This window comes from Anabas testudineus, chromosome 16, assembly GCF_900324465.2.
Source record: "Anabas testudineus chromosome 16, fAnaTes1.2, whole genome shotgun sequence".
Classification (NCBI taxonomy): Eukaryota; Metazoa; Chordata; class Actinopteri; order Anabantiformes; family Anabantidae; genus Anabas; species Anabas testudineus.
This window is the reverse complement of record NC_046625.1, coordinates 7,256,836-7,401,014: the sequence shown is the minus strand read 5'-3', so window position 1 is coordinate 7,401,014 and position 144,179 is coordinate 7,256,836. Positions and strand designations below refer to the sequence as shown.

The 144,179-nt window shown below is 39.7% G+C and overlaps 7 protein-coding genes across 10 annotated transcripts in view; all 7 read left to right on the top strand.

Annotated features, from left to right (window-relative positions):
- The first annotated feature begins 70,520 nt into the window (after positions 1–70,520).
- LOC113169206 lies at positions 70,521–73,337 on the top strand. The gene is made up of 5 exons (XM_026370419.1): positions 70,521–70,647; positions 70,740–70,798; positions 70,933–71,664; positions 72,011–72,050; positions 72,331–73,337. Exons 1-5 carry the CDS (start codon positions 70,619–70,621, stop codon positions 72,356–72,358), a joined length of 888 nt encoding a protein of 295 aa, XP_026226204.1. The 5' UTR covers positions 70,521–70,618; the 3' UTR covers positions 72,359–73,337.
- Positions 73,338–79,141: 5,804 nt separating this feature from the next.
- Positions 79,142–88,561, top strand: csf3r (colony stimulating factor 3 receptor (granulocyte)). The gene is made up of 17 exons (XM_026372386.1): positions 79,142–79,284; positions 81,685–81,794; positions 82,450–82,518; positions 82,671–82,967; positions 83,343–83,475; positions 83,594–83,760; positions 84,131–84,300; positions 84,473–84,623; positions 84,910–84,992; positions 85,126–85,333; positions 85,444–85,632; positions 85,847–85,948; positions 86,244–86,390; positions 86,466–86,606; positions 86,712–86,808; positions 86,905–86,983; positions 87,689–88,561. Exons 3-17 carry the CDS (start codon positions 82,461–82,463, stop codon positions 88,169–88,171), a joined length of 2,505 nt encoding a protein of 834 aa, XP_026228171.1. The 5' UTR covers positions 79,142–79,284; positions 81,685–81,794; positions 82,450–82,460; the 3' UTR covers positions 88,172–88,561.
- Positions 88,562–88,862: 301 nt separating this feature from the next.
- On the top strand, positions 88,863–94,854 carry mrps15 (mitochondrial ribosomal protein S15). The gene is made up of 8 exons (XM_026373471.1): positions 88,863–89,126; positions 92,844–92,912; positions 92,989–93,064; positions 93,185–93,233; positions 93,413–93,497; positions 93,620–93,678; positions 94,166–94,357; positions 94,543–94,854. Exons 1-8 carry the CDS (start codon positions 88,985–88,987, stop codon positions 94,651–94,653), a joined length of 783 nt encoding a protein of 260 aa, XP_026229256.1. The 5' UTR covers positions 88,863–88,984; the 3' UTR covers positions 94,654–94,854.
- Positions 94,855–96,055: 1,201 nt separating this feature from the next.
- LOC113168795 (cornifelin homolog) lies at positions 96,056–98,282 on the top strand. Its single transcript, XM_026369802.1, has 4 exons — positions 96,056–96,396; positions 97,194–97,342; positions 97,457–97,593; positions 97,853–98,282. Exons 2-4 carry the CDS (start codon positions 97,231–97,233, stop codon positions 97,955–97,957), a joined length of 354 nt encoding a protein of 117 aa, XP_026225587.1. The 5' UTR covers positions 96,056–96,396; positions 97,194–97,230; the 3' UTR covers positions 97,958–98,282.
- Positions 98,283–98,751: 469 nt separating this feature from the next.
- Positions 98,752–105,185, top strand: oscp1b (organic solute carrier partner 1b). The gene is made up of 10 exons (XM_026370130.1): positions 98,752–98,965; positions 100,799–100,953; positions 101,240–101,407; positions 101,920–102,000; positions 102,083–102,186; positions 102,697–102,825; positions 103,014–103,083; positions 103,315–103,454; positions 103,584–103,647; positions 104,174–105,185. The coding sequence occupies exons 1-10, from the start codon at positions 98,854–98,856 to the stop codon at positions 104,291–104,293; spliced, it is 1,143 nt and encodes a 380-aa protein (XP_026225915.1). The 5' UTR covers positions 98,752–98,853; the 3' UTR covers positions 104,294–105,185.
- A 1,993-nt stretch (positions 105,186–107,178) lies between these two features.
- On the top strand, positions 107,179–124,300 carry stk40 (serine/threonine kinase 40). Of its 3 annotated transcripts, none has more exons than XM_026371395.1 (11): positions 107,179–107,385; positions 110,856–110,982; positions 111,884–111,972; positions 112,357–112,500; positions 113,633–113,857; positions 114,151–114,203; positions 117,981–118,096; positions 119,396–119,540; positions 120,035–120,154; positions 120,389–120,473; positions 120,679–124,300. In XM_026371395.1, the coding sequence occupies exons 2-11, from the start codon at positions 110,865–110,867 to the stop codon at positions 120,895–120,897; spliced, it is 1,314 nt and encodes a 437-aa protein (XP_026227180.1). In that variant the 5' UTR covers positions 107,179–107,385; positions 110,856–110,864; the 3' UTR covers positions 120,898–124,300. The 3 variants fall into 3 exon arrangements, with proteins under 3 accessions (XP_026227180.1, XP_026227181.1, XP_026227182.1); XM_026371396.1 differs by having other exon boundaries at positions 107,179–107,342; positions 120,679–120,897; XM_026371397.1 differs by having other exon boundaries at positions 111,887–111,972; positions 120,679–120,897.
- Positions 124,301–144,043: 19,743 nt separating this feature from the next.
- Positions 144,044–144,179, top strand: part of eva1ba (eva-1 homolog Ba (C. elegans)) — a 12,175-nt gene continuing 12,039 nt past the window's right edge. Inside the window, exon 1 of one of the 2 annotated variants that reach the window (XM_026371947.1) lies at positions 144,044–144,179. This exon is cut by the window's right edge and continues 148 nt beyond it. The gene's annotated coding sequence lies outside the window, so the exon portion shown is untranslated. The other variant, XM_026371945.1, reaches the window with a different exon arrangement.

Here is a 144,179-nt window from a genome sequence, read left to right as displayed (position 1 = left end):
AGGAATTTCAAGCCAAAACACCCACAATACTCCGATGTAAGTAGAACTGTGAAATATGGCATAAATTCACATAAAAATGACATTTCTCCTAAATTTATTTTACAACATAGCAAATGCTGGCAAAAACACAGAAAGATTATGCATCACCACAACTCACAACAGCAACAACCGAGGAGTAAAATCAGCCACAAATTCAACACCAGCCCAGAAATAATACAGACAAATGCACAGCAAAACCAGCACGAGTGGTCAGGTACACAAATAAACAAACAAACGTTGAGTTTGAATGAAATTAAATCATTATTACCTTATTGAAGTTAAGGTTTGGCTAACTCACCGCACTCAATGAGAAGTTTACCAAGTGTGTGGAGCTGCAACTTTGAGGCACTTCTCTGCACTTCAGGTCCACAGCAAGAAATAATTTCCTAAAAGTCGTCCTGAAGAAACTTATTTTTACATTTGAACTTGTTGAGGAACTGCAACATGGGCAGTGGCAGCACATACAGACACCAGGCAGGGCGTCGGCTGTTTAAATAACCCGCCTTGTCACTGTGGGTGCGTTTGATTTATGTCACATGTGGCAAAATGTGAAACGGATATTAATCGTATTGATAAAAAAGCAAAACGAGTTTTGCTTTGCATATAGAACAATGCACTAAAATGCGTGATGATGCATTAGGGTCAACAATAAGAAAAAAAATATTAGAATATTAAAAAATTCACCAGAATAACGCCATGGGTGAGTGTGTGAGCAATATGTTAACATCTGTTTATGAGGCCCTCAGCACGGACGTAGTGAGTCTATGAACATTCACTGGGATAAATCTTTCAAGCAGAACTGTACAGGAGACCAGTAGGTTTAGGGCAGAGGGCGCTGGCAGAAAATTACAACCCCTGACCATGAAAAGGGAGGACGTATCTTGTGGAACTGAGGAAGAGTGTGAAATGACAGCGTAGGACCATTTATGTAGAAAGATTGTCATGGGTCGAAGGCTACCATTTATGAAAGGCCCTATACCATCATTCGTGCTTTGTCATTTTAATTTCAGACTTTATGTGCACATCATCTTTTCCTTAAATGTATTATTTCTGAGGGAAGAGTGGATATTGCTCACATGCTTTATCCCTTGTTGGTTCACTCTGGGATCCAGCAGCATCCATTTGTTTTCTCTGTAAATCTGTGCATCTCTGGTGTTTGCATGACACAGTTTGTAATACTGAATAGTTCTTCTGGTTTTCTCTTCATTTCTCTGTCATTTTCTTGTGATGACAAAGGGCCTCTGAGGCAGCTATTACCTTTTTCCCTCCTCCATTTACCATTTGTTCAGCTGTGCAAGCCCCATTGTTTTAATTTCATGCAAGACATAGTTTGGTGTTTTGGTTAAATCAAAAGTATATTCAAAAGTGAAAGCCATTCAGTTTTTCAGAGCTGGGGAACGGTGAAGGCAGTATTTATGATAAGTATGCATCTTTTATCAGTTAAACTTGGCCTAAATTGGGGGGTTTTGTTTAAGTAGCTAAATGAGTCCAGGATGCAGAGCTTAAACGAATCAGAGTCCTTGATGTTTTGCAGTGTTTCATCTGTGGACGGCAGACAAAATTCACATTTGCATGCTTGCTGAAACCGCCCACTCCACATATCAAGCCACCGGGTGATCAAAAGTCTAGTTAATAAGGATACGACACAAGGGGGAGTTTAATTACTAACCTAAAATACTTTCAAATGATGTTTTGGGCTGATGCTGTTGCTGGAAGCGAGTGTCTAGCGGTGGAGAGAGGCTGGGTTCACAGACTTTCTGAGTCAAAGCAGCTGCCTTATTTGTGTTGTGGGATTTTGAAAGCAACTAGAGCAGAGATCAATAAGGTGTAATAGGCCTGAGAACGAAATGATGCCAAAGTGTCCCATGTCAATGAATCTGCTTATCTCTGTTTGCCAAACTGCAGTCAACTAGTCCATCCTTACTCACCTGTAGATTACTGATAGTGAACTTGAGAGCTTTCATGAGCACTAAATAATGCCTGAGTTCATCTCTGTGCCCTTGGTTTATTTGTCTGGCCACAGATATTTTTGCAACATAAGCAGCTCTGGGTCTATAGCTCCTATGCTGAAAGGTTATGCTAAAGATTTTAGGATTTAGTTTTTGATTTGTATTCATTGCCTAGAGACCAGAGGACATACAGTATCCATATGTGCCAAGATGTGAGCACATTCAAATGCACTGTCCTTATAAACCTTTGTTGTTGTTAAGTGTATAGGCCACAACACAGAAATGCAAGTTAAAAACCTTCAGATATACCTCAAACTCTATCACAAATATCTAATAGGTATAATATTCAAGACATCATTTCATTCTAAGTCATAAATGACCTATTTTATATAGGCACCTCACTCCTCTTCCCTCTTTTTTTGCCCATCTGCATCATAAGCGTATATGCTGCAATTGCATCTTTCAGGTTCTACCATTGTAAAAAAAACCCTCTCCTGGCATAGTCTGATAAGGCATGTGAACATGCACCCTGCTATTCTCTTATCTCGCTGAGATGCTCAAAACGCTCCCATACCAGTGCTGAGCATGACATGTGCAGCCCAGCGTTATTAGTGTGATAGGAATAGGTCCTTTTATTCAAGTACGTGATGAACATGGTAAATGCTGCAAAACCCGAGCCAGCGTCGTCATCATTCTAAATGAGTTTTACCTTCTCTGAGGCAAAGCTTGTGTGCTGTGGTTGGTCTGACTGGAAACATGAAGCCAATGGCGAGCAGCGAGGCAAATGGGGAGAGTGAGTGGCAGGTTAGCACCCATCAACTGCAAAGAAGGAGCAGGTGCTGATCTCCTGGCCTGTCTCATTTGACAACTTATGGTGCTGACGGAGAGTGTTGGAGCTTGACTTGAACTGATCTGCCCTGATGTGGCCAAATATGCGCTAAAAAGCCTCAGAATATATTTATTTGGTCACCTTTAGCACACAGATCTTGTCATGTGTCTCAGCATTTTCTATATATTTCACTCCACAACCACAACCCCCAACAATACACACAAAAGTGTGTGACAACCACGAATCAACTTGTTTTATAGCAGAATATGTGTTTAGATTTTTCTTTATTTTCATATAAAATCCTCAGGTTTAGCAGGACTCGGGCATCAAGAAGTGATGTTACCTGGAGACATAACTAGACACAATCTAAAGGTTTTTTTTCCACTTCAGGATCTGATCTTAAACTACATACACTTGTCCTTGGCCAGGCTCTTGACAAATAAATGGTGACTTAGATATTAGAAAGGCAAGCTGCCAGGTGTTTGTACTCAGAGGGCCGGCTGTGGATCTCAGCCTTTTATTGTCGTGCATTGCTCTCTAGCAGGTTTTCAGCAGCTGACTTGGGTTATTTTTTTCCAGCTTTAATGCTTGTGTGAGCTGCAACACAAGTATTGACCTTGACAAGCACCACAGGCTTAAAAGTCCCCTTGAATGTAAGTGCATTTTTAATCATAGTATTGTATATTTTTGTGCAGTCCAACACAAACGCTCTTGGGTGTGTATAGTTAACCAATTATAGATAAAATAACAAAAAGGATAATAAAGTTTGAATGGCATCATCAATGGTCTATTCACAGTGGACAAGTTAACATAGGATCAATATTCGGCAAATACAAAAGCTTTCATATTTTCACTGAGCGAGTCAGGGGTTTATCGTCAATGCAAGGGGTTTCCAGGAGCTAGGAGGGATAAGAGGATTTAAAAAGGGGATTTAGGTAACAAAAGATGAGAAAAGAATAATGGAATCAATGTATTACAATTCATTTTTATACAGTAAATAAAAGGTGCAAGATAATAGGAATATAATGCTGCTTTGTTGACGTATAAGTAAACATACATGACGCGATAGTGAAGTGATATAGGTCATAGTTAATTTACAAATCTCTGATATGAATTTCTAAGAGAATTAGTTTCATTTACATGGATTTAAGCAGAAAACTAACAGCCATGATTTGTATACTGAAGTATCACCACTAGTTGCTGTGGTATTGCCTTTATGATGTGATAAATAAAAGATAAATATATATCTTCAATTTATATTTATATATATTTGACAACTATAATGCCATTTGTTCTTATTCTTTGTTCCCTTGTTTCTTATTATATGTATTGCATTTATGCATGCATAAACATGTTTGTTGACACCAACTGTTGTATGGCTGCATGACAACAATCATGGGCTAGTTAAAAGTGTTAAGGCCTTATGTCACTGCAATCATGCAAACATGCTTCACATTACCATCCTGAACAGATTTTATGTCATGCGTTAATGTGATGGAGCAGCGTTGCATTGAGCCCCTTACTCCCGTTTTGCCCTCTGCATTGACCAGCATCACACAAACATGCACAAACAAGCAACTTTAAGGTTATTTAAAGGACAGTGATCAATAATGGTCCTGTAACTCCTACTTAATCTCCATAATGAGCTTTATTGCAGTAATTAATCATGTCTTAGCAGCCAGTGCCCAGCCTCCCAGAAGAATGCTGGCAGAATAAAGGCCAAGCCCGACTGGTGCTGCCCACAGCTGACTTCACAAGCTGACTTCCTCCTGTTGAGGAGATCCTGTTGTAAGACTTACTGTAGTCTGACCTCTTGAACAGTGTTGATAGCTATTTGATTTTACAAGTTGACATTAATACGTATTAAATATTATTATTAAGCATCACTGACTTTAATACCTTGTTCAAAGAGCTCTCTCTCTGTACACTCTGTACACTGCACACACCTCTGTATCCTCGTATATTACAGTACTGGTGATGTGCAGTGCAACATTTCTCTCAACCCAACAAGCTGTTTAAAAAACTTGATCTAAAAACATTCAGTGAGAGAAGTTCTACTGTACATAGCAACTCATCAATAAAACAAAACGTAAAATGCATTTTAAGCAAATATAATAACAAAAGATAAACATTGTTCTGTCATGATACACCCCATGGAATTTGTTTCAGATCCCCACAGATTCATCTTCTAAATCCACAATAACTTTAGTAAAGATAAAAGGTATGTATATTTGATTTTCCAAGCCTTTGTACTGTTTGAATTAATTATTAATTGTGTGCAAAACTGTTTTTTAATTTATATATATATATATATATTGTTTGGATGATATATTATCATCCACACAATGTTTTTTTCTTTAATTTTGTAAATCCATGCAAATGTCACTTTTATCTTAACATTTCTTGTTGCTTATGCATTAATAACTTATCTCCTCCAACCACATGCCTTCGAGGGTCAGATTTGGCCGCAGGTGGTGTGTTCCTGTGTGTATTGAAATGTCGCTGGTTCTAAGAAAAGATTATCTCCTGTCAGTTAAGATTATCTGCTTTTGTGAAGTCTGAAAACCTTTGATTTGGTTAAGGCACCATTCGGTGACTCAAATCTGGGAAAATGATGGTACCACTACACAGCTTGATCAAGCCTTCCTCTTTAGAGGTTTGCACAAACAGGTACTCGCTCAATTCTCTATGTGAGGAGGCAAAATGAGTAGGGTAGGTCAGTGAGGTAGCAGGCGGCAGATGAGGTGGACGACATGAGGCCTCTTATGATGAATGATTCGGCTGCATTTAGAAAACTATTGATTCTGTCCTGGGCCTAATAGAAGGTGATGATAGCATGGAGGTGAATCCATTACCGTATAGGAAGCTGCGTGAGGTATGCAGAGGGCTAATGTGTGTCCTTTCCCATTTGTCATCACCAGCGAATACGCAACTAGAGGAGCATGCAAGTGTGGCATAATGCTGTGCTCCTGTCCTCTACACCTGTAGGTAGAGATGGCATCATGGTCTATTAAACTCAACAGCAACTCCAAAAAAAAAAAAAAAAAAGACTCCAAGACTCCAAACCTGCCTTCTCATGCCCTTCTGCCTGAGGAATCTCCACATCCCACCTAAACAAAAAAAATAAAATAACAGGAAACAAAACAGGTGTCTTAACTCAGTTGACATCCTCCCTGTATCCATCCTAAGAAGCGCTTTGCTGGCTGGGAGTGAGGAAGATGACCCCACATGATCAATAGGTCTTCAGGGACAGCAGTGTGTTTGTGAACAAACACGCCCCTCATGACAGAGCACAAACACTTTGATATATATTCATATATCTTACAATAACATTAGCTTGACCGTGCAGTTAAATGGAAATGTATTTTTACTAACCAGTATTTTCCAGACTTAAGTAAATATGTTATCTTAGTATTTGACATCTTGCTGAAAAATGTTCAGGCTTTGTAAGCTTTCTATAAAACTCAAACACTGAAATTATGTACAATAACAGAACTGAAACAAACAAATAATCCATCACTAGGTCTGCACAAGAACCATGTGGTCACTGCAACAAGGTTAAGGAGGCTTAAAAACAAACAAAGTCCCCTTGATGTGTTGGCTTCTGCCATTTCACCGGCATCGCCATGGGTGGAATTGCCTCAGTGTTTCCATGAAGGTCTTGTGACATTTGATTAGAAAGCCTTTTGGGAGTTCCTACATGCCTTTTCCTGAGTCGTTTGAAGTGTTTACAGTTCAGTGGAACTGTATCCACAGCAGCTCTGAAGCCTTGGAGGTCTTTTCTTTTAGAATCCAGAAAGGTGTGTCGTTCCATCTTGAAATCTTTTGACTAAACCTCTGCGTTATGTGTGGGAGAGTGAAGAGCCAAGGATACCTGGATCCCCATTCTCTTTCCTGTATGTTATATTTTAAAACATCTTTGAAATATTCTGTCTTAGCAAATGCAGCAATGAACCAATGACATTAAGAAACTATATATCACTAATATTTAGACAAGGAATGACACACTGTACTAGAATAGACCATGATAAGTTCCCATTATCGAAATCATTACTATCATTATTGTTGTTTCTTTTCATGAGTAATTCCACATTCTGTGCCTTTGTACAGGCTGTTCTCCTTTTTTTATCTTCACATGCAGCTGTTTGCTCAAGGGGATAGTATTTTTAGCTCATAAAAAAACAGTATGGAGCTTATTTACCGCCATCATATCATCAAATTGTCAAGAAGCATCTTTTGCCGACTAAACCTTTTGCATATCTGTGTACTCATAATTGATTCTCTGTTATATCGCCAGCAAAATGCCACCAAGATAACACTGCAGCATGGAAGGCATAAAACCTCAGTGAGGTTTGATAGACTGTCACATCTTATCACAACTTTGAAACACTGAGAGGAAGGAGAGAGAGGGGGGTGAATATGCACTCGACTCCTGTACCTCAAAAGGAGTTTCTGTGCTAAACATTTTCAAAGCACTCTGCCTTGAAAATATCATTTTGTATTTTTTCAGGTTAGTGGAAAGACAAGGATTAAGTGAGACAGAGGTAACAACTGGCTTCAACAGACAAACTTTGAGAATAAAAAAAAAAAAAAAGTTTGTGTTTGGAACTTTCCGTTCCAGCCATGTAAGGTGCGAATATGTGCACCGCATACCCCAGATCAGTTTCTAAACCTGTCAAGCTTGCCATTCACTATGCACTTTATGAATAAGCAATAAAGTTTGTTGTCATTTAATTTTAGGCACACACAGACAAAAGCAGTTTCTAATTTTAAGTTCGTAGCCATTTAGTTTAGCACCTTATATCATCTATCATCACTATCAAACATATCAACTCTGGTTAGCTAGCTAATTTACATTAACTCTATTGCTTTAATATCTTACCTTGGGGGCCTTGCTTTTCACTTGATGGCTGGATACCAGTAGTGTAGAGTATAGGATGCTAAAATAATAATAAAAAAACACTACAAGCTCTTGCCAAAAAATAAAAAATAGTCAACATCTTTAAAGCTGATGATCCATATAGAAGGAGTAGCATTGGCCTGAGATCTCTGGATAGAGCTAGATTGCAGCTATATATAATATATAATTATATTGAGTACTATAGGACTGTTATTTAGATACTTATATTAGAAAAGCAAACACGGTTGAGCAACAGAATTTATTGTTAATATTAACATTTCCTTGTTCCTTGAGTAGGTTCAGGACCTTGGACAGCACCTCACCACATGCAGCTTATTACAGGCACGTGAAAGTAGCAGATTTCTAACGCTTCTTGAAATGCAGTAGATATTGTTCAAAAGCAGAACACTTCATTCTATTAATAACAGCATTACATTGCACCTTTCATTCAATAATGCCCACAAATGACTCATAAATATGGGATTTTCATGGCAGTCAGATGTGTGAATCTGTTCTTGATACTACTTCACTCGTTTGTGTTTTTTTAGAACACATTTTTATAATTACAAATGCTGACACCCTACAGTGGCAGTCTGTCTTTGAACTGTAAAATGTATCTATTTATCCAAAATGCTCTCGTGATTTTAGGAGCATTGTTAGTGATTTGTAACAACATAAGATAAAAATAACATGAATCTCAACACCATGGATAGAGCCTTTTGATGTTCCTTTTTAAAACTTTCAACATTAAAGGCATGTGTTGACAGTGCAAGCCTGCGATGTCCTGCTGAGCTGAGACTGAGAAAACACCCTCCAACAAAGAACACCATCTTCCCTCAGCATCAACAGCCACCCTCCTCCAGCCAATATGCTGCACCAAGCTCCCTGTCATTCCGCCTGTGTGCCAGCTTTGAACACCAGCCACATAACTGAGCCCAAGTCACATGAAATCACAAACGTCAACTGTCACATCTTATATTTATCTGGAAAAATGACTCTGACAGTTTTCTGCTGGGTCTTCCTAATCAAGCATGCTTTTTGTTGATGTGCCATGTTTAAAAAAACAACATAAAATTCTGACTTATAATGTCAGATCATCAATGATGTAATATCAGATTGGCTTTTCTGATTCTTCATCAAAACTGACTTACTGTAAAATGACATTAATTTCCATTATTAAACAATCAAGCTGTGGTTTAAAAGTCAAATCTATTTTGTAGACTTTCATTGAAAATAGACAAGAATTTAAGGGACTCTTAAGATCAGTCTAATCTGTCTACTTCCATCCTGAATGTCAAGCAACAGTGAAACTTAGCAGTGGGTTTGGAGTGTTTGAATTGCATGAATGGGACATTAATGGGACAGAGAAATTCAGATCCATAACAAACTAGTTATTCACATGTACCTGGATATGAAACTATTATAGCAGAGAAAAAAAAAAGATTTCTCTGAAGCTCCACTCTTCTCACAAACTTGCATCTCACTTGAAATTGCACCACCTCGCCAAGGTAACCTTTCAGTCTGCTGGAAACCTGTACCTTTTTGCACTGCAGGGCATAACAAATAGCAAAAATTAAATCGTGTGTTACATAAAATCAAATATAGACTCCTCAAAGTAAACAACACCTTGCTAGTTTTGTGACAATGTACCTTAGAGGAAAAACCTGTGACCTTTACCCCAGCATCCAACCTCTGCTTGAAAAGCTTGAGTTGTTCCACCCTATATTGTTTTTCTCCTATGTGACTCACAGTTACTACAACTCACCATGTGACCTGTCAAAGAGGTTTAGGAAGACTTGAGTGTACCACTGTCAACCACTCTCCCTTTGGGGGATGAGGGTCTCTGTGCATGTCAAAAGAGTGCTGCAAGTGCACAAGGGCCATTGATGTTATATTTGTGTACACACAACAACAAATTCAGTGTAGCTATCACAGAAAGAATACAAGGCAGCAATGATTTCTGAAGAACAGGTAATAATGGGAATGTGCTTACTGATAGGTAAAAAAAAAGTGTATCCTTTAAAAAAATAACAAAATACAGATTATAATGAAGCCAGAAAGCAAATAATCATATTAGTATTAATATTAGTAGTGACCTTTAAAATAGTGCGTGAGTCTTAATACCTGTCTTCACATATAATTCAAATGCAAATGAGACAAGAGGATATTTGAAATGACTGATTATGAAACAAGCATTTCAGTCTGAAATGACCTAGAAACTGTAATTTGACATTATAAAATCATCAGATGATAGCTGATAGGTGGTGAATCTAATATTATGTAAGTTACACAATAAATATAAATGATGTAAGATATAGTTAGTTATTTTTGTATTGCTCAGAAGTGTGCTGCCAAAGGTTCACATGCCATTAAAAGTTTTAGAGACATGGTGGCAGCCTTTAGAAAGATATTGTTATTCTGCCAAGACACTGCCAGATACATGCTAGGTATTTCTTTACTTGTTCAGGTAAACATGCTGGAAAGAAAATAGTGAGGAAGGTCTATTTTGAAAAATAGTCAGTAAAAAAATCATATATCCTGTATATCCAAGTATGCAGGGTTAAACACGAGTCATTTGCTAATGTTTTAATTGGATGACCTTAATTTAGATATGATTAGAGTAGATGTTGTGGAAAGTGTAGCTTGGTGTTGTACTTTCAGTTGATTATCATGGTAGCGTGCATAATACTGATATTGCTTTTGTTTTCACTAATTAAATGTACAGGTGTTATTGTAACTGTTTAGGAATATAAGTGTTTTTATACGGTAGTGGTATGGGTAGTGTATTGAATGCCCCCATCTCAGCTAATTTTCCTTGGCTACATCAAAGTCGGTTCATATCTTCATCGGCAAATGGAAGATAATAAAATTAAATTAGAATGTTCAGCAAAAAAACAAACAAACAAAAAATATAATTGCAAGCTGAGTTTTTGTCTTGCAGGTTAAAAAAACTCTGTTTTAGCGAGATGAGATGGTCCTACAAAGTTGCAAAGTGCATAGTAACAGGGAGTCTTAGGTGCATTCCTTCAAGGAGTAAAGTGACCTGAGGTGGGAGGCCACAAAACATTGATGTTTGTATGGGTTATATGACTGTTCTCAAAACCACACAAGGTCATGAGCAGGGCTGTAGTCCTTTGTTTTTTCCCTGTACTCGTTATGAAACAGGACAAACTGCTTTGTTTTAAGCTTTGTGATGGTTTATGGGATGTTAATGTAAGTATGAAGTATGTTGGCATAGTGACATTAGCAGTTGTATTAAATCAACAGATAAACCAAAAATAGGATAAAAATATAAATAAAATATAATAACTAATTCTTGATTTTTGATCATTTTGTCGGCAAAACTGTGGTTAGATTGAAACATGACGAGTCTAAAATTACTGGGAAAAATGAGCAAGTGTGTCTGAAAATAAACTCCATTCACACAACTAAAGCCTCCAAATGCCCAGAAAAAATACAGAGATCATGACCTCAGTGTTATCAGCTGTAGCTATTGCCACGGTCATGTGGACATAGGGAGAAAGACAGGATGAAGAGTTTCACTGAGATGTTGGGCAGCTTCACTGTGTCCTACTGACTGAGCTCAAGGGTCACAACATCCTGTTGTGAATCTTTCTGTCATAATAGATAAAAAACACAGCAAGTGTTCCTGTAAAATAATTATAACAACCCCTCCACACATGTACATGCACACCATCCAAAAAGTCTCTCTTAAAGCAAAAGCACCCCCCCCCCCCCCCCCCCCTCCTTGAAAGCTTCCAGGAAGTTATTGTCAATGGTACATTTTTGTATGTAGGAGAGCACTTCCTCAAGTAGTGCCTATTACTCCCTGCATGAATTGACAGGGCTAATGAGGAAATTAAGGTTTTATTAATTCACCCAGAGGACGAGATGAGGGAGAAGCAGGGGAGGAAAAGACTCCATCTTTGATTTAAAGGTTAATTTGGAGAGGAGGGTAGAGGGAGCACAGAGAGTGGTCCTGACAATATTTTGATGCTCCTGGATGTGGGCCAGCTGTCCCACTATGGGTGCAGCTCTGCCAAAAAAAAAAAAAAAAAATGCATAGACACAGATGAGAGGGAGATGAAGTGGCAGCCAAGTTTGGGTCAAGCCTGAGCATCACGTGCTGGGAATTAGGAGTGTTAGCTTCATCAGTAATGCCACTGGCTACATTAGCCCATATAGAATCAGTGAGAGCTCCTAGCACTACACGCTGGGTTAAGGGGGCATTAGCAACTCAACACTTGACTTTGACAAGGTCAGACTTGAGGAGCAGCAGGCGGACTGGCATGGTGCTGATGACCTTACGCTGTCATGCTGGTGACCTTGCCACGCTCAGCACTGCCTTCCTCACAGATAATGATAAGGATCACTTCCTAAGCTCTCTTTTTTCCACACAGTTCTCTCCTGTATCTCCTCTCTTCAGTGTTCGAGATTAAAGGGAGTATTTGTGTTAGAGGTGAATATATGCTCAGTAATATGTGATGTCCTTTTGCACATGAGCGTATACCTTCCCATGGTGTTTTGCAACTATCACAGAATGAAAAAAATCTTTAGGAGTTATACATTTACATTGGCACTTGTTAATTTGATTAAACCGATGTTGACTGATGGAAAATGTTTCCCTTGATACTTAGCAAACAATGTTCAACAAACAAACACATCATCAACTTAATATCATCTTTATTATCTATACACATGTTTCACATACAGGAATTGATTTGTAAGCATTTTGAACAGACAAAGATTGATTAAATCTGCTGATGTTATTCACAAATAAGGTGAATAAAAATATAAAAAACATTTACATTTAGTTTGATTGTATTCATCCACTAGATTCTTTATTTTTAAACTGGAATTTGTAATAAAACCAATTCTAATTTGATATCCTTGATGTTTGTAACTCTTCTCTTTGTAACCACCCACAGACAAAGAGATTATGCTCATAATTCATGTTCTTACACCTTGTTAAATAGAACTAAGTCATATTTATGTACCTTGTTAAATAATTCACAGATCAAACTCTCAATCGGAGCTGTGTGGACTCTTTTAATTGGGCCTTGTGAGAAGTCCTTCACTAAAGATCTGTTGAAAAAAGCCAGGGGGGTGTTGCTGCATGATTTATGGAACACCTCAATCTAGATAGGGACATCAGCAGGATTACATTTGTCTTTATTCTCTCCTGAAAACAAAGCATATGTTAATACTAACATCCCTTCATAAAATCAAAAGACACTCAAATTGCGTTTTTGTGCTTTAGGTCAGATGTAGGCAGCAATCGACATCTCTGTGTGTGTATATATATAAAAAAAACATTAAACAGTCAGCATGATTCTAAACCACTTTGTCCATGTCCAGGTAAGACTAATGAGTGCTCTCCACCTCCCTAGATGGCCATTCATATGTTATGCTCATTATTGATTTTTTGTTTTCTTTTCTTCCTTCAAACACCAGCCTCTGTGGAATGAGGTCAGCTAAGATCTATGTTTAAATATGGCGTAAAAACATGTAATCAAAATGATGTACTATTGACTTCACAAAATAATTTTCATGTACCTGTTGCACTCACTAAGAGACCATTTACCATTTTAGAAGACAGCACTAAAAATGTGGAATTACATAATGACGGATATCATCACATTTGTGGGCTACAAAGTCATTTAACACACAAGGTCAAAAATGAAAGTTTGTGGCAGCCGGAATAATCTTGAAACCAAATTGTTGTATATTATAACAGATTTCGGTTTCTAGCCAGGACGAGTTGACCAGACAAATAGTCAGACCACTACATTGTTGTCAGATAATGCAACATGTGACATTTAAAACTGCTTCAGTGCATAAAATACATTACATCCGAATGGTAGTGATGCCTTTAAATATAACATCTATGTTTGAATGGTCCTGATCTAAATTCTCTGTGGCCAAACAACCCTTCATGAATAACAGACAAGTGTATGGACCATGGCATATGTGGTGCTCTGATCTAATTATTTTGACTTCTCTTACTCTGCCAAGTCTCTGCAGCAATCACCATCAGAGCGGAGATTGTGGAATTACCCGGATGGTGCATCAAGTCAAATGAGTTATTTATGCTTACTGCTTAGATTGTGTTTGTTGTGTTCTGTGGTGACGCTGTCCAGCTTAATGTAATTGCAATTTGGCGTACTGGGTCAGCGTGTCCCACTCCCTCTGCTTCTTCAGCACCAAATTGCAAGTCTATGCTGTGCATGTTCAAGGCACGTGATGTTCACTTAGATGGAAGTCACGTTTGTATCCCAGTTTGAAAGGTGTGAGACAAATCACTCAAATTATAAGCTTTTTTGAAGAAACAAATCAATTTTGGGTACGGGGACGATAATTCTCACACTCTATGAGGTTTATTATATTCACTGTCTGGCTCATACAGATGGAAAAGGTATGCCATATTCCCAACATCTATGAGAGTCATCTATGAGACGTGAGTCATGTGTTGCAGTGCTCTATATAGTGAAGATTTTACTCTTTCATTTACATTGGATGTTTAAAGGCCTGCTGCAGCCTCCTCAGTGGTTTGGTTTGGTTTTTCTTATTGTGTTAACAGCCACATGACACATTTAAGTTCACATTACAGTTCACATGTTTGTTGGTGTAAGTTTAAATGTTCCATTATGCACAACAACATTTTGGTGTCATATATGTTTGAAGTATTGCAGCACGTGTTTTTCCGTGTTATAGAAATATACCACTAACATTTTCTAATGTACAAGGCCCATATTGCAAATGGACCTGCATGTTGTGCTGTGGTTTTTAAGAAATGAATGTCACCTCCCTCTGTAATAAGATATAACAAGAGTGACCTCCTGTAAATCTTAGATGCCTGTCTGGATTTAAAAATATTAAGTTTAGCATTTCCCTGTTTCTACATTGTTTATTTTTGCAAAGTGCTTTTAAAGGAGGAGAGATTGACCTTCGAGAAGCTCACAGCTTCCCTCTCTCCACGCTAGTTTCCTGTTCTTGTGCTATGGTTGAATACTGCCATCTAAGGATTGTCTGTATTCAGATTTCATGATGCTACAGACCGTCAGACTTGATCCTACTTTTCTTTGCTTTTGTTGTTAACCGTGAAAACAATATGTAAAATGTACAACAGAGGGAATTGTTTGGGATTAAGTGAGGTATACAGATTTGAGTAGGTGTAGGGATTGCATTTCAGTAACCTAAAATAAACTAATTGATATAAAGGCTAAAAAAGAACAACCTTCTCCTGAGAGTCTTGTTTTGTCTGTCGCCGAGTTCCTGTTTTTTATCACAGCACAGAACCAACTGAACCAGCACGGTTTTTCTGACAGTTCTCATTCACATCACTTTATTGATATGAGCCTAAATAAAGACTTCATTCATCATAATTTCAGCTGCTCGATGCTCATTCAAGCATAGAAAACTGACTGTTGACTGCTTTGAATGGTGCATTTATTGCAATTCAAATTCAGATTTGAGCCACGTAACACATGGATACACTAGCTGTAGCAAAACGGATCTTGATGTTAGCCAGTGTTGCTTAATTATGACAGTTGGTTTTGGTGGATATGACCATGACTTTGTCCTGCTGGCATTACAGTTATGGCTGAAACAAAGAGCAGGTTTGTGTGCCAGGATGCGCACAGAGAACCGCAGCCATCTCGTCTCCCTCTCTCAGTCCAACCATTTTCCCCGGGGAGTGATTGACGGAGGCTTTGACTAAGACAATCTCACCCAAAAATCCACCTCTTTCTCTCTCATCTCACAAAGGGTCTCGAGCAGTTCCAAACAAGCTTGAGTGCTGTTTTTTCCAAAAGGTATTTGCATTCAGGGCCAGCATTTGCTCGTGCTCTGTGAGTCTCTTCACTTAGCCCTTAGCAAGGAATGTCAGACTTTGAAAGCTCTTGCTAAGATTTGTGGAGACAGTGTTTATTATTTCCCTTTTCACAGCAGCAAGGTTTTATGATTCTGAGATTCAATGAACAAGAAACTAACTCAAGTAATGTTTAGGCAGACATGGGTTATTAACCATGACAGGGAAATGTAACAGAAGGTTCTGCTATCAGCGTGGTCCAAGACAAAATTGCACACAGTCTCAATTAAAGCCTGGACCAAAAATGGTGTAATTGCATCCGTAAACACATAAGCTTGGAGAATCACAGCCTTACAGGCATCCAAAATACTTGTACATGATGAAATATTTCCACTGAATCCAGTGAGGGAGAAACAACCCATTTGTTTTTCTAGCTAAGCCTCAAATAAGAATCTGGCAGAGTAACATATTCTTGAAAATAATGTCAAGTGCCATAGAATCCCTGATTAAAGATCAGGTCTAAGTGTCAGTGAGTTATTTGCTAGTGCTATGTTGGTGGTATAATGAGGAGGAAAGCCACTCCACCTGAGGTGCTGCTGCCATAATCTTCACAGTAAACACTTATCATGCATTCGCCATTGATTAGGATGTGCCTCTCATCAATCATCAGAGGCTCGTCTGAACAGATTAATAATGATGACATCTGCACTCAGTCAAGAGCGCTGATTAGAGGGAGGAGAGAGGCAAAGACATCTGATAATAGTGAGCAGCGAGGTGTTTAGGAACTTCATCATATCGCCTGGTTCATTTGCTGAGCACTGTGGTGCTCACAAAGTTTGCTTGCTGACATTTCTATTATGCTATATTCAACAATGCACAATACACACAGGGAATTATGTGAAGCAGATGTGTGAAAGTGAGAAAATATTACTTACAGGCAGATGTTATTAAATTAGATGTACTACAGATTAGAACCTGGCCGATATCAGCATTTAAAAGTTAATAAAACTCTAATGTTGACCTTGTGATCACACTTTCACTACACTATCGCTGTCAAATTGCAATTTGTGTTGAGGTTTTATTAAAAAAATACCATTAAAGTTTATTAACATCAATTACAGTTACTTTATTTTACAATTATTTTTTTTTTTACACGTATGGGTTTGATTCAAGTAAAATATAAAAATATTTCAGGCTTAATTTGTGTTTGCAAATACGATTCTGATTTCCAGAACTCACATTAGACATTAAAATATGAGGTCAGTCATCTGCTGCAAGCTGAAAGTGTTCCTTCCTAACTCTTGGATTATGTTCAGTTTATATTTTCCATTTAATAATAAATGTGCAATCATAACAGTGTGGGTGAAGAAATAAACAGGAAATACAGACCTTGGCTACATTTAATGTAGTTTTTTGAGACCACTGTACTCCCTTCAACAGAACCGGTCTCTTATTATTTTTTCTTTGGTGACTAATGGTGAAAATTCTGCCTTTCCTTGAAGAATGTCTGCGAGTGCACTTATCTGGCAAATATTAAAAATAGATTACAGGGCCATTGGGAGGCAAGTGGTTCCATAAGCAGAATTGATGGTGCTAAGGAGTATCATGGAGACTGCCTACATCACCTTGAGGGTCTCATCCGTTTAATGATGTCATGTGCTGCATGCTTTCCTCCTGAAGAATGGCAACCATTTTGCTGTAAGCTCTGACACTCCACTTAAACTGCTATTCAGAGAAGTTAACATGGGCACCAGGGCTCTACCAGACAGTTGGAACATGGACAAAAAGGGTGACATGATTTACCAGTAACATTTGTAAGCTTTCACGTGCAGTAAAGAATGGAAATCAATAAGTAAAAGCTTTTATTTCTCTGGAGAAGGGAAAGATTTGTTGGCTGAAGTTTTAAGTATACCAGAGACCATTTATAAAGTTGTCAATGTGTACTGCATGTGTGAAGTGTGAATGGTTAGTTTGAAAGTTCATCCTTTTCAATCTTCTAATATCTATCAAAATCAAATATTAGCAGGCAGAAATGGAAATTAACACCAGTATTTTTTTTTTAGCTGAGATTTAAAACTAAAAATATTCCTTTAAGTGTTTCCTTCACCAAGCAGTTTACGAACAAAACCTAAGAGGAAAAAAAAAAAGACCATTTCCAGAATCAAACTTCAGGTGAAGTTTTCAAAAACCCTTGGTTTGTGCTTCCAGCATGATTTTCATACGAGTGATGTACTCCTCTAAGCCAGCTCGAGGGAAAGGTGTGGACAGCTGCCAGTTCCGTGGGGTTTGGAGATGCCTTGTGCAATTAGGTTCTTCCACCGTAAAAGACTGCCGTGCTGGTGCTGCCAACCCCTTCCCCTGGACCCTGAGCCCCTTCTTGCAGCCAGCCCGTCAGCAGACGGGTTGAAAGGTGCCATTTAACCATGGAGATGGGACTCCCTTCTCTGCCAGCAAGCTTCTGAGCCGATTTGAAGGTGTGCGTCCCTGGACTGGAAAATCTTTTCCCTATCCGAAAAGTCGATTAAAGCCAACAGCTGCGTTTCAGGCTCTGCCAGGCAACCCCGCGATAGACACGCACACATGCCCACACTTTGACATCAAGAAGTGTTTGCCGTTGTTCAGCTGTATGCACCAGCCTAGCTCAAACAGGAACTTTACTTAAACAGCCTTCAGCTTTATCATTCTGTCCCATCAAGTCGTGTTTGCTTTATTAACAAAACTGTCCAAATCAGACTGAACTGCAAAAATGAAATATCAGCAAACACAATGATCAACTATGCCAACCTTCCAACCATCTGTATAAGAACTTCAAATGAAGTGAAGAAAAATGGAATAGAAACCTTGTGACTTGACAGAAAAACAATAGACAAAGTGTTTTCCTTTACTGTCTCTGTGCAGAATGAGTATTAAATATGTCTTAGACTTCTGTGTGCAAGATCAAAAAATCCTAAAAAAAAAAAAGAAATGCAGCAAAATTGATGGCAGAATGGCCCGTAGCATAAGTTCTAAGTTGTTCTATTTTTAAAAAACAAAACACCATGTCACATTTTCTGCAGAGCGCTCACTTGCTCTGTAGAGTTTCAACTGTGTGTGTCAGGAAATGGAACACTGCAATGGCCCTCATTGCTCAGCAGCCACCAAATAAATTTCCATTGGGGGAAGGGAAATCAATACGTGCATTCTGCCTCTTTTAAGGTCCTTGTAGACTCCCATGCGATTTTAAAAGTATGTTAATGTAATTTATTGAACCTCTTACCCTAATCACACACATTGCCTATAATTACATACCTTGACGGCTGCTGGACTTCTAATTGCTAATGCTTTTCCTGGAATTTGTCCTCTAATCCTTGTATGTAATGACTCTTAAAAGAAAGAAAAGTGCTTTGCTGCTACTTTTAGTTACTTCCAGGGCTGCAAGGGCATCATGGTTCAAGCTGTCTCTGATGTTCCTCTAAGATAGTGTTTGTCACTGCTGGATAGAAAGCCATTATTAATATTTGCATATTACTTGTCTGATTATCAGAGGCAAACTAATTGAGCTGGGGTTGCATTTAAGTGAACTGTAATATAGCGTTGCAAAAGTAAGACTCAGGTTTGGCAGATGAAAGGCCTGCAACACATTTTCATTCTCTACAACCTCCTCCAAGCAAACGAGAAGTGCCATACGAGCCACATCAGCTTGAATCTGTCAGTTTTTTAAAATAGCACAAACCAAATTTATCGCTCCACATGGGAAATGTATTCACCTGCCCACAATTCATGTAATTTGAATCTATAAATCGCACACAGCATGTGTGTGTTTATCTACAAGTCTGGTTTATGGTCCTTTGCACAAGTGCTGAATGAGGCAAGCAACCAAGTTTGTCTGGATGGAGCACATGCTTTTGAAATCCGCTTGTTATTTCCTCCCTGATTTTCTATTGCACGACTGCCTATGAAAGTCTAAACTCAGTAACACATTAGCCACAGACAGATGTTCCTACCATTGTTGTTGCTGCAGGTTTTTCTTTACCAGCTGGAAATCAAAGGCTCCCACTGTTTTTAAAACCCATTAAACAAACCCTTAGCCCATTGCAGCCTTACTCCATAGCAGTAAAGGGGGGTGACACGTTTGTAATGTTTGCTGCCTATGTTGTCTGTGTGTCTGTATCAATATCTGTATCTTTGTAGCAAGCCTTGATAGCTTATTTTTTTTAATCTAATGGCATCTGTATGGGCCCCAGACACAGTCTTCAAGCATGGTTTTCTTCTCTCTACCTCAAAGTGTCACTTGAATCGTGAATCTCGGACAAACAACTTGGTAAATGTTATTTCCCAAAGGTTAGGGTTATGGTAAAGCATTACATCATTACATCACAGGTCTATAAATTTGGCCTATAGATACATCACATAACAATAAGCCTGCACAAAGCATGTAATCTTCTTCAGACATTTAACAGTTAATAAAGCATTGTTTCATTGTTTAAAGCCTGGTTTTGTTGTGCTTCGTCATGCTGTTGAATTCATACATATCTAAAAACACAGGTTTTATCAAAATACGGAGTGGTGGTTTGGTTGTTGAATGTATCTCCTGATTTTAGCTGTGCTTTGGTCTCTGTGCCCTTTATTGCCTTGGTATCTGACAAGTTATGCCTTTGTTTTATGTGTATTGATAGTAGAAGTCAGCTAGATTTCCTGGAGGACCGACACTGTAGGGTACTGATGATTCAACTAGGAGCTGCAACAACAGCTCCTGTTATTGTCTGTGGAAAAAAATTAATGGGACTATTAAGCATTGAACCCTGGGCGAAATAGATAAATCTATCTATCGCGTTGCATTTTCTAACTCTGTGGTATGGATTTTGAGTGAATGATTATGTGTGGATCTAATATATATGGGGTGTACATATCTGTTATGTTTTTTTTTCCTAAGAAACACACTTAGCCGTAGTAGGTAAATCTGAAAAGTCAGTCAGTGTTGTACACTCTATTTATTCGGTCAGTAAACAAGTAGTCACTCCAAAGCCAGTCAGTGCAATATAGATTTACTTGGCATCACTGGGCAGGACCAGAATCCATTCATCTACAACATAGAAACAATATCCTGATTTGCAATGATGTTTCATAACATAAAAAAATATATGGCAAAAAAAAGAAGCCATTTTCTCACTCTTTGAATTCTCCCCCTCAGTCCATTCACCCATGCTGAGAGGCTAATGTCTTCCTCTCAGCTTTCCAAGTCTCTTCTCTCCATGTGGCCCAAAATGATCCAGCGACACAATGACAGTGATCCAAAGGCTCATTTTTTTCTCATAAAAACAGACATTATACTAAATTTGTAAAAATACTTTCACACTTTAATATCATTACCACAAGTAGAGATTTGTACTGTAATATCACCACCATTTGCATTTTTAAATTGATTAGTATTTGATGCTGAACATATGTAAGTTTTTGTGCTGCAGTGGGAGATTTGGATTTATAGATCATCTGTTCATCTCGCCACATTGGACAAGTTAATATATATTCATAAATGCTATTTATTTAACAGATATACTGTATCATGTCATCATAATTATTACAAATATACACTTTACTTAACAAAACATGCAGGGGAATCTGATATTGCTTGAGTTTAGGTCACAAATGATCAGATATTGGCTCAGTTTTCATGTTTTCTGCCATTAAAACAAAAAAATCCTCCATATACAGTACATATATATATATATATAGTATATTGTGGTAAACATGCTATGTCTCCATAGCTTCATTAATTGACTGGGCCCTTGACCTTTATCTGTGGAATAAGCTATAATAACTATCCTCCTTGTAGCATTATGTGATGTTGTAGTTGAAATGTTCAGCACACGCTTGAAGAGCATGTGCTGAACACAAAAAAGGATACAAAGCAAGGAAAGCAATTAGGAGAATTGTGGGTATTATTTGTTCTTTTACAGCTGGTGAGTCTTTTGCACAATTGTCAAGCTGAACTAGATTTTTACTTCTAAAAAAGGAAGGAGACAACATCTCACGCTGTGGGGCTGAAAAATATACAGAAAGCCAAATGTAATACTTTAGAGTTTGTATGTGAATGCTGTTTCAATAGCAGCATACAGTGCACGTAAATATGTCTTTGAAGCTGTCAGGCCTGGCTGACAATAGCAGGGAAAAACAACCACGTGTCACTAAATGTGTAAAGCCAGCAGATGTTCATCTCCCGAAAGGCCAGAAAAGCTAAGGTGTATGATTGTTGTGTAGGATCAGCTTCTGTAAATTATAGTCTGCTGTATCCAGCCTTATTCAGGACTTCTCCTTACAGCCCCATGTGCCTTCGAAGGGCACTGTCCCTTTTGTTCAAATTTTACAAATCAACCAGTGACATTTGCCACATCTCAGGTTCCAACCCCGTAGACATGACACAGATTGTTGCTAGCCTCCTATCAGTGTGTCCAGCCTGCCAGATGGCTAGTGGCCCTCAGTCTCCTGACATTCATCAATGTCTTGCAGTCAGATGCTCCCTCAGCAGTGCTCTGACCCAGCAGACCAGTCTCTTTTGCTCTTCCATGGGGGCTACATGAGTTTGGTCTAATGATGCTACCAAATGAGGTGCTATCGCCTGGGACCAGATGGAATTTTGACCAACAGCTCTCCCGTACAGCGGTGTGATCCTGCCCCCCCAGTTTGGTGCGGAGAATTCATTTCATGGACTGCAATTAATGTCTGTGCTAACTCAGATATGCTAAATCCCTGCATCCAAGTGTTTTCAAGGCTAGTACAAACTCCAATAAGCAATTATACTTGCTCTCAACTGCCTCTTAGCTTCAGTTAGATCATCCATCTCAAGGGCTATCATCAGGGTGAATCATAGGTGTAAAAAAACAAAACAACAATAACAAAATATAGCAGCATCCTTATGACCTGGTCAGTGTGTTCGGTGCCATGGAATCTCATGGTCTCCCACCACCATCTCTGTCCAGGAGTGCTCCTTTAAAAGGGAAAAGCAATCGTCCTACTAAGTGATTTTCTCTGACTCCCCAGGGTGATAAAGTGCACTTTGAAGCCGCCCATAGAGGCTTGTCCCTAAAACACCCAGCAATTCACAACTGTGTCTTTGACAAGCCGGCTTTTTTCTCAACAAGTAAAGTGAAAGTCTTTTCTAATGGACCCAACATCACTACCGTGAAAACCAACAAGCCCCACGGCACCACCAAATGAGCCTTGTGCAACACTGGAGAGGGAAATAAATGTCACAAAAATGTAACTTCGTCTCTCATGTAAAGGGCTCTCCTGGCTCCCACTCTCGATACCTACTGGCATGTTATTTGTACTGGTGCAATTCCATAAAGGTTTCACAGAAAATGTTAGTTCTGCATCAGTGCTCTGCTTAAATTAGTTGATTTGTAAATTGACTTAATAAAATATTTTGTTGTAAAAATTAGAAAAGATAAAATGAACATAAAAAAACTAATCATGAAATCACTATAAAATAGAAACTCTTCACGTCTTGTGTGCTACAAGAAACAGGAAACAGAAATCTCCACAGACCCTTCCTCCCACCCTGGACACAACCTTTTTCTCCTCCTCCTTTTCTGGCAGGCGCTACAGATCCCAGTAACCAAAACTGCCAGACACAGAAACTGTTTCTATCTTCAGGCAATCACCCTCATGAACAGTTGACCTGGACTTTATACAGTCTGCAGTATAAACTGCAGTTACAGCACTTACATGCTTCTTACACGTTTACATTACTAATGCACATTACTGCTATTTGCAGGATAAGGAACAATATATTTAGTATAATAATATATGTTCATGCTAATTTACAATCTAAGGATGCAACTTTAAGGCGTTATTAAACAAATTAAATTTCTTAGTTTATATGCTTTCACGTGTTTTCATTGTTTCATGCACTGTGGTTTCCTGCCTCTTTCTTGTAGGTGAAAGACAAGCAGGTTACACATGAGTATGTGTGTGACTGGGGTTGTCTGCGACTGAGAGAATTAGTCCTTGTGAACGTTGTACCTTAACAAAGATCAGGATGGGTTTCTTATACTGCATGTGCTGTGATGTGCTCAGGCTTGTTGTGACCCTGAACAGAATAATCTGCTAGAAGAGGATGGATGAATAGATAGTACCCATAGTAATTAAAACATCGCCAAAGGAAGAAGGACTATACTACTGCTCATTTTCTACCAGTTCTTGCAGTACAATAACTAACACGCCATTCACTACTAGTGCTCTCGTTTTCTCCCTTTCCCGACACTATTTGGAGCTTGTTCAGTGATTTTTAGATGTGCAACATAAGGACAAAAATCACGTGGCACTAAAAAGGTCATTGGCAGCCTACCGTTATTACAGCCAATGAATAACAATGAAAAAAACACACAAACAACAAAATAAAAATATAATCTACAAGAATATGGCTACTTGTTGTTGTTTCAGCCACTGCTCTTCTGTTAGCATATTGAATAGGAAGCCAGTTCATAACATTGTGATCTACTAACCAATACCCTTAACCACTAGCAGTCAGAAGCAACTGTCCTTTAAGCAACCACTAACAGTAGCTATATAATATGCTTTTAAACACAAATTAACATGAGATAAATATAGGCCACATAGTGGACTGTGAGAGACCGCACTTACCATGCTAAGAACAATCCTCTCTTCCTTATATAGCAGGTTTCTGTCTGTTTTCACATAATTAGGAAACAGCTTACCCAGGTACTGATAATGCCAGTGCCAAGCTAATCTATAATTATCAGCCAGACAGGGCGTGCTGCTTGTACACTCACAAGTGCAGGAACCATTATTTTTACGCAAAGCATCAAAGAAACTAAACAGAGGGAGAGAAATGAGAGATATGTATTTGGTTTAAATTGATTTCATTCTTTTGTATGAATATCAAGGTTCCATTCTTTCACGTTTTTCCCCCCACTCCCCATGGTAGCGTGCATTCATTGGGACTGCTGTTCCGACCAGATAAACAGGGTTTTTTTTGTTTATGGCAATTATTGCCTGAGGATTGTTTCGAATGTGTCTCGACTGTCAATGAGGAGGCAGGCGGGAGGGAGGGAAGATGTGATGAGAGGGAATTTAGGCCAACTGTCGGAGTACATTCTGTTGCAGCTCAAGGGAACATCAGCTACAGTACATATTGAAGTTTCATTGAATATAGCAATATATATATATATGTTCCTAATGTGCTGCATTTACTGGCAGAACTGAGTGTTGCTGCACAGAATCTCTGATACAGTAACACAAAAAATGCAAGTGAATATTTTGACATGCATTTAAAAAATATTTTTAATACCTTAATTTTAAAATATTTTTGATGCAAAATATTAATGATGTATGTGAGATGTGTTGCAGAAAGCACACTTTTAAAATCATGCACTGAGCATTTTATCTCTTTCTTCATTATTGTTACAGTTACAGCAATACAAAACCACTGATGTCAAGTAGCATTCTCTCATAATGAGATTCAGGAATTCCGCTTTACGACAGCTTATTCGTGAAACAAAGGCGACTATGTAATTCCATCACATCGCTGCCATGTGGTGTGTCCATTATGCATATGATGTGCGAGGGCTGAGTACCAGAACCCACTTTCAAAAAATTAGCATGCATGTATACGTTTTATGAAGATATAGAGAACACGACACCCCACCAAGATGTAGCTTTGAATTTGAAAAGGCCTTGTCATGTGTTCAGCTTATTTGCATAATTGTTTAATTAGCAAGCAGAACAGAAATGATCAGGAGTATCTACAGGGTGTAATCTCACAGAGAGAACTACTTGGAGGAACAAGCATTATCTGAAGTGTAACTTTAAATCTGTTTATTTCATTTTATTTAGTGATTTTATTTATGTATTAGTAAATAAATAAGCTGAAACACCAAAAAACTGTTGAGTACGCATCATTAAAGCTGTATTATTGCCCCAGAAAGCTAACAATTTTGGAGAGATCATTAAATGAGAGTAAACGCCCAGTGTTTTCATGTGGACCATGTATTATTACTTGTACTAGGAAAGGGATCGGAAGTTACAAGCAGGTACGTATGACCTCATCAAGGTCATGAGAGAGGTGTGAGGCTTCCCCCAGAGATAGAGCTAGCAGGCAGTTCTGTGTATTTGCATATATTGCTTTCAACATTGTGTATGTTGTACATCAGCATGGTCTGCCACTGTATAATGTTAGTACAGCGGTGGAAATTATTATGATATGTTCACCTTGGTGCCGCTTTGGGATTCCTTGAAACACTGGATGTCTTTATCTGTGTCAACAGGCTCTATATTGTACACACAGTTAGTCAGATCTAATCACTGGTAGAAATCAGTTAACAGTTGCTTTTCAAGTTCTGATGTTACCTATATCACTCATAGTCAGAGGCCAAAAGCTTGAGGTGGATGTGTGTTGACATGCTGGCTGGTTCCAGCAATTTGTTTTGTTCTTAAAAGTTTTTTTCGAAGTACTACACCTGTTAATGTCAAGCAGTGTGGAAATCCATAACTGGCCATCTGTTCTGGGCTCCTACACCCACTAAATACACTTTTCTGCCCACCTTCTAAGCTGCCACTGCTTTGCTCACTGCTAGAGCTAGTTAAAGTGTCCGTGCAGAGGTTAAGTTGTCTTGCAAAATGCGTTTTGTCTGCAGTGAAGGACAATTAAATTTAAAATTATTCATTTGTTTACTTTTCCCAAAGACAAAACAACAAAATAAAACAACAATGGTGACAGTAGCAGGCCAGCTAGGTTGTTTCTGGGTACAGTCCAGCCCGCAGGAAGACTTCCACAAGCTGACCAATCAGAACAGAGTGGGAAAGAGGGAAAGACAGAACTTAAACACAGACAAAGAAGCTCAATGGAGTCATGTCAAGGTCAGAACATCTGTTGCCCCTTTTTAACTGTGATTTTTTATTTAACTAATAAAAAATTACATGATCTTGTGTAATAATTCAAACCTTAAATTAAGCATGAAATAGTCACTTTCTGTGGATGAGGTTTGTTTGACTAACGGTGTAAGGGAATAGTTCTGCATGCTAAAGTGAACCCAAATAGATGTCTGTATACTGTCTAGTTGTTTTTTATTTAAATGTTAAAGATTTGACAATAACATTTAATCTAAAAACACCACTTTCCGTGGGAGTCGTTTCAGTGAGGTATTTAAAGGTCTTAATTCTACGTCTGTGCTCTACTAGCTTCTCTGTAGCTCTTCATTAATTGAACTGTTGCAGTCATTCATCACCTCAAACTATCTGACCTTGCCCGAGTAACGCACTAGCTCATTTCCACTCTGCCTCCCGCGAGTGCCACTCCGCAGGCATATGTTGCTCCCACACCATCACATGCTCTCATACCGTTGTTCAAAAAAGACATTTTTAAATCAAAAAATATAATAACAATATAAGAAATGTTGCATTTAGAGTAGCTTCCCTGACTTTCAGTAATAGGATCAAGACCTGTATTTATTCCAAATGAATAGTTAATGTTGGTAAAGTAATTCAATACATGTGTTAAATCCTCGTTAGGGTGCTTGTAAAGGACCTCATATATATGACAAATGGTCAGGAAGGGCCTTTAAACTAATTCTTGACACTCAGCAATAATTAGATAGAAAACATCATTAAATCTGGGTGTTTCCCAGACATTCGTCAACCTGTCAGGACCCAGCAAGGGCTGTCGTAATATATATAATGTGAAAGCCACAAAACCTGCATGAGCCAACTGTGCAATCAAGCAAAAACATACTCGGAGTTTTTGTGTGTAACTATATTTTATAATGATGTTTTGATTCGAAAACTCACATTTTAAAGTAGTCTGTCTTCATTTCAATATTGTTTGGGATAAAATGAGCAATAGTTTGCATAAAATGTATCAGAACAACTAAATGAAATAAATGCAATAAGGTAATTAACTAAAAGTACAAATTCACTATCAAAATTATTACACTGTATATACACAAAAGAATCCTTGAGCCATATGAATGTTAAATTGATTGCATTGAATGAAATGCTGATTTATGTTCCAACATAATTGCTGTTGAACAGAATACAGATTTGCTTATTATGTTTTCTCTTCAATTTACCCCAGTCTGAATGAATATAATAATGTGACATTAATGCTGTGACATTTAATCACCGAGGGACACTCACTGTTATGAATTGGATAAATAGTTGCCTTTTCTGTTTCCCAAAAAAGCAACAGCTGCTCATCGAGCTGATGTGCAAACATTATTCCCACATTACTAACCAACAAATGTGACCTGCTGGTTTCACTGGTACAGTAGGAGTGGAGTGTGTGAGCAGCTAACATTATTTCCTCAATCCCAAGCCTCTGGGATGCTTTGCTGGGCTTTGTGGCTGTAATGCCTGGAAGCTGAATGTGAGGCTACAGCACTCACTACTGGTGGCATTTCACTATAAGCCAGAGGCAGACCACAGGCTTTCCTTAGGGGATTTGTACCGGAAAAAATGAGTCAGGCTGGTTTGCAGCTCCCTGGAAGTGGCAGTAGAACAGAGAAGAAAAAGTGAAATGCTGCCATGAGAAATCTATCACCTTACATGTTGCAGTGCATGTCATACAGTTGTGCAGAAATTGCTTGCGGTCAGGAAATTGTGGCTTGCACTGTGTTTCTCCCGCTTTTTCTTTTATTCTCCACCTTATTCCATCTCTCTTCTTTTCTCCGTCTCTCTCCGTCGTTCTCTATCTCTCTCTCTCTCACACACACCTATGGACAGAAAATACACACTCACCGAAGCGGCTCCAAAGCCATATTTATTTTCAATATCAGTGAAAACTGATTTGGTATTTCGGTTCTTTCTTAAATTCTCTTGAGCTCAAACTTCCTGCAAAGCTGATAATGACTGAGTAGAGCTGCTGCTGACATTTGGTGAGCAGCACAGTCCTGGCTTAAATTCTGTATGTCTGTGTAATGACAGTAGCAATATCACCACACTAGTGACTGCTCGCTGTATGTCCACCGAGGGTGGAGGGGCATTGCTATATCACCAGGAGACAGGCCAGAACCACAGCTGCTGAGCTGCCCAGATTGCATCAGCATAGAGCGGGCTAAATCCTATAAGACAAGTCAGTGAAGGGAGAGGAGTCCGCTGTCACAATGTTGAAGCAAGGGAAAGTGAAAGCTAATGAACAGAAATCAGGTCACAATGGAGCAGAGACAATTTACAACAGATGCGTTGAAGAAAAGTCAGAGGAAAAGGCGACTGATAACGGGAGGGAAGGAAAGAGTAGGGACTGAGAGGTCAGAGTGTTGTGGATATTTGTAGACCTTTATCAAGCTGAAATGATCAAATTCTAAGCTGTGTCACTGTAACCCTTTAGAAATGATGTCAAACTACACTGTGTTGTTAGGATACATTTTATAGCTCATGTAAGATACATACAGTGTTTGCTGCTCTGCCCTGTAACACGGGGAAGAGAACAAGCCCCTCTCCTCCAAATGCTGTTAAAGTTCATTCCAATTTGGGAAAGCAGGAATCAGTCTGTCATTGATGAGTACCATTAATTTGAATCCTGTTTTTTAATTATGGGTAATCAACACAGCAATCGTCTCTGTCAATGAGACAGGAGCAGAACCACCCACTAACTGCAGCTGTCAGTGCCAGACTGCTCAGTGGGTGCTTTGAGTGTGCCGATTAAAACTGACCAGGTTAATGAATGGCATTGATCAAATATGCACTTCTCTGCCTTGCTAAAAAATGTTGATTGACTTAAATAAAAGTGTGAAACAAATTTTGAACATATTGAATCAGGAAAGGCACTAAAATGTATGTAAGAAAAAGTATGTGAACCCTGGAATTTCATGGCTTTCTGCATGAATTTGTCATAAAATGTGATCTGATCTTCACTAATAAAAATATAATGTGCCTAAAATAATGAGAACAACCATAAACTGCTAATGTTGAGTCTACAGACCTTAAAGCACATGCGAGCAGAGCATTTACTGTGCTATTCTAAGTTTCACCAAATCTGAGGCTAGCCTGTTTCTAAGAGAGAAAGAGGGCGAGGGAGAGAGAGAGAGAGAGCGAACAAGAGTACTGTTTGAGATGCAAAGCATCACATTGTGGCTTGTAACTCCCTCACAAGCTCAGAAGCACATTAATACATTCATTCATGTTAGCAGGCGGCAGATTTTCCAGCTGTTTGTTCATTGTGAGCTTCACACATGTCAGCACGTGCCACCTGTAAGAAAGAAAGGCAAGGGACAACTGCAGCAGTTTAAACCTGATGTGGATACAGTATGCTGATGTGGTCACCTAGAGGCATCATGCAGGCAAAGAGGAAATAATTGCTGTAAATGTATTCTTAGTAACTGAACAAAAACAATGAATTCTCATTAAAACACCTTTACATAAAGCTTTTGGACATGCTGTGTATGTATAGCCGTGATATTCAGCACTAATGACACTGAATTTAGTTAACCCACATGGCTGACTTGTTTGTTGTTTTCCTTTGACGTGTGTGAAGCTGCTGGCACTGTGGCTCTGCACTTGTGTGATACTGGCTGGGCCTGATTTCAGGTGCTTTGCATCAATGACACTGTGTGTCCTTGTTTGCCACTGCTGCACTGCACCCGCTGCTTTGTGCATCTCATTCTCAGCATGCTAATGCCACACTGATATCAATGCCTGCCCATCGACAATGTTAAAATTTGAATGTATTTTGTTCTGAATCAAATAATACAACTTACTCAACCGTTGCTGCAAAGCACCTAATGGTTCAGTTGCACCCGTTCCAGTGCTGTGGTTAGGGTTAACCCACCTATTCCTGCATCTGAGAAATATCCTGTGTCAGCTGTCATGAATTCAGCATCCATGAGCTTGACACACATCTGATTCCTCAGAGTTTTGATAATCAGGGAACCTATTGATCACTTTATGAACATTTCACCTTCCCGTTCAATTAAACATGATCTTACTCACCCCACAGCGCTAGGCAGACCATAACAGTTCCCAGATTGGACATATTTTCCTTTATGACTGTCTGTTTAACTTTATAGGTAACAATTACTAAAGGAATAATATTCACTAGAAAAGTTTATCATCCTATTCAATTGTTATATTTTGACATAATATTACAGTACTCACCAGTGAGTAAGAAACTTCCAGGTTTACTGTAGTCTACATTTTATACTAAATCGATTTCAGATACTCTCTGAGATTCATGCAGGTTTTCTGTTGACAAATACTGCACTTACATTCACTGTGAATGATCCCAGGTTATTGATTATTTTTGGTGTTTTATTTCTCAATGATAGCTGTATAAATTCAGAAAAAAAACAGAAAGGGTGATCAAAATGTAAGTTAATTGTGGGAGACTGATTAATAGAGGAACTGCTGAAAGGTTCACGTAGCTGCAATATAAACAGCACACATTCAATGTAATGTAATGGCCTACACTGAATACAACAGTTTCCCTGGGTCAAAAGTGTAAGATAACAAAATATTCAGTGACAAGAACAGCAGTGTAGTCGAATATGAGTAATAAATCAATCCTGCTTCTCGTGGAGAGCGAAGCCAAGTGAACAGTCTTGTGATGGGCACTTGGGGATGTGATGTCATCACTCAATATCCAAGTCTGGTGATGAACAGGGAGTTTTTCTCAGTGCCTGCTCTCTCGATTATCAAACGTGCTCACCATGTCTTTTCTATGGCGCAAGATCGATAAGAAAACAGCATGTGTCTTTTGCAGTAACCCTGCTCTCATTCAAATCATTATGCCCGGGATGGGTTTGGACTTAATTTCTGCATTAGCCTCCATGACAACTATCAGCCTCCTGAGAACTATATTGCTGCAGTGACAGTGTTTTTCATGTAATCCTCCCCATTTGTGTAAGTGATGTATCATTGTGTGGCAGCACACATAATGACTTGTGCTTTTCTTCAGCACTTCTCTTACTGCACAGAGAGTCTGATGGAAAATCTCAGCACAGGCGAAGAGAGCAAAATCAATAATCTATTCTATTTAATGGGCTGGAGTGTCACAGTAACGAGATAGGAGTGGATGAGGCGAATCGTCCGTTGCCAAATCTTAACAGAAGGTTGCACACAGAGCCTCTCTCGTTCTCTTCCCACCTTTCTGCCTCCGCGTCTCCATCCTGTCATGTGCTCAGTTACACATATGTAAACTCTCTCACCATCCACGTGCCGACACACACACACACACACACACACACACCACTAAGAATAACTGTGCCTCATTTCATTTGTCATGTATAAAAGCTTAATTTATGAAAAAAGCATTGATTCACTCTGATCTGTGTTCTCCTAATCTTTGTTGTGCTCCACCATCAATATGTAAAGGGCCCGATATCCGTTAAATATTTCAGAGTTTTGAGATACAGTATAAACTTTCACTCATGCCGCAGAACCACTCATAATATTTAAAAAGGAATGGCAGCTTCTGTTTACCTCTTTGTACCACTGAGTTTAAATAGCAAAACACTGGCTGTTCTACTTTGCACTGACTTGCCAAACTCATGCATAGGAAATGATATGAAAGCCTATTGACTTTGATGCCTGTTCTCCCCACGCTGTACTCTCCTCTAACCATCGACATTTCACTATCGACTTCTAAATTAATCTCTGTGATTAAGCTATACAGGAAGGTGACGGTTTCATTCCTTGTACTACAAACAGAAGATTTAGCCGTAGTGTTTCTCTGCCGCTCTAACTTGGCAGACAATATTGGCAGCACAATGATTTCATACTTGGCTGATGGAAATTGGAAATCATCTGCTGAAACGGTATTGTCTGCTGCCTTTTCTGAATGCAGTCCGCTATGGCGCAGCGTGATATGAGTTTCAAACACCTCCTGCTCCCACACAAAGCCTGTACTACTCATGGACACCTTGACCTTTAGTAGATATTTTTGTCTTGTAACATGTGTTTAATGAGGCCACTGCTGGATGATATAAAGCCATATTAATAACTTCTCCATAATAGAGATTTTTAAACACGTGTATTTTAAAATTCGACAGGTTTTTAGAAAATAAAACAAACACCATTATCAATTCAATTTACATTTGGCTAACAGAACATTAAGGTAGTTAAATCTGAGAAGGAAGCAAGGAACAAATTTAAAACTTACTGCTAATTACTAGTTAATTGCTAACAAGTACTTGCTGAAAGACTCTTAAGGGCTTACATAAAAGGGCTACGACTGCTCTCGTGTTAAGTTGTGGTCCTAAACTTTGGTAAGAAATAAAGATGGATGTTTGAATTCATCACACACCACATTCTTTAACAGTCAACATGTGCAATTTGATTAACGTTATTACTTTTTGTTTAAAATTATTCTCTCTTCAAGCCCATTTCCCTTCTTTTTCACTGACTTTGACCCAGGTTATAACAAAATCTTTGCACTTACCATTGCAATACAGGCACAATAAGGAGTAGCATCACCTTACTTAGTGACAATAGGCAATTAGTTGAACTATAGTGTGAGAAAATGTGCATGTGTCTTAAGATGCTTACTGCAGCCTAGGCCAGCGTCTCCAGGCAGGGAACATGTGTCTCTCTTGCATGCTGCTTATGTTAAAATCACAGACTGACAGCTAAGCTACACTTTGTGAAGGCTTGAGGATGAGGCTGCTGCTGTGGCTTGATTGGAGCATGGGACTGGGGCGCCAGTTGAATCAGTCAATGTGGTGGGTGGGCAGTGGAGCGACTGGGGACATCTCTGGCACCAATCCCAGGCAGGCATCTGCACATGCTAATTTGCATAACATACTCAGAAAGGGTTAGACACACACACACACACAAGCAAGAGGCGCATGTCCAATTCTGTCACACAGTTCTAACTACAGTTGGAGTTAGTGCCCATTTCACTTCAATTCCCACACTAAAGTGAGAACCGTTAATTTATGAATGTTGAAGCCACAATTCTCCTTCATATTCAGACCACATTCAGATTAATATTCACATCCGTATGTTGGGTTCCTACACCCAAAACTCCTTTGTACCCCAGACGTCATGTGACAAAGGGAGGAGAGATGGACGAAATGTGTGAATCGAATGATGGATGGAGGTTAGGTAGGTGTTGGACGACAGACAGTAAAACAGATGAAGATGGATAGATGACGGAGAAGGAATGGAAGGCAGGTAGGAAGCTGACACCCTGTTGATGGGTTAAGAAAGTGTTGACAAGAAAGTGCACAAATAACAACATAATTCAAAATATCCTGCATTTAAATATTTAGCCTGCTTTATGTAATAGTATTTATTTTAACACAACATCAGCCACAGTGCCCCTGGGTTTAGTGATCACCTCACTCAATCTCTACCCCTCTTTAAATACCACGACTACGACATGTACTGTAATCTTAGCTGCAATACATGTGCTTCAGTGAGGCCTATGAAGTTTGTGTGTGTGTGTAGACGTATGTAGTGTGTGTGTGTGTTTTATCTTCACTTTAGTTGGAATGTGAAACTAACAGCTTCAGATGTGGGGTGATGCAACAAACCCACAGCCTTGAAATCACTATGTCCAAAGTTTAGCAAGGCAGACGCCTATAATTTGATTTAAAGTAACACTCCACCCAAGAATTATGTTTTTAGTGTCAAATACTATCCTCCTGTGGACTTGAAAGGCAGGTAGTGGGAGTAAAGGTTGGTAGTTTCCTCATGTAGAGAACCGCGATTAATGGTGAGAAGCATCAAAACATCCCTGCAAAATTTTCCAAACCCTCCTGCAGAGTGATTCAATCTTTGTGAATATTTGTGAATAGTAAGGGCAGAAGTCAAAACATTAATAGCATTAATAGCAACATTACCATTGTGTTGGAAAATTATTCTACTCACACATTGGCGTATGGTCATAAACAATTCAATATGTCAGAAAGGCTCATTGTTCAACCTGCAAACAAAAATGTTTGAGAGTAAAGAAGTGTAATTTAACTTAACTGCAGTTTGTAGCCCTGAATGTCCATTAATTGATCGTGTTATTGACTGCAAAAGCATAAGATAATTGCTGGATGGTAGCAGTTTGTGTTGAAATAGTAGATAATTTTAGGGTAAAGCTGATGCTGGTTTAATCCTGTGTGCCTCCAAAGACCCCAACACGTTATGTGTCTGTGTAAGAGATATACTGTTAATTTATATCATAACTAAGTTATCGTTATGATGCTTTATAACTTAAAGTTCTGAAGAAAATAAATATGTAAATAATTGTATTTAAAAAATGGAATTGAATTTAATTGTTTTATTATCATAATGAAATTAGATTACATAATTTAGCAACAGTCTGTTGTATTGTATTCTAGGGGAGGTTGTGATGTGCTGTGAACAGATAGAAACACTGCTCAAAGTCTGATGCTGTAACTGTTCCTATTGTTGTTTCATGGTTTTGCCTTTGGGAAAAGGAAACAAAGTAAGTAAACTTCTTTCTACAAGTTATATTGACCTCTGCACAAACACCATTAACTACGAAACTAGCACAAGCTATGACCTGAGAGGGTGGGCAGGACGGCGTGATCAGTGGGTGTAGAAACCAAACGCAGACAGCCAGTTATGGATTTCCTCGCTGCTTGAAAATTGACCAGACTTAAACCTGGGCGCTTTACTAACAGAAAGCCCACAAACACTTCAAGCTTTGGGCCACGAAAAGCATAAAATGACCACTTTAACTTGATTGTGGTATTAGCGTAGCTTATTTTAAACATGCACTGGAGTTGTGATCCACATTTAGATCTAGATTAACTGCCACATTCGGATGAAGTGTCCAACTACCAACAGATTTACAATAAAGACCTGTGTTTGTCTGGTAAAAAACTTTCACATAGGACGCTTTTGTGTATCCTCGCTTATCTATTCCTAAACATTGCTCCTCAACCTTTGGTTCTCATAGTGATACAAAAGATTTGAGGAATGCTTCAATATTGAGGACCACCAAAACCTCCAGGATGAGCAAAGAGTGAGTTATTGGTATCATTGTTGGTATCAGCAATACAGTACCAGACTAGATTTTACTTTGGATTGGATCAGAAAGGAAATAAGTGATATTGCACATCACTCAGCAAATAAAACATGCTCTTTCTAACAGTGTCTGTACCAAGCTACTCTATAAGTCCTCTTTACAACTGCAAGAGAACTGATTCTAAGACTCTAATCTAGATGCTACAAATGTTACAGACATCACAATATTTGTCTATTTTTGGAAATTCATAAACTATAATTATTAGTTTTTTACCAGAACTCCAGTAGCTCTTGAAAAATCTGGTGTGTTTGATTATAAAGCTGTTAGTTTAATATGTAGAATCGTTAAGAATCATATTAAATCAGTACACGATGTTAACGGTTTTTGATTGTGTCGAGGCCACAAAACAAATAAATGGACTGAACCATCCTGAGTTTGTGTTAACACATAAAAACGTCACATTCACAGATACACACAATGTGCTCTGACTGGCAGCCTCCATTTATTTGGACTTCTATAACTTGCCATCATAAGGTCTCTGGGCCCTTGGAGTGTTATAGACTAGGAGGTAGAGCAGCTCCAAGGTCACCTTAGCTCAGAGCCACAGTTTTTAACTCCTGAAACTGCAAAGGCATATGCACACACAGCTATGCTCTCATCACTTCAGAGGACATTACACAGACCTACAGTACATTAGTCTCTTGGAGACCTACGCTAACCGTCGCCACCACTTGCCTTCAACCCTTTACTCTTCACCAAATATCTGACTGGTAAACTGGCTCTTCAGTCTAAAGTTTGATGATTTACATTGAGGGGAATTGTTTTTTGTCCCCCAAAAGGAAGGCAAGACCCCACAGTTTGACTGCTTAATCAGATTTATGTCCCCGCTACACGAGTAGCACAGGCCCACACACAGCCCACACTCCTGGCATGTTCTGTCTCTCCTAATGAATTTCATTTTAACAGAAAGTTTAGGAAGCAAGTATTTCTTTGCCTAAAGAGAAAAGAATATTGACGTCTGCGATATGATGATGACATTTGTTCACCTTTCTGGGCTGTGTTGAAGTGCTGAAATGAAACCCTGCCCTAAGCAGTTAATTTTCCCTGTTGGTTTACAGATCCTTGCTTTGTTCACTGGAAGTTCATGTTCTATTTTCTGAGTTGCTGGGATGTAAGTTGTTTAATTCTGAAAGAATCTACAGCCTTAAAATCTAATGTCCACAATCCAGCGGCATCGCAGTGCCGCTGGCTCTGATTTGACCCCACAGCAGTCATTACAGAATGACATACAGTCCATTCAGAACTAAAAGGAAAAGAACATTGAGTTGATATTTAAGCACTATTACCCCATGACTCCAGTGACACTCCAATCTATTGTGACTTACAATGTGAGCCTGTGCCCATTTTCAAAGTCAGTCAGTTGTTATTAGCTGAAAGATTAGTTCAAAACACAGTGATGGGATAACAGTGTTAGTGTGTTATCAAGTCCTATTTAACTTTTGGATGGAAAAATGAGTGACAGTGACTGGAAGCCTAGCTATGAAGCAGCCTAATGGTCAGAGGGCAGAGCAGCTGCAGACACCTCCAGCTGTCTGGAAGCTTGGAGCAGCCAAAGGGCTGAGGACACATGCTCGGCACAGCACAGAGGAAATCAGAACATTTCATCAGAAAGAAGGCAACAGCTGAATGGCCTGTGATAAAAGCTGTTATTGAGTCATCAGTGATTTTCAAGAACTGGTGGCAATGGCGCAGACTGATTGCATGCATTCACTATTTACATCTCATTTCCTGCTCTTTATTTCCAGCAAAAAGCCATATTTCCAGGATTTTGATAGCAAGAAAGTTGTTTTTTTTAGTGCAGCTATACTTCTCATCTGTCTCAGAGTCTCTAAGTGATCTGTAACAGAGAAGATAATGTTATTCTCTGATGTAGATGCTGCAGATCTACATTTGCTATATTATTATTATTATGTTTCTGCATGATAATAGGATAAAACAAATCATAACTAATTAAAATAGTACTACATTTACATTTTTGGGCATTCTGTGCTTGTCTACCAACCAATAAAATACAAAAACATTAATTCCATCCATGCCACCCAAAAAAAGAAATGCAAAAACCATCAAGAATGCAGGCATCCTGCTAATTTGAACTAATACTAGAGTCTGAAAAAAAAATTAATAATGTATACATATCACCCTCAAAGAATGAAGCATCAAAGCCTGCGTATCTTTCAGTCATAAGAAAGAAAATGATTGAAATAGTCCTTTGTATGTTGGTAGAAAGAATTTCTTCTGAGAGAAACTGAAGGGAGTGATCCATAAAAGCACATCCACCACATCACTCTCTTATCTAATGCCTTCTGTTCAAGTTCACATAAAACTAACTGGGGAGCAATGAGGGGCATCCTCACGCAAGCATGACACTTTATTTAATTAAAATGGTCAAATGTCTTAACTGGAGTATCTAATGTGGATTTTAAAGAAAGCTTTAATTAAATACTATGTCCTGGGGTTTTAATAATCTGTCTCAACATTACATACATTTTACATCAGAGATTTAACAGAATATGACTTGAATTTCTTTAAATTAATGCAGACAGTGCTAATAAACTATTTTCTGTTTTGAGTCTGGCTAGTAATGGTGATGTTCATTTCAGCCTCAGGGAGGGAATGACACCATAACGCAGCCGCTCAGTCGAAGCCGGTTCATAGTACATTAGATTTGTGGCATTATATTCACCTCAGCAGAGTCTTTTTACATTTATATCAGTCTAGCTTTGAATTCCACACACTCTTTCAAAATGAGATGACAGAAATACCCTTAAACTGTAGTTATTTCCTTGGATTACACTAGGGAATATACACACTTTACAGTATGCAGAGAGCATTTTTCATTTTTTCCTACAAACGATAGTCCTATTAATGCACCTTATAATTTAGTTTTTGCTCTAGTTTTTCTCAGTTTCACTTAACCTTTGAGCACTTTTACTTCTGTAAATTTTCTCCTTAAATGACCTTGATGCTAAAGGTATCTGAGCTTAGCAAACTAGAGCAGCTGATTGAGATGTGGTTGAAATCTCCATTGATGCATCTGGTATATATTTTTAAAAAATCTAGATTCGTCCTCACATCCTGAGTTTGTTGATAAGGAAGTTAAAGAGGGTGAAACACATGGACAACTGAATAGAGAAATACACAGCACTCTGTGATATATGATTACCCAAAAGCGGGACAGTAGAGGTGTTTTGCCATCAAAGCTGATATAAAAAGTAACAAATGAACTGTAGGGGCAAACACTGAGTGACAGTGACAGAGTCGTTGGTGCGTTTTAAAGAAGCGTTTAGAAGATAGTAGTAGGATAAATGCTGTAATTTGTTTTAATAATTAAAGACACCAGTGGCAAAATGAATAATTTAAATGTACAATACTTTTTGGCATTGTTTTTTCAGTCCTAGTGTGTGTGGATTTTTTTACAGTTAAGTGCTCTGTGTGTGTGATTCAGCATGTTCTGGATGAAGAATTCCTGTCTCTTGCTTGTGTTCATGGCCTAACCAGCAGTCTGGGTTATGCAGTCTTCTAAGACCTGCTGAGCTGGGGATGTGGTTTGGATGCTCGGGCACTCGAACTATCTGTTAAGGAGCAGAGTAAGAATTGTCAAATGATTACTTTACTTTGTTAACTTGCAGCAAGTGGGAACATGGGAGGAACGCCAGGAAGAATGCAAGGCTCTGACTCCGGCATGTGGTCCAGAACATGGTCATGCAAATGAACCCTGCATTGGATCTCTTCATGTGACCCCATTTACACTACAGGTGTAAACGACACGCTGTGACATTTGCAAAGCAGTCTTTTGTAGTGTAAATTCTACTATATTATGACTCATCTTATATTTGATCTTCTACTTTTCCTTCACAAAAGCTTTAGAAAATTGTGTGTACACGTGACCTGGTGTGTTGGGCGTGCACTTTTTTACCCGCACGTTATGTGCCTCACTTGCCCTGTATCCAGCAGGGAAGGAGAAATGATATAAATGATATAAGGCAGTGAAAGAAACACAAGCAACATGCTGTGTGTGAAGTAGGCAAAATCAGACTAATCAGGGGAGTCCTTCACCATCTCCCTGGTCGAGATCATAGGTAGACAAAAACTGCCTGGCTACATCACTTATTTAGTTTGTGATTTTCATGAGCAGGCAATTTTCTCCCGTTTATCTGGGTCCAAGTGGGGATTGTTTGTGAGAAAATGGGCCCCCAGGAATAGCCAAACATGTTATTTGCAGTCCTTTTATATCTGTTTGTGATCGTTTTGAGCATCTCTGTGATTGTTTTTTCTCTCTTTGTTTCTTTTTGAGTCCCTCATATGGTTATTTTGTGCTTTCCTGCATGTGAAAAAAAGCTGTTTAGTTGCATGATATGCATTTGACTTATTCACCTTTAAATACAGAGAGAGGAATGTTTACATCCAAAAGTTTCACTGCCTTTCTGCCTCTTTATTGAAATGAGCCAGTTGAGATGTTCTGGCCATCTGATCTGGATGCCTCTTGGTCACATTCTTGCGGAGGGGTTAGTCCAACTGAGAAAGGGGCCTAGGGCAGATGCACACCATGCTGGTGGAATTACATACCCATCTGGCCTGGAAATGTATTTGGGATCCCATAGGAGGATCTGGAGGACATGGCTGGGCAGAAGGGCTTCATGGAAATGCACTGCGACAACAGTATGATGTGACCCAGATAACTGTAAAAAAAAAAAAAAAAAGATCCTATCAGCAATAGCATAGTGTTAAAGAGCTTTTAATTGTACTGTATTCATGTCTTTGACAGAACAATTTGTGCTAGATGTGTTAAAAATTTTATGTGTACCATTTTGACATGGTTATACCTCAAAGGAGCTGTTTTCAAGTACAAGAATAAACACTTATATATATTGAGTCAATTCTTTGTATATGCTTAAAGAGGGATGCAAAGCACTTATTAATTTCTTACCAACTGCTTGTAAATGCTAAACGCTAAACAAAAATGTTACCAATTGTACGCCTCCTTCATGTGCAAGTCTAATTTGTTTCCAGCATCTGTGACGGAGCATCTGCTGCTTACCAAGGACACAATTAGCAATCCATCAATCAACTCTCTCTCTTGTTGCTAACTCAGATCATGCTCTGCCAAAACGCATGGGCATTAACAAGCAACTGTTGGCTGTCATGTCCCAGGCCAAACTGTGCTTTGGCTTTACAGTGAAGAAAACTTCATGTTGTGAATGGTTACATTGGCAGTTTTTGTAAGAAATCGCTTCACAGGACACACAACTGGTCAAGGTGACTGGACAATGACAGGTTCACTTACAAGAAGGCAGGAAATCTCCTTCCCAACTACCATTCTTACCTGATGGTGCAGAGAAATATTCAACGAGCTGTTTGATTAGCTTGGCAGTGAGCATCTGTCACACACCAATCACACAAACGTTCATGCAAACACTGATTGATGATTGACAGGTCATTAATGTTGTTAGCGTACAGTGTGTGTGTGTGTGTGTGTGTGTGTGTGTGCGTTTGTATAAACTCCAACACTGGAGAAGCAAAACGCTTGTAAATCCACATTCAGGAGAGACTCGAGAGAGAGAGTTTTATTAAAGCTATTTTGTGACAGACGTTCACCCACCAGTGTGAGTCTTTTGAGATTAACATGCCAAACTTAAATTCTGCCCTTATTTGGTGCGTGGTAGATGCCAATTGTGAACGCTGGTCAACTTAACTGAGACTTCAGACATACTAAAATACTGGCTAGAAGCAAGGAAGTCCTGCCCTGCACTGTGCTTTAGTTTGACTACTGCTGTCATCTGTGCTTGCTGCTAAGAGCTCCGTCTGAGAGTCACATCCTTTAGTTCATCATGTCTTTTTGCCTGGAGTGTGACATTCCTTCACTATCACCATCAGGCAATCTGATGCAGCCCTAATGAGATCTCCAACCAATTATAATTCTCTGGAGACCACCAGACCCTTATTAGCACCTGTGACCATGTCCATGCAATAAATAGCTGTAGAGCACATTCTTGTTTGAATGCATGACATTGCTCTGGGGAGAGAAAGATGGATTTCCTATGACTGGGTATTATTCCTCTGGTATATCCCCTTCAAATAAGAATGTCCCTTGCTGCAGCTCTCCCTACAGGGACAATCTGCGGCATGACGAAGTGCAATTATGTGCCGCATAATAGCCAGTTCTAACCCTAACCCTGTTTAAGACACGAAGGGCAGAGTAAAACCCCGCGGGACACAGTGTGACTGTGGAGAATTGGCAAGGAGAGTATGTGTGACACACTGACTGAAAAAGCTGACGACAATAGACTAATAATGAAAGGTCACGCCTCTGCCTGACATCACGCCTCTGACGGACATCACCAAGAAGAGGCAGTTCATTCCAAACTTCTGGCTTCACGTGTGATTAGATGCACACAGGCATTTGGATGCACTGCAACTGTCTCCGAGTTACACTTCAACATGAGTGCTGCGCCACTGGCTTCAGCAAACACGCTGGCAGAACTTTTCAGTGTTTTCTGTGGACTCTGGGAAAGAGTGAAGTAGTTGTCTGTGTGAAAGGAAAGCATGATCTTGTATTTTTATTGTGTTTTGTCCTTGTGCTGTTGGAGTTTTAGTTGTTTTTATTCTTTTTTATTTCCTATTGACTAGACAATGCAAAACATGTTAGCGGTATGACAAATGTTCCCATCTCAGTCGTCAAATGAAAAGTCTGTAAGTCAACTTTCTCAGGAAAGACAAAAGAAAAAAATATGTTAAGCATGGTGAAAAGCATTTTTATATTCAAACAGGCTTTGAAATTTTTGGGCTTAGCAGTGTGGTTGTGTATTTAACCAAAAATGTAGTCCTTCAACACAAACACTTCAATCACCAAACATAGACATGCAAGGTTTTCACCACACAGTTATTGTTGCCATGTTCACTCCCCTCCCTCCCTTCTTTTTTCCTGTCTTCAGGTTCTTATATATTTCTTTTTACACCACTGCAAATTATTCCCATCACTTCTACTTAAGTGACATTTACAAATTAGGGTAAAATCAGGAAGGCAGTGGATCTCAAATTGGAAAAGGCATTGAACTGAAGATAATGCCACAGGCTCCATAATATCAAACCGAATGATATGAAATGTCAAATGATGTGAGATTGTAGCAGAGCTGAATTTTATGCTCTCACCCTCATCAATGCAGGGTTTTTTAGAAACTGTTTATTTAAATAAATATGTAAATTTCCTGGTATGTGGAGACATCACATCATATTATTATTTTTATTGTTTTTTTAACATTTTATTTCCCGCCTGAAAATATAGTTTTAAATTAAGATAAATAAAAGCCAACAATCTAAAATAAGTAAGAATAAATGGTCAGTTTATGCAATATATGAAGGAATATGATAATTTGAAATATTGAGTTGAATGATCCTTACCGCACATTTCCATGATTATCTCTGTGCCTCCAGGCCAAAAACAAAGAAAATCTCTGTGCAGAGGAGGAAGACATGATGGTTTTATTTCACCTACTTACTGCATGCTGGCATAATTTAAATGCAGCTTGTACGCTAGGTGTTGCAAAATGTCTTCCCAACATCTCTCTCTAGTGACATCTAATCTGAAACTATGTTTTCCTTCCTGTTTTTGTTTTGTTTTGGGGTTTTTTAGCTCTTTTTTTTTTTTTATTCCACCTCAGTCTTTTAGTTGCTGTTATTCAAGCTTGGCTTTCACGGGCTGGGACTTTGGTTCATTTAGGTTAATTTGTGAAACAGAGAGCAGAATTGAAGGGCCTAGGTCATTGTTTAATGCAAGCAGTCAATTACACTGGCTCTAATGAGATCAAACTGATTAAGGCCATCAAGAGTAACAAAAAGCCTTATCGGTCACAGATTAATAGAGTCAGCTTGAACATTTAGGATGTTTGAATGAAATGAAGTTCAGCCTCCCGGATTTCTTCCAACAATCTCGAGGTCAGTCTCTTGACCCTCAAAATCATGTTACTACAGCTCTGGAATAATGATCCATATTTAATGAAGTGTTGAAACACAGGCTTGTAAACATCGTACAGACGTCTGTTATGTCTAATTAAAGACCTAGACCTCGCAGAATTTGATATGTGGCATGGGAAGAGCAGATAATCCCAGCAGATAATCCCATCCTGCTGAAACCATGCCCCATGTTCCATTTGCTTTGGAATCCCATTCATGGTCCAGTGACTTCCATTTTCTCATGGGATTATTGACAAGGAACTTCCATTTGTTCCAATGCACCTCCTTGTCATTCAAGAGCCAATGCCAATCCCTTATTTCTATTTCTATATTCTAGTCAGCTCTTTCTGTGCATGCTGTACAGTAAGAACCCTGATATATATGTATATATGTATATATATATATATATATATATATATATATATAGTCCGATGTAGAGTACAGTTAAATACCTGCTATTTAGACTGTTTTTATTTCTACTCTAAAGGGGATTTTCCTCCACGAATATGTAGTCTGGGGCATCTGTAGTGTCCTATTCCTCTCTTTTCTGTGTCATGTATTTATGTCTCATGTATTAGTAATTCTTGGAGTCACTCCATGTCTTCCTCGCCAGATGTGCAACACCCACATTTCTGGAGGAGCCTTCATTTTGTGATGAGAGGTGAAGACAGCTCATGTTTGTGGCATGGCAGTGATGTACTTATATGTGACCCAGAGGCAGATGAGCAGATGCTTCATTAGCCCTCTCTGCAACGCAGGGATTTTACCAGCACATGGATTTAGGAATAGAGGTTTACAGGTGCCATAAGGAAGAAAATATACAATGTACAACATTTGCAAAATTATATTCTTACAATATCTACATGACAACAGCTGCATTGGTAATTAGGGAACAATCACACCTGAATTATTAAGGTTAAGGTGTAGTTATCTTTACAGTACCTAGTTAAGGTGGTGGGAATATGAGGAACATAAAGGCAGCATTAACTGCAGGAACTTGCTCCTGTCCATAGAGGGTAAATTGTAGGTGTGTGCAGTCTTACAATAAATCATAGCTTCTAAGAATACTGTAGGGATAAAGTACATGATAAACCTGTAGTCAGCTACTGTAGAATCTGCTTTTTAGTGCATTGCTTGGCAGCTTTAAGTAGTCTTGGGTCTAGACGTGGCCAGTCTGAATAAAAAAGAAGCAGTTCGACACAGTAGTTTTAGTTATGTGTTATTATGAATAAAGTTGATTTTTGTAAAGGACAAGCCTTAATAGCTACTGGAACTGAAGGTCGGAGAAACTGAGAAGAGAGAAGTTCTAAATGAGCAGTGGCCATGCATTTAATTGACGAATTCTTCTTACGGGAAGGGGAGGCAACCAGAAAGTGGAGTCTTTGATTGGAATGAAAACCTCCAAACTGTCCATTACACAAGGTTTTGTCTAAATGGATCATGAGAAGGTTTTGTGGATATTGAATGAACCTGTTTAAAGGTTGTTTTTCCTGGTCCACACTATACGCTTTTGTAAAGCGGTTTCTAGCAGAGCACTTATGTCCATAATGTCTTCAATTGTGGTTCTGAGTAGAGTGTTACTCTACCTCATTGTCAAGTCACCATTATGACAATAAAACCCAGGTGGTAAATGGAGTAATTTTTACTTTTTGAAGGCTGGCCATTGAAATCAGCAATAATCCATCACAGCACCATTTTCACGGTGTCTTTCATGCTAACAAAGGCAGGACATGTGGATTCAAGTTGTGATAGCTCCTGTGCTGATTAAAACCCAAAAGATGGAACCTTTATATCAACAGCTCCTGCTGTGGTTAATCAACGTGTGGTGGATCTGTCCACCACTGTAATCAACATGTGTCACGCTACTGTTGATTCCAACTTTGCGTGCATATGAGATGTGCAAAGTATGCTTGTTATTGTCATGTTACAATGACTAAAGTGTAAGACACTTTAAGTGTGTTCTTCTCAGCATTCCTTGTCTATCAATTTATATTGTGCCCAGCAGCACACACAGAAAAGCCTGTGACCCATAGACCTTAAAGTTATTTTATTCAACTCAGGGATTTCACCTTACTTACTTTGTGTTCCAAGCAGTCCCTAAGCATTTGCTCTCTGAACCCAAAGTCCAAAGAGATCTCAGTCCCGAAGGAGTAGCAAGGGACTCCAGAGAAACTGGAGGGCAGACTATCAAAATCAAAAGCATTTTAAATCCAGAGCCTGAAGATAGGACCTTAAAGGGCATTTTTATTAGACTGTGAGGAGGCTGTGATGAATGGGAGCCAGTGTAAACATTTCACATGGGAGCACTATTAATGGTGGAGCATGTGACACAAGGAAGCAGAGAACAAATACATGGGTGGTCTTGGGGTGGGAGATTTTTGTGTTGAAGGGGTTTTTTTCTGCTTTTGAAGGTGCGGTGTCAGCTCTCGTCCTATGATTTCAGAGTCAGAATGTCCTGATTCAGAAATACGGGGTCACCAGGTAGGTTACAGCAAGGCGCAGACTCCCTCGGTTGCATAGCGACTGCTTTCAATGTCTTTTCGACGCTTTCGGGAACTCAACCTTGTATATCCCTGTAAACAAGACTCTCCAATGATGACCTGAGGGATGAAAGAGTAAATCATTTCATATTACCAGAGGGAGTCTAAATTGAAACATTGCGATGTCTAAACCGCACCGGCTGTCTGTTCGTGCCGTAGTACACACTTGATCTGAGAGGTTGCTTGGTTCAATATAATAACAGATGAGGGAAAAACATTTTCTTGCACATTAAATTACATGCTACTGTACATGCATAGTGACAATCAGAACACATTAGACCTGCTGTGGGGGACCCTCGCCTCAGTAGGACATTTATTATGAAAAGCACATTTACTTTGAAAGTGAAAAGTCTGTCAACAGGCATGACGATGAGACATGAATGCCTCTTTAGTCAAAACATCAACTTTTATTACAACTCATATTGCTCTCAGGACTGTAGTGATGGCCAAGGAAGGCTGAAAACAGGGTGCAGAAGACATTGTAACAGAGAAGAATAGCTGTTTCCAGACAGGTTTGCTTCTCCTAGACAGAGGAAAGTGCAGATTCAATTACTTATTTGTGCATGTATCTAGCCTGCGGACCAGGCTTCACAATCTAAATGGTAATCGCAAGCCTATTTATTTTTGCTGGGGATTGTAACAGTAGTGTTATATTGGTACCTCGCGAGGATGGTCCTCGCCAACGCGTCTTCATTACCTCGTGGGACGCTTGACATAATGACACAAGAGTTAATACTCACTAAAGCAGTCACTAGTTTGTAAATGGGATAAATGAGGAGCCATTTAGACATCAGTGACATCGCAACTTGTCTTCATCCTCCTTTTCTAATGGATTTATTTCTAGTGATCTTACTGTTTTATTTCATCACTCATTTTTCAGTTTCCAGTTGAAAAAAAATCTTACATGGTTCCTTTTTTTAAGTAATGTTTGGTGACTCAATTAACGTTTTTCCTCATGACCTGGTTTGACTGAATGACAGCATTCATGGGTGACTTTAAGATGGACAATTGGTTGGAGTGTTTGTTTGCCCCCAGCTTCACCCTGCCAGCCTGAATACACTGAGACATTGTTTTGATTTCAGCCCAGGCACCACTACTGCCTGTATCAGATTGTCTATGAACGGGGAAGAAAACTACTACACCCTGCCCTGCAATCTTCACTGGGCTGAAGTAAATTGCTTTCATTTTGGCTAGGCTCCCCTTTGTTATAATGTGACAAGGCTACTGATTAGACGAGAGGGAGATCAATAAACTGTCAAGCTTGTGGCTCAAAAGCAGCACAGGGAAATCAACAGAGAGACTTTCTTCACCATGTCGCTGGCTGGAGTTCACATGGAGCCTCCACTGCTGAGGGTTAACACCCCAATCTGAACTGACACTTCAGAGTTCAGTTTCATGACTAACCAGTTAGCCACGGATAATGATGTGGGTACTATTCACGCTTACGTTAAACATTGTATTTTCTTATTCTCTCTTTTTTAACTCTGAATTATATCATCATATAAAACTAAATTATGAAGACAAAATGTGGCACTGATTTCTACAACATGTTCTTGTCCCACAGGTTCTGTGTTGTTCTGTTTAAGCAGCTTCTTTTCCTCTATGCAAGAGGCCCACACTTACATCCCTAAGCCACTAGTTGACAGTGGGGTTGTCTTTGCCTCTGTGTGAAGCTTCTTTGCCACTGAGACTTTATTTCAGTCTAGTAAAAGCAATGTTAACTGAAACTCCGACATGGTCTGTATGACCACTGTGATGCTGCAGAGTGCACCAGTCACACTTGATGATACGTGTAGTTACATTTCGGGGGAGGTTCATGTCAGAATACGTTTGAATTACAGCCCATAACATGGCATAGGCTACATGTAGATTTAATACAGAGTAACAAATAAAGAAATTTGCAGTCTCATACAGATGTTAAAGTTGTGCTTTGATGCCGTGAGACTGATGGTGGCAGTGTGTCCAATCCATCATCACAAAATGCTTAGTTACTGTCAAGATAGTCAGGAGATTATCTTTGGAATGGAAGACCTCTCCTCTTTACTGAATAGGCTTATTGAAAATCACTGATTCCCAAGCAGAGATGCAGCACATAGCACAGCACAGATACCTTATAGAGTACTTATACAGTTGCCACATGGTTTGTGGAAAGACTAAAATAATGTGCAAGTACCTAAATGTTGCACTGTGAAGCACCTTCCAAGTGGCAATAACATTTGAATAAATGAGATTTAGTCTATTTTCTCTCTTGACATGCAAACTTGACATGCAGGTGCAATTGTGGCAAAAAAGGCTTTAGATTTATACTATTCTACAACAACCCTGAAATATTTGGTTGGTAAGAGGGTTGTTGCATCTGTGTGCACTGCACTGGAAGCAACATGATCGCAACATGATCTATGTTAAATTATGTTTTACAGTATCCATGTTTGTACTGTAATTACATTAACACGTGGTGTTGATGAGGTGGTGTTTACATCTAATATGGCTAGAACGATGAGTAGTGAAGAGACAGCACAAGAATAGAGGTGTATATTTTTTATATAAACCTGTGAATGTGTCCTAAAACACACATAAATCTATATATTTTTTATTATTTAGAATGTACCCCAATCTCCGTGATGGACATAATGTAAAATATGAGCACAAAGTTGCTGTTGTTTCCTGTTACTGTGGTGTTGGCAGCGATCAGTATGTTCTGTTGCTGTAGTCAGAAACAAGGATGCCTACAGTTGTGATTCACCTCGAGCCATCTATGATGTAATCAGATATTTTTACTTCACTTTTCTTTTTTTCTGTGGGGACTGATGCTCATCAACAGTGATGCTGATAGGACAGGGCAGGTGTCCTTTTGATGTCCTCAGCACAGTTATTAACAAGTCATATTGTATGTGAAAACCAATCATAAAGGATAACAGGCAGTAATAGCTGTTGTCTGAGCATAATTGTTTAGAACCCGGGCCGCTCAGAGAGAGGAGTGGTGAATGACATGCACAGTGTAGACATTTGCGCTCACCAGCTTTTGAAGATTGTCCTTATCCATGAAGGGAAATGGAGCAGCAGGTAGCTATTTGCCATCCAATTAGGATTATTCAAGGAGTTCAACAAGCACACACCTAAAAACTCTTTTTCATACATTTCCAACAGCCTTCTTTAATGACAAAGACTGGGGGGATGCTAATGAATGTCGCAGACACATCCCTCGAGCAAGCGGCAACCAATCACATTTCAGATCTGTTTATCTATTAATGAGTAGATAAGTCCCAGCAGTGCCTGCAGTGGAAGCTGCAACTTCACCATGAAGTAATTGCTATGCTTAGTTCATTAAGCCTGAAGCGTCGTGAAGCCCTTTCACACAACTGACACCATCCAGCACATTGCTATTAAATGTGCGACAGCTGTGGATTTGTTACAAGGGGAGGTTGCTATTGTTGTTAATGCACAATGAAGACAGGCTTTTATTAATCATGATACCCAGGGAATAATGTTTGCCACAGTACCTAGTTACTGTGACAAAACATGTTTTTCTTACCTGTAGTGTCAGTTTAGTCGGAAATAAATGGGACCACATCAGATAAACATGCCTGATGAAAAACATACAGGTTGCTTTTGGATTATCCCTTTTGAGACTTAAAGAGTTGTTGATGGAAAGCCCAGGGGGCAGAAGACACAGCCACTTAACTGTGATGCTGACAGAACGATGGCTGCCTCCCAAAAATATCATCTCTTCTCAGCTTGACCCACTTGTTTGCTCTTATCTTCAGCTCGTTGAGGGGGAGTGAAATGATATGCTGTTGCCGGTAGAAATTGATTCTGAACCTTTTGCTCTATGCGACATGGTATTTACTAGATTCTAAGTGAAACGTGATTTATGCCTTTTTGTGGATGCTAGTGCATGCATTATTAGCTCTAGTGGAGGAAGAGAATATGTGAGCTATTCAGGGTTTGGTGAGACAGAGTCAGTCATATTGATGGCTGGTCGCAGATAAGAGTACATCATCCTGTTTAAGCTGCCTTTGTCTGCCACAGAGCTGCAGAATGTTCAGTACAGTAAATGACTACAGGTCTTTGCGGTGTCACAAGTCTAGCTAGATCACTGAGCTGGACAAATTCAGGGCTCAGGCAAGGTGACTTGTCATGTGCACATGGGTTGTGTATAACAACCATTACAGCCCACATCTGAGACTGAGCTCTCAGATTAGATGGTAGAAAGAGACCTTTACTTTTGTTTACAACTGCTACCTTCGTCATTGTCACAATCCCAGCTGTGCTGTTTCTCGCGGGTGCTGCTTCTTACCACGGTGGGCCTAATGAACCACAGCACAAGCCTTTACAATCCAAAAGGACATCATTATTAGTTTCCCCTAATAAAGTCAGATTGTTTAACTAAGATGTTAGGACGTGTTCCTAAATATGGCGTCTATACCGCCATTTGTCAGCCTAATGCAGATGCTCTTATCATCAGCACCAGAAACACTTGGTTATGATCTCTGATAATTGATTTTGCAGTGAGTGTATATGGCTTCAAAAGATGAAGGCGGTGGGAAACACTGAGAGACATCATGAAAAAATCTTAAAAATGCAAAACGAGGAAATAATTTACCCCATTTAATAATCATCATTGTCACACAAAGTGTTTTTTCAGTATTAACTGGATTGCCTGAATTCTTACAATAAGAAATCCTTATATTAATTTTAAAAAAAAAGAAAATGTGTGTTGTTTTGTTTGGGTTTTTTCACATACAGCAAGGAACAAATCTGAGTGAACAAGGACTGTGCCAGCGAGATAAGGTGTAGAGTCTCTTTTGCTGTCTTATCAGTATCCTCTGCAGTCTTAGTACTGCCACAGCTCCAGTGGGAATTGACAATAACAACCGAAATGCTTTTTTTTTTTTTACCCTTGCTTTTTCGGCAGATGGATTTGCGGGATCTTAAAGTATGAAAGCTGTAGCCAAGTCCCAGTATTAAACCCTATCTTCCCTCATTTAGTCAGAGAGAACTCCAGGAAACGCTAATACATTTAGTCAACTTTACAGGTGTTATTGACATGGGCACACCAGAAGGGCGTTCTACATTTCCATTACTCTCCACGGCTTCACTGGCTTTTGTACAATTCTCAGCAACTGAAACGGAAATAAACGTCGGGCCTGAGATTGGAATATTGGTGAAGGAGTGGCTACTGTTAAAAAATACTGTATCTATATAGTTAAGAGTTCCTGCATTTGACATTTGACACATGGTGGCTGTGGGAAATGTGTGAAATACTTCACCGTTCTCATATCTTGCAGAGTCACACAGTGATAAAAATGTGAAAACATTCAGATGATAATATTTACACGTAAGAGCAATGCTTATGCTGCAGGGGCACTTTCTTTATATGAGCAGAAAACATTATTTATTCTGTGCTTTCACTTTAAAATTGATTAAAAACTAAAGAAAATGGAAGTGATTACCTCTGTGGCAACACACAAGTGGGGCAAGTCTTGCTCAGTTTATGCATACTGTAAGTAAACTACTAATTCTAATCAGCAAGATATCATAGTATTTTATGTGCAGACAGGGTGTTTTGTCAACTTCTGTTTCTAGTTGGCCTCACCCCAAGGTCCATTTAGCAGGTGTTCTGGAGCTTTCAGTCATATCACAGGAACCTCATCAGCAGATGGAGCTGTTTCATGGAATTAGTATTGATGTTCATTTAGGTTTTTCTCATCCAAGTTACCTTAAAAGTTTATTTGTAGCTGATGGGAAAGACATCATTTAACCTACACTTCAATTTGTAACAATATTTCATAAACTATTATCATACGTTCGTATCTAAATCCGCAAATTAGTTTATGTAGCTGTGTGATAAATATTGTAGTGGAGAATAAATAAACCCGTACTTATGTAGCACTTGAATTTTTCTCTTTCGGCTTTTCCCATTAGGGGTCACCACAGCGAATCATCCATTTCCACCTAACTCTATAATGGGCATCTTCTACCCTCACACTAGCCACCTCATGTCCATGTTATCAGACTCATATACCTCCTCCTTGGTCGTCCTCTTGCCCTCCTGCCTGGCAGCTCCATCTCCAACATCCTTCTACCAATATATTCACTATCCCTCCTCTGCACATGTTCAAACCATCTCAGTCTGGCCTCTCTGACTTTGTCGCTAACACAGGCAACGTGAGCCGTCCCCCTGATGTGCTCGTTCCTTATTCAGTCTAAAGTCTTACTTGAATAAATGCACTTAATCCTTAAAATGTGTTATTCTACTTCAAAATTAGCTTTAATAACTTAATAATGACAAACAATGACCTGTTTGTCTCTAAAAATGTAGTTTTGGAGAGGTAGAGTAGAGGTGCAAACTGTGTTTGTCCTGGAGGGCATAAAAAGCAACAACTGTCCAGAAAATGTGAAAATTATACTGCAAATCTGTCCAGTGTCCAGTTTGTTTATTCACTTTTATACTGGGGTATAAAGAAATATCACATATTTAAAAGACATTCCCCCGCATAACCTAAAATTTTAACAAGTGCCAGAGATATTAAATGATAAATTTCCCTAGGAAAGAAAAAATGGTGACTCAGGCTTCCCCTCACTCTGCTTGCATAGCTCCTTTTTGTCCTTTGTGTGACAGGACAGAGGGGCTGCGGAGGGGTGACTAATGTACCCAGGTGGGTCATATCTCGCTGGTTGTATAATAAGCAGAATGGGATCATATTTTGAAAGTGGAAACAGATCAGCAACAGTATCCCACCCCTTTGGAAAGTAATGCAATGACCTTGATCACACTTTTAACTCAGCTTTGGGTATTTTGCCAGAGGTTGCATCAAGGTTTTTTAGCTTAAGCTTTTCAGTGCCTGTGTCAGTTGTTGCGAGGTTTAAAATTGTGATGTCAAAGGTCAAGACAATCTGCAGCCATTACACCCAGAATATACAGAGGCAAACTATTGAAGAACGCACAGGCTGAAAATTCCTACAGAGCGACGCCTTATCTGCTATTGACCTACTGACTGACCAAAGTGCTTTTCTCTAAGCACAAGTGGCTGTGAAAAACAAAAATAACCAAAAAGGAGGGATAGCATAAGAGTGAAATGAGGCATTCAAATGCCCCTCAGAACACAACAGTGGCTCCACACCGACAAGCCACAAAGACAGTAGCGCAGCATCACTGTTCTGAGCGACACCTCACAAACAGCTGCACAGTGCCATCTAGAGGTGCCTGAGGCGACAGTGGATGGAGATAAATAAAAAAAAAAAACGACAGACAAACAGCACAAAGTTGAGTCCCTTGCAGGTGTTACCCACATTTCTGCAGGTGTGCATTCTGAGAATCAGATGGCGAGGGGTGATATCTGTCGCGCTCAGATCCTCTCCAGGTGAAAAGAAGGCAACATGTCAGTGTTATTGCTGAGTCTGTTCCCCCCATATAACTAATCCCTCACTGATCCTATTTGAGCAAAAAAAAAAAAAAAAGAATTGTGATGCAACCAAAACTAGAGTAATAATGCCTTTACCAGTGCAGACCCAGGCTGCTGGGAAGTAAAGAGAGCAAAAAAAATAAATCTAAAGATACAGAGATTCACGAAATGTGTCGAGGTTGTGGAGCTGTCAAAAATATCCTGTTTGAAAGTGGCTGCTGTTGAGTAGCAGTGCTTTGTCCTTTTCTGTTTTAATCACCAGTGCTTAACTGTCCCCACTAGCAGCGTGACATCTTTAACACTGCAGGTATACAGCCTCCAGATATGTGCTGTCATCAATTTTCCTGCCCACTGAGCACACATTGTTCATGTTCAGTACACCCTTGTCACGAAAGTCAAACCTGGCTGTTTTTATGTACTCTTGTGTTCTCTCAGGGTTAAAATTTACCAACTTGCTCGACCAAATGTACATTAGCTGCTTTCAAGAAAATATTCAGGCTTGTAAAATGCATTACACCTTTGAAAAAAAAAGATAAACAGGAGATAACAATTTTTTTAATGTGATAAATAGAGCTCACAGTAGAGGTGATAATTGTTTGTGATTAAGAGCCTGAGATCTGTAATGCTAAAGGGTTGTTCTTTGTGATGGTGGCATTTTAGAGATAGATTTCTTTCCTTTGGCATGAAATGAGTTTAGTCGTACATGGGCAGCACTCACGAGATAAAGCGAGTGAATTATATCAGTGGAGGAAGCTCTTCACCTCAGAGCTTGAGCAGGTTTGCTGAATAAAACAAAAAACACCATCAAGTGTATGTGAACGTGTAGCATTAACTGATATTAGAACGTCAATCTGGGGTTTTTTTTACAGCTAATCTAATAATCTAAACATCAAGGAAAGAAAATGTATGTGAACCTTTTGGAATTGTGCAGATTTCTGCATTAATTTGTTATAAAACATGATCCAATCTTCATCTAAGTCAAGAGTATTAACAAATACAATGTGCCAAAAAAAACATCACATAGAAAATCTGATGTTTCATGTCTTTATTGAGAACAACAATAAAAACCTCATTGTGTTTGTGGAAAAAGTATGTGAACCCGTGGAATTAATAACTGGTTGACACCACAAAACACTGGTTGACACTTCTTTGTGTTGTCCTGCCATAGACACCCTGCTAGTTCAATGTTTTACCTACTTTAGACCCATGAACACAGATGTTAGCCAGTTCCAATGATGCCTTTAAATCTTTGGTTGTCTCTCTGGGCTGTCTCTTTACCTCATGAATAAGTGTTTGTTGTGCTCTTTTGGTCATTTTTGACTGGGTGCCCACTTCTTGGTAGAGAAGCCACAGTCCCAAAGTGTCTCCATTTGAAGATGTTTACCAACTGTAGACTGGTGAACTGTAGTCTTTATAACCCGTTCCAACTCTATGTAAGAGCAACAATTCTTGATCATAGATTCACTGAAAGCTCCTTTCCACCTCGAGTGTTTTTGTTAATACTCTTGACTGATGAAGATCAGATCTTGTTTTATGACAAATAAATGCAGAAAAATTCCAAAAGGCTCACAAACGTTTTTTGTTTTTTTTTGCCACTGTAAATAACTCGTACCATATTCTAGAGGAAAAATTGGGACAAAAGTCTGGAGTGGGCCACAGACTGAATTAATTGCCAGCACCTAAAGCAAATGTAACCTCAATTTGGCCACACGATGATTACAGAGGTCACTGGAGCTCCAGGAGCTCTTGTCCTCATTTTCTCATCTAAAAAAAAAAGTGTTCCTTCAGGGCCTATTGTGACTTTTACCAATGTCACAGTTAAAATATTCTAAATTTGGGATCCTTCCAGGACTTTTATGTCTGTTCTGAAATAATTATATATGCATGTGAAGATGTTCTGGGGGCTTAAACCTTTTGTGTTCAATTATTTTCTTATGTGTGAAATATTACAACTATAATTTGCATAGGGAGCCATCACCACATAACAGTAATAAAAGAAACACAGTGACACTGAAAATCAATCAATATTTCTCCTAATGGACATTTTGATTTGTCACAGGACAAGTACAGTTTCTGATCTGTGCTTATACACACACTCATGGTGGAACTTGGATCCTTTCCTGTGTTGCCTCCATCTAAATTTCAGTCTGTACACACAAACGGAGATTAGATTTTAAACCTCTGCCCCTACTGTGAACACGCTGACAGAGCAGCTGGAATTGTTGTACGTTCTTCTCTTGTCTTTTTAAATTCCTGTCATTTCAGGAATGTTAATAGTCATATCGGCATTTGTAGAGAGACGACTGGTACTCTGTCTTGTAGTTGCAGATAAAATTCACTGCTTCTCATTTGTCAGGGAAGATTTTGAAATGTTACCCAAGACTCACAGGCGTAATTAGACGTGGGGTTAAGGTGCACACTTTGTTTTGATGGTATTAGTGCTGATGCTGTTGCAGGGGTTTAATCATGTGGATGTTCACATTATAACCACATTTGACAGTTGATGAAGTGCAGTAAAGAGGACATGATAGATCCATCAGGCGTTCGTGGTGAGAGAGGAGACAGAGGACATCGACACAGCTTGGCAGTAGACAACTTTGTGGAATAACTGTCAGGACAGATGACCTGATTAATGTGTATGTTGTCAAATCACCTTCTGTCAGCAGCACAACTCAAACATTTCACATCAGATGTATAAAGGAGACCCAGGATCCAGGCCCTCTACTTTATTATTGGTTGTATTTTATTCTTAATCCTGCAAATGTGGACAAACTGAGTAAATAAATGTAAAGTAAGGGCTGATTTTTTTTTTTTTCAGCTCAAAGGAAAGGTGCCACTTAGAGGAGGCAAATGTGCCAGTTTCAACCAAGTAGTTAATGATATTCGAGGAAATGTAGGAGCGGAGTTTTACTTAAAGTTAAAGATTCAGTTTAATTCTAGTTTCACCCAGAGTGAAATAGAACTGGCTTGTAGTTTAGAGCAGCGGACTTGTCTTTGTGTACACTGCACATTACTTAATTAACCTTTAGACCTCTGTTCTCTGAAGAGGGCAGAGATAGTTCAAAATTTGAGGAAACCCGGAGGAGACAGGGATTAGTGTCACCATCCTCTGTTTCTGCTGCGAATGTGCTTCTATGTGTACGACGGTTTCACTGACAGTGGGAGTTAATTATATCTTGGGGTTTTATCTGAGACATTATTGCAGTTCATTCTCAGCATGCTTGAGGCGGTTCCTTAAGGGAACAGCCTTGTTCTTTTTCTCTCATGTCATGATCTCAGCATGCAGGCAGCATATTGATCCATCTTGGAAATCCGTCGCGCTGAAACGTTCTCTCAGACGGAGTGGAGGCTCATGGATGTTACTGCCAAGGAGCAAGATAATGTTTTCATGTTAAAACTATTAACCATTAAATATTTTGGTGCTTTTATTTGTCTTATATGTAAGAGAACAATTTCATTTTAATAGTATAATTATAACATTTGCAATGTTCTTGGACGAGACACCTAATCACTGTAACAGCGCCACCACATGTATCCAGCTGTTCAAACTATCATTTCTTCATGGGGATTTGAAGTATGTCAAAGAAAAAAAACTAATAAAACAAACTATTGTTTGTAGAAAAAAGTCACCAGTCACTATTATTTGACTTTGGCTATTTCTGGTGCACAGGTGAAGCAGCGTGGGCAGTATTCCACACTTATATGTTCAAAGATGTGTTTTGAAAACCTGGAAAAGTCAAAGCGAAAACTGTCTCCTTGATTTGCCAGATGTTTCCCCAGGAGCTTCCCGTATTGCCCAGAGCTAGACAACAAAGAGACACAGAGAAGAATTTCATTGAATCATAATGTTTTCTGCTCTTCCTCTGTATGCTAACCTCCGGTTGCTGTTGAGGTTGTTGAACTACTTTAACAGTTTCCAGCACCAACAACCTTGAATAGATGGTCCACTGAGTGTGAACTTCACCTTAACTTAAAGCTTACCTTATTATGTATTATCCAATAATACACACTGATGTTCTTTATTGTGTGATGTCCATGTCAAACAAAGTAAGGAGCTAAAAGTTTATCAAAGATCCATTTTTCGTTAATGTGTACACTGTTACACACCACACCGCTAAATTATCCCACGTATTGTCAGATGCTCTAACATGATGCATGTCAGTGTGAATCACAGAAGCAGTTCACATCACATAACCCAAGTTTCTTGCGCTTAGGGGAACTTGTGGATTGACGCGGTGAAGGTAAGGAGACCTGAGGCACAACATCCCTTTTCACTCTGCAACTACCTCCATATAAATATAGCATCAATAGTGAGTCTGTTTGGTGTTTTGGGTGAGGAGAATGAAGCAACTCCTCCTGAACACTCAGTGATCTTAGATGAATGAGGTGTCATGCAGGGAATAAGCAGGGCAGAGATGGTGGATGTGATGCCAGGTGCTGAAGTTGCCGGTGCAGGCCGTCCCCCTCAGCCTCAATTAACCTGTCTTTTTACAGCTCTGCAGAAAAGCCTTTCATTAGCTCCTCTGCTCTTGTAGCAAGGTGTTTAACCTCTCTTGCAAAGATGACTTAATGCACCATAGCAAATACTTTGTATCAGTATTTAATCATCAATTACTGAAAAGATTTCACAAAGTGAAGTGAAATTCAGCGACATTATCAAACTATTAAAAAAGTTAAATGGAGACTTGCTCGCGGTTGCTTCTCATATTGTTCCCTCATCAAACTAGAACCAAACAAAATAACGAAATGATGCTAAACGACGTTAACAATCATCAACCATCAGTCACTGTTCACTACTTCAGGTACAGTAGGATGCAGCACAATTGTTAACTTCAAAAGGTTTTGGATGAAAATAGGAAAAGCTGTTGAAGATTTTCCTCAGAGAATAATTTTGACTGTGCACAGGTGGACCTATCAATCTAGTACCTGTTTACACGGCTGCCAGATGTTAGTCGCCGTGACAAAGAGTGATCCACAACTTTAACTGAAAGAACAAATACAGTCCGTGACTCAAGTTCCACACATGAGTTCCTGTTCTGCTGTTCTGAGACTGTTCTTTATTGTTGTAAGCTGTTTTTACAGTACATTTATTAACAATGTGTACACGGCCACCTGTTATACAAACCTTAACGTCATCTGGTTTACTTGAACTGAACCTTTGAATATATGGACAAAAAATCTGCATAGACAAAGACTCGTTTCGCAGATGGTGCCAGGTTGATTCCACACGGGGCAGGAAGCCACGGGACGTGACGTGACACAACAAGACAGGGCAGCACAGAACAAGACAGGTAAACAACAGGTCAACACACACTGCATCACTGAGCAGGACAGGACAAGTAGGGATGTCACAACACAAGCCTGGAACATAACAGCACATTGCAATGCGGCTGCTGCATTTGAATGCTGACTAGAGCTGTTTTATGAGTTGTGGCTACCTCAGCTTAATAAATGGGAGTTATCCCAGTTTGAACTGTTTAGTGCTCCGCTCAAGACAAACACATCGCATTAATACTAGTGTTTTCTGTTGTGCCACAGCAGGTTAAACAACAGCGGTTTGAGAAACAGAGCAAGCATTGCTGCTATCTCAGTTTAGTGTGTATCAGTGTTTGTTTTTCTGCAGGGTTTGTGTACCTCGCTCTGTGTTTCTTCAGCTGCCATGTTCTGCATGCTGATGTGTCTCCGCTGCTTGTAGGAGGACACACCTGGGTTCCTCGGTTGTGAAACTCCACTAACACTACCAACTCGAGTGAACTTTAGTAACAAAAGGGAGTTTAGTGTTTGTTTGGCTTTGCATTTTTAATTCCGTGTAGCCGGGGAGAGAAGCGATGTTCAAAGCCTTTATTGAAGCCCTCCACATGCAATCAAAACACAGATATTCTTTGAAACACTTTGTCTGTGTCTTGCATCGAAGGCTTTTTTGCATTATGGACACCACTCTGTTCCCACTTGGTGTAATTTAATTACAGTGGACCTTGGCATGCCCAGGCAGTGCCCACGCAGCACGGTGCAGAATGCCAGCCGGGAACATCCTGTCTGAGGCGACAGGAACATCAGACACGACAGATGGCTCATAAATCATAGAGGTGCGTGCACAGAGTCTACGGGAGGCCTTCCTCTGGAGAGCACACTGTGAGCAGGTGGGCAGAGGGAGCATCAGCACGGCAACATGAGCCCAGGATGCATTACCACTCTGACTGGGTAACTGCCTGGTGTCACAGAGACAGAACTGGGAGGGAAAGCATGGAGAACTGCTTCAACTGTTTCACTCGTCGACTACAGCGTCCTCTTGCAGCAGGAAACATACATTATTGATGCACAACACTTTAAAGCTGTGTGAAAATCTGTTTTACTTATCCTTTTGAAAATTGATTTATCTGTTAGAATTTGAGTTTACGAAATTAAAACATAATAATAACACACTCCATACTCCTCCAGACGTACTCAAATGCTCAACTCTGTTAATCAGGTTTTCCCTCCACCACTTTTAGTCCTCTCCTATTTGTAGTTAGTGAGATAATTAAGATACCAAGGTAATAATTGATCCTGATATGCTATTCATTCATAGGAAAAGCAATTTCCTTTCTGATTGCTAACTGCCTTGGCTTCCAGTCAAGGTTTTACTTTGTACTCACTCACATGAAATAGTTGCCTCTCCTGTGAGCGTAAGGCCGAGTGCAGCAGGTGACAATATGCTCCATTAATAAATCACAATCCTCTATTGAATTAGAGTTGTTTATTTCTCTTTGAGTCCACTTGAAAGGTGTTTTTGACTGACAGTGGATGCGTTTCGAGTCCCAATGCTTTGTGACACAGAACTTTGCAAGTTTATTATTAAGAACTTCATTCAACTGTCTCTTGTTTTTCTTTCTTTTGTGATATTGATCAAAGAAACTAAAACCGAAAAAACTTAAACTTTAATCAGTTTAATCTCACGCTGGTGCTTTTATTGATTTAATTGTCATAATAAAATATGTTAAATGTGACTGATGAGACTTGAAATCTAAGGTAGCGTTGTTAGGGATATACAGCACATTGAAATACGCACTAAAAATAGTGATGCCTTTGAATAAGTAATCTGTATGTGTACTGTTTGAGAAGAGCATGTGTTGCTATGCAGGTCGTTAACTTGTAGCACAGTCTGGCATTGTAGAGCAGATGAAAATGTGAGTGGGTGAAGTGGTGTTTTTGTTCCAAAACAAATAAGGTTTAAAAGGCAGACACCACCAGCTGGCAAACAACCAGCCCTGCGGTAATATGATGGTCATTTTATTATATCAGGAAAAAATGTGTTCATCATAATGCCTTCCTGCCAGCAGGACTTTATAAATATGTATGCGTTTTGGCATGTTAATTATACCCAGGTCACATAGAGTTTGCATATAATTAGTTTTATAGAGGTATTAATCTGCAACGAGTAACAGATGATTGAGGGTTGTTGTTTTTTTTTTCCAACAGTAAGTAAAGATTCATTTATTTTTCAGATACTACGAACTTCCAGGTTCTGCCAGTTTTGTGTGAGAGATACTGTTTACGATTCCTACTGCCAAATAATTTTTGATGTCATCTTGTATCATTAGTTCAGAGTAGAGAGGCTGCAGCTTTGACTAACAATGCCAGAACCTCAGCAAAGGTCATCACATCCCTGCATTACACGTGCTTGATTACTGGGGTCACCAGGCAGGAAAGGCAACGGCTTATGAAAAATTCAGGATGATTTCAATTAGTGACAGGGAAAACCCTTTGATACCCGGATATGTGCCTGGATAAACACGCTGACAGACGAATTTATGAATAATACACTAACGGACTTTATGAGCGAGATTGATTTCTTCTCAGATCAATAATTCTCATACTTACCTTGATGTGAAAGTGCAGGTGTGGCCATTTAGAATCAGAGCACATCACCAGCCCTCTCCAGGGAACCTCACTCTTCCGTGTAAAAACGCGGTGCTGAAATATTCAGCATTAACTCCACTTGAAGCCAGTAGCACTGGTTCTCTGTTCTCCAGCTGCCTTGTAACGCACACACACACACACACACACAATGCACTCCCTTGCACTAATGTGTTTGCATACTAATGTCTAATGTGTGCTAAACACCTTTCTATCATTCCTCTGATGAGATCTGTGGGCTCTCGGATCCACAGTTGTTTGAATTGTTTGTTTGGAGTTTGTTATTCTCTTGTTAATGAAACACGAACGCACGCGGCATCTTGAAGCGTGGCCTGGAAGTCAGGCTGTAACCCAGAATACGAAGACTCCAATGGCAACTTATGACTTTGAAAGATGACTGAGAATTGAAATACTGGAATGGCAACCGAGCAGGTGGATTTATTTCCAGCCCTGACTTTAAAGGAATACTCCTTGAGGTTTATGTTTGTGGTTGAGCGTGTGCTACATTTTATGGACTGCCATTAATTATAACACGGGCAACTATATCCCAATCATAATGAATTGCAATCACTTTAACGATCCCCTGACTTTTCATTTAGCGTCATCATCACGTCAAAATGTCAATATGTATGAATCTTTAGTTTATGACCACTGTCAGCCTCAATTGTACTTTGTGTTTATTGCTAATTTCAGCATCCAATCAGGTAAAAACAGGAAACATTACACCTGCTGAAGATCATTTTTCTATAAAAATAGAAGGTATATTTACAAACACTCTAAGTACTGTGAATGCATCTTTTCTCGATAAAGTGATGGAGATGAGTTGGAAACCAACAGATGCTGAAAGTATTGTCAACATCTAATTTCGTGTTCCTCCTTTACAGTGAATACAGATCAGTCCATTCACAGCGTGATTCTTGCTTTGCTGAATTCTGAGCTTTGTAGCCTGTCATCCATTTGGCTTCTTTTGCTTTATGTGACTGGCAAAGTGGCTGCTGAGATTAGGCTCCACTTTAGGCATCACACATAACGCGTTTGCTCAGTAATCAAGGTCTCTCCGTTCTTTGTCTGTGGTGCTTTTCGTTTTGTCTTGTTTCTTACTCAAACCTCCTTTGTTTGTTTCTACAAATACGAGCTTGTAGTGAAGTTGCCACACTCAAGTGCAGAATTGAAATGTTTTTTTTGTTTGTTTGTTTGTTTGTTTTTATTGTGAGGAGGGGTTTTTTTGCATTTTTTTTTTCTTTTTTAAGGCTGAACCAATTTACCACAACAAACACCTGATTACAAATCAGAGAGGTGTGTGGGCGTATTGTAGTGGAGGAACGGGTTTCAGCCGTTTCGATTTTAATTAATGTCATCGTGTCAGCTACAGTTGTGTCACTGAGGGGACTGAGTGACCCTGCTGCACATTTTACATGCATTATTGTTGGTATCCAAAGAGTACTGACCCTCAGATCCCATTTCTTGTTCCCTTTGAGCTTGATGATTGAAACCAAGACAGTGAATTTTTGTGTCGGTCTCTACTGGCCGTCAATTAAAAGCAAAAAGTTCCCTTAAATAAACATAAACTGTGATTGATTTGAACTCAGTGTTAACCACAATATTCCACTGTTGTGCATTTGTTGCCCGGAGCACAACAGTAACAACACCAAGGACTCAAGATGCAAAGTCACGTGTTGTGTTGTGTCAGTGATTTGTGTGCTCACCATCCACCCTGGGCGCAATTCATAAATCAAGTATTCTCAGCACTAGAAGAAACGTCGTGACTGTACAAAAATCACCGTTGTGGAGAATTATCTCTTCCTCCATTTAGATGACCCCCTGCTTTCCTGAGCAGACCATGATTTACACGTTTTAGTTGACCTTGCACCTGCTGCCGCCTCATAACAATGTGGGGTTGGAGCTGCCCCAGACAAACAGAAGCGCTCCCTCTGAATTTTTCATACATAATCACTCTAAGCAACATATTTAGTACATTAGCTGTTCTAATGCCGAGTGCTGTTTGTTGCAGTGTTGTTGTTTTTACCAGCATCAGTCCATCAATGTGACTTCTAGTGCAGGTCTTTCAACAGCCTTGACTTTTCCTGTCAGCACAGATGAGATATTGCACCCATGAAGCTGCGGTTGTTCCTGGAGTAGTTTTCCGCTGTATTTGCAGTACTGTCTCTACTCACCACAAGGATGCTGGCCAATTAAAAACTCAAAATCTGTGTTATTCAGCAAAACCAAATGACTGTTGACTGCTGTGCAGAAGCCTACAGTGTGAAGGACTGAACTTCCTCTGAAAAGTTTATGCTTGGCTTCCAGATGGTCGACAGATCTGTTTAATGCACCGTGGGGGAGGATGTGACTGCTGCTGCAATAAAATTACACTAATTGCACTAAATAACACCAAGTATTATCATGCTTCTATTAAAAAAAATTTAACTGACTATATTGTCTTAGCGTTTAACATTTGGTCAACATTTTGAAACTGTTTGATGGTGGAAAAAATAACGTTTAATAATTAAATAGAACTAGTTTAGCAGCGTTACAGTACAAAAAACATCTATATGACGATGAAGATTAAAATTGTATCAGATCTAAAATATCTCGGGGAAATTCTGTCTTCAGCTTAATTTCACATTCATGGTGTGTAAGCGGTAAAATGGCGTGCTGTGCCAGGTCTAGAGGCAAAAGGGCAGGTGGGTGCTGACAGAAACGGGTGCACAGACACCATGAACAGAGGGAAGGAGCCAAGACCTGCCAAGCGTACACAGACACCAGCAAGCCCCCCAAATGACACAACATATGGAGTACAGCTGAGAAGCCCTCCGCCCGTCTCCACCCGCCATCTTCCCATCCTCTATTCCTGCCACACAGCAGCTCAGTGAAAAAACAGACACTGAAGCTGGGATAGCGAGTGGAGAATTTGAATATCTATTTTTGTTACAATGGCAACCATGTTAGGCGTTCTCAGAAGACATGCTAAATCGTATCCTGATTCACACTGTGAGTTCCTCTGCTGAAAACATTTGATTCTGCATAGTAAGTGAATCAGTGAGGCTTGTTAGGCAATAACATGTTTCTCTGCCGTATCAAAGACTGTGAGGTGATGCCTGAATGTTACCTCCTCGTGAAGACAGAATTCAAAACTGGAGACTATGAGCGCAGGAAGATTTATTTCTGATGACCACTTATCTTCATACGATCAATGCGATTGATATGTTGCTCTCCGCAACCGCTGTCCACCTGTCATTGATGAGGCAGGGGCAATGGAAAGCACTCTTGGCATTCGCTTTCCATCACTCTATTGTCAAGGCAGAAAAAAACTTCCCAGTCATTCTTGTCCAGGGAAAGAAATGTTTGTCACGTTTTCGGTGAGATAGAGATGATGGAGGAATCGAGGCATGGCAGCAATCTCCAGCATCAGCCATCAGAGCCTGAGAGTTCTCCGTCGATTTCTCTCCTCCTCTTTAGGCTTCATTTTGTTCTTCCTCGCCTTTGTCTGCTTTTCCTCACACTGACAATTGATGCAGGTCCAGCTTCTCACATATGAGGTATGCAAATCTGATCGAGGTCCGGCTGATTCGCTGACATTGGTTTGCCTCTTGGTTTGCAGAATCAGTAATTGGATTCATCCCTAAACCTAACCTGAATCCTAAACTGAGTTTTACAGACGGTTATAGAACTATGATAGTAACATTGATTGATGTATTCAGTGTCAAGACATGGCACCACTATGAGCAATTACAGTATTCATCACTGCTGTATTCCTTGTGGGAGAAACGTCTGTCATCTGTCACATGGATCTAAAGGATTAGGGCGGGTACAGTAAAATTCAAAGTACTGGACCGTGAAGACCGGGCTTTTCCTCTACAGTTCAGTGAGAGACAAGAAGCCGTTCAGTGTAATGGGCTACTGTTAAGATGCTTTCAGAGGGCAGCTATCACATTTGCTGCTAATGTCCATGATGGTGGTTCAACTTTGCCAATCTAGCGTGATGCGACCATGGCAACCACAGAAACTCCAGTTCAGCTAAATGATACGGGAGCTGATTACACTTTATCTGAGTGCCCTGAATTATTCACCACTTAAGCAGAGACCAGACAAACCGGATAAGAGACATAGCATGGATGCATCACCCTCAGTGTCTCATCTACTTACATGTTATTTATGTTATTTCACTGTTGTCAAGCAACAGTAGGTCTTCAGCCCTGCCCCTATCCCTCCCTCCAAATGGCATTAGTCATAGACAAACCAAGAAAGGTAGGTAGGAGGTATGTTGGGTTGGTTAAGCCTTGATGTATATTTTCAGACTCAGGCTTTTGGTTATGTGACTGTTTGTCCAGCAAGGCACAAAATTGTGAGGCCCTGTCTTACATTGTTTATAGCCAGTGTTGTATTTACAGCAAAAGGTATGTGGCCTTAACTAACCTCTGTCATACAGTTTTTTTGGCCACTGTAGTTATGCCCAGCTTCTCTTTATTGCATTTAGAAATTACCAAATTATTAAAGCTGGTTTTACTGTCTGTTATTTGTTTTTGATTGTTCCAAGTTGTTTCCTGAGTTTTTACTGTGTTTTGCATCTTTTATATATATAGTTTATAGCTGTCATTTATTGGTAATATCTATGTTTTCTTTTATGGCCCTCAATGGTCTCTAATCTTTATTTATTTATTTGTAGTAATTTATAAAATTTTAATCCTTTTTTATCATTAATTTTAGAACATCATCAATCTCAATGTGTGAGTGAGACAAGTGACATGCTAACCCTAACATTTAAAGATTCCTCTAATAGGCTGTCAGTACCTTTTTTTATTATGATTTTATTTATTAAAGCTTATTAAACCTGTCCATTTTAAGACTCAGCTTCCACATCTGTCTTTATTACACACTTACGCAGACTTACCCTTTACACAGGCTCAGTTAAACATTTACGATATTGGTTGGCAAAAGTTCATTAATTGTGTAATATTGCTGACCATTTTCTGTTAGACAACAACATACTCTATTCAGCTGTGTGAGATTTAAATTCAATTGCAGCGACCTGTGGTGTATGATATGGGTTTTCAGAATAAAAAGAAAATAATCAGGAGTCATTGCTGCACTGCGGATGCTGCAGGAAGTCAGACACAGAAGCAACTGGTTGATTTCTGAAAAGACAATTTAACCACATTTTAAATTTTACATTCATTTCAAGTGATGAAATGTGCAAATATACTGTTATAGTATGTTATTCTTTCTGCAACAATATGTTTTAGTTATTTATCTAACCATACTGTTGCTTTGCTAACTATCATTTCCTAGTGTTTGCATGTGTTTTCTAATTTGCAGGTGTATATATTGTTATTTTTGGCAGATCATTTTTGAATATAATAAAAGCAAGTTTAGTGGTCATGGTGTTTAGGAGTTCTTATTCTAAAAATGTGCAGCAAGTGCCTCGTAAAAGATGAGTTTAAAATGACCAAAAAAGAAAGATAATCAAATAACAGATGAAATACTGCAATGTCTGCAGCGGCTCATGAAGCTAAACAAGGAGTGAAAATTCAATGGGATTGTGAAATTGTATAAAAATGAAACTAATTTGAAGAAAGGGGAACTGATATATCCTCACAGCTTCTGTGGCTACTGCCCTGTTTGTTATCGTTAATGTTGTGAAAATGAGAGAGCAGATCTATTTATGAAACAATATGAGACTCTCACTGCTCTGTGGATTGGCTGGATTCTGTCCTAAAAGGAAAAGTAATCAGGGACACGTAATAGACAATAAACCTTGAATACATACAGTATATTATCTGTGTGTGTCAGGAAATAAATCAGGAAACAGAGAGTATGTACAGATAGAATAGAATCCGGATTGAGGACAGTAGAAAGTGGAGACTCTGGACATGTTCATCAGACACTATACCGTACTGTTGCATGTGGGTTTAGCACACGCTCATTTGCTTCAGCTTGTCACAGTTTTCTGCTGAGCATCATGGGAATTGGGGTGATGTCTTTTGCTTGCATAGCAAAAACACTGAGGGAGGCGACGCTGTTGATTCATCATTACTTGTTCTTGCTCTTGAGTAACTTGCTAGGTATTCCCTGCTTCTGTGTGAGCAGACACACCGTACAGTAGCTAATTAATTCGTTGACACTGAGTCGAGCGTGGGGAGACGGTTTGGGACAGCACCATGCAAAGGGAAATTTACAATATCCAAATGAGGCCTGACAGGTGACTGTGTCTCCAATGCGAGCCGCTGCATGCATGCTGGAAAGAACCACAAGGGGCATTTGTTTGGAAAATCGAAAAACTTGCTGACTCGTTTTTTCCTAATTGGTGTGGAATATAAAGGAGCCAACCTAGTTCTTGTCATTGTTAATTACACTTTAGGGTTTACACACATCTTGTTGCTTTTTGTCTTCTTTAGGAAAACCAGGAGAGAGGATTAGTTTACTAAGAACTGTGCATCTGTGGTTAGTTAGAAGAGACAGACTCCAGCAATAAAAAAAAAGTCCAAATTGCACAGAATGCATTGCGCAGCCGTTGTTTGCATGAACACAAAATGAAATTTGGATGAACAGGCGACGAATTCGAAGGCTTGTTAATTTGGTAACATGGAAACAAATGGTTTGCTTCTGCTAGTATGCCATCATTCTCCATCGGTTGTTGTAAATATCTCACTCAGTTTGTATTTTAACAGTTTCTTTTTCACAGAAACTGTTGCTCTTTGTTTCTGTGAGTGCATGTGTGTGTGTGTATGTGTGTGTGTGTGTGCGTCAGTCTCTCTCTGTTCCACCTCTCCTTTCCCCGGCTCCCTCTGCTGATTGCTATTCGAGCTTTGGAGGCTGCCTGAGCCCTAGAGCTCAAAGAGTTCAGAATGAGGAAGCAGAAATATAAAATGTGGGGGAGGAGGGGGGGGGGGGGGGGGGGGGGCACATATCAGTTACACTGCACATCAACGTGTTTGTCTCATAATGGGTCATTTCCATTAGAATGAAGGCTGCAAAAATCCTGTGCTGAACATGACGTGCTGAAAGTAAACAACACTTTATTGATAGATCAGTTTTTAAGCTACTATTCTTAATGTAAACATTCACTTTGTTCATACTTAACATATAATGACTTGGATGTCACCTCACATCCCGAAGCCTCTGTAGCTGGCTCTGTCTCACTTATTGCATATGTACTTTGCCTTTAGCTGTTGATGTCTACAAGAAATTTCAGTGTAACACTATTAAGTATTTAAAACAGCAACTAAAATGTTTGTAATTCCCGTCCACCAAGTCTCTCGTGGTCTGCATCCTCAGCATGGCGGGTAGAGCTATATCAACATCCAAAACAAGTGCACCAAAATTATCGACTGTAAGGCTGGGTTAGTCCCACTTTTTATCTCTTTCTGTCGACATACAAACATGCACACACACACACACACACACACGCACTCACAAACGCCCACACACAACCACTGGAAAAAAAGACACTCCGGCAAATACTGTTTACTGATATGCGGATTGGGTTTAAGAGCGGAACGCTGAGCATTTCAATCTAAACAGTAAACACTCTTAATTGGATTGTGTGCTTATGTGCTTTGATGTGAATCCTCTAAGGACTGTATATTATTAGGGCTAATTGATTCTGATACATATTTACACGAGTTTAGAAAATTAGTCCAAAACAAATGTGAGTGGTTTCATCATGAATCTAATGGCGCTGCATTACATGGCTCCTTTTGGTTCAAACAGCCATTACTGGAACATTGTGTCAGAGTTCACTGGTCATTTTGGCAATCTGGTGAGGCTGCTCTGTCTGTGTGAACATCTTGTGGAAATGACACCATGGACCTCCTGCTCATCACAAATGAGGCCCGGAGGGGGTGATGGGAGCCGAGCAGCAGGGCTCACCATCACCCTGAGGTTGAAAGGTGGAGCACGCAGCCTCTGTTTCTGACCTTGTGTACCATCATCTGCCTCCAGAGGGTGTGTGTTAAGTGATTCAACCTGGTCCACATGGGATATAGGTCTGCTGTAGAGTCCCTAGTAATGTCAGCCAGTGCAACACAAAGTATGGGCAGGCCACCACCACCATGTGCACTTGAATATGTGTATGTCTGGGCTCTTATTGGGCATGTGGGCTGTTCTGAACCCGACAAGTCAAATAGCAAAGTTCAAGACAAGTGAAGAACCATCTCTAATGACAGACAGATGGTCTTTGAATTGCAGGAGCAGAGGATTGGGCCTGTAGGTAGATTGAAGGCCGGTGCCACTTTTTGACATCGCTTCCCCCCCCAGGTGACACTGTGTGTGGAGAAAATAACATGAGCTCCTCGGCCAAGCGGGCATTCACTCCTTTGGTTTCAGATCACCTGCAATTTGAATTCCATTACTTGCCGTGCCACACTTCAAATAAAGCTCAGGCCTATTAATTACCAAAGTATGGGTTTAGGGTAAAGGTGAACGTGCAATTACAGAATTAAATCAAGCCCCCGTTTAGCTTGTCAGTCCTGACAGAAATAATTTGGGTGAATTATTAAATGCTTCCACTGCTCTCACCTGCTTCATTGTCGGCTCACACAAATCCAACTGCAAGAATCCAAGCACTGCTCTCCTCCCGCTCTCATATACTGTCAAACGATTAATTCTGCTTTTGTCGGAGTTAGTGTTGATTAAGGATAAAACGTGTAAGATTCCAAATGTTTTCTGTGTTCTTTGAATCATTTAATAATAGAGGTCAAGCTTATCGTTGTGTCATTTTAAAATTTGTGGTGGTTTCGGTAATCATGGCAAAAATATATATCACAGCTTCAGGTGGAGTGAAATGGAAGTTTTAATTAGCTACCTGTTCATGTAGTTTAAAGTCCTGAGGTGATTAAGCATGATTAATTATGCTGGGGTTGCAAAATAGATCACATTCAAATTACACCAAGGCTGGTCATGGAGACATTTTACATTGTGTCAACCAAGCATATACCAACTTTACTTTTGCTGCGAATTAAAAGTGTGATCAAAATGTACACGGAAGCATAAATATTAGCAAGACTCAAATCCTTGCTGCCATGTTTTAAATGGTTCACCACTTAATAAACATAAACATAATAAAAAATGAAAATGTCCTTTTTTTTTTGCTCAATTCTGCTACTAGCAAGCATTTTAACTAATTGCCTGTGATGAAGCAATTTGCCAGTAGCTGACTGGATTCAGTGCTTAGGTTCAGGTCTCTATGACAACCAGCTGTCTGTAATTAGTAAATCAAGCCAGGGTGAGGGTTTGGACAGGCAGAGTGGCTGCAAAAGAAGTCAAGAGTGACGAGTGTCTCAGTAATTGCATTGCCATGAAGTTTATGCTGCCATAACTGCAGGGATGTCTGTACTGCTGGTGGTTTTTCTCAGGTATTTAAAATCTGGATGTTTCCTGTGGTTAAAAAACAATCAGCTGCTCAGCGCTGTGCTGTTTGGCTTATACTGTTTGTTGTCTTTTGCAGCACCGTCATGCTTCACTCTGTGTCAGCTGGAGGTGTGTATTGTGCTAAAACAGCGAGAGGTATGTAGTGTGCTTTGATTGATGTTACTGCTTTCTTATAATTACCAATTAGTGGGTGTATCTGACATTTTACAGCAATAGTCGCAGCAAAAACAATAAATAGATTTTTGCAAATATTTCTGCTTTCACTGTAGCTCGTGCTGCTGCCTTGGGTTTGGATTACCCTGGAGTTCATGGCGCCCCTGATCTGTATAAACCAGCTCATTATGGGATGCACCACAGCCCAATGCCATTAAGGCCTTACCTGTACAGTGGCCCTGAACCTGCTGTGATTGATCCTAACGTTTATCCAAGATCCTCGGATGACAGTGCACCTAAACAAGCTCACCCCTGGAATCCTGAATCCACATTTCAAGTGAGCCGTGGCGCTTACAATCCAGTTCAAAGTGAACACGCCACCGAACAAGTGCTCAGCTTCCCCAGAGGACAGCCAGTTAGCAACAGCGAGTCCAATTTTGAGGAGGTCAAGCATGTTGCCCCAACAAGGCCTGAAACCCCCAGCCAGTCTGAGTTTATGATTTGGGAACGTCAAGGTCACACCAAGCCGCTTCAATTTGTCTACAATGAGCATGACCTTGTTTTTGATAAGTCTGTCCCAAATAGACATGCCATGTCTCTGACTGGACTCCCTCTGCCGCAAAGCAGAGGTCGTGGCACTTACCAGAGGGGTCTAACTAGAAATGGCTCTGGCTTTGGAAGAGAAGTCCCCGTCCTTGGTTCCACTTATTTAACTAACCATCCCGACACGAGGGCAATGGAGAGAAGAGGCCCCGTGTTTGTTCCATGGGAAAGGCCTCCCATTGGGTTTCCTGCCCATCGTGCTCGGCTCCTGCACAGAAACGACAACGTCAAACAGTCAGTTCAAGGTGACCTTTTTCCTAGACTTGCTCTAAAACCAGTACTAGTTAGAATAAGTCCATGAACTTAAAGAATCTGGCACAGAGCTTTGATGCCTTGTCAAATTGTGTCCCTGTGAGGAGTAAAGCGAACAGACAAGCATTTTGTGATGGTGGAAACAGAATGATTTTCAGTCTGCTTCTGCCTCAATGTCCATCCTATGTGTGTACAGACTCTGTAATACAATGTTGTTTCCTCAACTGTAGCTCTAAAAGGCAGATCATGCATTGCTCCTTGAACATAAAATTTGCAAATAATTATAATTTTCTGTATTTCTTTGTTTTTTATTCCCCCCCCACTTCATCTCTCACTAAGGTCTGAATGTTACCAGAGTGCCATCTGTTGGTGCAAAAAGGTAGATACCCTGTTGCTTCATTGCTGTATACAGGTGCTGCTTAACAAAAGGTCAGCCTTTGACAAATCCCACGATCTGTTTACAATGTGGTGTTTGCAAGTACTTGTAGTGGTTATGCAAATTTCTCCAAATAGCCTTGGTCTTCCAGTGGTAAAGCAGTTCATTAATGTGGCAGTTTTAAGAGACAAATGAGTTGTTAAATTGCAGTTTTATGTTTTGAATTTGAGTAACTGCATCAGCAAATCTTAAATATTTGTCTTTGCACTAATTTCTTACCCAGATTAGAGCAGACCAGAGAGACCAGTTGAAGAAAATCTTTATGAAGTGTCATCGGGTTTTGTTTCCTTCCTGAAGGAGAATTTGAGTGTGTGGAATGGGAAACGGATAAGGTTACCCACTGCACTGACCCGTAAATCAATCAATCAGAAGCCAGAAAGTGAGTTGGGTATGAGCACTTGTCCAGAACATGATTAAGGAAATGAGTGACAGAACAAAGTACAGCAATCAACTATGGGGAACGGTAAGGAATGTAGTCAAGAGTGGTCATACATCATAGAGGATGTCAAGTTGGGCAGAAAAAAGGACTGTTCAGCAACAGCAAGCATTGAATTTGAAGCCCACCCAGAGATCACAAGTTTGATGTAAGACTAAATTCAAAGCATAGAAACAGAGGATATGTCTAAATCATTTCAAGTTCAGTGTCACGTAACCCGCAAACTGAACCGGAGCAACTATTTAAATGTTACTGATTGCAACACGTACACACACTATGACACCCTGCAGTTGTTTGCCTCCTTACCCTCAATCAATGACTTAATGACCCTTTTTACTGTTGGAAAAAAGAAGGTGAAAGTGAGCCCTGTTAGGAAAGCTAGCTGTGTATACATATGGGCTGTAGCGACCCAAGCTAAACCTGGGCTACCTTTAGTAAGGCAAGCACACGTTGCCAGCCAAGATTTATTTACATAAATATAAACCTTTTGGGAATTGATTGCATGAGGACTTATTATAGTCATTTTAGAGGCCATAGTTTGCAGTGTTGTATTGCCATTTATGACTTATTCCATGAACATCAAGGGTGTATGGCAATGCAGTTAAATCAGCTCATCCATCGCAGTGTTTCATAAATAACCAAACAAGTGCCATCATGTCTTGCTGTTGTATTTAATTATATTTCACACATTTCCTTTTGTACACACTCTGTAATTATCTACAGCAGTGAAAAATTAACATGCTCTTAGAGTCTGTTCCTCACTGCCTGCAACACTGGGAAAATAAATGTATATACCTGGCTCTAAGTCTATGCTCTTTATCATGTCTGCTTACAAAATGTGTCTGTCCTTGCCTGAAAAATGGGCAAACATTGAGGCAATGCATTTCCTCTACAGATTAGAACAATGGCCACTTTTTGTGCTATTTGAGAAACTGAGAAGAAACAATGAACACCACTAAAATAGCTCTGCAGCTTTGTAACCAGCAATACTGGGCACATTTAGCAAACGGCGGCAGCAAATAATAAATAACACAGAAAACCATACTTGTTCAACAATCCCAGCCCTGTGGCGATTTTGCTGTCGATTGTTCCAGTTTATCATCGAATAAAGTTTTCAGTCTTGTGGCACTGCCTGTGGCCTGGCATCCCCAACAGAATCCCACAGGTCCGCTGGGTATTTATGTCAGCCGGATCATTGTTCACAGACCAGCACGGCACAAGTTTACACAGCCTGCAAAGAAAGTTGTCAGTCAACATAGTAAATCAAGCTTCTACTGCTCTTGTTGTGAGAGTTTCCTTAAAAATCTATTTTAAAAAGTCTTTAAACTTTAAATGTAGACAACCTCAAGGTAATTAATGCAAACACAGACAACCCGTGCATATTTAAATGAGACTGCTGAGTGAAGAGGCTGCTTTGCATACCTTTTTGTGGTGTTGTATTCAGGTGCTTATTTGTTTACTTAGTATAACATTATGAGAAGGAGGACATTAAATAATATGCAACAAAAACAGATAAAATTACACAATAAAATCTGGGCATATATTACCAAAACAAATGTATATTAATAAAACCATTGCTTTGTCATCATTCATATAATACATTACAACAATTTACATACAAATGTTACTGAAGATGGCAAACCTACACAGTTTGACCTACTCTCTTTAACATTGTGGTAGTGACTTTAAACTGAAAAGGTAAATAATTGTAATTCTTGGCTCCACAGAGCCTAAAAGAACAGTTACCCATGTTGTTAATGAGCCATCAGCCCTAGCTCCAGTTTTATGGGCATGAGCTGCCTCAACAAGACGAAGGTGCTCTTTCTAAATGTCTTTCAATTAAATGACTCTTTTTCAAATGTAACCATTCAAGCTATTGGTATCACTGTTGCCAGCACAAGCTGTTGGCTTCAAACTTAAAACAACCATTACTAACTCCTACATTGAGGTAAAAACAAATGGTTTTGTCTTTTGAAAGGTGATGAAGGTTTCGTCATCTGTGGTGTGAGAATACGTCTCTTTGCATCAGAGACAAAGCTGCCTCTACTTTGAAATACAGCCCACCTAATGACGTGAAGCTGGGTCCAACTTAAATTATTGTATAACTGTTAAACTTCTAACTTTAATGTTTTCACGTTGCGGAAAAACTGCCTTGTAGCCTCATAATTTCAGGGCCTACAGAATCACCAAAGGGAAAGAAAAGGTTTGAGAAGCTGCTCCTTATGTAGTTTTGAGTTACATTACCAGCCTTTTGGTCAGAGACAATACTAGTAATGAAAAAGAAGAAAAGGTTTGTGTTACGCACTAGTGAGGCATATTTCGTTCTCTAATTCTGCCTTCCTCTTGTATACTTTGAATTATTCAGGACGAGGAAGTCACACTAACGCTGTGGTTTAAGGTTAAAGACAGATTTAAACTTGTGTTTCCTGGGTTAAGATCATATGAACCCTTATTCCTCACAGCTCTATCCCATGGTTTAGTCTGATTCAGATGCTTTATCTTTTAAAAATGTGGCTTAACACCCACAGAGGTCATTGTATCTGATGTTTAACTGAAGGACACATTTACGGTACACAGCTCAGATCAACAGAAACAACCAGTTGTGAAATAATGCATAACCACACAGTACGTGCAAGGAGTCATATAGTCAGTTTCCCTGGAACAAGCAATGATACACTGTGGATTTACTGTTGGATAAAGTCCCACTACAGTGATAATATTCTACAGCATGTTTGATTATTATTTGGATCATAGATAATGCAGTAGATTGGAGGGAAACATGACTCCTGAAAGGGGACAGCTAAAAGGAAAAGAGGAAAATAAGAATTTCAGCACACAGCTGCATTTTAAAGCTGAGTCATGCTTAAGCTAAGATCTGATGCTAAACCTATTTATTTTATATTTATCGTTTATGTAACCAGGGAAAATTCCATTGAGAGTAACCAACTTAGATGGCCAAATCACAGTTTCTGACAAGACAAACAATAAAATGCAAATATAAGTGTTAAGACAACTGTAACTAGACAATAGGTGAAGTTACAAAATAGTTGTCACTTTTAATAAAAATAAAATAAGTTAACAACAAAGACAAGAAGAAAAACAGCCCCGCTGTATTTTACCTGCCTGGTAGACCTGCGAGTGATCAGCTGTGCATGGTGCATTGAGAATACAGAATAGTGAAGCTCACAGCTGTTGTGTTCACTGTTGCCGGTTGACAGGTGAACCGACATGAAGCAGAACCAGTTAACTGAACTTTCAGTGTGTCCTGGAGTCAGTGTCTTATTGAATATTAAGAGGAGGAAATCAGCTTCTGAGGGCACTTGATGACTGGTAACTACAAGTATTTAAGCATTTAAAGGAACTCATTTACATTTTTCATTAGCTATACTGCATGAGTTTTGCCGCTCAGGTTATAACACACATCTCTTTTAAAGCAACTTAAATTGTCTTCCTTTACACAAGCCCACAGAATATGGTCATTAATAAGAGCATGTTTTTTTTGTGTGTGTGTGTGTGTGTGTGTGTTTGCTCCTTGTGTTCCTTTCCTCTCCTCTTGTTGTCCCACATGAGGCTTTCAGTGAACCCACTATAGTCTGCCAGCACAACTGACCTGTGGTAAGGGGGAAATCAATAGTCAATTCCATTTTGCAGCTAGCGTGTGACAGGTACTAGATAGGAGTGGATTGGGTGCATGTAAGGAGCAGGAGCGTGAGTCGGAGCTTGTCTGACCCCCTTCTCTCTCTCTCTCTCTCTCTCTCTCTCTTTCTCTCTATCTCTCTATCACATAGGCTCACTCGACCAACCATCTTAGTAGAAACAGCAGTGAGGTGCAAGAGGTAACATGCCTCGATGTACAACAACTGAAGGGTATGTAGACACATTATTTAGTGTTGAACATGATAGATGATTGTGATTATACCTGAAGAAACTTTTGAACTAATACAGGCACATTACAATAGAGATACACAGCAAAACCAACTACATTCCTCTCATATGTTAATACACTTTGCTCTGTACATACTGTACGCAAACTCCATCCATACACATGTTCATGATAATAACAGAGATGATAGGAATGAAAACAACAGCACCCATCTGAGACTTTTAATAATGTGGGCAGCAACTACACAGCACATACACTGCAGGTTACATTTCAGTTTCAGAAGAAGGGGTGTTTTTTTTGTCACACTAGAAGTGTGGCTCTAGGGATGGTGGCATCTCTCAATTGGAGGGTCAAATACCTAGTCATTGGGTGGGTTGCATTCAAAGTCTGTGCAGCTGTTCCAGTTGATGCTAACAGGCTTAAGAAAGTTCAGCATGTTAGCATCTATGATGCATAAAGAAACATAACATAACTTATATTTAATACCCTTTTCATTTACATACACTACCATACAACATTCTCCACACTTTCAATAGTAATTATTACTATATACTGTTGTACACTCATTTCATTCACGTCTTTCATTAAACTGTGGGTACCTTCAACAAAAGGGTGCAATTTAAAAGCTATTTTCAATATGTATGAAAAATATTCATATATATAAATAAAAATAGTTTTAGATTTGAATGTATTCATCCATGATTAGCAGAAGCCATGATTACGGCAGTTGTGATTGCAGTTAACGGCTCTGATTCTCTCTACATGAGTGGATAGATATGAGAGGATATTTCCAGCAGTGACTAATTGGGAGTTAGTCACATCTCCAATGCGAAGAAGAATCTAAAGAGGAGACATTTTATTTTGTACATTACAAGGACCGTAATCAAACCGAGCAAAGCTTCATCAGTTCAACTTAGCTTTGGGGCCCTCAGCTAATTTTACTGCTCAGTGAAACATGGAATGTAACATCCAGTGGATGGAGAACGCTTCGTTCATTACTGCTGATTAGGAAACGAGATCATGCAAAATACATCAACGCATGATAACCAGTTAATATATTTTTAATTAGTGCCCACTTTTCTTTTCTCTTAAAAGTTCATAGTCACAAATTATGGTGGAATATTTTACCCAAAAAACAAAAGAAAATTAAAATAAAAAATGAACATTTTCAATTTGGAAAACAACATTTTCATCTTTATCCGCACTCTGCACTATATGTAAATTATGAGGCGTGACCTGAACAGGATCAGCCTTTGATTGAGCTGTAATCAGTTCAATTTTCTGTTTGCTTGCAGTTAAATAAACAAATTTTAATTTAAAACAAATTTCTAGCTTACTCCTTAGTGCTATAGTACTGTACTTAAGCACAATTTTGATGTACTTGACTATTTCCGACTTACTTTTACTTCCACTACAATTCAGAGGGAAATATTGTACTTTTAACTATGCTGCATCTATTTGACAGCTTTACTTTCTAGTTACTTCACAGATTATTAATACCTCTGTACAGTCTGTCAATGCCAGCTACAGTAGCTCCAAAGCAGATGTTGTTTTGCCTTCAGTCAAGTCAAGAGATGACAGGAAATCTCTGATAGTCTGAATATTGTGATGATGTGTAACATATAATGAATTACTAACATTTCCTGTAGTCAATAGTGTGATTTTATGGGCAGAATGAACTGTATTTTGGTAACTAGACGGTTCATTAAGTCCAAGGAAGCCACGGTGTAGCTTGTCCCCTGCTGAGGTTAGCCCTCTCCCCAGGTTTTTGTAGGACAAATCAGCAGGCTGCCCCGGTATAAGTCTCCTAATTTATATACTGTACAGTGTAAAAAAAGGAAAACAGAAATTGGAAAATTGAAAATGGCTTATTCCATATGTAACATTTATTTTAGAATTTTGGGTAAAATATTCCTTCATAAAAACCCACTACTGTGTGCATTTACTTCTTCCTTAAGTTAGTGTCCATTATGTTTTTGAGGGCGGCAGAGTGACCGAGCAGGAATACAGCTGTTAGATTAAAAGTTGAGTGGATGAGCTCACCGGCTCTCACTCTTGCATCATTTTAAAATGAGGCCCCAGTCAGAGAATCATTTTACAATTTAATATCTAATAAACGTGATATGGCAAGTAGTTTCAAGTGCCCTTGGGGGGTCAAGGCACAGTTTACAATCCCATTTAAGAGCTTGTTCTATTACCATGCTGACAAAGGCCTAGATAGGCGTAGAGAGGGAGATGACTGTGTTTTGCAGCAGATCTGCTACTTCAAAGGTCACACTCAACACAGGGGGGTCAGACTGAACCGGGCTTATTGCATTCCTCAAGACAGTTCCCCTGAGTTACATTATAGGGCATTTAATAGCAGCCATATTAACACCTTGTGCGAAAAGACCATCTAATAAAGTTGAAAATCCTTCCATACTCTCAGATAAGCAAAGGGCAGACACATCCCCGGTTCGGAGACCGATGATTAATTGATTCGAATTGAGGTGTAATGACGGCTCTTATTACTCCAACTGCCATCACAAAGGCAATAAACAGCATTATATATAACGTGTAAAGAATTATGAAATTTAATTTCATATTTGATTATTTTAGTCGCACTGTTCAATTCTTGTCTTTTGAGAAAACCATGAATTTGAACGCCCCACTTTTTCCTTCCCACAACTGGGCCCCGTCAGTCATGTGTTTCTTCCTGGAAACAAGTTTCACAAATTCAGAACAAGGATGTTGCTGCTTGGCTAACACACACATATGTCCTCCAATTCGAGGTGCTTCGAGACACACCGTTTCATCTGGTGCTATCAGGGGTTGATGAGAGCCACTCGTCTTTCTGGGTCTGCTGCAGCTGCGGTGTGGTGAGTGGCAAGCCTCTCTGATGGCTCTCCTTTATCTTCACATCAAGTGATTTGCTGCTGCTTTCATTTTGATACTTGTGCCAGATTGAAAAGGGAAACTTTACAAAGTTTCTGGATGACACAGGTTCAGGCTGAAGAGATGCATCCTGATCCAACTTAAGGACTGATCAACTTAATTTAACTGAAAACTCTTAATCAGACTTTTTTATTTCATTTTTCTATTTTGTGTCTGCCTTGAATCATCTTTTATAGTTTCCTGTCTAAAAATGCCAGTGTTTGATTTAACAAACATGACTGACATACCACCACTATAAACAATCTTCACATATTTTGCATTTAATGAGGATTTCTAAGATAAACATAATCCCTTTAAATAAACATGCTTGAAGGTTAATGTTCATGATGTGTCAAATTAAAACTTATTAGAGCTTTGTACAAAAACGTTTTTGATTAGTCCTTTAAAATAAAAACTTAAAGTCTGCACTATTTTTATGAAACAGTTATTTTAAGTAGTTTTTTCATCAGTTTTGCCATCATTACTATTATTCCTCAAAATTGTGACACTATGGAAATAACGTTTGCATGTAAAGGTATAAAAACATGTTTATGTTCGGGTCATCTATTACAAAAGAGGATGTGAAACAGACTGCTTTCCTCCTTTTTCAATGCATATTATATATATAGCTGCTGTCCTAAAAGGTCAGAATTCAGGAAAATGTTCTATGATCAAAATGTGCCTAGATACTCAAAGTTAAAAAAGTTTAAGAAAACTCTATTTAAAGCAACTTCTTAGAGTTCTTAGTGCGAGAAATACAAGCTAAAAGGGGAAATAGTGGCATGTATGTCATTGCACAGTGTCCAGGATATTGCCAAATCCTGAACGTGGGTGTTTTGTAACCCCAACAAGAAAGGAAACATGTTGGATAGCAAAATGTTTCTTTACACATAGTGACATGACTCACTGTTACCCAAATAACAATCCAGATAACATATTTGCAATAACAATCTATTCCGAACATGACTGGCGGGTACACTGAAAATAGCCACTTTTAATTCATACAGTCTTTATTTTAGGCATGGCAGATTGTGTTTGTTGACAAAATTCACTCAAAATTTAGTGGCATCTCTCTTCATTCCTTCGTTCCCCATCTTACTCGCTCTCTTTCTCTAGATTGGCTTTTGTCAGAGCCACAGGCAATTACCTATTACCAGTAAGCAGAAACTTAAAAAAAAGGAAAGCAGGGTAAAATGGAGGCCTTTATGCACACAGCTGATAAGAAACAGGGAGAAATTCCATTTCTTTCACATTGCTGAGTGCAGACTTCACCAAATAGTGGGTTCGTGTCGACTGAGGGCAGCCATCTGAATTTGACTTTGAGTGATAGCTACAAATTATTAAAATAATCCCTGCTTGTCTTATGGGGTTGTTTGCAATTTAACAGTCCAGACATGACATGTGTACCCTGGGGTAGAGTGTTTGTTCTAGACAAGAAAACAAGATTAATAAAAATCTAATAACTAATAGTTCTGATTTATTTATTTTGCTTCTGAAGAATATGTTTTATGTTTATCCTAAGAAGTAAACAGAGGACGTCTTCAGTTTCTAACAAAAATCAGACATGAAAACCAAAAAAGGAAGTTTCTAAATGCTGTGGTATCTGTTACTGGCCTCGCGTGTGTGTGTGTGTGTGTGTGTCAACATGTCCGTGTGAAGTTTACCTCTGATGAAAGAAATCACTATGGGTCGTCTGCCTTGTCAGATAACACAGGAGCTTTTCTCTTTGTTGAGTTCTTTGTGGCATTTGCCAATCACATTCACTGTGGTGAATAAGAGAGTATAGAATAGAATACAAGATTTTCCCCAAAACTCAAACCTCATTATTTTGTTTTAATTATTTTTGTTACGTTTCTTTCTTTCAAACATACCACATAACCAACAATGAATTGTGTTTACTTTGCATACAGTCTGTGAATCCAGAAGCTGGTTTTGCTCATTTGTCTGAGATAGATTCCTCCACAGTTGTTCACAAGCCTCACTGCTGCACGGCCTGACAAGTTTGTCTCTTCCTACGCTCAGCGTAGGTCTGTCTGTGTTTTGCTGCCATCTTTCCCACTTGCCTCACCTTTGACCAGAGGTGTGCTCTGTTGCACCTGTAGTGATGTCACACGGCCACCGAGTACACCTGTACATCACTGCAGCAAAGTTAGAAGGAGGTCAGCAAAACCAAGATTTTTAGGGGTGGGACGCTGCTCTTTAAAAGCATCGAGTGCTTTATACCTAAAAAAATCTATGAAATAAAATGTTCTCATTTTTTCTCAAATCTTATTTTGTGTAATACTTTGTGACATGTGTGTTGTTTCCATACAATTAGTAACAACTTTGTCCTTCCTCCCATACAGCAAAGAGACAGACAGTCATGCTGTGAAGTCATGTCTGCGTCTTGCTGCTGGTGCTTCGTGAGCTGACAACCGGAGTTGAGTCAATTTTAAACTTTCCTGCTTGCGTTATGGTGAGTATTTCGAAAGCATTCATACAACACCTGTGCCTGTAAGACGATGGTTCCAACTGATTGTTGAATCTAAAAAGCAGATTGTTGACTTAATATCAGAAGTATAATATGCCAGAGAATTGCTCCCATCTGCTCAGCTTTCAAGCTCCCATCTTCTGCTCATTATACATGACCAATCAGCTATGGAGCGCATGCCGGCAAGCCTGGGTAACTTCTAACAACTGGTAACTACAATACTGCTGCTAGAGGAGTTGTATCCCCCTAATAGAACGGAATAAGAGGAGAAACACACAAGAGTTCAACCATTATTTTCTAATAGTATGGAGAGCCTTTTAATGTCACATTAATGTCAGTGAACTGATTCATTTTGAACACTGTTTAAAGAAGCTCTTAATCCATGCTCCAGCTGTCTTTATATTAAAGTGTAATACATACATTATGGAGATCCCACTCTTTCTCACTTCAGCCTGCTGTACCAAACACTTGCAGCAAGAGCACACTTACTCTTTCAAACCAAGAGACGTTATCGCTCTCAACTCCTTCCTCACACGGTGCAGCATGTCACTCGAAAGGAACCTCAATTCAAATATAATTTTGATAGGGCCTGAAAGTTTGTGATTCAGGACTAATGCATTTCATTCTGGCCGCCTAACAGGTGTTATCATCATGATATCCATATGGGTGTCAGTGATCGTCATACTGGTGGCGAATGGAGTGAGGAATGGTGAGAGTTTCACAGAATAAAATAGTAAATCTAAATGGAAAAGCTAACCTGCACCAACAAAGACAATTGTTATTGTAACTTCTTCTTAGACTCTGTCAAAACTACATAAATAGTTTTAACCTCCTATTCACAATTGGTTTTCTCATTGTTAGAGGAAGATGTGCAACCATGTGCCAAGGTCCAGACATCAAGCTCAGTGGTGCCTTTGGGGTCACCTGTCACAGCCACCTGTGTCATCAGAGATGACTGCCCTCTGGTCATTGGACAAGCTGTTCATATAGAGTGGCGCCTGGATGATGGCTTTATTCCCAGCAGCCCTGAGGCCAGTGAGAGTGGGATGATTTCCAAGGTTGTTATACCAAACTTCAATCACTCCAGGGCATTCCTCACCTGCTGTGTCCAGGCCTCTCCCATTCAAGTAGTAGGAGGAGTGGAGATCAGAGCTGGATGTGAGGACAATCTTAAGTTGGCTGTTTTTGTTTTGCCACATTTGTTAGTTGGTGATCAAATGAATTTGCATTTATCTCTATTTCATCTATTGAAAAACAAACTTGAAAGAAAAGAGGATCAGCCTCAACATGATAAATGAAAAGAAATACTGAATATTTTAATTAACAAACTTAACTTTTTAACCAACAAAGGTAACTTCTTCATCAAACAAACCAACAGATGTGACACATCTTAAAGATATATAGATAAATCCATGTTTTAGAAGTCCACAGCTAAAACAAAGATTTTATCAAAAGGACTTAATCAACCCATCTAAAAAAAGCTACACCTAATTCTAAATCTCTCATTTATCATTCTCTGCCCAAATGATATAGATCAACCAGAAGCACCACAAAATCTCAGCTGTCAGACAAACCTCACCAATCCTAACACCATGACCTGCAGTTGGGCCCCCGGGCAGCAGGAGACCTACTTGCTCACAACGTATACCCTCCACACTGAGATAAGGTAAAAATCAGAAATATCTATCAGAACGCAGTGTCGGGAATGTTTTAAATGTCATTTACAATAAATATTTCTGAAGTTGCATAACTGTGCTTCCCACATTATGATTTCCTCATTTCAGGGATTCTAACGAGAACCATACTTACAAGCTGCCAACAGGAGCCCACAGCTTTACTATCCCTCGTTCCGACTTTGTCCTGTTTTCAGAAATGAAAATATACATGAAGGCGGTGAATGAACTTGGAGAGCTGACCTCCTCACCCATCATTTTGGAACCAGTTAGTGCAGGTGAACAGTAGAGAGAATATGCATTTATTGAATGTTTGCACAAATTATTTCTACTGTGCCCATTGGCCTCCATTAAAATGTCATTGTCTGCTATTTCTTACCAATATTACACTATTTTAAACCTTCCTTTTCTTTAATATTCAAGCCACAGGACTAAATGGTATTACACAGCATTTTGTATGAAAACACAAATATAATAAGATTTAAAAAGTGCATGTGTAATTATTTCCTGCAAAAATACTGATCTGTGATAAGCATGTGTAATGCTAAAACATGAGGGAGACAAGTTTTTCTGCATAGAGAGAACAAAACCGAAGAACTGTGAAAAATACAAGTTGAATAGGTGTACATCTGTCTTGTTTTATTTCAGCTAAGTTTGACCCACCAAACATTCAAAGGGTTGAAGCTGTGGCAAAAAGGAACGGCTGCCTAAAGTTGAGTTGGAGCTTATCGCAGCAGCAGGCCTGGATGAGTGGCCACCGTCTCAACCTGGAAGTTCGACTTAAGCCTGCTGACAGTAATCAATGGAGTGAACAACCAGTGAGTACAAATCAGTCCTGTGCTGATATAATCTGAAAGCTTTGTTAGTTACCTCTAGATACAGTAGCTGCACAGCATACCACCACCATATGGTAGTATAACCTCCCTCAAGTTCATAAGCTGTTTGCCTGGAGTCATATCTGGTGGGTTTGTGTCCTCTGCCACATGATAGGTCCTGGTGAGCCGGGTTAAACCAAACAAGTCTGTGGACCTGTGTCGTCTCCTCTATGGGACTCAGTATTTTACCCAGATTAGAGTCAGATACAAGCAGAGCCCCTGGAGTGAATGGAGCAGCAGCCAGTCTGGAGTCACCTTGGAGAGTGGTAAGACTGAGATCAATTTAGAGTGCCACAATCAGTCATTCTAACATTTTCCAATCTATTGCCTTTTCTTCCGTTTCTTGGTCTTTTCAATATATGCTAATGCCATGTACTACATCTCCCACTGCTTTGCTCTAAAGCACAAGCTGAATTGATGTATTGAGTTTTGCCGCACACTCTGGCAGTGAATCCATAGACCTGTCTTGTATAGAGAAGTTTTTCAAGTACGAGACGAGAAACACAGGCTTTTGACAAGCTGTGAAGCTGACAGCCATCTCTTTCTTTTCAGCTCCCACTGGACGCCTAGATTTTTGGATGAAGGTATCAGGGGATCACATGCACAAACAACTCAACGTACAGTTGTTTTGGAAGGTACATGCATCACACCCGTTGCCTGACACCTGTCACAAACTATATTTTCTGTTATAGCTCTTGCTGAGTGTGTGAGGCCTGCCATTAAAATATCTTCTCAATTTATATTTTATTTATTTTTTTTCTGTTTTAGCCATCAAAACAATTTCGTGCCAATGGTCAGAATGTGTCATATATCGTCTCAGTGCAAAAACAGCCAAGTGAAAAAGGAAAGGTGTGCTCTACAACAGGGAATTACTGTACTTTCCAGCTTCCCAAGAAAGCAAAGAAAGTATATCTGAGCGCTGTAAATACAGCGGGAAAATCGCCCCCCACTGAAGTTAAGATTTACCAACCTCAAGGTAAAACTACCATGCTTACCCGTGCTTAACCTGGTATAGAATGTACCTTAGGTATGACACAGTTAATTTTTTTTCCTTGAATTACGTCTGACATGTTTTTGTCTCTGCAGGTCATACGGTGATATCAAACATGACAGTCACTCCTGGTGGTGACCAGTCTCTCCTGGTCCAGTGGAAAGCTCTGGATACTTCTAGTCTTAGTGGTTATGTGATTGAATGGAGACCTCTGTTACAAACAGATCTGTCTCACATCCAGTTTGAAATTGCAGACAGAAACCAGTCCAGCCTTGTTATAACAGGTATGTTTGATATTGCAGGTTTTAAAATCTTTATGCTTCCTATTTTACTCAAATTGTAGTTGGTTCTCCTAATCTGGTTCTCATCCTTTACCACAAGAATTCAAACAATCACTCTTATGCATGATCTTCTTTTTCCTGTGCATGACCTGCCTGTACATACTGTTGGGAGCTCTTGGGCACTGATCCACTCTAACCTCTTCACTCTCATCAATAGGCAGCATTGAGCCCTACAAGCCCTATGGGATCTCTGTGTATCCTAGGTTTAAGGATGGGATAGGCCTTCCTCAGACTGTTAATGCCTACTCGAGACAAAAGGGTAAGTCACCAAAGACTCCAGGTGGATCACACAAAGAGCAGGCAGAGGTGTGAGATTCGGCCTGCCTCACCTTTGAAGAAGTGAGAAAAAAGTTTGCCACACGAGTAAAAAAAAAAACATATTGTGAAATCTAACAGAAGCAGCTGATATGTGATGAAATAATGCCCTCTTGTGGATATAAGTGAATAAGCATTTTTGTTGATCCTGAGCTTTTAAGCCAGTGTCAGTGTTTAAGATCCTAAGGTCACTGTAACTGCAATAATCACTCATGATCAATGTAATTATTTTTTTAAAGCTCCATCAATGGTTCCAAAACTTAGAATCAAGAAGACCTGGCAGTCACATATTGAGCTTACATGGGAAAAAATACCTTTAGAACAAAGAAATGGAATTATCAAAAGCTACAAAGTCTTCTACTGGAATGAGAAAGGACCCATCAAGGGTAGGTGAAAGACCTTCATTTGGCTTTTCTATTTTCTACATATTTGAGGCTATTTAATGTCTGCTTTTCTTTCAGTTGTGAATGCGGACCTGGAAGAGAGGAGGGTGATTCTCAGAGACCTCAACACCGTGTTCCTATATGAAGCTTTTATCATGGTTAGCACATTTGGTGGGAGCCTGAATGGGTCAGCAATTCATTTTGAAATTGAACCCTTTGGTTAGTATGATTATATTATAGTAGCTTAACCTAACATTGTAATTGACTTAGTGTGTATGTCCGCATGAGATATTTCATTCAGAATATGCACTTCTATCTTCTCAGATGCAGTTACCATTGTGATGATTGTACTAGCGTCTGGTGTTGGACTGTCATTGTTTGCTATATTCATAGTCATGACTTGTTTCTCCAACCACAAAAGGTGAGATCTTTGACGTTTTTTGTGTTATGACTGAAGCTGAACTTAGCTTTGATATAATTTATTCTACACATATTCTTTCTGTTCTTCTATTTCCAGGATAAAGGGGAGATTTTGGCCTGTTGTTCCAGATCCAGCTAACAGCAGCATCAAGAGATGGACGTCAGACTCAACAGAGGTTCACAAACTTAATCTGTGCAAGATAAATTGCTTTCATCCAATATGCTGTTTTACTTGCTGTTAAAGTTGCAATAATCAATAATTTTATAAAAATTAATAAAATGACTGTGTGATAGAAATAATCCCTCAGATAATTACCACATGACTCTAGTTCAATTCTGTGCTGCATTTTAGCATCTTTCAACTTACTGTTTTGGTTTTGCGGCCCACTACTTTACTGTTACGTTTCACTTTATTGCTGTCATTGGCTTTATTTTCATATGCAGCAGTGAGCTGTTATAAAATACTGATATGTCCACTGTCCACACCATGCCCAGCATGCAAAGTTAGCAACTATCCATCCATCCATTATCCTAATTGATTTTCCTGTTAAGAGTGGCGGGCTTGCTGGAGGCTATCCCAGCTGTCTTTGGGAAAGAGGCAGGGTATAACCTGGACAGGTCGCCTGTCTATCACAGAGCTGAGATATAGAGAGACACAAGTTAGCAACAAGTATTACTTAACCTAGTGTCTGGAAATGTTAGTAATTATAATTTGTCAGTTTGATGTTTACAGGTTGTTAACCTAAGTGTCCAAAAAAGCAATAAATCCTGCTTTAACTGATGTACTGTATATTCATATAAATGCCATTAGATATAAAATACATGAAGCCGTACAGGCCCCTTTACATTGACATTTATTAATTCAATATTTCCTCTTCCAGGATACCCATCCTTCCTGGGACAACGATGAGCCTGATCCAATATATCTGTCCCATCTCAGCTTCCTGGACATGCCTACTAAACTAAGCAAGGAGGAGGATGATCTTTGGTTAAACAGTGCAGAGGAGACAAGTGACCTGGGAGAGTCAATCTGTGGTTCACCATTCATCCCTGGATACTCTGGTTCAAACAGCGACTCTGTTCCCTATGCTACTGTGATCTTCTCTGGTCCATACCGCAGTCCTCCACCCAAAGAGAACCAAGTCTACCTGCGCTCTGAGTCCACTCAGCCCCTCTTGGAGATGGAAGAATCCTTCAGTCCAAAGTGCTACCAGAATATGGCAAATCACGAGCTGCTAGAGGAGCAGTGTTTTTTTGGGCCAAGCCATGACTGTGTACCTGAAGAAGGCACAGACTCCGTCATTGTCTGGGATGACTTTCCTTTTCTACAAGCATTAGCAATGAATGATACTCAAAATGACTAAAAATAATTAGCTAATTATAGAAATAACAGCTTTGCAAGATATTGTGTAGGCCTGTGTCTAGATCTGAGTTTGTGTCAAGAGCTGACATTGAGAAGTTGGTTGGTTCAGCATGGAGCCCAGTTGTAAATAAATGCTAGATTAAATTAGATGCTGAAATCACTTTGATATATGATTATGATGTCTTGTGCTTTGTCTATAGCACACTTTGTAAACACACACATTACCTCTGCAGAAAGGCTTTTTACTGAACAGCAAAATATGTTGTTGAGATGATTGTTGCAGTAGTAAATTAAGTATGTAAATGTTCTAATTTTTCAATGCAAAGGTGACACAGTTTAAAATGTAAAAGATTTAATAAATCCATTTCAAATCCAATAAAGAAAAAAAATGTGTGTCAGTGTTCACTGCTATTCCTCTATCTTTGGTGTTTATGGAGCTTCATTAACAAAGCTGTTTTTCTCTAGGTGCAATTTAATATGGAATCTAAGTAGCCTATTCCAAAAACAAACAGTGAAGTATATGAAGTAAAAGAATCACTCAATAAAGTGGAATTAAATCAGATCAAATCAAATGTATACGTTTAATCGTTATCGTCCCATTCAACACCACAAACCTGAGAGCGAGCGCTCATTTTACCTATCGATGTGTTCTGGAATCGGTAGTTTAGCCTGGTCAACGTCTTCCTCCGTCTTCACTCAACTAGTTTAGTCTTATCAAAATGGCGAGCCTCATGTAGGGGTCGAGTGTGATTACTTGTCACATTTTCATTATTTTATACGGTTTAATTTCTACCTTGTTAGCTCTTCCGTCAGCATGTTCACAACCATAGCTCTGCGGACCGTCCTGAAATCCTCAACTGGTGTTTTGCGGGAGAGCGGCTCTCTGTGCTCTGCTGTCTCACTCCCACCGTGGACATGCAGCGCTGCTTTACTGTCAGGTCCCAGGGTTAGTTGTGGTAAGTACAATAAGAAGAAAAACCTATAAAAGCTGCCATTAAATGACTTTTTATAGTGTTCACCACTGCGTTTTTGTCAACACAAGGGTATCATTAGTTAGCTATTAGCACTGTTAGAGCAGCAGTGAACAAGTCGACTCACTGCACGATGCACGACAGCCCCCAATTATACCATTTATGCTCAGTAACTTAAACTAAACTAAACTAAGTAAGGAAATTAGTTTAATTAAAGTTCAAAGATTAGCTAGCAAATTGGTTGCAATGTGCAATAGCAAGTACAGCATAGTAATTATATTAGCATGTCATAAACCTTTACAGTTCAGAGAAAGAAAACATTAATATCATCTTAAAATGTATTCAGAAAGACTCTAGGACTGTAACTAAGCATTAAAGATCCTGAAATACTGAGATTCCCTTTTATATTAGCTACTAATTAACATGCTGTGTAAACTGGAACCAGATGTATATAGAAAAAACGTAAAATATTTGTTTAGCATGATTATTATTATTTGATTATTAAAACATTTGTTGTTTTAATTAACTAATTACTACCGTCCAGAGTTTAGTATGAAATCATCTTAAAACTTAGAGTGAGATGAGTGAATCTCACATTAACCAGGTCTCTGCAGTTGTTTCTGGTCTAACTGCTAATCCAATGGAGGTCTAGAAGTGAAGTTAAACAAAACTGCTCAGGCCACACTGGTTTAATTAATGATATCATTAAAGATTCCTGTTATATACAGCTGCAAATTACTGCAAAAATCTATAATGATTGTAAAGCCATGTTGCTCCTACTCATAACATCATCATTTGCTTATGAATAAGGCATTAAATGGCATTCTGTGTTAAAATATCTTTAATTGCCTTACATTTTACTTATAATGTAATGCAAAAAGGACAGTTTAATGCAAATTATTGCTAAAGATTGGATTGACTTTTATAGCAGATATAAGCATATAAAACATAATCTCTAATCGTGCGTCATTGTAAAAAACATTTCATTGACTTCTTAAGTCAAAACACCCAACAAGTATACGAAGGACATTCTGTATGTGTAATGAGCTACTTAATGTTTGTAAGGTTATATAATCTACAAATTAAAACTCAAACAACTAAAAATTCAGCTTTTAATTATTACTGCAGTCTCAAAATTTTCAACCCCTTCATGTTAAGCATGTTTAGTTCTTAGTGGAGCATCCTTCTGCTGTGATGACCTGCTGCAAACATGATGCATAGCCAGACACCAGCTTCTGGCAGCGTTCCTGAGGAATCTTAGCCCATTGAAAAGGCCTCCAGTTTACTAATATTCTTAAGTTTGTGTGCTACAACTGCCTCCTGTAAATCCCACCAGAGACTATCTATGGGGTTCAAGTAAGGTGACTGCAATGGCTACCCCAGAATTTCTTCTTCTGTTTATTCTCCTTTGTGGACTGAGTTATGTTTGCCACCATTATTCTGTTTGAAGCCCAGGCGAAGCTTCAGCTTCTGCGCAGATGGCGTGATGTTTTCTCCTAGGATGTCCAAGTAACTCCAGAGCATCAATGAGCCACCACTGTGCTTTATTTAATCAGGGTGTTCATTTCAGCTGATCTATAGACCTGAATGGTTGCACAAAACACCACAGAACAGAATCCCAAAACATCTGTGCCCTAAATATGTCACTATGAGCATATTGGATCTGACATTTCTTGTGTTTTTAGGTCAGTAGTGGTGCACTCATCCTTCAGCGTTTAGTATGCGTCTTACTGTGCAAACTGATGCCTCACTGTCTGTTGTCCCCTAGTTTTAATGCAGGTCTTTTGCAGTCACTAAAGTTTTTTCCACCTGCCTCCTCGGAAATCTTATTCCAGCCCATGATAGTTTTCTTTTTCTGCCTTGTCTAGGTGGCTAGTCACCATTCCAGTAGTGTCTCTAGTAACATTAGTTGCACCAGTTGTGCTTGACAATTTATTCAGGGGTTGAATAATTTTAAGACTGCTGTAGTTATTAAATTTTGCATCTTGTCTTGAATCTAAAGGAACCACTTGTAACATTATTTGTGTTGGGATATTGAAATAGTTCCTGTTTGTTTTGTTCATTGCAAACAGCTGAACGTTTGTACATTTCACACCTAACCAATACACCTAATTTTCAATGTGGGTTGTATAATTTTGATTGGAACTGTATCCCTGCTGCAAACATAGTATTCATAATTGGTCATGTTTCACTACATGTGGTTATATAACTCACATATGCTTCTTTGTCTGCTCAATCTGATGCACTATCTAGCTAGATTACGATCACATAAGGAGCACCGAGAGCAGCTATGCTTTCATTTTCTACCTCAAGTCTGCTAAAATGTGATAAATTGTTTTCTCACTGTTGCATCCTATTTTCAGCTTCTTGACAGTCACAGATGTACCTAAGATCCATTAACAGGCCTGCCTGGCAACAAGTTGTTTTTTTGAAGGCCACTTCTTTCTCTGTCTGTTGCATGTCTACAGCACTCACAAGCCACATTTCAATAAAGAAATCCTCTTTCTAAACATATTTCAAGAGCCAGATATCATAATAATTTTGTTCTGCAAGTTCTAGACTGAGGAAGGTTTTTTAAAAGCAGGCTGTGTCTTAAATTACTGACAAAACTTGCATTGCAATTTCACACTACATGAAATGGCAAATTTTTTGCTGCTTTACGTGATATGACCTTTTAAAATAGTATATGTTTTATGTGTTTTAAAGGACGGAGAGCAACATATTGTCAGTTGTAAGTGTTGTTTGTGTATGGATTTGTGATGGAGGAAAACAACCAGTATTTAACAGGAAATTACAACATTTGGTGTTTTAATGATACTGACACTGAAAACCACTGTCCTCTCACCATCTGATATGTGTGTAGTTGTGTTTTATCTTGGGTGTGGTGAAGCCATGTTATAAAGATAATTTTTGTTGTGCTCTTCAAATCATGTAACTTAAACTTGTAGATCAGTTGCATCATCATCCTATGGATTTCTTCTCATGCCATGTATTTCTAACAACTGAGCTTTTACTGGGGACAGTTTCCAGTGCATATTATGTGGCATGCAGCAGAATAAACCTTCCGTCACTCAGAACTGACTGCTGATCAGGATAAAGTGAGGTTGCTGTCAATTATTTTTCTGCACCCTCAAATGTTACAATATGATAATCATTTCCTTTTAGACCTGCTCATTTCCTAGTTGTACTAATACTAACTTTCAATTTAGATAAGCCTCAGATTCAGGATAGTTCCAGTATGTGGAAACATCTACAAAAATAATCATCATCTAAACTAACACTTTCTCAGACACTATATTGCCATGGACATTTTTTGACCTTCTTTGAAAATAAAGTCAACATACAAGCCAGCTTCTGCCACCTATGCAGTTTTGTGCTGAAACCATATCAAAAATATAACAAAATATTATAACAAAAATGTATTTAGTTCTCTACTTTTACATCATGTGAATTTTCATTATATTGTAGTTCATAGTCAGCTTTCACTGGCAAACACTGATCCTTTACTGTTTATTGTCAGTTTATTGTATGCTGCCAAAAGCCATATATGTCATTTACTTTTGTCTTGCAACATCATCTTGAATTTGTTCTGTATATTCATCTTTTCTTCAGGCAGCAGATTGGATTAAATCTGATCTTTTGGTGATTCAATAATTCTGTCAAATCACAACACATTTATACTTTTTTCTGATCTTTTCTCAGTTGCAGGAAGCTTTGCTATTCCACCACCACTGAGACATTATGCTCGGGCTGCAAAGAAAAAGAAGACGGGTATGTCCTAAAGCTTGTCACTAAACCATGTTTTGACATTTAAAACGCTTTTATCCAAACATGTTGTGTCTCCTAGGCCCTGAGAGCCAGCTCAGTGATCTTCCCCCCACAATGCTGAAGATAGATTATTCACCTGTACCCCTGGCTCAAATGTAAACATACTTACACCAAATAAATTAAAAATATATGTACAATTTATTTTAAATCTGAATTCATATATTTACCAGATTAATTCACTACTTTTCTAACACTGGACTGTTTTCTGTTAATAGGACTGATGATCTTGTCAAAAGACTTCTTTCACTGGAGTTAGCCAGTCATGTAAGTTGTCCAACACCAAGAATAATAATAATATTTTTTTGTTGTTACTTACTTTGTATAACTTGTGAGAGCGAGTGATGTCTTTTGTTAAAATATTCACAAAGAGGCCACTTTTTTTTTTTTTTTTTTTTAAGTCGGGTTTTAATTATGTAGATTAATACTCAGTCTCATGCCCTCAGAGTGAAAAGCTCCAGCTGAAAAAAGAACAGCTCATTGCAAAAGTCCAGCGAGATGAGAATGACCGCAGCTCAACTGAAGTGCAGGGTCTGTTCCTACTTTTTACGCTTGAACCTTATGATATCGCTGAAATACAAAGATGGTTTAGGGGAAACCCGTTTTAATGGTATGCTAATTCAACCCATCTTTTACTGTCTTGTCTTCTGCAGTGGCCATTTTGACAGCACGAATTCGAAACTATCAGGAGCACTTGCACAAACATCACAAGGTGAGTGAAGGAGTTGAATCATTGTCATCTTAACATAAATCTTCTCCCTTCATAGCCAAAAAGCGAAACTTAGTCTGTGGACTAAGTTATATACAAAACTTTGATGACGTAATGTGATTTCGAGCAGATGAGTTGCAACACAAGAACATTTCATGTATGACCACATCTCCACATCTCCTCGCTGTCTTCCTCTCGTGTCAAGTATGCACTACAGGATATCCTGTGTACTCCCCCACATTAAATAAGAACATGCATAGCACAGTCATGGTTGGAAATTTCCATGTTGCATCACATGTAGAGGTTTTGTTTTTTTTTTTTTTTTTTTTTTGTCGTGTTTAAATGGACACAGATAGCGTTCTGAGGTTGTATCCTCTGGTTTGCAATTAAGTATTTTCTCACAAGCATAGTGTGTAAACAGTCATTACTTCATAATTTGGTGTCAAACATGTCGTATAACCCTGTCTTTTTGTATGTTAATCCATTCCAGGATAAAACTAACAAGAGGCGAATGCTCATGGCCATTGACCAAAGGAAAAAGCTTTTAAAACACCTTAGGTTGGTTCGCTATGATGCCTTTGAGAAGGTTTGTGAGCAGCTGGGCATCACCTACACTTTCCCCCCGGAGTACTACAGACGGGTCACCCGGCGTTGGCTGGCAAAGAAGGCCTTGTGCATTAAGGTAGCAAACAAGCTATATTTTTATTGCTAAAAAGTCTTTCATTTCACACTAGCAAAAGAGTATACTATAAAGTGTCTCACACAATTTCTTAAACTTAGTGGATGTTGATGTATACACTCATCTAGCTAACATGGTGAGGGTGTTTTTTCATGCCTCCCCTGACACTTTGTTGTGTTTCTTCACAGGTCTTCAACGAAGTGCAAAAGCAGAAAGCAGAGCAGAGACTGAAGATGAAGCAAAGTTTAGCCTCCGCAGACATAGAAGCAGCCGAGACAAAAGCTATTAACACCCAATAAAAGACAATATACTTTATAAATATATTACAACACTTTATTCTAAATGATTGCATATCTTTACATCTTTACATGTCGGTGTGTCATGTGGATAAATGTCTTAATTCCTAAAGTGTTACCATTATGAAATATTGTCTGCTTCTACAGGTTGTTGTTGTTCGAATTGTTAAGACTAATAAAGTGGCCTACAGCATGATATTTAAATGAACTTGGGAAATGAATTTGTGCTGAAATATATTACTATATCTGAAATGCTAAATTCAACTCATTGCTGCAGAAGCCTTTGAGCTGTCTTGTGCAATATATAAACTGCACTGTGGAATTCAAGTAAACCAAACTTTTTGATAGTTTAACACAATATAGCCAAACTGCTATTTTGTGGTTTATAGCACTTTGCAATGGCAAACCTGTTTTCTCACGATCTGTAAAGCAGTGACATGTTTCTAGTATGCTCACTTTATGCCAACATGTTTTAGTGCCTTTAAGCATCTAATATTTCAATATGATCGACATTTTTCAAAAAGTTTTTTGATTGGCCTTACGCCCAGTGTCTATGAACAAGCATCACCATCAACCACAAAATTCCTGTTTATAAAATAATGTTTTTGATTCGAATCTCTTGTTGGTCAGCCTAGGGGATGCATGGATTAGCTAGCGCAGAGATGTCTAGGTTTCAAAAAAGGATATACAAAAAGACCCAAGACAGTGATAGCTATCCAGAACGGGCTCAGGTAGAGGATACCCGACAGTGATCATATGTAATCACCCAACACAAACACATAGCAACCATGCAGGAGGAAGAGGGGCCACACTCACTCAGCAGGCACATGAAGTTATTCAGCCATATCCCATAAAGATTAAAATGATGAAGCAGAAAGAAGTTAAAACCTGGGTATAACCAAGTAAAAAGTCCATACTGAAACACAAAACACAATAGAATCCAGGTTAAGAAAAAAAGTGGAGATAAATAACAGTAAACCCAATATTGAAAAGGCTAGGCCAAACAGGAGTAGCCAATTCCAGAAATAAATCAAGAACAGTTGGTTAAGGCAAGACCTAGGAATATCAAGGTATGTGCTTTCATTTACCTTTGGCCTTCAATGCAACACTATCAGAGCATGACAGCTTCTCTGCCATGTTGGGTACACAGCTACTTTGCTTGCAGCTAAAGATTAACCGGGGACAGAAAGTAAATACCACATATAGATAAACAAATAACAAGACCTTTCTGAGTCTAGAGCCAAAAAAGTTTTTAGTTTTGCTTTTTTTTTTTGCAGTTGCATGCCATTATGTACAGGTTCAAATCTCACATAAATCCACCCCTTCTTTTACAAGCTGCATTGGTGACAGGTTGACCGAAACCACAAGCTAAGTGACAAGGGATGTGATGCATTTGTGGTGCCATATGAAGACTTAGTCTAAAGCGTTCTGACAACAGTTTGAGCTCTTCGAGCTGTGCTGATCTGATGTGGGATTGCAAAATCATTTAAAACCAACCTCATAACAGATAAATGCGCAAAAGATCAAGCTTTTGGAGATTATACCCACTGTCAGCGTCAAACGAGAGGAGCACTTCTTGTTAATGGTCTGAGTTTGTTAGTGAATCACCACAGATCTTTGTCATCCCCAGAAACTGCAGTTTGTTGGCAAGCCAGCATTTCACAGCTCAAGCTTGACACAGCTTCCTGTGTGGTGTGCAGTTTGTCAGTTCGATCAGGAGGAGTGCAGACTGACAACTTACTTCTGGTAAGTGAAACCTCTTTTTCCTCTTGCAGTAAATTAACTTCAGAATTCACTAATAATTGGTAGCCATTAAAAGTTTTGTTTTAAAAGTTGTGAATCTGGATAAACAGCCTTTGACAACATGTTTTTATTACGTCATACTCGTTTCATACATATACATTTGTATATAATAGTTTATATAACATATCATGTAGTCTAATCATGCTATTTTGCAGTCAAGTCTTGGTACACAAAAAATACCAAACTGAATATTTTCTGAGAAATATTAGTGGATGATGCTGAGTATACAGCAGTATGATAAGTAGGATTGTCTAAAAGTACCTGATTTTAAAGCCATGTCAAGCAATTGCTAATAAATTGTTGTGTAAATCTAAAGCTTTCAAAGACCACAAACCAGTGCCTCATATGGTGTTGAGGAAGTTAAATATTTGCTGCATGCATGGCAGCAGAGCTTCATGATCACTAACTGAGCTGCAAACTATGAGTTACATGTGAATACTATTATAGGGTTGTTCTACTATTTTAAAAAAAGCATCTTATCTTTTATTCTTCTTATTCTTCCGTTATATTTGTTGTTATATATGTTGTTATATTTGTATTCTCTGAATTATTCAATGAGAAGTCAGACCATGACAGCTCCCACCCTGGAAATCTTTAGCATTACATATAACTACATATGACCAAATGTGAAAACAATTATGACACATGGAAAGACTGATTAGGGTCATTTCTCCTACAGTTTTTCCACTTAAAACAAATTGCACTTATTTTGTTCTAATACCTCATTGTCTTTTAACTAGGCACCTTAATAACAACAAGTAGACCCAGTAAACGAAAATGTCAAACCCAGTGGTCACCCATCAACCAGGTGCAGGCGGCTATGGGACCAACGTCCAAACAGGAGAGTGGAGCACAGGCTTGTGCTCCTGCTGCAGTGACTTGTTAGTCTGTGAGTTCAAGACACAACATATTTCATGCTTTCATTCTTTTTTTTGTTTTGTTTGTTTGTTTGTTTTGTTTTCTCTTTCAAAATCTCACTGTGAAATACACTTCTATTGTGTAGGTGCTCTTGGATGTGTCTGTCCAATGGCACTGAGCTGCTACACAGCAAATAAATACGGAGAAAACTGCTGTTTGGGTTGTGTCCCAGGAGGATTAACAGCCATGAGGACTCATATGAGGCTGACGTACGGTATTCAGGTATGTAACTCGGAAAATTAATGTAGTTGTATTTAAAACTTTCCAGAACAGCTTCTCTTCTGTTTTCAGTGGTGCCTTATGTTTCACGTGGGAAGACTGGCTGTTTCCAGTAATTTTGTTGCGATGAAAGCCAGAAATTTCAGGAACTTAAGCAATCTTGGGTGTTTACTGCCACATGATGAAATATGAACTTCAGAATATTTTCTCATAGAAGACTGATTTTTAATGCTGGGATTTTTTTGCAATCTTTTAATTACAGGGAACAGTATGCAACGATGCCTTGATGACCTTTTTCTGTGGACTTTGTGAGGTGTGCAGGATGGCTAGAGAAATCCGCATCAGAAACGGAGAGATGTCACTGTAACAGGACATGAAGGATTTCACCTCAATCAATTCATACATTGATTTTTGTTGATGACGTCCAAATATTGTGGAAGTATTTCCTGATTTCTGTATCTTTTTTTCAGACAGCCAAGTTGGAACAATTCAATTCAAAAGTAAAATATATAATTCAGTGTAATAAATGTAATGTTACTCGCAGCATTTGTTTAAGTGTGACAAAGTCTGTAGTCCGCATTAGTGTAAATAAATTGCATTGTTCAGTCACAATAACTGCATCTGTGCATAAACCATTTTGTATAATGGTTTACGCATTGTTATCAATAAAAAATGTTTTATTGTTAAAGTAATTTCTTGTAGTTTTCTCTCTTACGATAAGATGATACACCTGATACTTTGATGTAACTGTGGAAACTATTGATTTCCATTCTTTTTGCCTTGAAAATCCTTAAAAACAATAAACTCTTTTACAGGGTATGGCCTTAGTGTGAGCATATGTTGGGCTGTTTATCAATTCCAAGATCTACTGTGTTAAATTTATTACTTTTTTAAGGATTTTTTTAGAGGTTTGAATGGCAAAATTAGGCTATATTTACAGAAATACTTTGTATGACCATAGGAAAACAATGAATAAAGGAACTGAGTCTGTCTTTTTACCTCTGCTGTTGAAAAATGGGATTTTTTCGATGTGTAATGGGCACAATATATAATTCACACTGTGGTTAAATCGAAAGTTTCACACTCGTCTTCCGCTTCCCTTTCCTCTACGTCACAACGAACTGAGCCCCGATTGGCTGCTTCCTTCGTGGCCTGGCAACCAGAAGAGGCTTTACCAAACAGATCGAGCCCCTATCAACGAGCTAGCTACAATCGCTAGCATCTTACATTTTCTGGAGCGATTAAACCGACCAGATTAGCATCATGTCTTCAAGGACTCTACCGCTGCTCTTCATTAATCTCGGCGGAGAAATGCTGTACATCTTGGACCAGCGGCTCCGAGCCCAGAATATACCCGCTGACAAAGCTAAGAAAGGTAGCTAGCTTAGCAGCCGTCCAGCTAACTACACAAATGTCAGCCCGCAGCGAAACGCTAGAAGGCGAAAACTACACGTTCAGCTCGGTTCGTTTGTCCGCTAATGTGGTTCAGAAGAAGTTAATATAAAGACAGTCAAGTCAGTTGGTTGTCTTTTGTCAAAGCCACATAACGTTATCTGGAAAAAAAAAAACACAGTTCACATATCTGTTGCAGCCCGGAGGAAATTTCAGTTTTTCCCCTTTTCCAGAGATCAGTTGTGAGGAAACGGAAACATCCTCCATGATCTAATTGTATGTTTCACCAAGCTTGACTCACAAACAGTAACTGTTGATGATGCTATGCAAGAGTAGTAGGCACTGAAAGTAAAGTGAAATGTAATCGTAGAGTAGGTGAAGTTGTGCCACACATGCCTGCTTTGCTTCATACACAGAAAATCCTGAAACAAATTAAGATTTGGTGTAAGCAGCCTTTGTCTGTCCAAGTTCTGTTTGGATTTATGTAACTGGCATAAATGCACACCAAAGTCTAAGAGAACAAAAAATGGACACATGTGACTGTACATCAAGCTTCCATGATATATCAATATGAGCAGGATCAGGACGGGCCTGGGCTTGAATTCAGCCTGTTACCTTTCTGTGTAGAGTTTGCATGTTCTCCTCATGCCACTGTGAGTTTCTACCTGCTTTCGGGCAGTCTTTATCGCTTTTGTCTCTTTGTATAATCCCAGACTGACTTGATGATGTTGAGTGCAAGACGCTGGAGGGAGCAAACTATCGGTTACATGACTACTTCTCTTTTCTAAACATAGGTTTTTATGACTGTGTGCATGTTGGAAGTAGTTGCTGTCATGCTGCAGAATGAATCTGGAGCTGGATTGTTAAAATTGCATGATGGATAAAAATCTAAATATCCAAAGTGTATAAACGCACAGCACAGTATTGTATATGTAGGGTCTACAGACTGGACAAGTCTTTAGATGCCTTTCAATCTGGTTTTCAGAACACTGTTACATTTATATATACATATCTCCTTTTTAATTTATAAAGTTTGCACAATAGCTGACTGGATAGAGGAGGACAGAAGGAGAGGTATTGTTTTAGAGCTTCAGTATAACCCTGCATTCATGCATTTGTAGCTCTCTGCTCTGCTTTTGCATAGACTGAACCAATACTCTGTGTAAAAACTAGGACTAGATAAATAAACAACAGATGAGATGTCATATTCACAGATAAGCTCAAAAATAACTGTACAATGGTCTCTGCACCAAGGTACATCATGTTTGTGGTTAGGGCACAAACTAGGGGGGTTGACTGACTAGTCTGCAATCAAATTACAGATCATTTAAAGCTATCAAGCACAAACCTTCAAACAAAGGTCAAAAGACTATTTAAAATTGTGTTAAAAGATAAATGAATCATTAATCTTCTTTTTCTGCCTATATAAAAAAAAGTAGCTCATCTGGGGTCACCACACTGTTTCTCCTCTAAGTGCACTGTTCAATTTTCACGCCTCTTTTCTTTAGTTGAACTTTTACTTCCTTAAAGATAAGTTTCACTTCTACCATGATCACTTTAACCATGATTATTTCTGTCATTCACAATAGCACCTGGCTTTGGGCCTGCTACCAATTAGGATACATGCTAATGGCTCCACGCTGCTGCTTTATTAGGGCCATTGGGATTAGGCTTGGGAACAAATATAGTATTTTTAGCTGACACATAGTATAGTATGCTGACTTGCCTGCTTTTAAACCTACAATGTGTAATGCACATTTTTCAAAACCTAGTTAACTCATTGCAGACATTTCTGTTGTACTATTTGTCTAACTAGTTATGAATGACATCATCACCACCATGTTCAACAAAAAGTTCCTGGAAGAGCTTTTTAAACCACAGGAGCTTTACTCCAAGAAGGCTCTGCGGACTGTGTTCGACAGGCTGGCTCACGCATCCATAATGAGACTCAATCAAGCTAGCATGGACAAGGTAGAGTGGTCATGTATAAAGATGTAGTTCCACAGCTGTGTACTGTTTACATTGTGAATGTTTCTGTTCCTTTTTTTCAATTTCTAATACAGCACAGTTGAATGTGCTTTGTTACAGTTAAATAATTCTAAAAATCAACCAGTTCTTTATGCAACACATTTATCATATTGTTTTGTTGCCTTCAAACATGGTACAGTAGTAATCCTGAAGTATAGACCCATAGTAAAATGTTGTTGTATGTGGCTCCCTCTGCTGTTTTTTATTCAAAAGCTGTCTTTCGTTACAGCTCTATGACTTGATGACCATGGCTTTCAAGTACCAGGTGCTTCTATGTCTGCGACCTAAAGACATTCTCCTGGTGTCCTTCAACCACATGGATGCAATAAAGGACTTTGTCAAAGACACTCCCAGCATTCTCAGCCAGGTTGATGAGACATACAGGCAACTCATAGAGGTAAGTGTGCAACTTCACTGTTGTCACACAGAAATGGGCAGCAGCATTACAGCAGCATACATGGCTTATTGGTGCTTCCTGCACTGTGTTGGTGTGAGTGAATTAGGTAAATTTTTTACAAGGAGTTACAATATAAAACAGGCCCCTAAAACAATCAAACTGTAAAAAGAAGAGAGTGAAGCAGCTAAGGATGTAAAAATACCAATGTTTTTATAAGAATTCAGTCATGCACAGTCAGCTGTGAAGTGTGAACTGATTTTACGCACACATCGCTGGTGATACATTTTCAGTCACTGCTTTTTTTTCCAGACAAGATTGAAAAAAGTTCTGTATAATACAGCTTGGCCAAGAAGAGGAAACGTATCAACTTTTGAATTGTCACAGCCTCATGACAGCTCAAATATCAGACACGTCAAAATAAGCAAGACAGAGAAAACAGATACAAGAATAAAATTACTTTTTTCTCATTTTCACAGATTTTGCTATTTTTAATTCTTATTTGTACTTTTCAGATGTATACATCCTTATCAAATGGGGAATTCCAGCTGATTAGACAAACTCTTCTAATTTTTTTCCAAGACATGCATATAAGGGTAAGTCTGACATTTAACATTTAGAGAATATTCCTTTTTTGGAGGTGTTTTATATTCATCACATTCATTCATGCTTTGCTAGGTGTCTATTTTCCTGAAGGACAAGGTGCAGAACTCCAATGGTCGTTTTGTCCTTCCTACTAGTGGTCCTGTGCCTTATGGAACTCAGGTCCCTGGCTTGATAAGGTACCAAGTTATACAGCTCCTCTCCCTCACACCCAAACACTTTTGACACTAAAGAGTCATAGCGATATGTAACGGTGAGATTAAAATGGCATGGATTGTACAGTGAATCTTTGGTCTTTCTTATTTAATGTTTGCCTTTCGTCTTTCGGCTTTTCCTTTCTTCTTTTGTCTTATAGTCTGGCTTCTGATTGTACCCAGGCATTGTAACCTTATGTTAAGTAGGCCTAACTGCAGCTAATTGCATTACAGAGTTTTGCTTGAACAAGTATTTGCGTTCTAATTTTAGATGTATCATGTGTTTAGCTTGTATCAGATTACTAGGGTTGTATGTGCACAGTGAAACATTTAATACGCTGAGAAAACAAGAGCTCATAGGCAGCAACATCTGAGCTTCAACCGTGTTAAAGTATTAAAAGCAATTAAAAACTAAAGGGAAATGACTTTCATTATAGACAACAGAGGCACTGTAAGCTTGTTTATCCATAATGTTTCTGTGTATGGTACTTCCAGGATGTTTAGCTGTACTGGTGAGGAGGTGACCAGATTGCAGTTCAGTAATGGAGGGAACTACACCGCTGCTCTCCGGGAAGGATCTTTTGAGATCTTTGGGGACAGGGTCACCAAACTTGGCACAAACATGTAAGACTTGATGGTTTTTTGCAGTGGTGGTGGGTTAGTGACTCTTTGTCATTGTCATTGTATTGATAGGTTTGTAGTGTTCACCGTAACCCTCGGGCTCACTGGACCCTCTGTGGTTTTATGGAGGTTTAAATACCTGGGGCTCTTTACCACTTTGGTTTCTCCCTCTTTTCCATCTTTTCATTTAGGTACAGTGTAAGCCGTCCAGTGGAAACCCACATGTCAGGAACATCTAAAAGTTCTGCTCAGCACACTAAGGTGAAACCAGTTTTACTGTAAGCACTGGAAATATGCAGAGTTTAGAATGTCTTGAACAGATGACATTTTAATGATTATTTCCAGTACATGATATGAACAGGAATTTGATAAGGTCGTCCTGATGTAGAACAGTACTCTACTTCCTTGTGCGTCATCATCAGGAGCAGGATCTCACAAATAACAAGTTTAACACAAATATCCTGAAGTAAACAATCTACTGTGTGTCAACAGGTCAGTGCTGCTCCCAACCCTCTGGCTAAAGAGGAGTTGAATCTTTTGGCCAAATTAATGGGGGGGTTGGAAGTTCAGAAAGCAGGAAATGCAGACAGTGGTTTCCGAGTCAATCTTTTTGCCACAGATGAGGAGGAAGAGTGAGTTGTTTGTGTGTTTATAATAAATGTTGTGTTTGGCTCTGACAATCAAATATTTAAGCTGCTTCTGAAAAAATAAGTATTTAACTTTAATTGCTCAAAACTAACATCATAATTCTCTTATCACAGAGAGGCATTAATAACAAGGCCAGATGAACTTTCATATGGAGTTATAAACATCCAAGCAACAAAGGTAAATCTCAGTTATCTGACCTCTTAAAGTAGTTGTATTATTTTGTGACAAATAATCCAAACAAACATCTGTTACTTAGGGGCAAGTTCAGGCTAGAAAACTTGAAAGTGTCAGAATTGTTCTGCTGCTCAAACCATAAGACACTCTTATGCCTAACACAACTGATCCTGAAGAAGGGCTCTTGATAAAAAATTACTCCAGTTGGGAAAGAGACAGATGTGATTGATAGTAAAATAGTCAAGAAATGACTTCTTGGAAATGTAATTTGTTTGTCTATAAGGTGGCTAGTGATGACCCCTCCATGCCTTGTGTCCACACAATCTGCAGAAAGCTAGTCAGCTTATTTATCCTCTTTGTTGTCCTGATTTTGGTTCTGCCTTCGTCTTGATGATGGACTGTAATATTGTGCAAGTAATGATCAGAAATCTGAGGCTTTTCTGGTCCAACAGGGATTTACTTTAAAGAGGGATTAGTTCCTGTGATGACCACTCCAACAATGTGATTGGTTGATAACACTGTCTTTTAGGACCAACAGGCCAATGCTGAGCTGGCCAAGATCATGGGAGAGTTCACCGATTCTGGAGAGCAGTCTCCAAGTGCTAGCAGCAAAGGAGATGACCTTCTGGCCATGATGGATGGTCTGTGACAGAGTAATCCTGACAGAAAAGCCCAAGGTGGAGAGCACAGTGCATCATCAACAGTCAACTAAAGACTAGTCTGCTGTCTGCACCTGCAAATAGGCTGGAGCAACCTCACATGCAGACAGAAAACCTTCTTCTGTGGGTGCTTTTAATAAGCAGATATGGTCAGGTGTTTCTAACAGTTGTCAGATGACCAATTGCAAATTTCCATAGATAACATCAGATAATGTGTGGTCATCCGAGCTTTAAATTGTAATACACTGCAGTAGTGTGTTTCGGTTTCAGTTCGAAATAGGCCTCTATCGGTGTGTTGACTGTGTAGGCAGTAATAGCAAAACATCTGTAAGTGAAGATGTCACATTTTTATAAATATGACTCAGACCGCATTGCTGTATGCAAAATGCACATTCATTTCACATGTGGTAATTTCTCTGAAATGCCAGCTTTAAAGGATTTTTCAGCTTACCATCCATAATTCTTTGTTTGTTTATTAGATCTTATGAAGAGGGAGTTTGATAACATTTTCTAATGAGCAAGTCATTAAAAATACCGTGGGGGAATCAGAAGAAACCCAAGTGCTCCTTCTATTCAGATTCCCTCAAATGTTTATTTTGGTAAAAAAAAAATCTTGCACTCCTACTGTACGAGGAACAACTTAGAAGATATTTTCCACTACCCTGACATATCTCTGAATGTTGAGATATGGCCCAGAAATATGCTCATTGATAAGTACATAATTATAACCCAACGTAATGCAAAATAAGTGTATGTCCAATATGTAAATATTTTTATTGTATACTTAATTTATTGTTTATATTTGTTTCTTTGTATAGGGAGGTGCATATTGCTGCAGTATTCAAATTGTTAAATGTGCAATGTAGGATTTTTAATAAACAGCAGAACAACATTTGAAATGTATGTTTTTATGCATTACAGTATGAACTGTATTATTGGCTTGGAAACTGATGCAATTGAGTGTTAATAATGGCATGAGACTTGTAACAGCTTGATGTAATTGAGCAAATCTAACAGTAGGGGGGGCTGAAGAACCTCTAAACATGTACTGTCAAAAACCGACTGACATGCTTTTCTACAGGGTATTTATTGATGCAGTCAGACATTTTTTTCTTAAAAATGCACACATTGATTATAGGTGTGATTGTAAGGTCAAGGTTTTTCATAATATGCTTGAATATTTTGCACAACTAGGCTCCAGTCCTGTGCAGAATTGTTATAGTAACAGCTACCTGTACCCATGACATTTGTGTGCAACCTGCCTGCAGACAAGTCAAAGTGAGACTGTGATAGTCTGCACTCCCCCATTCAACCACTCTCACACACACAAACATGCTGCATACCGTGCAGGCAAAACATGCTGAGACATTTCTCTGAATTGATCTGAGGGAGGAGGATTCTGGTGAGACCTTCCTAATAATCTTGGCAAAGGAGAGACAAAAAACACTACATACCCTGAGGCACACGGTCTACCTGCAAAACAAACAGAAACCAGAACTCGTGGTAGCCACCCTGCAAGACTTAAAAATAAAAAATAGCTAAAATATTTTTTATAAAATTTGTTGCCTACATGTTTAATTTATGTGTGCACTTTTATCTTAGTGCCATAGTCAAAACTAACAAATAACAACAAGAGACTTTTCCCTTTAAAAAGTGCTGTAAAGGCTACATTTGCACAGATTGGGCCATAAGTAATATTACACCAATACTGTGTGAATTTACAAATTAAAGTCCAGTCTACCTAAGTTTCCTTATGCATGTCAGAGTTTCTAAAGCATGTTTCTCTCATAGAGCCTGAGTTTTAAGGTATGATTCAGTTTCCTCTTTGAAAGGCTGTGGGCAGGACACTGTAAAGCCACACAGTGTTTCATGTGGCTGGGGGCATGTGCTATGCTGAGTCAAGGCAGGAAGACTAGTGCAACTCGAAGAACCCTCTGCCATTTAGATTGCCCTCTCTGTGTCTGTCACACCTGCCTACTGGTTGGAAACTGGTAGCTGTGGGTGGAATTTAGGGTTAATCGGTGCGTCTAAATTGGGAACAGGTGGGCTTTACTAAATGTCACTGTCTTTCAAAAATGTGCTTGCTGGGTAAATGTGTAAGAAAGTGGTTTTAGGTTTGTAATGTAATTCTATGCAATTACAACTATTAGAAAAAAAAATGAAGCATGTACCAGATGAATTGAATTGAATCACTGAACTCAGTGATACAGTTTCACTGAGTCATATAGCTAATGGAACAGAAGGTAATATGTATAGGGCAAATAAGGGGCCATATTTATGTCAGATATCTTCTATCTGGCCATACAACATTATACCTTGTACTACTGCTACTTGTGTTTAGTTAATGTTTGATTGCAAATAATACTTGATGCTAATGATGCCCTCCAACTTTTTAAAATTTGCACCATCTTCATTTTTTATTACGTCTTTGGTTGGATTATTACAGAGCACTTGTGTTTGAGAAACGTTGTATTTTGTTTTTTCCTTTGTTGAACATTTTACCACTGCTGTGTTACAAACCCTCATAAGTCCAGAGAGCTGGGTAGTTTTAACCATGTTTGTATGCTGGGTACATTACACAATAAATAACTATGACATTATGATGTCATTGTATGCATGTCAACACTGACATCTGTAAGGGAACTAAACTTGATTAATAAGTTTTGAAATTTTCCAGCACTGACAAAATAAACAATAAAGAAACGGACCTTATTTTGCAACTACTGTGAGAAATGCTCGACTTTTATTAGACTATGCAAAGAATTTCATCATCAGTGCGCAACCATTTCCTAGGAAAACAGACAGCTGCTGCCATTGGTCGACGGCGGCTGTCAATCATGTAACTGTGTGCGTCATTTCCGTTGTCAGGTGGCGCTGTCGCTGTGGAAAGATGCGATCAGCGATGAGCGGAGGCTTTTCCTTAATTGCTCATTTCGGTAACAGAGGCTAAACAATCCGAAACCAACCCTCTGTTGGCTCTCCTGCGTACGCGAGACGCTCCGCATATCCACCAGAGTTTACCCACGAAATGTCCATGTGGTAAGGAGACAGCGCAGACTTTACCCGGCGGTTTTGGCTCGAGGTAAGCGAGGTGGCGACTACGTTGCTATCTAGCTTTGTGGCTCGGCTGGCCAGCTGTAGTGTTAAACGACCGCGTTTAAATGGCCTCCCCGGCTGCTCCGTAGCCTCAAGCTTGGCGATAACCAACGTCGCTCGTCAGCAATTACACGAATGCCTTTCTGGTATGGTCAGGTACACGCTAAAGTGGTGCTAACATAGCTAACGGCTGCTATGTGTAGTTTGCACCGTAAGCTAAACTCCTTCTTGTGTTGTGAGTCCCTTTGTGTGACCGGTGTGCCTGAAGCTGTGGCAGCGTCCTCAGCCTGGGGATTCACTCAGCGTTGTTGTTGGACTAACGTGAGTTAGGTTTGTACGTGCACTCGCTCTTAGCTTTGTCATTCTCCCTTTATTATGTGCAGTTGACGAGCGAGTAACGTAATGTGTGCGTTTGTGCTTGTTTTTAACGCCGATTGAGGAGCCACCTCGGTCAGACTGCTGTCCACATTGCCGTGTGAAGCGACTTAAAACGTCTCCAGGCGGTCAAATAGAAACTGCTGTGAGCACAACACTGGAGCTCCTACTTGTCCGAGTTAGAAACCGAGCTGTCTGTGGAATTGGTTTTTTGCACAAGTTGCGAAGCATAACGTCAGCTTCACTCCAACGTTACGCGACTCCTCGTTTTACACAGCTCGCTGCCAGAACTGAACTGAACTGCACTGTGTCCAGACCTTGTGGTCGCAAAATGGCACCAAACAATGTGTGACAGACTGTGTGTGTGTGTGTGTGTGTACTTGCAATTATTTTATAGTGAGCGCGACCTTGTGTCCACAGCATTGTTGTGCAGTCAAGGGCGTTATTGCAGTATTGTAGTAAACAGCTGCAGTTATGCGTAGGACAGCTTGTATGAGCTGACATGATTGATTGGCATTTCAGTGAGCCAGCACCATTGAATCATATTTGACCTTATCTTTTGTCCTGACTTTTGTGTTTGATCTATTTGTGGGTTTATTGATTTGGATTATACTGTCTAGCTGGCTTCATTTTTAATCCACTCACTTGTTTACTACCTGCTTAAGTTTCCTTATGTTTTCTTGATACTACCTTGATTTTGCAATTTAGCTGTTGTTGCAGAGCTAGACAAGTGGCATGGAGTCTGGGTGGGTGGATCTTGAGACACCTACGTGGTTGTTTTGTTCTGATACTATTTAAGGAGCCCACATTTCTCGTGGGCACCGGCAGCGTGTCTCTCCTCCTTTCGTGTGATATGATTCAGAGGCTGTATCTGTTCTTGTCCTCCCTCTGGTACAGTCAGAAGCAGAGGCAGTCTTGCTTACCAGATCACTGGCTGTGCAGAGAGGCACAGCAGTGTCAGAAAAGGATAGCTGTGTGCTGTCATCATGCTGATGTCATTTAGGTCAGTCTGTATTAGTTGGTTGCATTGACCTTTGCTTTTTAGATGTGTTGAGGGTCAGCTCCACAGCACTACAGCTGGTGTTCAGTAGATAGATGAATAGCCTTGGGTTAGTTTACTATTTGTTGAATTGAAGTTTCTGTCCATGAGTCAGTTGTTCATGTTATAAGTTCAAGGTGCATGAATGAAGTGTTTTCAAAATGCTATCTGGCATAAAAAGTGCAATCACAAATAACCTTGTTAGAAATGTGTGAATTTGTCACAGATTGAATACCTTTTATTTTTTCCATCTGCTTATTTGCAGCACTCAAACTAACAATTTAAAATATATATTCTAGCACTCGAAGCAGTATGTGCATTGTTGATTCTGCCAACTACTTTGACCGTTGGATGAAGTTTTTTTTTTTTTATGGATTTCCTATAAAGGACCCTCATGAATTGCAACAGCTGATTATCTGTTGCTTTGCATGCTCAAGAGTAAGATGCTCTCTTACTATTGGCAGCGTGACTTGGTGTCACTCTGGCTTGCGCCATAAATGCTGTCAAAAAAACCTCAGCTCATCAGACTCAGTGGGTGATGACTAGTGGAGATAGAGACAGATGGGCGAGAGACATGATGATGACACTGTCTGCTGTCTGGGATCACAAAAAGCCTCATGGAAGTGAGATTTCATATCAGCCCATACTGACTGCCAACTGTCCTGCCTCCTCTCTGCCCAAAAATGCCAACTGGCGAGTGGCGCACGAATAGTTTTGAAACAGGAAGATGGTGTAATTCATTAGAAAAACAAATTGATCTACTTTGTTCCACTTGCAAGACTGGTTACGTATTCTGAAGGTTTTTGGCATTTGTCATCTCATTTGGCATGTGTCAACTCACATCTATCTTGTAGATTATGAATTACTTTGAATTTTATTAGTCTGAATCATCTCTTTTGTGTATTTGACTAAAATATGCAGGCCACCTCTATCAGTCAGTGTCATTTTTTTCTTGAGATATGGCACTTTGTGTCGTCTTTTTTATGGACCTAACTTCTTGATGGTTGTTTTATTTTCCTCACGCATGTCTGAGGCTTAGGGATACATTTCACACTCTGACTGGTGTTGTCACCTGGACGTTTAAGCATTTTTGTCCAATGGAAAATCAGGACGACAGCAGAATGAATCATTTCTCTTGGTTCAAGGCACTACTTCCCTGTTACAGGGAAAACAGACAAGGTTTCATCACATAGGAACTCAGTATCAGTAAACAAAACATACCTCTGAATTCTGGGAGGTAGAGCTGCTGTGGCGGTTAAAGTAGTTTGTGTAATGATGATGTGTCACACTGTGCCACTGTTTTGTTTTTTGTGTGTGAGAGGGAATGTGTGCATGTGAATCTTGTTTCTTATCATAGTGTAAAGGTTTGCAGCTTGGAATTTGATTTGTTTTTTTCTGCTTATGTTGAACATGCATGTCCTTTCAGAGGAAGATCTGCATAGATAAGCAGGTTGTACAGATTTTTAGATAAAATATGCAGATTAAGAACGGAAGGATTTTCTGAACTTATCCTCCTTATATCAGGAAAAGCTTAAGGTTGATATGTGGGTCTCTGCAGAGATGTAAGTTAAAAATGCTTAATTTAAGAGAACCTTGTTTTACTTCAATGCATTTGCATGTGAGAGGTTTTCATTTACATTGCAGATTGTGACACACTCACATTGCCTTTTGGGGAGATTGAAACTAAGGGTGTCACCCTTGACGCCACCAGTCATCATTGTGAATGGAGCTCTAATGGCCTTACATTCACACTGAGGTGTTGGTAAATGTATGGGAGGGATATTTAAAGTAGGCTGGGAGGAGCTGCCCTGAACTTTACCTTTTTTCACTTTAGTTCACGGTTACTCTCGGCTGGCCTATAGTACTACTGCTAAGCCTCTGGGTAAAGTATTTTTAACACACTGTTTAGACAACCATTGTTTGATTACCGGTTTACTGTTATTTTTTTGCTATTGAGTTGAGAGGTTGTGTCCTTGTAGTCACATGCATGCACTTACCCTTTAACTCTATCCCATGCTCTAATCTGATTTATTTCTTTGCAGAGCTCCACTATGTCCAAGCGGCGCTCGTCGGAGAGGGGGGCTGGAGAGACATCAGGCAGGGCCAGCAAGCTGCAGTGTCCTGGGATATCTGGCAATAATGCCAAGAGAGCTGGTCCCTTCATCCTTGGTAAGGAAGCTACTACATACTCCATACTTTAGTTTGCTCAATCCTCAAAAATATGACATGGTTTTCTTTTTAGCTGGGATTGGACATAATGTGCATTTTTTTCAACACTTGAAATCCTTAAATCTGTGTGCAGGAAATCAGTAAATGGTTTATATGGGAGTCATGGGTCTCTCGGAGCCAGTGCTTAATTTGTAAACGGTTCTCTGCGTCCTGACAGCTAAAGAAACGGCTATCAGCCGAGAAAACAGGTGTCAGAGTGGCACCAGGAGCCACTTGCGTCAGGGACTTGGGTGTTGGATTATAGTGACCAGCAAGATCAACTAAAGCTTTGCTGTAAAGATAACAATCTGTGTATTTTTTTATTAGTTGGGTTTAACTGTATAGATGAAATATAGTTTAGCTTGCTAAAGACTAAAGCTAACAAAGCTTATTATTATGTCAAACATAATCAAATCGTAATTGATCACAATGAACAGTGACTCTCTAGCCTGTGGAAAAGCAAACCAGTTCTTAGGTTTGCAGTTTGAACCAACTCTTAACCAGTATCAGCATTAGCCCAGAAGTAACACCAAGTTTGTGTTGGTCGAAAAGGGGTATGTGTGTATGCACGCCTGAGACAAGAATGTCAAGAATTTTACTGATCCCCATGACATCGGCCAGAAAGGTCTGAGTCTGTGTAGAAGCAGTTATTTTCTCCCTCTGGAAAATGTGTTTTTCTCCCATACTCTCAAACATCTAGGTTTTCTACTACATAAAGCTACTATTTGCAATTTAAAGTGCCAAAGAAAACATTACACTAGGGGTGTTAATGAGTACATGCACAGCCTTTAATGAGTTGCAGTGAGAGCACAACTCCGGCATGGAGGCTGCCTTTTGGTCATGCAGCTGTTCTTTATCCTAGCAGGGCCTCGCCTGGGCAACTCACCAGTGCCCAGCATAGTGCAGTGTCTGGCCAGAAAGGACGGCACAGATGACTTCTATCAGCTGAAAGTAAGTCTTCTGGGATTGTTTGTTGTCTTTTTTCTTCTCACAAATGCAATTAGATAAGCATATAGTGGTTGTAGCAATAGCAATAAGGAATGAGTGTATTGTTCAAAACAAAGTTATTATGCCCCAGAAGATGTCTGAACCTTTGACCTTTCCTTGTTGGTGTTCATTTAATGGCCCCCTGTTTAAACAAACAAAACCTCAGCTGGGCATTGTTTACTGGGGCCATCTAATGTCTGTTACACAAGGCTGGAGTGCAGAGTTTTAGTACAGGCACTAAAGGTTGCCTGTGTACAACAGGGTTAAAGCTTTCTGCTGTCTAATCTTGTCTGGGTTTCTGCCATGTGACCTTAGTGTTTGCTCATTTTTTGTTTGTGGTTACGGCAGATCCTGACGCTGGAGGAGCGAGTTGATTCTGCAGGGGAGACCCAAGAAGAGAGGCAGGGAAAGATGCTTCTACACACAGAGTACTCCCTCCTCTCGCTGTTGCACAACCAGGATGGGGTAGTCCACCACCATGGTCTCTTCCAGGTAGACTGAGCCCTGAATGTATTTGACCATTAAGTTGCATTCTATATAAGTGCATAGTTACTGAGACATATTATTAATATTAAGGGCAATGAAGAAGAGTTTATGGTGTATTGCTCAGCACTGTGTGGGTGGACATCCTGTATAATTAAGACAGATAAATATTCCAGCATCACCATGGAGAATTTTCTTTCACTTTATATCCATTTCAGAATGCAATGGAATATAGAGTTAAGCTTGCCATTTGTCCACCCAGCTGCTTCTGTTTACCTTATTCAAGTTGTTTCAGTTGAGAAGTGGGAGTATCATTAAATGACATATTTATCTGTAGTTCTTTTCTATTCACAGCTACATCCATTCACACTGAGCCCTCCTCTTCAACCTGTATCACCACCTGTCTCTTCTTACTTTGTTATATTTCCATCTGCCTTCTCTACCTCTCTTTCTGTTTTCCTTCTTCATCTGTCTTTCACATCCTGTCTGTTCCACTCTGTTGGTGTTCTCAAAATAGCATCATTGAGCCATGCACTCTGATTCATTTAGGCCTACAATATTGATTGGATTATTATAGTGTAACTCCACTGTGAGAGAACCAGTTAATGTACACTTTCAGAGGTGCTGACGGCATCTAAAAAAAACTGACAACCTAATATGAAGATCAATAAGAAACAGTGACTCTGCTATAACCGGAGTTGGAAAAGATGAATGACCTTTTGTTATTTGTCCTCCACCACCTGGGGTATAGGACTAGATGTTGAATTCAAATTAGCTACATGCAGCCTGATCGATCACCTCTACTGTGTGTGTGTGTGTGTGTGTGTGTGTGTGTGTGTGTGTGTGTGTGTGTGTGTGTGTGTGTGTGTGTGTGTGTGTGTGTGTGTGTGTGTGTGTGTGTGTGTGTGTGTGTGTGTGTGTGTGTGTGTGTGTGTGTGTGTGTGTGTGTAATGAATAAATAGCTTGATCAGCTGGTATATTACAGGAATCTATTCAGTTTGATGCATTCATGAATGCCTCAACTTAAATTGATTAAGCCAAGAAGTTGAAAAGTGCTTCTGAAATATATCAACAACTTCACTTACAAAAGAAGTGCTTCTCTGAGGATCGTATGTCACACTTCTTTGTTGTTGTTCTCCAGGATCGAGCCTACGAGATTGTGGAGGACATGGAAGCAAACAAAGTACACAAGATGAAGAAACGAATCTGCCTTGTGCTGGACTGCCTATGTGCTCATGATTTCAGTGACAAGACAGCAGATCTAATAAACCTTCAGCATTACGTCATAAAAGAGAAACGACTGAGCGAACGCGAGGCCATTGTCATCTTCTATGATGTGGTGCATGTGGTGGAGGCCCTTCATAAGGTCAGTCTAGGATGGTGTAAAAATAATACTTAATAATAATAATAATGACAACAATAATAAACCATGAATGTGCAGTTCTTATTTTTATGAATGAAAAAAGCTAAAATGCTACAATGTTTTTGTCAACTTAAGAGAAATAGCTTTATTATTTAGTAGCTGTACATCCTTTCTGATTACTCATTTCCCATGCTTGTGTGCCACTCCCAGAAACAAACTGATTGTTTTGATACCAGTGATTCACTAGACACAATATGACCAAACATTTTTTTTTCTTCTCTGTTTCCTGCATGCAGAAAAACATTGTGCACAGAGACCTCAAACTAGGAAACATGGTGCTGAACAAACGGTAAGATGAGACTCATTCAGGCTTTCAGCCTTATTAGTTAGCTGGCCAAAATCCTTCATTGTATGAAGTGGTCATGTCATTTTAAGCCTGCCAATAAGCCATTCTGCCTCAACTCACATGCATGAGAGGCCTCAGCGAATTGCAGCACCGTGTATCCAGTTTGCTTTTGGCTCTAAGCTCAATCGGGGGTCACATTCTCAGACTGAGAGTGAGATCAGTCGCTGGAACCTAGAGCCTCAATCTCTTCTGCTGCAGGGTCCATGACTGTAGTTACTTTAGGCTGATGATTCATTCCCTATAGTTGGGTTTTTGGAATCAGAGGATGAACTTGATTCAGGTGCAAAATACAGCAACGAATATGCCATGGCTTTTTTCATTCAGAGTGTTTTGGGTCAGACGCGCAGTTTAAATGGCTACTGCAGAATGGAAAAATACTAATCTGTAAATCCCTCTTCAAATTCTGTATACATAAGAGAGACATTATTCATCTGCTGTGCTATTGCTATTTGCTTTTTAATATTAATTTGTCTATGTTTTCTCACATTGATTCTATGGATAGCTCCCTCTTAACAGTGGAGATCTGCATTCACTGTCTTAGATTCTCTTCAAATCTTTTATGGAAGTCATGACTAACACACATTCTGTGATCCTCTGCTCATTTACCTACTTCACATTAGAATACCTTGTATACTTGTGTCACACACAGTTGCGCATAATCGTAGTTGTCCAACATACTGTTCAATCTCTTCTTGGCCACGATCTGCGTTTCTGAGTGTGTACATTAAGATGCCACATTCTCAGCATATCGCCACCTGCAGCAGTGGGGGTAGTAGTAGTAATAGTACTAGTGATGTTGGTGATGAAACACTGTTTTGGCCAGGGGAGGAGGGTTGGGGGGGAAGGAGCAGACGAGCGGAACACTCCGTCCCAGCTGGAGACAAAAGAGAGGCCTGCCAAAGGCCCCATAGCTCAAAGCTGACTCACACTGCAGTGCACGGCACACACACACAAATACAGTCATTTATTGACTGTTTTATCTTTTTTTTTTTTTTTCACACCCCAATCGCTATGCCGCTTTCATGGCCTTTTTTTAAATTTTAAATTCAGTGTCATTTTAGTTTTTTCCGCTCTTCTTTTTTATGCATCATGTTTTCTTTACCCACATATTTTCTCTTCCATCACCGTGGATGTGCATGAATGTACAGACAGTAAGCAGGCAGCCAGATTAGAGGCAAGCCCATTCTAAAATCTCCTCTCCTCCACTGTAGCTAACTGTCACTCTGGGAAATGCACCTGTGTCATCAACAAGCTCAGCAGTTTATGCAAGAATGATGCGATTTCCTCTTGCAGAGCCAGCTGTTATGAAAGCAGGATGTCATAAATCAATGTGCAGGGTTGTTGGTTGATGATAGATCAGAGCTGGTTGTCTTCCCAATTTTATGTTGTATTTTTTATCAGAACATAATCATTTTTACCCCATTGCAAAGTGTTTTTATCTTGTGGTTTTGTCAATTTTCAAACGGCAATTGCAATGACTGAATGGTGGCGAAAGGAGTCTGTAAAATTTAATTTTTTTGAAACTCATAATGATAATAGGCAAGCAGTAGCCATAATGCAATAATACAATTAATAGCAGATTAGTCTAAAGAAGATCAGTTAACAAGAAATGATATTTGCTGAGTGTATAGAAGCTGCCCTGTGTTTAACCTCTTTTCTCATCAGCTGGTGTAGTTTCAGAAAAATGTTGCAGGCATGGGGATGTTTGGGTTTCAGGTTTCCTGACTTACTTGGGGTCCCATGACCAGGAAGTAGAGATGGTGTGGTCTCTTCAGTCCCCAGGGACTGGCTCAGGAGGCAAACATGCAATTTAATTTACCCAATCTCCGGTGCAAGAATAGAAACCCAGGTCGTGATGCACTTAGACAAAGGGTCTGACGGTTCCTCCATAAAGAATATTTCATGTTGAGACTCAGCATTGTACTCTGTTACTCTGGCTCAGCATTGTGCTGATTGCAAGGACACTGTATAGTTCTAGAGACTTGGATCGCATCAGTAGCTGGACATCATGTGGATTAAATGTTCTAAGGGAAGACTGAGACTGGAGCATTTGATAAAAAATTGAGTGTTTTCAGAGGAACTGGCTCCAGATGCTGTAATGGGAGCAGTGAGTGTGTGTGATGGAGCATGGTGTGAAAGTGAGAGAGAATAAGGGAAGCTGTTGACCTCAGGCTTTTTAGAAAGCGGATGTGGGTGAGGAGCGTGATCCAGAGAGGACCCAGGCTCTAGACCGTGGCTGCTTTTGTGTGCACTCGTGCTTTTTCAGTGCATTTTCATGTGTGCGTGTTCAGTATGGGAGTGATTGTGTGGGTGCGCTTAAAGTTGCATGTTTGTGTACGTATTTTAAATCTTGTTGAGCTTTATATATTCGCTTGCCAGCCCATCACCATGCAGGCTTAGTCATCAAGACAATTATCCCAAGCCACAAGTTGACTCATACTGTATGTTTGTCAATGTGTGGCTTTATCTTCCCTTTCTCTGCTAAAAGATCACACAGGCATAAAAGGGTCCTTAGTTTCTCTGCTTTAATACTATTAGGTTTCACTCTACCACATGCAATCTAAATTTACCTTGATGACTCAGAAAAATCTAACAGCACCACATTGTTTCCACAGAAACAAAATTAATCAAACATGGCTCATAAAAGCTGTGGGTCTTTGCAGACTTTGAAGTGCCAGTGTGTCTGGTGTGGTTTTCTTCTTGAAATGTAGGAAGATAGCAATAGGGTAAAAGTGTGTTGTTGTTGTTGATGATGATAATAAACATACATGATTCAACAAAATTTTTTTAAGAGTTTGAGAGTCTTCTGTAAACCCCTAATCCACAGTGCTTTAGAGTTTAAAAGATCATCTAGTTGAAACTAATGGGTTTTTCAAAAGGTTCTGTCCACAGATCTGACATCTGCTGCATGAGAAGCATTATTTCGAAATTGGTTATAGGCTTATGCAAATGTCATAGTACAAACTTGTACTCAAAAATATAAATATATATATAAACATGTTTCTGATAGCAATCTGCAGTCACATTTGTGCTTCTATTTCTTCATGGGTAAGTTTCGTGATTGGTTAAAATTACTCTAACCGATCATGTAGATCATCTAATGTTAACACTCAGGATCAAGACTACGTTTTTTCTTCAGTTCAACATGTATGTTTTAAAATGAAAAATAAACCAGCAACTACTACAGTGTAGTTCAACATATGTATATGGATCTCCTAAATCAAATAGATTTTGAGGTATTTGAGGGAACATGGCTATGACGTGGACAGGAAAACCTTATGACATTTTTAAGATTATGGTCAGAATGAAGAATCATGTGTTAAGTTGACTAAGATTAAGAAAACATCTTAGTGCAAGTACAACATAAGGAGACAAACTTTTTTTCTTGACTGGGCGTGCATACTATGTTTTGCATCTGGCAGTCCTGAGATACTGATGTATTTTTACAGTGAAGTTAACCATGAAGTTATTAAAACAACAGAGCATGCTTGCAAGTTCTTCCTGACTGTCTGTTTACTTCAAGCCTTGGGCTGAATGTGCAGTGTTTCACCAAACTTAACACTAACTTGGTAATATGAGTAAGACAGTTTTGCTGTTGTTTTCCAAGGTTTTATCAAGTTATGGTAAATGTTATTGGTATATTTGTGTCATTATTTGATTCAAATATTGATTCAAAATGATATTTATCAGGTATGTTTGCCTGTTTGTGTCTGCATATAGGACTCACAGAATCACTATTACCAACTTCTGCCTGGGAAAACACCTGGTGAGTGAGGAGGACCTGCTGAAAGACCAGAGAGGAAGTCCGGCCTACATCAGCCCAGATGTACTAAGTGGTGAGTGGAAAAAACGCAACCATGTACTTTTTAAAGGATAATCAACAAAGCTGGTGCTCAAAAGGCTTGTTTCTGATATGAGGTGTCTGCATCATCCAGTTTTAATTCCAAAAAAAACAACAATCCTGTGTGTGCAGGTGTGAAAATATTCCTCTTTGCCATAGCTTCAGCACCAATAGAGCTGAAATGGGATTGTGAAGTGTATTTCTGAAAGTGAAACACAATTGTCTAATTCTCAGAATGCCAGAACAGAAAGTTCTAGTTACAAGAAAGATCTTTGTTGATCTAGGTCCAGGTCACATCCTGGCCCTCGTTTTGAAAACCATTGCATAAGATTTAGCCGTCAGTCTTGTGTTTGATTTTCCGGTTATTAGCCAATAAGGAAGAGGGTATGTTGCAATGTCGGGCTGACAAAAGCTAGGAATAGCTTTTTTCTTTCTGTAATCACAGTGATTTTGCATTTCCTTGTGGTGTGTGTGTGCATGCATGCGCGTGTTTGCAGAGGAAGCTACACTTTGCTCTTTGTGTGAAACATCTTCTTTTTCTGGTGAAAAAAATGGAAATCTATTCTCATTGTTCAAATATACAGTGCTCATTTGTTGAAGCGAGTTTGCAGACGTACACTTTCATCCTAGACCCCTAGTTCCATCCACTTAGAGCAACAGTCTGGACAGTGAACAACAGTGGGAAGAATTTTAAACAATAATCGTTCACCTCCAACCACTAGAACTGTAGATAAAACCGGGGCGTGTATATCAGCATAACGTGACAGGCACACAATTAAACAGAGCTTCAGTGACTCACACACTGATGACTCACTCGAGGGAAACTACTCCCATTTACCCCCTTCCCCTCCCATCCCCATCCCCCGCCTGTGTGTGTCACAAGCTTTAACATAATTGCCTGCTGCTGTTGCTGCCGCCTGCCTGGCTGTAACAACACTGCCTATGGTCATGCACAACAATGATGCTCCACCCTCACCAGCTCCAGTTTATTCATTGCCAATCCACAGCTGATTTAGTGGCTCAGTGATAATTATAAAAACAGTTCTTCCATTTCAGAAGTCAGCAGTGTGAAGATTTCTAGGAATTAGAATGGATATGAAGCTATTGCTTGTGTTTGCTCGTTAATCATTAGACCCGGAGACCTGACAGGAATTGAACTTGTTAAAGGGTTGATCACCCCTGAGTCATAGAGGGCGAAAACTGTCATTGCATTAGACAGACTTCAACCTCTGCTTATTGACTATTCCTAACATTTGTTGATATCAAACACTGATCCTCTGTTTCCTATCCCCAGGTCGGCCGTACCGTGGCAAACCCAGTGACATGTGGGCACTTGGTGTGGTCTTATTCACTATGCTATATGGTCAGTTCCCCTTTTATGACAGCATACCTCAAGAGCTCTTCCGCAAGATCAAGGCTGCTGAGTACTCCATCCCAGAGTTAGTACTTGTCCTATCCATGTAATATTTGGTGTTGTATGGTATTCAAAGCAATAGACTGTGCCTGCTCTGACAACAATCATAGCATACTGAAAGCATAGTGTACTGTTTTATTCTCCATTTATTCTTTTGTAATTCTGCAGCACAGAAGGAAAACAACTGTAAATATTATGTTATACTGACAGCAAGCTTGTTGGACTTCCCCCTCAAACAAAATGAATCATTGTTTATAAGTTTTCACCAAGTATTTCTTCATACTCCTTTCAGAATAAGAGGCATAATTGAGGCCAAAACAATGTGTATAGACCTATAGTCCTCTAAAAGGCAGTATTTTATCTGGAAAATATTTGTAATGGTTATCATTTGCTGAGAATTTACTACATTTAATTTTGGCCTTTTTTGAACCTGAAGCAATAGCGGTAGGGATTTTAGAGACAGTAGTCACATTGATCTAATAAATAATGTCTTTTGCCATTCCCTCTCCTTTCACGCAGGGATGGTCGAGTGTCAGAGAACACTGTGTGCCTGATCCGAAAGCTGCTGGTGCTGGACCCTCAGCTGAGGCTGACTGCAGGAGAGGTGCTGGAATCGCTCAGTGCCATCATTGCCTCATGGTAATTGCTCCCTCTGCTGGTTTCTAGACACATGACACAAATTGTGTTGCTTCTCAAATTCATAAGCGGAGAGCTGAGATCTAAAATGCCTATTAATAGTTTTTTTTTTTTTTTTTTTCTTCCTCTGTTGTACTGTTAGCCATAGAGTGATTCTGCATCAGTAGCTACAAACTGGCCAGCTCTGTGTTGTTAATCATCATAATTTATTATTCCATTGTGTTTTCCTAATGACAGGCAGTCTGTTTCATCACTGAGTGGCCCTCTGCAGGTGGTGCCGGATATTGATGACCAGATCAATCACCCAGAACATCTGCAAGAGGTATAGTAATGGAGAAACATGACATCACAGGTCTGATTATGGAACCTGTTGAAAAATTCATTTAAAATAGAGCTGGAAATGTTTAAGCACATCTATGTATAACAGTGGATAAACATTACCTTGTCAGATACATTTTGAGAACATGTTTATTTCCAATGGCTCAGATGTTGCAGGACACTGAACAGAATACATTTCCTTTCCTCAGGCCAAGGTGATAGAAGAGTCTTCACAGTATGAGTTTGAGAACTACATGCGCCAGCAGCTGCTGTTGGCTGAAGAGAAGAACACTATCCACGAGGCCAAGAGCTTTCTCACCAAGCGCCAGTTTGGCAGCATCCCGCCTGTAAGGCGTCTGGGCCATGACGCCCAGCCAGTCAGCCCGCTAGATGCTGCCATCCTGGCTCAACGTTTCCTCCGGAAGTAGTCTTCAAATACCAAACTCAGCCTCTCTGGTTTCCCCTGGGAGATCTGTGGAGTCCAAAGAGGATGAAGGAGGATAGACTGCACTTGCGCACACACAGGGCCCAGCCTGAAGCAGGGTACAGATGGCCCCATTTATTGTTGGGCTTTGGGCAAGCTAGGTGGAATAGACATGAGGAGGGCACCAGAACAAACTGCCAACCCAGAACTTCAGTCCTCATGTCTGGATTCTGCAGTGAAATGTGGAAAAGCCTGGAGGGAGATGTGAACCATAGGTTTCCCCTGTCAACAGGTCATCCACAGTCAGATCTCACTGTGCAGCCAAACCTGGTGGCACAGTCACACATGGGGCTAACACAAGGCTCTGTCTGGAGTGTTGAAGAGACTTTTAACTCCATATTCCTCCTCCTCCTTTGAGATCCCTCCTACTGTAACACTTTCACAACTCTGGATACCCTGAGCAATACAGGACCAGAATCATGTAGCAACCCTTTCTCTTCCCGGTGGTTAATGGTATTGCCTCAAGTAAGATCACCTTATCACAGATGCCACTTATCTATACCTGCATTCCACCCTCGTCTCACTCCTGCCTCTTCCTCTCGGTTTCCCTGTATGGAAAATGATCTAGACTGGTCCTGTCTGTAACTCTGACTTCAAATCAATCTACCTCTCTGTCTCTCTTCTCTGTTGGTAAACCATGCTCACTGTTCTGAGACAAGGGATTGTAACAATGGAGTCTTGATGCCACCAGTGACATAAAGCATTAATGTTTTCTGTCAGAGAAACCTTATCAGTGGTTTCGAAAATCTGAATAAGCTTTTTATCATATGTACCTTAACAAGTAGCATTTGATCCCTACTTTAGCATTGAAGATATTAAATATCAAAGTATGTGTACAAGCATTCTTTGATATTTGCAGAATGCATTGTCTCCTGCTTTTGCTCATCCCTGTGGAAATCTTTTAGCATCTAGGCAGCTAGTGTGAGGTACCTGGAAGTCACAATGCCAAGAACTGAATGGGGGGAAAACGTTGGATCCTCCCTGCCAAGGCAAATTGATGGCTTCCTCAGTGCCATTATAGTAAAGATCAGGCACTGTCACGTTTCTCTTGCCAAAAATCATGTCTTAAAATTACTCTTAGCCAAGGAAACTGGTACCCACAGCCTCATTCAGAATCAAATGGCTTCCAGGTATTCCAACTTCCCTGTTTTCCTTCATCAAGACAGATTGTGGGACAAGTGTTTTTCAGTATGAATGTGAACTGTCATTCTACGCTTTAAAATGTCTGCAGTATCCCTGAGTCTGTATGTATGTGTTTCAGGCCAGACTAAACTAGTCTGCGGAGCTGTCGAGCTGTTAACCCCTGGCAGACTTAGACTCTATAAGCTAGCCTGCAATCTTCGTGTTCTGTTAACTAGCCTGCCTCCGCAGCAGACACTGTGAAAACCAGAGCAGGCTTTGCTAAGACTTGCCGTTGACTGAATGTTTTAGCGATTGCCATTATTGGAAAATATCACATATCTATTGCCATTCTCAAGCCCTCTCTCTTGCTCAATTATAAATGCTTGTACTATCTCACTGTATGTAGGCTGAGAGACTAGCTAGTGTCTGGTAATTGATACTGTAATATTTTGTTGAGAAATGAATTTACAGACTTGTAGGTTTTAAGTTTAGTTGCTGTGGCCTCTCGGCTGTTTTTTTTTTTTTTTTTTTTTTTTTGTTTTTTTTTCCCTCTTCCTTTTATCAAGTGTTTTTTCAAACCATGGCAAGGCTACTAACCAGTGACTGTTGGACATCTGCACACTGCTACTTGCCTTTGCATATTGGTATGTGCTTTGGGCTCTCTAGTCTTTTTCCTATTTATATTCAAACTGGTTGCATGAATATAGGCTCTGGAATATTTTTCACATATTTCATTTTTTTCCTTGTAATTTCATGTTGATTTATTTATTCACTTGTGTAGATTCTCCCCTGCCCCACACCACTGGAGCTTGTATCACAGACAAGATTTCCATTAAAATTTTCCTTTTAGTGGAAATCTTTCTTAGACTAAGATTAGCTAGGACTTATGCCAGTGAAACAGGCCCCCAATCTCTTAGTTGTTGCAGCTTTAAGAAATATTAATTCCAACATTGGTTCTACATTAAACCCTCTCAATTCAATCCTTTTTCAGCCACATTCATGAATACGTAGCATATATTTTGTTTTCCTCTTTGAATTCCTAAATTTTCTTGCCATTTTGCCACAACTCCCTGTGGTCAACCTAAGCTACACTAATAACAAGACTGACTTTTGCATAGTTCTATTTTTTACACAATACAAAATGATACTCGCACATGAGGATTTACAGGAGGAATTTCGGTTGTGTTGTTTTTATTTTTCTACCATTACCCTCTATCCCACACCACATAAGGCTGCACTCTCTGGTCAGTATGTAAATATTGCACCATCATGACTGCACAAGTCATATTGTATGTAGATCACCCATTGAGATACCAACTCTTGTTTCAACACATGCCAGTTGACATGCATTATGGGCCACGTTGGCCGTCAACCACCGCGTCAGGAGGCTAAAATAATACGTGAAGAGAGCTGTCTGCTTTCTCCCACTTCAATGTGAATTCCATAGGTATACAGCAGTATTGTAGTAGTCTAGATTGTTCATCATATAAGGGTGTTTCATGCACACTGCAGCTTTTGCTGAGGGCTGACATGAAGTGATTGTCTGTGGAAAGTGTCTTGCACCATCTTCCATGACACCCAACTACAGGTTAGTAAACTAGAGGTTTAAATAACCATTTGATGTAGATGTTCTTATTTGCCCCCTCCCCTGTCCTGCCCAATCAAAAAGTGTTTCACTTTCTAGCTAGTGGGTTGTACCACATTCAATGTTTGTTTTGCAGAGCTGTATTGGTAGACTGAAAAGCATGGACATAGTGTGAGGTTAAACTCTGTGTAAAACATGTGACTGTTGCATGATTTTGAACTTGCAAGGTGTGCCAGAGAAATGATAGAATTGAAGAAAAATTACTCCTTTGGATCCTAAAAGTGAAGTCTAAAGCAAGAATTATTTACCCCCAACTGGATGTATAGTACAGTTTTACTGGTTTTCAGTATATTCAGTTTTTATTATTTTCATTCTTCTAAAGTCATGAAGTCATCCTTGTATAGCTGATATTACTGACTGTTTCAACTGGAAACTTGGTGTAGGATATGAAATGTGGTGCGGTGTAGTTTAAACCCAATGGGATAATGTGTTGTAAGCTGCTTGGTCGGACATGGGCATCTAGATACAGAAAACTGCATAATTGTACAGATGAGAAATGTTTGTATAAAAAACATATTTTTCTACTTCATCAGATCTCTACATGCATGTCAGCAATAAACTTTGATATGGAAACATTTAACTGTCACTTTGTGTTGTCACATGCCCTTTCATTGCCAGTAGGTGGAGCACTTCCTTAAACAATGAAAGGAAAGTCTGCAGGAAAAGCAGTGTGTTTAATATCGGTAACTGGAGGATTTTATTCCGAAAGTTGTTCTTTGTTGGCTTTGTATATATTTTTTGCCAGATGTGGATAATTCAATCTGAAGAAAACATTCAGCTGTATTTCTGTGCCAGACGTCTACATGTGTTTTCTCATGAAGCTGTTTCAGTCCTGTTAGGGGGAACGGTGTGAAGACGGAACAGAATATAGAATAATAATCCCTCTGTCCTGCGGTGAGTCAGGCTCTGGTAGACTGAGGTAGACCTGCTCAAACAGGAAGCTTCCTGCTGCGATTGACAGCGCTGCAGGACCCTATAGACTGCTCTGCTGACCCCCTCCCCGCTTCAGACTCTGAACGTACACACACCCTCTTCAGCAGGGCATTGATTCAGAAACCATACAGAAAAATACATAAACATACCCACAGAAGTGTCAGCATTAGTACGGTAGACCTGACATTGGATTAAATCTGTGAGAGCTGCATGTTTAAATGTTACACGAAGGCTCTTTTATAAACTCAGCCAGTACACATCTGTGTGTGTCTGCAAGTTAGGAGGAACATTTAGAGCATGAGTGTGGGTCCCACTGAATAAAATTAAACCTTCAGCCCACGATCAGTGGACAAATTAGGGGATCAGACCTGTGACCTACTTATTATAGATGAGTTTCAGTCTGTAAGTACTTACCAAAGGCAAAATTGCAGTGCTGACTCCTCAAATAAAGAATTACTGAGTTCTGAGTAACCCTTCCCACCCTTCTGTGCCTTCACTGGATCTCTCCTCTGGCTGGATCATTGCACCCCTCTCCCAGCATGTCAAGCTAGGCGGAAAGGTCTAGAGATCTCAGGGGTGAAAGTTCCACAGATGCTTTGTCCCAATAAACTACAACCAGCTGTCCGAGAGGAGGTCCATCCTGAATTTGCACCTCAAACAATTGTTCATTAAAGGCTACATCAGATAATCGCGATGCTCTTACTTAATTGCCTCAGAGAGCATTACATATTCAGTTTCACTAGGGAAAAAAAAGCAGGATTTATCCAGCTGGACATGGATGATAAAGGATAAACACAAGTCAACATTTCCAGATGTTTGTGTGTAGCAGTATCCTTATAGCTGTGTATGTGAACTTTAGTGGTAGCAGTAAAATTGTTAAAAATGTATTTGCAATAACCGATTTAAGTGCACAGCTGCATCTGCTTTGCAGTTATATCTTTAAGTGTTTATGCCTGTCAGTGTGTGTGTGTGAATGTGTTTCCAGCTGTTCTCAGCATGCTGAAGGTTTTATGACCTCTGCTGAGACAAACTCCAGCAAAACATACAGCACCACATTTATGCTGTATTTGAATAAAAAGAAAACATGTGACTTTTCAATTGCGACCAACAGATATGCCCTTCTCACACAGTTGTGTGAGAGGAGGTTACATTTAATCAGATGATCAGCCTTGAAGGGGTTGAACACCACAGCAGTTCAGAGATAAGCGGCTGGTGGAAGTTCCCATCTCTGATCATGTGTTTGCTGTGGCTAATGACTGGGAGTCACGTCCAGTCTCTACAGCTGATCTTCTTCTTACTGTCTCAATCAACAAATTGGGAGTTTCCACAAAGGATTCAACCTATGGCGCCCGTGAATATGTGAATACTGTGTTAGTCCTGCCAGCAGCTGTCAAGATGCTCCGCAGCGTTGGACAGATGGATCAAACAGCCGCACGATAACTCAGCTCCCGACTCTGCTGGGTCAAATTTGTAAAAACAAGATCTAGTATTTTCAGTTCTATTTGAAGAGACAGACATTTCCATTTGTCTCCAGTTAGCGTTTTCAAGACTCATAAAGAAGAAGAGATGATTGAATTAACAGCAACATGATTTGCACTCACACTCTCAACTACTGTAAGTTCATTTCTGCTGGCGTGCTGTCACGGCCTCCACACAGAGAGTGCATACGGTCTCCATATGAGCAGCAGTGAGGGAAAACATCTGCTAAACGTCTCGCTTAACTTTTGTTAAATTACTTGTCTTGTGTTGCTCCTCTTATTTGAGTGTTGTTAAAACAGACACTGGGATGCTGAATGCGTTTAAAGTATCAACTACAGAGTGAACAATTAGTGAAGAAATCCTCTGAAGTGCCCAGAGCTTGAAGTTTTCTGCTCGTTTCCATTTATTTTGGAGCTCAGTTAATTGTTGCCATGTTCTCACACTGATGTTTGACTTTGAAATCAGTTCCTTCATGCTAGTGAAGGTTTCCCACACACTGTACCTACATTTCAGGCAATTAAGCAAACAAGGTAACAAAACCACTGGTGCCCATGTTGTGCACACATTAAAGAGACCAACTTCATTCAGCAACAGACAGGGACTTTAGATGTGGCCGTAAGTGTGGAGCCGGCGGAGGCACAGACGCTGTAGTTGTACCGTACACATGGTGTTTCTTACGGCAACGCAGTCACACAACTGAGCAGAATCCACACCGAATCTAATATTGGATCATGTTTTATTGTGATGAATATGAAGTTCCTCCCAAATCATATGAGCTGCAATAATAATGTAAAAAAACAATGTGTGTATGGGTAAAACTAGTGACATTTACACATTAGTTGGTGGATTTATTCCTGATTCAGAAGCATTCCACATCCAACCTGCCATTAAATAATAATTTGTTAGAATTAACATTAAAATGTTACTTTACTCTTTCTGTATTCTCCTATTTCTTCACATACTCTGATCTCTGTCTCATATTGAATCTTAGAGTGATTTTCTTCTTTTTCTCATCAACACCCACCAGTCGGAGACATCGTGAGAGGATGACTCTCACCAGAAGGTATTATTTGTGAAGCTTCATGCAAACCCAGGACATCACCCCTCTTACATGTAATTATCTGAAACCCATCAGTGTGAAGCAGAAGATTGTTCACAGCTGCTCGGTGTCTGTCTGTGACCTTGTCGTGTTGTGCGAGGGAATGAAACACCTCTGCTTCTCGTCTCTTTCAGGGATGACAACCTGGGACGTGCATACATTCTGTAATCAGTCTTGCATTTGACGGGATGCAGGGGGCTCGTCATGGTCTATCCAGACTTTGCATATTTTGCCTACACATGGCTTTATTCCTTGCTGAGAAACAGCATGCTGTTGCGTAAATCTCCAGAGGAAGATGCTGAGAAGATCCAGAGCAGTGGATAAATGATAACGTTTTGTCCTCACAGGTGTTTTTATAACTGCTCCTATTCTGCCTCACATTGTATAGAGCAAATATCTGAGGATACTCCCTTGTGTCCTTCTACCTTTCTTCACCTCCTTAGCTCATCCGTCAGGTGAAAAGTGGGAAATACATAATGGCGCAAGAGTGAGTGTGTCATTTCTACACTGCCCGCTAACATTGAACATCTGGTCCCACAGGGAGGACGGTGACCCTGTCAGCACCACGAGAGCAGCTCGCCACAAGGTGAACAAGGAGGCGCGTGTGTTTTATAGTGTGTGTGTGTCATCTGACACAACACAACATACCGGACTGATGTTTAACAGGCATCAATAAGGCTCACGCAACATTATGCACTTGTGAAGGAGCTTCTGTAGTTGGACGGGATATTTTTATTCAGTCCAGCTAAAAAATAAAAAGCCACGTATTCTAAAAAATCCTACTCTGCTACAAGTGGCACCAATAAAGACGCACTGAATTTATTTGTCAGCAAGAAACATCTGATGCAAAAGACACAGAGAAAAGAATGAAAGGAAATGAACTAAATACATGATGTGTGTGTGTATATGTATAATATATTGATCACATCTGTGCCCATGAGTTTGATGTCACTTGAATCGTGGTTAAGTTTGTTCAACTTAATTAACTTGTTATATATTTATTACGAATGCTAAAGTTAAACTCACAATGTCTTGTCTTTATTGTTTCGTTGGATTCACTTTCTCCTCTGTAAGGTTTCACCCCTCGCGTGGGGGGAGCTTTTATTGCTGATCTTGTTGCTTATTGCACAGATGCATCTCGCTGACTAATTATCTCAGTGCCCATTTGAGCCGATTGCTGCCACCTGCTTGTAAACTGGCGTCTGTGGGGCTAAAACTCCTCAGCAATACTAGCTCACCAATAACTGTGTGCGATGTAAAAATCAATTGAAAACAAGAAATCTGATCTAACAATAAGAATCTGTTTGGTTTTATGGAAATGTTGAAATGTGAAAAATGATGAGTTCAGGCTCCTGGAATCGTTTTGTGAAGAAAAACATAACTGTGTCATGCAGTCTGACATCTTTCTTCACTTTATTGTATCTGTTTTTCAAATAAAAAAAAAAAAACCCAAACTCAGCAGAAACTGAATGTGCACAGTCCCAAATGTTCTCTCACCAATCCCTCAGTGACCAGTTGTGGGTAGAGGGAGCGTTCGCTTGGGAAAAGAGCCTCGGCCCATCGACGGTGATTACGACTCTCACAGCTGTCTCCACTCAGCACGGTCAGCAGAGACAAAACTGCAGGAGGCATCGTAGCATTAATGCTGTGGAACAGCTCAGAACAACTCAACTGTACGTCTGCACCTCTCTGCTCTTAATGATGTTTGGGCTCACACCACATTCTTTCTCAGACACAAGATATAAACAGTGGAGACACGTTATTGAATCAGATACTGTACTTTGCTGGTAGTGCAGACGAGGTCTGAGTGATGAAAGATGTGTTAGGAAAATAAGTGAAAATGTTCACTTTAGTAGAAATAAAGAGCAACAAAGGATCAAAACGAGCTTTTTTTTAATTCAGAAAAAGTTTTTTAAATATGTTTATGCATTGCCTGCTGTACATTATAGTAAGAGGATACATGTCGATGGCCATATTCTACTTATGATCTCTCAAATGCCCCCAGAAAGTCGACTTCTCTCTGATTTTAAAGCTTTTATTTTAAATATTTTGTGGCACTCACAGACAGCTGTGGTACATTTGCCTCAGGGTTTGTAATTTTGACTTTTATCCACCTCTTTCAGAGCATAAACACAGTTCTTTTCATTTTATCCATGCACAAGTCTGCTCAACAGATTCAATACTTAAAAAAAAAAAAAAATACCTGGGGCCTTGTCATGTTGCTGCAATTCACATTAAAAGTCGACAATTATAGTGTGACGGTACATCAAGCAATGAGTTTTGGCATCAGTTGCGTGGGCGTTGAAAAGCTAAATCATTTACAGAAATCAAGTGATTTCACTTGACACTTTTCAGTGTAGAGGAAAATAAATCCCACCAGTTGTGTGTGAGGAAACCACAAGGCTCGTCCTGATGCCAGTAAAGACACTAGATTTACCAAAATGTTGAATAAATTCCGACTCTCACATCCACCCCCTCTGCTTCTTGAGTTCCTCCCACTCCTTCATCCGCTCTTGGTGTAGGTGGTCACGACACGTCTTTCTTTTTATGTGTGCTGCAAATATTTTCCTCTATCAAAGACTCAAACTTCAGAGCTTTGTCTAATCTCTGGAAGCCCATCACCAAGACGCACATCACAGCAAAGGATGAAGAAGGTGAGCTCTGTGAGAACGAGGGTGCAAATCTTTTCCCCTTACTGAAGTGTTTGCGGGGAGATTTGTTTTTAAATTTCAGATAAACACAGATTACACCCTGTTTTTTGACAATATTTCACCCCAAATAATGAAAAAAGGTTCTATTGAAGGATCTAGTCCCTCCTATTAATTATCAGGTTTAGTAGTTACAATTCTTTAGTAGAAATAGGAAGATCAAGGTTCAAACACTGATACAAGAGCTTCTGGGGAACATGTTTCTGTGCCTAAAACTACACAAACTGCAAAACTAATGAGTGGGAAATCACATATTTGTTGTATGAGAAACATCCTGTGGTTTCTAGTTTAACCTAAGCTGTCAGAGGATGCTTTCAGATGCACACGGGTCGTCTCTCTCTCTATTAAAGTAAAACTCTGTGTATAGCTTTGCTCAGCAGTAATATGGTATGTGATACAAGGGTAAGCGTTGCATACTAATTAATGTCTGCAGCAATTTCACAGATGTCTCGAGCAATTGCTTTATTTTGAAGTTGTGGAAAAGTTAGAACAATATGGAAACGTGTTGTCTAGACCAATGCTGTACACACACTCAATAGGACTAGGGAGTTGCTGTAGGTAGCTGTGGGCCTGTGAGCCTGATTGATTTAGCCTCCATTCGTTTTTAATTCTGCAGTACTGGAACCATTAACAGTCAAATGAGCCACAGTGGCCTCCTGCTGATAATGTACCTACCCATTGGAGGTAAAAACTCTTAATTCAAGCTTTGCAAGTACATCAACATTTCATAAACCATTATTTTACCCTCTGTCTCGTATGGATGCTTTGAAACAACAATCCACCAGCAACGCTAACAGAGTTCTTCTTTTAACATGCTGTTTCTGTTTCCTTCTGAGACTCTTCCCACAGCAGGCCAAGCCGGAGGTAGTCATTACAGGCTTCTCCGAGCAATGCTTGACTGCAATGCCGGTCTGCTCTCGCTCAGTCGGAGTGAAGTGGGTGCACAGTGGTTGCTATAGTAGGCAGTGGGTGACAAACACTCATATAGGGTGTAATTCTTGCGGTTGTGTCTTCAACCCCAATGAGGCGTGGGTGGAGTGCCACTTACTAAAGCCAAACCAGGGTTTCCCATGTGGTGCCAGGGAGCAATGGAGAAGAAACAAGTCTGAACCAAATTCTGGCTTTGCGTTAACCAAGATGTGAATTCCTTACGGGTCGGGTTTGGAAGCCATCCCACTCTGGCTGCTGGGGTGCTTTACAGTTTCATATTTTTGTGTCAAGTAGCAGGAAACAGGAAGTCTTCAGAGGTCTGTTGGGGGCGCAGTGTGTCTGGAGGTGCTGCCTCTTGCTCAGCCATCTGTCTGGAGGTTGCTGTCTGTTATTTTGATGGTTTGGTCAGTCAGTACAGTTAGCAGCATGTTTACCTCATGTTTGTGTTCTGCAAGAGCTTCATCTGAAAATGTAATGAAAAAAAAAGGTTTTCTATCATTCTTTCTGCACATTTATCTTTATGGTATAATTACCCCCCTGTTATCACAGCTTTGCTAACACTCCCTTACATGCACCGAGTTGTACATGTATTAGACTATTCATAAGAGGCACACGCTGTCTCTGATCATTTACAATTTTGACATAAATAGCTGACAGCATGAGTTACTGCACACGCAGGGTGTGTACTTTGGCACTGTTTAGACTAGAAAAATAGGACCTGCTCTTTTCATACTATGTTTTATACAATAAAAGTAGCACACTCATTTTAAAGGCAGCAGTGGCTGATATTCCTGACAGGCCATCATCATTTCCTCTAAGAAAATGAACATTGAAAAAATGTGGCAGCAAACCTATATAATTTCATTTTCTTTGGACGTGCTGCAGAACTTTGTGTGTGAAGTAAACTGAAATAACACGGATAAAGTAGTTTCAGAAGCTTGAATATTACGACGATAACATCTCTTCCTGTGCTAATTGAATTCAGATACAAAAAAATCAGTTTCAACTCTGGGAACACTTTGACCTTTGCAGCGCTATTTTTATGTGGTTGATTTGGATACAAAAGTTTTTTATGTCTTATTAGTTATTCATTTGATGCTGACTATGGTCCAATCCACCCAGTGACTAGTGCTAGTTTTACTGCTACATCATGAATCCTACAGGCCTCCCTGATTATATGGGACAGGTTTGACTACTGTACACCAGTTAAACTTGTGCATAAAGGAACAATCCATTTTTTAAAAGCACCACTTAAAAACTCATTCTACTTATTTAATTAAGTTTTATATGAATGACTGGTTCTGTGTTAATACTTTATACAAGTCTCTGTCTTTCTTCTAAATCTTGATTTAATGCCATATGTTTAAATGGTGCTATAAAAATTAACAAACTGTCTTTCTTTAAAAAGAATATAGTCAGAAATGAAACACAAACTGAAATGTCTGACATCTCTCCGCATCCACAATGAAACGTGGCCTCCCCCTTTGACCATAACTATGACTTCTGTCTGTGAAAATGATTTGCACCAAAGCCCAGGTAACATTTCTGCCCCAGTGTTCTGCTTGTAAATGAATACCTGAACTCTGTACTGTAAAATACGTTTTCAGAGGGGCTGAATGTTATTTATTAGGCTCTAGCCAATCCCACTCCTGAGTCATCTGCACACCCACCACCTCAGCAAGAGGTTAGGAGCCTTTTATTCCAAACACCTGGGTCATCAGCAGCAGCAGCAGGGATTCAGACTGCAGACAGACACGACTGGGAGACATTAATGTCCAGGGAGAGTGGTGAGGGTTCAGTTACAGGGAGAGGAGAATATATGAGTATAACTCAGAAGGCAAGTGTGTAAGGAACCAGCAGCACCTCACAGCTCTCACAGAAGATCAAGTGTGTCTGGTTTGTATACATTTATGTGTTGATAGTCGATGATGGTTTGTGTAATATGGTATTTTTATCTGGTTAATTTCTTTATTCAGCATGTTTATTTTCACAGAGCTAATGGTGTTCTAGCAAACCAACACGTATTATTTTCAACTGTGACAAGGTGTCAGCTGTGTTTATGCTCCAGTATGTATTAAAACTGGCATAACAACCTGTTGTTTAGAGTTCAAGGCTTCAAGCTGTGTTTATTTTTCCCGCTGCACACTGCATCATCTGTTTCGCTCCTGCACACACACACACAAACACACATAAATTGCCCAGTTGCTTCCAGTGAATATTTTGTGAGCCTGTAATAGTTTATTTTCTCCCCTTTGCTATGTCCTGGACTGAACTCAGCAGTCAAGCTTTCCAGATTGCATGCCTGGCCTCTCCAAACATTACCCCTATACTGGACTGTACAATCAAACCAAGCCACCGATTCTATTTCTGGATGCGGAAAATGATGCGATGATGAGTCAACCTGAGCTAAAAATGCTGCAAATTCACAGTGCTGCTGATAAGGAACACACCAGAACTCATAAGAAGAACCCTTAAAAGAACAATCAACAGGAATTTAAAAGCTAATCTCCACATAATGTATTCAATAAGAGGTCATTATATCTAATTAACATTCCACATAGAAACCTGATTAGAGTCGACCATACTGTTTGGTTTGGAGTCCACACAGAGGAATGTTCAATGTATAGTCATTATTCCTGGACTTCAGTGGCATATTTTACTCCATCTGTTTAATTTCCGGTTGATACACCGGCCACGTCCTCGTGTTACGGTTAATGCGGCAGCACAGCATATTGGATCCAGCAGAAGTGTGGTCTAAAAGCAATGTCAGGAGGCGCCATGCTGTGAGCGAGGTGAACCATCTACAGTATGCTGCTTGCTTTGTAGTGGGACACCACAGCTGCAGGCCTGGAATTCAGATCTCTCAAAGGAGATTCTCATTCTGTTTTAATAAGTGGCACAAAAATGAGATAGCGAAGGGGTTGTGGATGGCACAAGATTCAGAAAATAAACCAAACAGTTGTCAGAAATTTTTCTTTTTTTGTATTATTATTTGAAAGAATCAATAAACTCTGCAGGTTTTGCATGTGGACAAAGTATTTAGGCTGTTTCCCAGATTGTTAACCACTGATTTAATCAGTGATAAGCATCTACACGCTCTGCTGTGACCACATAAACTCTGGGGGCTTGAGCAGGAACCTGAATTTTGAAGTCTTGTCTGTTCTTTTTTCTCCCAAGCATGCAGCCTCAATGTAAACACCCTGACACTGCACACGCTGATTACAAGTGAGGCAGATGGTTTCCACACCAAGGGAGTCATGTTTTTGCATTCCCCTGTCATGGTAGAGGTGAAAAATGCAATGCAGCCTGAACGCGCCTATATCTACACATGCAGTGCATTCGTGAGCACACACACACGCGCAATTTTATTCAGCAGGGCTCACTTACTCACTTCACTCCCTCAACTCTCAGGTGGTGATATATTGTGTGTGCTCCAGGAAAGTTTCTATCAAACATAATGTCTGTGAAGAAAAGCACTCAGCAGAATTTTCTCTGCTTTCGCAGTGATGTGTCTGTAGAGATTTGAATTGCAGATTTCATAAATCACTGAAGTCTAACTATGAGGATAACTCTCCACATTGGATATCCCCTATAATTATATCATCTTCCTCTGACCTTTCAGCTCTACATACTACTGCTGTCTTGTTAAGAACAAATGGTTCATGAACCCAGCGGCTCCACACTTTGAATGACAGTAATATATTCTCAGCTGCGCCTGAAGGAAGACCCAGTTTACAGTAAGAGGGTATTTTGGTATGGGTTGACTGAGCTCAAAAAGATAAGATTTGTCCTGCGCATGTTGGTTCTTGCTCCAGCTCATCTGGGGGAGGAGTAAATCATTAAGCACTTAAGCTGCTAACACGAAAGGTGTGAATGCATGAACTGAAGATCAAGACAAGGTGCTGACAGATGAACTTTTCTGTGTTCTGGCACGCAACCACTGGCCTGCAACCAAACATATTTCCATATTTAAAGAAAGGAAGGTCACGCTTATGTGCTGGCCAGAGACGTTTTGATGAAGGACATCTGCTTCTGCCAAACCCTTTGGCCCCGAAAACAGAACGTGTGACAAACTTGTTCTGGCACAATTACAAGCTGTTCATCCACTGTTTGACACCATTTAGCTCCGCCAACTGTGCGATGGTGTCAAAGTGCTTGTTTTTCAATGAAAAGCAGCTCAGCGTGTTATCACAAGTGTCAAAGTGTATTGACTGGAACTGCAGGAGTTTGTTCCGGTAAAGAGGTAAATGACCAGCAGGGCAGCCACAGCAGCTACCACAGTCCAGATGGATGCCTCGAACCCGAAATTGTTGATTTAGTCAACAATGAGTCAACAGTTACAGGCAGAGGGGGGATGGCAGGATGGAGGTACAGAGGAAAGGAAGTGAAATGGTGTTGAATGATTACATGGGGCTTAATCTTGTGGAGTGGGGGCCAACAGGAAGCGGATGCCTGAGTGATTCAGACCAAAAAAATACTGAGCATGTATACCGACTGATGTGGGTTTGACTGCTGCAACTATGTTGTTGAGTGTTTACACATGAACAGGATTGTATTGTATACATATAACTACTTTTTGTAATTTACATTGAAAATCTATGGTTTGTATTTAGAGCTTTTTTTTTGGAACCACATGTTTTACAGTAAAATATATAAAAATTTAGTGTAACTGCTCAGTGAATTTCTAGGGTTGACAGATCAGGTAAATCTCAGGTCTTAGGATTAACCAGTATGACATCAGACTTAACCCTTTTCTACATTTTAAACTGTACTGTGCCTGAATTCTGGCCACATTCTGTAGCTACAATAAGTGAAACATGGAAGTGGCTTACTTAGCTATTGCGTTATTGTAGAGAAGAGTGCTTCAAACATAGTGGAGATATGTGTGAATGCAGGAGAAGTGAACTAGTAGTTCAGTGAAGGAATGTTCTGAGAGCTTTCAACTTGTGTTTTAACATGTGCTTGTGCTCTGACTGTCAATATTGGAATTTATTATACTTGAACTACTTCTGGGACTAAATGCTGTGATTCTAAGCTGATGACAGCTACAGTACATATGTGCAAAACTTGCCAGAACCAGCTTAAAGACCACAGGCAGGGAGTATTTGTAATTGAGGAGATACATTTTTTGCACACAATCCCTTTATACGTGTACAAAAATCAACATTTGCAGATGCACCTCATCACCTTTCACCATCTGTTGTCTCTGTCTTCTGTCTCCTGGCCTGTTGGGTCCTGTTCTCAGAATGTGCTGTCAAGTCAACCTGCACTCTGACTTTCAGCAGTGTTGACTTTCAACCTAGCTCAGCTCTGCAGTCCCCATCAGCAGCTATGTGTGTGTGTGTGTGTGTGTGTGTGTGTGTGTGTGTGTGTGTGTGTGTGTGTGTGTGTGTGTGTGTGTGTGTGTGTGTGTGTGTGTGCAACCATGTTATTATCTCGATTACACTCTTCCAGCACACTCCTCCAGGCTCCACCTTAATGAGAGGGAGACAGCAGCAAATGGCTCAGGCCTCCATCGTTCAGACACAAATACATACTCCCTTTTCTCTTTCTGTGTTGAGGTCAGTTCAATCATTCTATACAGGCTGGTGTATAAGATATTCCTTTTTATTATGTACACAGCAGCCCAGTCAGTACCACACCTTTAAACGGTGGAAAGGGCATGAATGGAAACAGATCATTGTGCCCGTTTCTTTGTCATTATGTGCACACTTTTGAGAACATTGTCCTCCCAAGGCTGTACAATTGCTTGTGGTTTACAGCAAAAAGCCAGCCTACTCCACATTTCTGCTTGACGTTTGATTTCAACTTGTCATCAGCAGCCACGAGTATGAGGGGAGGATTGTATTTTTAGCCCGTGTCTGTGGGATAGTTCAAAGTCTATTTATCACAGTGTGTGTGTGTGTGTGTGTGTACACAAGTGCATTCAAGGATAGAAGTGGCTGTTTTTATAAAGGGGATGTCTGTGAGGCTCGGCATCCGTTGGGAAACCAGGATGTATATCATGGAGGCTCAGGCTCAGAGGGAGGAACTGTGTGGATTTATTTGGCACCTGATTGGCAGGTTGAGTCCCACTAGGGTATTTTTGGCCCGTGGTAGAGACTGGCAGGGGAAATGAGGGTAGACATATTGTCTGTTCTTACTGTCATCATTTTTCCTTATGTGATAGCCCGCTTCGTGAACTGATTGCCTTCCCTTTGTGCATAAAGACCATCACAGCTGCACAGACTTTAGCCAGAACAACTGACTTTTAACTGCAAATCCAAAACAAGTTTTCTTTTTTCTTGCTGAATAAGAGGCATTGTTCTTCCAGTGGACCCATTGACGTACAAAATCCTTTGATTATATTGTTTAATAAAGAAGAAAATACAAATAGCCTGATTTGAAAGCCATGGTAACAGCTGTAGCTTTATATTAAATAACTTTTTATCCTTGAGAGTCTGGCTTCATGTTGCAATTACAGGATTTACTGATTGGTCAGGTCTTATTAATTCTAGTAGTTAGCCAACAAAATGAGCCCTGATCTTGCATGATCATGCATGTTGGCACTATTTCACTAATACTGAAAGAAGGTAGATGAAGCAAAGTGTACCACTACTATACCTATCGGGAAAACCCTCATTTTGGTGAAACGTGAAGTGATATGTTTTGGACTTGGTATTTTTATTTGTACAAGCAGGTGTGCAACAAATGTGTTCACACCTCATTTAAAAGAAATTGGTTGAACACATGTTTTGCAAACCAGACAAACAAATTAACACTCAGAAACATTATCTGAAGCACTGATTTATTATTTGTTAACATCAGTAAGTTGTTATCATATTATTTGTGAAGCCATAAGAAAGTTTTAAAGTAATTTTCCACTGTGCACAAAAAAAAAAAAAACTGTTAAGTATTCAAAACAGGCTCCAATTACAGTCTTGTAAGTTGGCTCAAATTGTTTATGTGTAAACCAGCTTGGTACTTCCAAAAAGCCCCGAGGCCCCTACACTGCAGTTTGGAGCTTCCACTCTCAACAAGTGTAATATATGTGTTAAGACGCACATTTCTGTGTAGACCTGTTGCTAAAATCTCGAATATCTTGTGACTCTGATGTGTCGTTTTTCCACATGGGAGAATCAGGTTCATTGTTACCTTTTGACCTGAGAACAATGTCAGTCATTTGTTCATGTCTTAAAGAATATGTGTTCACGCCCTTCAACAGGAATATGCATGTATTGAACTGGCCAATGATGCCTGATGCACATTGTTAATTAATTTAAGACAGAAGGTGTCAAAGGCCAGCACAGAAATCTGAGCTCATGTTGTTTTTCATGCTTGGCCAGTTGGTACACTGTTACATTTGTCATTGGGTTTCTGTTTTTCTTACCAGTCCATCCGTCAAAGTGTTTGGAAAGTGTCTGTTTTCGTAATGCTAGAGCTAACAAGGAGGCGATGCAGGACTGGAGGCCAAGTCAAGGGTAGTGGCAGGGTTACAGATGGTTGGCTGGAGTCTCAGAACAATTTAGAATGTGTCGGCTGAAACACAGCATTTGACAGTCAACAGCAGCTCTTTTCCTGGTTGCGTCCTTCTCCATCAGTCTGTGTGTGTGCATGTGCAGGACAGACAAGCAAACTGGCTCCAGCTCGCTCTGGGACTGATGCCTTTATCAAACCATAATCACTGCTTTTGCTGTTTTTAGTGTCAGCCTCAAATTTGATACTGTGTGTGCGTTAGTGGCCGTGGTTTTGCACCATAATATTCTCTGCTGTTCTCTAAAATCAGCTGTAATCTTTGTAACATGCTGGCTGTAATTTTCTTGCTTTGGCAGCTCAACATTACAATAATGTCCATTTGAGCTACTGAAAAGAGTCAAAAAGGAGGTTTGCAAAGGAGGCACTGAATCGTTTTAGGTTTCACATCCTCACAGCTGCTCGCTCTTGTCAGCCTGGATGAGCTCGAGACACATAAAGTTAGATTCTTTGTGGGTTTCACTGTATAAAATGGTTGTGTTGTTTTTTTAGCTATAAATAAACAAAAATACAGTCTCCCTTTCAATCTCAAAATAAAACCCACTGTTTCAGGGACTGAGCATCATCAGTCAACTTTCAGCATTTTTTGGAAGGAAGGACTGAACACAGTGAAACATTGTTCGTGCTTATTTTGGGGCATATACTTAGAATCTTTTACAATTCCCTGTTAAAGAAAGCCCATCATTATGCGTGTATGTGTGTACACAGATGGGGATTTTTGGTGTTGCTAGGAGGGGCGCTGCTGTCAGAAGTGAACCAAAGTGGAAATAATTATTCGTTATCTTCGCATGCAGCTGACCATTTTTCTCTTTCTTGGATGTGGTTTTCTGTGAGCAGTGGAAAGGCTGACTGTAAATTAATCTGAGCGTCTCTTAATAAACCTATTGTTTGGGACCTAATCAGATTTTATAGACAGATACACTGCAGGGCTTTCCAATTAAATCCTGTGTATCCAATACTTCAAGGCTGTTGGAGGAAATTGGTCTGTCACGTAGTTTCCACGTAATACTTGCTGTACTTACAGAGCTGTTCTTGAATATGCAAAGGTTGAAGGTTTGTGAAAGAGCTGTTTCAGTTGTGGCCTCCTGCACAGTGTAATTTTGTTCAGATGTGCACCGCTTCAGCAATAGCATCTTTGTGCAAGTTAAATGTAAGTTCTTACAACATGTGAAGTTGCTTTTACTGTACATTGCATTAACATGACTCAACACACACACACAAATCTGACAATGCTTTGTTGCCATTCAAATTACATGTGTGTGTGTAGTGCAGCACCTCTCTTGATTAAAGCCTTAAAGATATGCCATTAATTTTAATACTTTAAAACACAGGCCAATGTTTTACATGCAGATCTTTGCATGTTCTTCAAGTTTCCACACGAAAGTATGTTTTTAAGTTGTCATGATCATTATTATAACAAGCATATTATGTATCAATAAATCTACATTTCATTCCAGCATGTTAGCATGCACAGTGTTAATAAACACAACTGTTTGGTTATCAACCCAAATGCAAATTGAAATTTTGGCCCGATGCTACAGAAACAGGAAATATGATCATGAATGTCTGCAGCAAACTGCTCTGTAATCCCTTCAGCATGTGTTAAGATCTGTAGTGCTGGAATCGGGGGATCACTAGGGTTTCATCCTCTGGGGATGATGAATGTACAGATTTTCCCAGCAGTTATTTTTCAATATTTCAGGACCAAATTGGTGGACGCAGCGAATGTAATGGAGGAATAGCACACATTCCTGCATTATAATATATATTAAGACCACAAAACTGCAGACTTTATCTCCCCCACCATTCTTCCATCCCATTAAAAACAGATCCATATCCTGTATTTTGTATGATTTTTTTCCCCAGCCTGACTCGATTTGATTTAATTTAATAGCACATAACTTGACACCAGGATCATCATTATGATAAGCTGGGGCAGGAGGAATGTGCTTGGATTCGTTTGCATTTTGGGAACTTGGTGCCATGATATGAGGAGACAGACGGCGGAAGAGTTGGAGAGGAGGGAGGGAGAAAGGGAAACTATATAACTGAAGAGGCAGGAGAGCCATGTTAAGGTGCCAACGTGTCAAGATGTTTATGTAATCTCACCCCTCAACCTTTCCTCAACTTTTTTAAACCCTCCTTTCCTACATCAATCCTGTGTGTGGAGCAACAGTGAGAGGGAATCAAACACAAGGGCATCCTAGTATTCATGGTGTTGGGACCACTGCCTGCTCTGAGGATGACCACCTCTGTATGACCCTGGACTATTTCCTGTCCAAAGCTTCCAGCCTGATGTCAAACAGACCTCTCCATCACTCACTGCTCTATTCAAGAGTGCCTGGAAGTGCCTTTTTGGCATTTCCAAAACCTGTATAATATGCTATAGGTGGTAAAACTATCTGCATCGCTAGATACTGCATAACATATGCTTTTATTATTTGGATGCACTTGTAGCTTAATAACTAGGATTGCGTACAGTGTGTGCTTATACATCTCTGTTTACGGGTGGCAAAGTGTATTCACAATATGTGCCCGCATATGTGCACATGATTCATTATTTATACATGCACAGGGAGAGGAGAATGACAGCAGGAAGGAGATCAGACTTATGATCACAAAATAAGCCTCATGCAGAGGAGTTTCCTGCACTGAGATCCCATCTGTCCCATAAAGAAACTGCACTTTTTTATGTAGAGGGCACCAGGTCCAAAGACAGAGATGTGTTTTCCTGCACTGGAAAGAGTGTGTGGAGACTACCTGAAGGTACAGACCTAGAATCATCCATCTCCAGGTTTGCCAAGGGAGTTTTAATGAGCATTTTGTGAATGCTTCAGCCTTCATACGTTCATAAGCTTCATTACATTAAAAACACACTTTGCTTGTTCTATTTTCCTTGTTGCTCATATTTTGTCATTATTTCATTGTCGTTTGATTGAAATTCAAGCTCTTAGCAACATGTGTTGCTGTTTTGATATTGCCGTATGTTTCTGATTTTACAAAGAATGATGTTAATTCTCTCAGGGCGCCCTGATATTCAGTGTTCAGAGTACAGATGAGTCATGTATGAGTGCTGTTTGTGTGTGTGGGTGTGTGTGTGTGTGTGTGTGTGTCAGTGATGTTGTACAAGGAAGACAAAGTTTTAATTTTTACTTTTTCTTGTCAATTTATCAGATTTTTGCCTTTCTTAAGGAAAAAAGTCACTGCTTTCTTATAAATGGACTGTGTTGTGTTTGCTATTCGAGAATGTTCAGTGCAAGTCATTCCAACCCACCCTGGAGGTTTCCATGCACTGTTCATTCACACAGTCCCTTCAGACCGTCAACAAAGGCTCTGTGTGGCAACCTTTGGAAAATTAGTGGGTAAGGCGACTCTCTCATGAATGCACTGCAAATATTAATCTAGGTTAAATACTGTAGTTAGCTTTTGTTCCTATGAAACCAGTTTGGAGCATATTGCCTGGCTTTACCCCGGCAGTGAGCTTTGTGAACAAGTGCTATCTTGTTTGGATCTCACCACCCCCCTCAGTATGATTCACACACCTTCACTGTTGTTTCATCCTTTCCCCACCTGCAGACAGACCCTCCCCAGTCATCAGCCACATATCCCTCCCTGTTTCCGCCTCCACTTTAGATTATCGTGATATAATTTGTGCCAACATTGGACACAAGACTGGCAGTCTTTGGTTTGTCTGATATGATCCAGGAAATATCTGCAGCCTTCACAACCATAGGTGCCTTGTAATTAACCTCCTCTCATTTCTCTTTAATTCCCGTTTTCACCTCCTCTCCTCCATGCTTGCATTTTCTTTGTTCTCATCTTCTTCCTTCCTCTGTCTGTCTTTATTCCCCTGCCCTTTACTTCTTCATCCTCCCCACACCAACCCAGTGTTGGAGTATAAATCAGCCCTAGGAACAGGTGGACATCTGCCAGCCATGAGGAGATCCAAGCAGGAATGTGATCACTGATGCAGCTCAGCGAAACGTTTAAATCCTGGCACTAAAGGGACGCAGCTTTTCCCCAAACCCCTGCTCCAGCCCCTTCATCTCCTATTCATGGATGGAGCTGACAGGAAATGATGTTGGAGAGATGCCTTGCACCTTCCATTTTGTTATGTTCACACTGAGGATTGTGTTTTAATGGGAGGACAGGGTAAAGCAGAGATTTGAGGAAAAGGCAGTGGGAGGATGTTTGATTTGGAGCATCCAAGGCCAGTTGGTGCTATAGGCAATGCAATTTCAACTGAAGTGAGCCTGTCACAAGATTATGCAGCCGCTCATGGGCAGCCTTCTCAGGTTAGCAAGCAACTCAAGTTAATGAGTGAAATATGTGGGATGGAGACCAAGATGTTCTTTCAAGCCCCAGCAGGGTGTAGCACAATAACAGCTCTGCCACAGCTCTAACATTGACCCTCTGGAAGGATAAAATGAACTGCTCTCAGCTTTTCTTCCTTATTTTCCCATGAAGAGTCGGGGCAACACTAATGAAAAATGTCATTATGCCCTCCCAAACGTATGGCTTTAATAAACTTTGGTCAAGACAGCGCTTGGTGGCCATGAAGATTTACAACTGAGCCCACTGAACATGATATTTGGCACTGACAGATGGGGACATGGTGATATTAAAACTGGTTGCAGAATGTGACGAGCATGAGTCTGGAGTGTGTGCTTTGAACTTGAACAAACAATATGTGAGATTTGCAATATTCAGATGCTAGAAGAACATTATTGTCAATGTTACCTCAGTTATACGTCATTGTACGATCATTGTAGCTTGCAGCTGGTAGCAATTAGTATGTCAACTCCTTCAGCATGGGAATGGACATATTGTTGTGATTACATATTTACCATGTTGTGTGTGAGGCTATTTTCACCAGAACTGTATAGTTCTGTTTTATTAAAAACTGCAGATCTCAGAGGGACGTGACTCTAGTAACAAGTTGCAAATGTTCATAACATTTCTGAATTGATGACAAACAAATATGAAACTTAGTAAGCATCATGGCAATAAACGACCACTAATTAGACTTGTAATACTAAAGTTGCAACTCCAGGCATTCTTGGCAAAGTTCTGACACAGTCTGTCAGCACAATATAGTTTATGTGTGTTGTGAGTGCATTAGAAACAGAATCCATCTTATGTATGATTAATTATGCGCACCTAAATAATATACATACATATTTCTAGGCTGGTTGGAGACGAGCAAATTTATTTGGTTTTTGTATATTGATTTAACAAAGAAGGTGGATTTTGTAGATGGCCGAGCTAGATGTGCTTTATGCTAAGCTAACCCGTTGATGCTTTGTATTTACAATACAGATATAAAATTGCATCCATCTTCTTGTGTAGCTCTTGGCAGCGTGAATGACCAGTTTGAACAGATGCTGGCGACAAAGCATAAAACTCTACACAACATTGTTAAATTCTCTGTTCGTTGATTATTTCTTGTTGTCACACTAGATGCATGGAAAAACATGAGATAATTTGCCTAGAGTTTTTTTCTGCCACCCCCTCACACACACACACACACACACACACACACACAAAGCCACTGCTTTCCTCCCTCCCCTCTTCCCCAAGCCTGCCCTTTTTAGGCTCTTCCTCTTTTTTCCATCTGAAAGGGCGGATAGTGTGACAGCTTTTCCTGCTTCTTGTGGATTGGAGCCGGGAGAGAGAAAAACTCTTGTTACTCACTCCGTTTCCAACTTTGAGAGGAAGTTACCACCTCTTCCCTAGAATCTGTACACAGACGCACAGGCAGACACACACACACGCTCTTCAGGACTTGACCGCAGCAG

Excerpts from the sequence above, each read along its gene's own strand:
- LOC113169206 (XM_026370419.1), top strand. The coding sequence starts at position 70,619 with ATGTCTGTACTGCTGGTGGTTTTTCTCAG. Across the intron at positions 70,648-70,739 it reads CTGCTGGTGGTTTTTCTCAG|CACCGTCATGCTTCACTCTG; the intron begins GTATTTAAAATC and ends TGTCTTTTGCAG. Across the intron at positions 72,051-72,330 it reads CCATCTGTTGGTGCAAAAAG|ATTAGAGCAGACCAGAGAGA; the intron begins GTAGATACCCTG and ends TTTCTTACCCAG.
- csf3r (XM_026372386.1), top strand. The coding sequence starts at position 82,461 with ATGATATCCATATGGGTGTCAGTGATCGTCATACTGGTGGCGAATGGA. Across the intron at positions 83,476-83,593 it reads ACCCTCCACACTGAGATAAG|GGATTCTAACGAGAACCATA; the intron begins GTAAAAATCAGA and ends TCCTCATTTCAG. Across the intron at positions 85,334-85,443 it reads TAAGATTTACCAACCTCAAG|GTCATACGGTGATATCAAAC; the intron begins GTAAAACTACCA and ends TTGTCTCTGCAG.
- mrps15 (XM_026373471.1), top strand. The coding sequence starts at position 88,985 with ATGTTCACAACCATAGCTCTGCGGACCGTCCTGAAATCCTCAACTGGT. Across the intron at positions 93,498-93,619 it reads CAGCTCAACTGAAGTGCAGG|TGGCCATTTTGACAGCACGA; the intron begins GTCTGTTCCTAC and ends TGTCTTCTGCAG. Across the intron at positions 94,358-94,542 it reads AGAAGGCCTTGTGCATTAAG|GTCTTCAACGAAGTGCAAAA; the intron begins GTAGCAAACAAG and ends GTTTCTTCACAG.
- LOC113168795 (XM_026369802.1), top strand. The coding sequence starts at position 97,231 with ATGTCAAACCCAGTGGTCACCCATCAACCAGGTGCAGGCGGCTATGGG. Across the intron at positions 97,343-97,456 it reads CTGCAGTGACTTGTTAGTCT|GTGCTCTTGGATGTGTCTGT; the intron begins GTGAGTTCAAGA and ends TCTATTGTGTAG. Across the intron at positions 97,594-97,852 it reads GGCTGACGTACGGTATTCAG|GGAACAGTATGCAACGATGC; the intron begins GTATGTAACTCG and ends TTTTAATTACAG.
- oscp1b (XM_026370130.1), top strand. The coding sequence starts at position 98,854 with ATGTCTTCAAGGACTCTACCGCTGCTCTTCATTAATCTCGGCGGAGAA. Across the intron at positions 102,001-102,082 it reads TCCAAGACATGCATATAAGG|GTGTCTATTTTCCTGAAGGA; the intron begins GTAAGTCTGACA and ends ATGCTTTGCTAG. Across the intron at positions 103,648-104,173 it reads TAAACATCCAAGCAACAAAG|GACCAACAGGCCAATGCTGA; the intron begins GTAAATCTCAGT and ends ACTGTCTTTTAG.
- stk40 (XM_026371395.1), top strand. The coding sequence starts at position 110,865 with ATGTCCAAGCGGCGCTCGTCGGAGAGGGGGGCTGGAGAGACATCAGGC. Across the intron at positions 110,983-111,883 it reads AGCTGGTCCCTTCATCCTTG|CAGGGCCTCGCCTGGGCAAC; the intron begins GTAAGGAAGCTA and ends TCTTTATCCTAG. Across the intron at positions 113,858-114,150 it reads TGGTGGAGGCCCTTCATAAG|AAAAACATTGTGCACAGAGA; the intron begins GTCAGTCTAGGA and ends TCCTGCATGCAG.